Here is a 134,744-nt window from a genome sequence, read left to right on the forward strand (position 1 = left end):
TAATATATGAAGTAAAAAAAATATAAAGTAGTTCTCCAAGACCTATTTCTAATAATTAAAAATGATTATTTATTTTTCTCAATGAATTCTTTTTTAATAAAAATAAATGACAATTTAAAAAAAAAATAATTAAAGATCATAAGATCCAAATATAATACTTTTAAAGTTCATGTGCTAAATTAAAAATATAAAATTTTAGCCTTAACAATTTTATGTGTAGCCTTAACCACACCCTCCAACATATTTGAACATTTTATATTTTCGAGTTTGACATTAAATTTGAAAAAATACTTTTTCAATCAATTTTTATTTCAACTAATTTCTTAAATTTTAAAAATGAATTTTTCAAAAATTGATGAATAGATACTTTCTAAAAGCATTTTTAAGAAAATAATTTATAAATATATTTTAAAAACTAATATAGTAAATAAAAAAATTCAAATTTATTTTTTAAATATCCAACCATAATCCTAAACACACCCTATCTCTAATTTTTCGATAAAGTCTGATCATTAAAAAGATAAATTCTGAAAATGGTAACTCAGTTACAGAAAAAAAAAAAAGAAAATTCGGTAACATGAGTTTTCTATAAATGAGGATCCTTTGATCTCTTGCCCATTGTTTGGATTGGAGGAAAATAAAGGAAGAAAATGAGAGAGTAAAATATTTTTTTATGTTTGGAAAAGAGAAGAAAATAAGAGACGAAGGAAAATAGCCATTACTTTCCACTAGATTTTTTTCTCTATTTTAGGGAAAAAAAGATAAAATAAAGAGAATGAAAAATAAAAGATCTTTTATTTTATTTTTATCCATTCAAATAAGAAAAAGAAAAATAAAACTTATTTTCCCTTCTTATTTTCTTTCTTGCCAATCAAAATTTTTGAAAATAAGTTCAATGTGAAGTGAATTTATAATTTTGAGTCATTTATATATACATATATTAATTTTTGAAATCTAAATTTTTGTTGACACGTGTGCTTAATTTTTGACATATAGAATTTTTATTTTGACATGTATACTATTTTTACCACATAAGATTCAAACTTATATGTGATTTTATAGTTTTTTTATTAATTTATTGATTAATAAGTTATATTCCTAATTAAACACTCACTCTAATCCTAAAAATAGCATATTTATTATATTTTAATATTATATTAACTAATAAATAATTTTCTAATCAAATAATAATACTAATTTAATCATAAAAATAACATATTAATTATATTTTAATATTATATTAATTAATTAATTAATTTTAATTAGGCAATAATTTTAATTTTAAAAATAATATCTTAAATAATATTTTTAATATTATATTTAATAATAAATTAATTTATTAATTATATGATAAATTTTTAATCCCAAAATTTATAGAATTAAGTTATACAATACTACAATTAATTAATAGATATTTTTAAAATAATTTTTATATTATTACATTAATAAAGTTTTAAAAAATAAAAATATTTAAAAATAATTAATTTACTATTATTTTTTAAAATATTATAAATTAATATTAAAATTTTTATTAAATTATATTTATCAATTTGAACTCATAATTACACTGGATATTTAAAGATAATAGAATTTTTTTTAATTTTTTTTTTTTATTGTTGAGGTGGGCTTTTCATCAATCATCATGAGTTTACTAATCACATAGAAAATCTGGATAAAATCTTATAGTTATAATATATAGAAGTGTTAACAATGTTTTAGTTTAGATCACAATAACTTTATAACCGGAAAGGTTGGTGAAGTATTGCTTCTTCATGAAGTAAAAATGATGAGAATCAACAAATATATTGATTCGAATTAGAGCAGCATTTTCAAGAAAAAGCACTAATATATACTATAACTGGGCATAGGGAAAGCAACTCATGTTTTGAAATTAGTACAATATATAGTTGGAGGATCAGCTTTCCTTTGGTAGAATGTCCCTTGTTCTTGATTTTCATGCCTCATTTCATATATGACTCTTTAACCACTTCAATCCTTCATGCAACACGTGATTTATTTATTAATGTTTAAGAGGTTTAATATTCATAGAAAAATGATTCTGAACCCATAAAAGCAAAGTTAAGTTTCAAGTGTTGCAATATGCAATCATTGTCATCATATATTTAAAAATTGCAGTGATTAATAAGAGTTTCATTATATAAATTTGGAGCATCTCTAGTCATTTTAATTTATTTGAATAAAAAAATATAAGTATGGGTTTGAGAGTTACATTAAGACATTGGATTCTAGTTGTAAATTGGATGTGTGGCATAATATGAGTAGAATTTGGCATCTATATGTAGAATAAAGTCATGAACTAAGCCAGCCAGCCAATGAGGGTGTGACTTGTACCCATATCCACAAGAGGAAAAATGAAAGCTAACAACTCAGTAATTCAAGATGGGCAGAGCATTAACCCTAAAAAAATTTCCAAGTCTTTGTAACATAACTCATGCATGGTTGCTTTCCAGAAGTCCTGATGATGCACCCAATGACCTAACCCCTTTGTCCTTGCCATAATACAATGCATCATTCGCCTAATAAGACATAGAAAAATACATACCTAACAACTGAAACCTAGCTCTCTAAGTTTTGCAACAAAACAATGACCTATCACCTAAAAGTCCCTTATAAAATCTTTATTTTAAAGAGTAAGTAACAGACATTTTTAATTTTCTTACTGAGAATATCAGGGAAAGAAAGAAAGAAAAATAATAATAATAATAATAATAACAAAAATAAGTAGCAAGACATTCGGCCAGCACATGGGGGTAGCAGTGGCTGTAGCACCCATTCCATGTGCATGAAAATGCCAAATCTTCTTTCTCTTGTTGCTTCCCTAATTCAACCTGTAACTGGGTAGCTCTTTCCTGAGATGTCACCATTTCCTTCCCTGCCATCTACCCCGTATCCCTCATGAATAGTTTTAATAAAGAGACGTGTTTAATCATATAAAAAACATCAAGTGACTAAATTCTGTTTAGGCAAACATTAAACATGTTATTTAATCATATAAAATCTTTCAAGACCATTGAATTGATGTAGGTAAATAATATTTAAAATTAAATAAATTTTAAATGCATATCTCAACTTGAATTTTAAATCCACTTCCATATTAAGTGGTAACTCGAAAAAAAAAAAAGATTCAAGCTATTTTTTTATAAGATCATATGATGGGCCAATACCCCACGCACTGATTAGAAGTGGGTTTAAGGTATCAATCATGAAAATCGAAGGCCTAGCAGATTTGGGACACATCACTTTTTGCAGACTCAGAATGTATGCACAAAGCATGAGGGCATGTAGGACAGATCTAAGATGGATTGGAATTAGAATTGAGTTTTATAAGATTAATCAACTACAATTGGAAGACATTTCATTACGTTTGGTAGCTTTATTCAAGTCTTATTGATCAGTTCAAACAAACCAATTCTAATTATTTAATGGTTATTTTCCAATTTGAATCCCTAAAGAATCACTTCCTCACACTTGGCCCAACTAATTGATGCTGTCACTTGCAATGCCCGTGTACATTTCCGTCCCCACTTTAAGTGCTGGATAAGAAAATTATACAGACCAAAGGTACTGAATCACCAGATCCCAAGATACAAGTAACCGAACTTGGTCCTTGAGACTTCAGAGTTTTTAATCCAGCAGCTGAATTTTGATAAAGTCCTTGTCAGTTAGAGATACTGTACCAAACAATGTAAAACGAACACTTTTACAGAAGATTGCTTAATACTTCCAAGGACCAGCAACACTGGTGGTCCACTGGTTGCCCCCGAGAAGTGTCACGGGAAATAAGTTTTTAACATTTTCTTTGTACCTTCTCATCCAACCAAATGAGTACTCCACCAGCAGACTCTATGAGATAAAAAGAAGAAAGAAAAAAGAAAAGATAATTGACCCTATATACAAAATTTGGAAAAAGAATGCATATCAACATTGGAAATAAGTTAACTTCTGAGTTTTGTTCTTTTTTGCAAGGTACACATAGTACACATGATACTTGCAAGACTTTCAGGAAACATCTGAACCATTCAACTTTAGACTAAGCTTGGTTAATCAAAATCAATGCTGCAGGATCAAGAGCAAGAAGTCATGATCCTTACCTATATCATTCAAGAAGACGGAGCATGAATTTCTGGATTGCTTAACTTCAGACAGGAGCAGGGTCACTGTCACACACCTGATTATAACTTTTTTGAAATGGCGTTGCCTCTCTTATGCAACTTCTCCACAATGGAAGTGTAAAAATGAAGGACAAGCTGGAATACAATATAAAGGATTCATATTTCTTCATCAGACCCATAGATATCTAATTCAATCATCTTTCCTGTTCCCTGTTTGGCATTATCTGCCGAAGCCTGCCCTTGATTTGTTTTAGCTCTTTTTGCATCCGATTCCTTTTTCACTATTACTGTTGCGCCCACTTTCAATGTAGATGATTTCCTAGCAAATGATGGATAAATGTTCAATGGCACATAGAGAAAGCCATAAATAAATATGCGGGGAATCAAAGATTGGAAAAAAAATATAATAAATGATTCACCTCTTGTCTGAGTTAGTCGTTTGTTGATTTGATGTTGCAGAAACTTTAGTTAAATTTTTTGGTTTCATTTTCCCTGCAAATGCAAGTAATGAAAACCCAGGACGCTCAACACGATTGTGACAAGTAAAATACTGAAGGTTAGTGATATTGAACCTGTTATTTCATTAAGAAATCTGATGCCCTGTGAGAAAGTATTTGTCGTCACCTTATCTGCATTACTGTTCATTAAAGGGCAAAAATCAAGGCCATTAGTAAAAGATACAGCTTTCGCTTTTAGATACTAATCAGAATAAAAATTTGTATATGAGCAAACCTCAATGCCTTCTTAAGCCCTTCCACAGATAGGAATTGCACTGGCTGCCTAGAGTTTTTATTATTTGTTCTGTCAGCTAAAGGGTCGATTATGTGAATGCCTTGTGACTTGAGAGGATCCCTAAAGGCTGTTCTCAAGTTCCTGGAAACAAAAATTACACTACAGGTTCAGAAGATCAAAGATAGATGAAAAATAAAACAAATGAACCAAGTACATTATCAATATTATGCAACTACTAAGCAGTAGAAATTATCAAATGTCTGATCACCTACCCGCCCTTGAGCTCAGTTCGCTTTGTGGAAAATATCTCTGATGCTTTCTACAGAAATACAGATATGATGTAATGTACGGTAACTTTGAAAATAGGCAAAATGAAGAACAACAACAGCAATGGGAAGGCATACTTACTGATTTGTGAAACCTGCAATATATCCCTTGGCGTCTGAAATAACACATTAACTAGTGTCAGAATATCTGAAAATGCCCAAAACTTTTCCTAAGAACATAAAGAATCTATTCTCTTTTTTTAACAGTAGCTAGACCCTGATGGGAGGAAAAAGGAAGTTATGAAACTTACTAAGGATATAGATAAATTGTTCAGATGGAAGAATACCATTTAATAAAACTTTATAAATAATCAGGAAAAAAATTTGAAATTCTGATCATCTTCACTTCTAAAATATATCCAAGAACTTCATCTTTACATATATCTTTCGCTTGTTAATATCTTATTCAATGAATATTTGATGTACAATGAAGAATGGCTATCATAAACGTCACCACTTAATATTGTTTCACCTGTATTGCTGTTTCACTAAACAATTCAACACACTTTTATGTTGCCTCTGACATGCTTGCGGCAGACTGCAAACAATCAGACGACTAACTTCAGGGGCAGGGTAAACTCTACACATGCTCCGTTAGGCAATGACTTTCTAGTGGCAAGGAGCATGCTTAATCATTAGAAAAGGCCATGTGCTTTCCCTTCTGAAGGAAAGAAAATTGATTTTAAAAAAAAGCATATGAAGACTCATTCACATCTAACTTCATTCAAGATCTTCCCAAGTTAAATGTACAAAGAAAGTGAAACATTTTTGCAACCCATTCAGAAATTATAAACCAATGTGATGGAGGTTTGATATAAATGTTCTGATAACTATTACTGAAGATAACTAATCAATGCATCTCTGTGCTGATCAACAATTACTAATTTGCAATTTCTTAAGTAGCTGATTCAAGAAACGCAAACAAATTGATAATTTAAATTTTGCTTGTAGCTTGTAAAATCATTTATCCATCTAGATTTTTTAACTTAATAATTAAACCTATATTTGGGCCCTCACCTATGAGCTTGGACATCTGCATTGAATGATTCTTGATAATAACCATTAACAAGGACGACTAGATAATATTATATCAAATTTTGGACTAAAAATTTGAAGAACATCCTAGCATTAGTTCCTTTTTCTTTTGTTGTTACTTAAGAAAGGACCCTGGCATTAATTCTTTATAGTTATCCAAATCAGACTAAGTGTTGTCTACGTTAAATCTGACATAGAAATATTCATTTTACATGGTCTTTTAACTTCTCGATTTGTTTGTTGATTTTAATCTGTTGTAACTTTAATTTCAAAATGAATAATCTTTTCTGCAAATGACGGTAGGAGAAATTCTTCAATTCCAATTTTTGTTTTCTTTTATAATAGACCTAATTACTAATTAAATCCTAAACTTTACACTTTTTATTAATTTTATCTAATTCTTTCAGAATTTGAGAATAAATTACTTATATTTTCAATTTACTTTCAAAAAACACTTTTATGAAACAATTTTCGCAATTTCACGGTAAAAAGATGACATGACAGTTAAATGTGCTTACTAAAGAGAAATACTTGGAAATCAACAAAAAAATGTATTCTAAATTTAATAATGCAGACGTCAAAGGTGGTACAAATGTACTTGCCCACTGTTGCATCTAATTGCATCAAGCTTTTTGCTGATTCTTAAATCTTTTCTTTTAATTAGCACAATCAATCTATAATGTCGTCATCTTTTTCATTGTAAGATTACAAAATTATTATAGAAAAGTGTTTTTGAAATAAAATGGAAACATGAATATTTAATTTTTGAAATAATTAGATAAAATTATTAAAGAAATATAAAGTTAAGAATTTAATGATAATAATACCTTCTTCATATCCTAGTTCACATATAAAGAAAGGGGACAAATAAATATTTCCACATTTCACATCACTCAGAAAGCAAGTTGAATAAAGAAATTCTTGTAACATACTTATTTATGACTGATGTACAGGACATTCCATCTTTCCTTTTTCCTTTGCAAACTCCATAATCAGTGGAAGTACCCATCTTTAATACTTGATTTGGAGAATACAGACTCAAAGAAAAACCTCCCTGCAAAAGAGTTAAAAGATAAAAAATAACAATGAATCTTTATGAACAAGAAGAATCAACAAGGCAATTAGCATATCACATAATCATATTTACCGTGTTGTCCTTGCGAACTGTACAATTAAATAGTGCAAAAACTGTGCCTGCCTGCTCCTTGCAGTTTTGCTGATAAGCATCACCAAATAAGAAAAGAGAAATTGTGTTTTCATCTAAACACCCAATTTTCCATATAGAATAGCTCTTCCCTACAGAACTAGTCCTTGGATTTCCCTTCTCAGTTAACACTCCAACAGTTGCCCAACATCCTGAAATAGTGTCTCCTACCAATAGATTTCTAGGAAAAAAGACAAAAACAAAAACCAATAATGAAATCATTGTCCATGTTGCAATATGAAGCCCATGAAATCCTACTGATAAGAACAGAAGTAACCAGGAACAAATGTTTGAATCCAAAAAGAACTTGAATGACTTCTATAATGACGACCATATATATATTGATAAGTGGAAGAAGATTACTTAATAGCCGGTAATCGGACAAAACGAATATCTGAGAAACGCTCACTAAGCTCTGCAGGAGTGACCAATTGATTCCTGAAAGAGATGGTGATAAATTAACTAAATAGAGTTAGTTAAAAGAATACACAAGGAATTCTTTTAACTAAATTGATCATAGTTTTATTTGACTACTCATAATACAATAAACTACCCCTTAAACAGGGTAGTTGAAGGCCACCTTATCCTTAAACCAGAATATTTCTCAATATGAGCTTCATTTGACTTCCTTGACTGCTTAAGTTTTTCTGCTTTCCCAACTGGTTTTAGGTCGTGATGATTAAGGCAATCTTGAACAGCATCTCTAAATACAGACAAATCTGCCTGCCCTCTTCTCCTAGGTGACTCATCATCCGATAGAAACCCTCCAAAAATTAAAGCAAAAAATAAAAACCCAAATTAGTTCTCATATCAAATAACATTTATCTAGTCCATAAGCCAAATAAAACAACATTACTCCGGAATAAGAAACATATTATGAACAATAAAACTGAACTGAGAATTAGAGAAACTTCTGCTGACAGAATGTAGAATTACAGACGAAATATAGAATAACAAACCATGAATACCCGGATACTGGAAATTATATTATATGAAAATAAGAGATACCCAGATCAACATTGAACAAACTAAAGAAAACAAACAATAACCCAAGTGAGGAAAGTATTCAACTTTATGTCAACATATACATATATGTACCTAGTGAATTGGCATTGAGATTCGAAGGAGATCCAGGAGGGGTTTCCAAGACACGATCTTGGAGAGAAAGGAGGAGGTCTAGGTCATCTTGATGGCTTGACATTGTAGATTTTGTGCTTGCTTGTGTAAAATCGAATTCAAAAATTGAATAGAAAGAGTTGTATTTCTGCAAACCAACCAAAAATGGAGTTGAGTTTTTTGGAGGGAGATGAGAATCTTTTGGAGGGAAATTAAAGAAGAAATTACAGTAACGCCGCCATTTTAAGGCTAAGTAGGCCAGTGTACTTTCTAATTTGTATATAAGAAGAAAGCTTAGATTGTCCCAATATGAGCCCTTTCCTTTTGTAGTTGCAGCTTGAGATAAGTGCAAGGCCCAAAAGCTGAGGTCCAAACGCCATTTTTGGACCCGTGTCCATGTTTCTTTATATACTCAACTCTCCGTACAAGTATGGAACAATTTTTCTTTTCATTTGCAGCAAATTATATCATGTTATGTATCTGGTGTCCAACACGTCAGCATTTAATTTAAATGAGAAAGTTGAAATTTAAATAGCTCATGCCAAGGCTTCAGTTTCAATATAACGCCATATTTTATATCTGCCAATTTGAAACAGAATCGGAAGGTGAAATCATTTATTTGGTATTTTCATTCCCTATTTCTTAAATCTTCAAATCAGATTTTATAAACCTTAATTTTTCTTTTTTTTATTTTTTTTTTCTTATCTACCCTATAATTTTCTCTTTTCTCTTTATTATCTATGGAAAAAAATTCATTTATAGTAAAATTTATCAATAAGATGCGGACTTTGAAAATATATTTGACAAACTGAACTTATTCATTTTTCTTCTTTTTCTGTTCTTATTTTCTTCTTAAGTTTATTATTTTATATATAAATTGATTGATAGAGTAATGAATAGATGTGAATTTAAAAATTGCGAATGAACAAATTATTTATGCAGCTAAATATTTAACGTAAATCTGGATTTACCTGCAAATATAGTTAATTAATATTGATGTTCATTATGTATGAACTATAGGTTTATCAACATATTCATAATTTTGATAGCAGTTTTATTATTGAAATTGAATAGATTCATTATATAGCATATTGAAGTTCATTATATATGAATTAAAGGTTCATCATTTTATTTATAATTTTAATAATATTTTATTTTTTAAATGGAATAAATTTATTTTGTAGTACATTGAGGTTCGTTACATATGAACTAGAAATCCATCATTTTATTCCTAATTTTGATAATAATTTCATTATTAAAATAAGATAGGTTCATCACACACACACACACACATATATATATATATATATATATAATGAAGGTCCATTATGTATGGATTACAAGTTCATCATTATATTAATCATATTTTCTGTTTTTACAGTTAATAATAATGCAACTATTGAGGATTTACTTGGATTATCTGTCAAATTTTTTGGTGAAGCTTATGATTTATATAATGAGTATGCATTTAAAGTAAGATTTAGTATTAGAAAGAGTAAGTAACGATATAGAGCATATGGCAAAAGACTATCAATGAAAAAAATTATATCATTAGATTCACCAGTTCAATTGAAATCGATAAAAAGTTTTTATCTTCTTGCTCACATTGCTTAATTTACTTAAAGGAACATCCTATTTTATATTGTCATAATCATATTCATCAGTTCTAGATTTTTTTTCTGCCTTTATGAATTCTTATTGAACATTTTTTTTTGCAATATATTTTTCTACCTATTATCTCCTGTAAGATAATAATTATAAGAAATATGAACTAATAATGTAAAAATACAATCCATTAAACATGTTTTATTAATAATGAACTTTATATCATTAACAAATGAAAATACAAGTTTTGAGTAATGTGGAGAAGAGTCACAAGTATACAAACTCGATTGCTATTTCAAATCCATCGACTTTGATGCTCCATCACCACCATCATCCCCGCCTTATTATTAATTCTAGTTTTGTAGTAAGTTTTTTTTTTTTTGGTTTATTTTTAGGACTTAGCTATCTAGTTACCATAAGGCATTTACTTTTACAATTTTAGCTATCTTAGGATTTCTATACTTTATAACTATTTAGGATTTATGTTATGTATTTATTTTGTAATAATAACTTTCTGATTCTATTTTATTTATGATGTTTTATTTTAAGCTAATCAACATATTTTTATTAGATTTTAAAATATGAATATAAAAATTAATTCATTTAGTTTTTTTGGCATTTATGTAAATTTTCCTAATACTAATTGGATCTAAGACAAATATAAATAGTGAAGTCAAATTATTAAACATATTTATATATTTATATTTTAAATATTTAATTTTAGAGAAGGACATTTCAAGAATTTAATAGATATCTAACTGGTTAGAATAATATTTCAAATGTACATTACTTCTCTAACTATAATTAAGATATATAAAAATAATCAAATCTTAATCCAAATTTTATTATATTTATATGCAATGAGTAAGATTTTAAAAAGTATATACAACAGAGCTATTTGATCTGCATATTATATAGTTGCAGTCAATTTAAAATTCTCACTTTAGTAATATTGACTTTCAAAAGAATAACTAGTTTTATTATTATACAAATACATCATTAAATTATTAATATTTTAATTCAATAACAATATAAATAAAAGACCCACAAAATCTCATGGCATCATAATAGTTGCACATAATATGCCATTGTCATTGGAATTTAATGAGATTAGTCATTGTGGAGCTCTGGCTTCTGAGAATAAAGAGTAACAAGTCAAAAATCTTCCTTTTATGTAAGTCTTATAAATTGTAAGCATAGGCAAAATTGTTGTTTTTATTAAAGCCGAGCATGCATCTTGATAATTTCTGCATGAACCAAATAACTATATTGAAAAGTACTAGAATGGAAGTAATTTAAAATTTTTATAATCAAATTGAATTAATTTAAAAATATTTTACTATTGCGATATGATATTAATTCTTTAGTAATAATTGTATCACTGGTCTAAATTAAACTGTAAAATCAAATTTTTCTACATATATAATAATTTATATACTATATTATACTTTATATTCTATAAAAAAATATGTGATATATAAATATTTATAATATTTATTATATAGTGTATATTATGTTTCTAATTTACTATCTACTCAAGTTTTAATTTTTATTACTAATACCATATACTACAACAACCAACGCATGTCTGACACTTAAAATTGGACTTATTTTTTAGTGCTATATAAAATTTATAATTTTTTAATGCTAGCTATCTACAAAATATTATTATGCTAGCAGTAGTATGTTTTAATAGTTTAAATTTGAACATTAAATTATTATATTTGCAAATGAACTAAATTGCAAAAGCAAATTATTCAAGAATGTGATTACATTTCTTTCTAATTTAAATTCTCATACTAGTTTCATTTTGATATCAATAGTATATTTTTAATATATTTGATTAAAGGTAAGATTTAAAGTTGTATTTTTTCTAGATATTAGAAATGAAACTAGCACCTAATTAAATTGTATTAAACCAAAAAGATTGGTTCAATTCGGCATGGTGCTATTTATATTTGGTACAGTATCGATACCTTAAATTTTAAGAGAATTGAGGTTTGGTATGGTATTTAATTATTTATAAATAATTGAATTAGCCTTATCCGTGCTCAACCCTAGTTTTTGTACAAGTTCCGTGACTTGTAAGCAGGGGCGGAGCTACCACATAGGTCTGCAACCCTAAACCTTCCTTCGAAAAATTACTACTTGTTTGTGCTGTAACTTTTTAAATTTTCTATTTTGACGTCAAATTTTTTTTATTTAGTTAAATATTTTAATTTGTTAAAAAGGTTTACTACAGTGTTTCTAACAAGTTTTACATTGATATATATTAAACCTTAAATTTATTTGAATGTATTTTTTAAAATAATATTATATTATTTGTCTCTTTTTATCCATTTTTAAAATTATTTTTTTAAATGTCAAAACAATAAGAGGAAAGAGAGGTAATAAGTTTTTTCAAATAGAAAATAACTTTTAGAACTAAAAAATGATGAGTAAAGTTTTTTCTTCTTTAAAAATGAATAAAAAATAAAATAGAAAAAATAATCTAACATTTTTGTTATTTTATTATTTAGAAAATATTTAATAGAAAACTAAAAAATAAAAACAAGAAAGAAATTAAAAAATATATCATAAGTAATAAGGAATAAGAATATTTATGTTATTTCATATGTAAAATGAGTTAAATTATTATTTTAACTTGTAAAATATGCAATAGGCATTAAAATATACATAAATTAGGAGGTTTGGATATTTGATTAAATAAAATAAAAATTCAAGCACTCAAATAAAAAAAATGAAAAGTAAGACACTAAATTTATTCTTTCTAAAAGAATTTCATATATGCATTTCACATATATATATATATGGTATAGTCCTCATGCTGTAAACTCAAGGCATGTGAATATTCTCAAGCTAAGACCACAAAGAGGCACCTCGCCATGGGGGTCTTTCTGCTCTTTTGGATTTCTATAGCCGAGTTAGCCCTTTTGGATCATACCAGAAACAGATCGTAGCAACTATTAATTCATTGCCATTGGATCAAGGAGAAGAGAGGGGAAGAGTTTAGAAGGCCATGAGAGAGTATAAAAGAGTAAGAAATTACTTAATGGAAAACTTGCCTGTCCTTTATTCAAAAATGACTTCCCCTTATATAGGGAGGAGAGTCATAACAAGAGTACAAAAAGAGGCTTAGTGGGAACTCCACTCATCCTCCACTTACAAGACAATAAGGACGACTCATCATCCACTCACATGCCTAATAGGACTACGTACAATAATTCACTCCACTCACATATATGACAGAATACAATAATTCACTCCACTTACAAGACAATAAGGACGACTCATCATCCATTCACATGCCTAATATGACTACGTACAATAATTCACTCCACTCACATATATGACAGAATACAATAATTCACTCCACTCACATGCCTAATATGACAATAATACCTAATATTTTACTTTAAAGTAATAGGAGTGGCCGACAGCTTCACATGCTTAGAAAATGTCGTCATTTTGATCATCATCCATTGGCTGGGAATCTTGCATGAGAGCTTCTTGTTGTGCTCTGGTTAAGGTAGGATCATCCAGTGGGGTCGGAAGATTAGAGAAACAGAAATGATCAATGGATTGTCTAGTTGATTGATGTCCATTGAATGTGCATACTAATGGTGTTGAGACATTAGTCATCCTTGATTTATTTATGTATTGCAGGGCCTGTTTTAGGTCTTCTGTGATTACCGGCAAAGCAAGATGTAGAGGACTATTAAGTGTTCTCCAATGGTAACAGATATTTTGGGTTGCATATGTGTTTTCTGTCAGTCGGAGATAGGGCCTGTGTAATATGAAAATAGCATGGTATTCCGAAGCTTTGAAAATGTTGTCTGAGAATAACCGATGCTCATGGATAAGTTTAAGGAGATCTCCTGTCCATTGATATGGAGTTTTAAACCAGGTAAGGAATTTCCATGGATATGACCCCGAGTTTGCTTCATTGTTGAAGAAGTGTAAAAGATTCATAATGGGTACTTCTATAGCATGATGACAGACTGTAGATAGGCACCATAGGAACCATAACTCACTTTCATGCTTTGGATGTTCAGGAGATAAGTGATAAATCAGACACCAAGGGTAGTCTGGAAAGAAGAAGTTGGGTTGTATTGGGAGTGACCTTTGTTGAAAAGTTGCTAAATAATGGAACATCATATTCCGGGCAAAGTTAGTGACTTGTTTGGTTGTGAGATTGTTGGGAAGATCTGGTGGTGAAGGAGGTTGCAAGTTGGTTCTGGAAGATGAAGAAGCCATAAAAATTATGGGAAGATTTGTGGTAGATGTGAGAAGGACTATAGGCTGATTCTAAGGTTTGGAAAGCCTGGATAAGAAATTCGGGATTAGGTTTCTTATCCCTTTTATATACTCAACCTTAAAATCATACCTGCTGAACCATGACTTTAATCGCAATAGTTGGGGCTCAGGCAAGGTCTTCTGGTTGGATTCAAGAATCTTTGGGAAGGAAGAGTTGTCCATCCGAACCAGGAAGTGCTGTCCAATCAGGAAGAATTCAAACTTTTTTATCCCGTACTTGACCGCCAAAATTTTCTTGTAGGTCGTGCGAAAATATTTTTCTGAAGAGGAAAACTGACCCGATGCATATCCACATAATTGTTCCTTATCATGGAGCTTTTCTAGGAGGATAGCCCCCCATGCATAGTCAGATGCATCTATTTGGAGAATAAGTTCTCCGATATGACGGGATTAAAGAAGAGATGTGGATTGGATGATTGTGTGGACCTCTTTTAGTTTTTCGACTTATATTTGTTCCGCCCTGAGAGGTTCTTCTCGAGTTTATTTTTGAGGGTGGTAGGTGCACGTGCACGTAACTAGACAAGTGGAATGGCCTCTCGAACATAGTTTAGGATTTCAAGGCTGAATTGTTTCTTCCGATAAATTCTCTTCTAGAAAATCATCAAGTTCCTTTGTCAGTGGGGACCATATGTACCGGCCATTCTTGAAATGCATTCAGAAATTCAATTTCTTGGCGTCATAAAGGCTTTTTTTCGATAGCATAATGTCATATTTCCGGATGATGGCAAAGTAGTTGGTGGTGGTCCTCTGCTTCCGAGAAAAATAGGATGTCGTCGATGTAGATCAAAGAAGAGTAAAGGATAGGCCCAAAAATCTCAATCATGGTCTTCTGGAATTGAGATGGGGCCATCTTGAGCCCAAAGGGCATAACAGTCCACTAGTATTGGGCATTAGGGATACAAAATGCAGTCTTGCCAAAAGCCCGCCTTTAGGTCAAATTTGGAATAGTATTGGGCCTTTTGGATATGGACTTTGAGATTTGAGATCCGAGGAAGAGGAAATTTGTTGTCTTGAAGGAAATGGTTTAAGGGCTTGTAGTCTATAACAAGCCTCTTTTTTCCTCGAATCCTTTCAGACCTTTTTTCCACATAAAAGGCTTGGCAAGCCCATTGTGAAGTAGTAGGTTCAATTAGGCCTTAATGTAACAGTATCAGGCATTCTGATCGGACAAAAGCTAGGTCTGTGGGAGACATTTCCATGTGTGTGGCTTTAGTAGGGTTAATGTCTTCATTAAGTTTGAAGGGGAGACTGATATAGAATTGTGGGTTTTTCCACAGAGGAAGAGGATGTTGAAAATGTGAATGAGATTCTGGACAGAACTGAAGGAATTTTTCTGTGTATGGTAAGAATGGTGGAATAGTATCTGTCAGAGAAAACATATTTGAAGTTTCAGTGTATGGCCGAAACTGTCTCTTGAACTTTATGCCAGTTGGAAGAATTTGGAGCTTTTGAGCTTGATGATAAACATCAAAACCTATCAGGATATCCTTATTTGGAAGATCCGAACCAATGATGTGCGTCCATACAACGCAATCAGGAAAGAATTGTATTCCGATCTTCTGTCTTGTGATCAGAGTGGTTTTGAAGGTTTGACCATTAGCTGCCCTAAAGAACTGATTATGGGGCTTCCAATACTCTGATGGGAGAACCATTGGGTTTATCATGCTTTTTTGTGCTCCAGTGTCAAAGAAAGCTATTACTGGTACAGGCTTGGAGTATTTTGAAGATAGGATCTGTATGGAAATATATGGAACTGGAGGGGGTTTTGTAGTAATTTGAAAAGTTTCAAGAGGTGAAGAAGAAACAAAGAAAGAAGAAAGTAGGGTTGGAGAGAGAGGATATTGTATTACATCTTCCAGAATATTCTCCTGAATTTCTTCATGCAGACCAATCATCAAGATTGGTATTTCACTATCGTCTGAGTCTGAAGAAGATTCTTGTGAGGATTCTGTGGAGTCTGAAAACTCCATTTCTAACCCAAATAAGCTTTATGGGGTAAGATCCTCTTGCTTCGAAAGTAGAGATTCTATCTCCGCTTCAAAAGAGTCTGGAAGAGATAAAGACATGCTGACTTGTTGAATCATCTTTGCTGACTTTTCTGGATTCCTAAGACAATTTTTTGCATAGTGTCCCTTTCTTTTGCAGACGAAACATCTGTCAGACTTGTACCCTTGATTCCGTTTCTTACGGAAGTATTTGAATCTCTTTGGGTTCTTTTCCCTGAACTTCTTGTTGTTGCGCGTGTATTTCTGGAAATGATGTCCAGACTTCTTCTTATGATTTGAACAGACGCAGTTGGCGGCTTTGCACTTAATCTTGAGGTGGTTTTTGTTGCAAGCTTTTTGAACTATCAAGTCCCTTTGAGATAACCTTTTGAATAACTCTTGTTGATCACACAGTCTCTTAATGGAAGAGAGTGTGAATTGCCAGATTTCGCCAAGTGTAATAGAGGTGACTGGTCTCTTTGTTGCCGCAATCATATTATTGACCTCAGGTTGTATTTCATCCGGCAGAGAAGCGATGAAGGTATACTTTAGTGTATCGTCACCATCATGTCCTCCAATGACATAGTAGAGTTTGGACATAGCCGAATAGTGCTTTTTCAGATCCTTCATTTTTAATGAACAGCAATTTCGATCAAAGAACTCTTGTTTCTGCTGTCTTATGACAAGGTCATAACTCCCAAGAAACTGGTTATGGAGGATTGTTACTGCTGCTGATAGAGTTGGCAGAGTGACAAATTGAAGCCTAGTGTACTCAGGCTGGGACTGAAACCAATCTCTTAAGCTTCCGGTAAATCTTATGACAAATTCGGCAAGGACCTTTTTGAGTGTGGCCCCTTCAAGGGTCATCTGAAGATCAATCCATGCCAAGAATTCGGAAAGCTTGTCCTTCCATTTCGACGGGGGTAGGTCATCAAAAGTGAACCAAGGTCCCGCATGGTTTTGACCTTGGGTTTGGAGCTCCGGGAGCAAAGAATGACCGAGCATCCTCATCCTCAAAGTTCCACTATTTATAGACTGGGATCAGTAGCAGAAGTGTTCATGAGAATCTCAGTGATGTCCGCCATCTCTGAAGTATTTGAAGAGGATTCTGAATCATACGGACTGATGAGAGATTGCTCTAGAAGTTTGTCTTTAGAGGCTAGAGGAGGAGAGGTTTTCTTTTGTTGGGTTTCTGAGTTTTTTGGGTAAAGGTGAGAGAAGGTGCCAAAGGGTTGATAAAGGGTTTCTTGTGGTTGTTCAGGTTGTGAAAGAAAAGGGAATGAAGAATAGTACGAAGGAGCAATAGCCGATGATGTGGAGGCTGCTGAAGTAAAGGATGGAATCATAGTAGAGTGGTCTCTTCAAAGATCATGCTCAATTTGATCTATTTATTTCTTCAGCCGTGTGATCTCCTTTTCCTTTTGTATGAAGGCGGGTGTAATGGGCTGAGGTATCCGAAGCTCTCTATCCAGAGCCTGATACTTTGCAGTAAGCGATGAATGAAGCTGGAGTACTTCTTGTGAGAAAGTATCCAACTTATGATCCAACTTTTGAGCCAGGTGTAAAGCTTGGTCTAGTTTCCCATCTATCTTTTTTAGATAGGTATTCTGGACGATTGAGTTGGAGGTTTGCCAGTTTAGCACCTCTTCTGGTGGTGTCAGCGGCTCTAGTGATCCAGAGGGGGAAATCCTTGCAGGAAGGATTTCTGATCTCTTGTTCTCCGATTTCCCTAAAGGAGGGAAGTCCTCTGGCTGGAACATGTAGCACTCTTGAATTGCTGGTTGTACTGCTGATATGGAAGACAAAGATGAAGAACATCTAGAAGTTCGTGGCATTATAACCGAAACCGTGGTTTCAAACCCTATGGGAGCTAAGCTCTTGCAGGTTTCGTTTTCCAGCCTATAAACTCTTAGATCTTTCTGGATCTCTTTTCTGCAGGTTGCAGAAGGGAGTTTTCCATATTCGACCTTAAGTTGAGCTAATAGTACCTTGAATTCATCGTAAGAGATATCAATGACTGTTTTTCCTTCTTTTGCAAGGAACTCAATGGCATCATCAAACATTGGGAGTGGTGTTTTACTTGTCTGTTGCTTTTGGGAATCGTCTGGATCCCGGTCATCTGACTTTGATCTCCTTTCTGAACATGGAGTGTCCGGTGACATGTTTCGAGGATTCTTTTCTGGATGTCGAAAGCAAGGTTCAGCAAAGTCTAAATCATCAGCACAAGTGCATCCTGGGCGGCACATCTCTGGGGCAACATCCCAGACGAAGTGTCCCTTGACATGGGCGGCATAGATATGGTTTCCAGAGGACTGGAATGAATGAATAGGAATTTTTTCCCTTGGCCTTGATACTGGTTGTATCATGGATGCTTGAAAGATGGATGGAGCTGAAGAAGATTCCCCAGTCTTTGTGAAGATCGTTTTGACAGTTCCATCTCTTTGATTGATAAAGAGAGGATCTGTAGCTTGAACAGGCTTAGATTGAAATGCCTGAAGCTTTTCGTAGTTGGTGACCCACTCAGTCGGGATTAGCTTTTGAAAATCTTCCTTTCCAACAGAGGGCTTGAAAGCCTGGGATCTGCAGGTTAAACGCATGATCCTGTAGTCTGTAGACTATCTGATGGTGTAGAGTTGCAGAAAGAGCATTATCAACCTGATTCGCTCCTGTTATCTAGACTTGAACTTTTAAGGCAGTGGAGAGATAAGGATCATTGAGGGATAAATTAAAGTTGGGGAAGAAGGTCAGGACAACACTTCCTGTGTTGAGTGTTGTGACGATCGTTCCGATCACTGCATGCTCATACTTGAGATATCTTATGTCCAGTAACAACATACGGGCTGTGACCGGTAAACCCATCCTTCCATGATAGGATAGGACTAGTCTAACTGCTCCAAGATGGAGGTGTGTGTAGCCCTGTTTTCTCCACTGTTCTATGAAGGAGGTTGGGATTTCGAGAGTAACGTACTGCTCCTGTGTGGTAGCAGTAAGAGAACAGTGAGAAAGAGAAGAAGATTGGACATATTCTTTTACTGTAAGGGGTTGTTTATGGATAAGCCGGTTAAAGGTTTTTCTTACAAAGTTTTATTTCTTGAAAATATTGTAAGGGTTCATAATAGGTACTAAGGTGTTTTCTATTTGAACATTTTCTGGTATATGGGAAATCTCTACAAGATGGTCTATCTTGTTAGATATGGTTTTCTTACATGAAGGAGAAAGTTGTAGGGCAAAAATGTGGGTAGTAATTTCTGTAGTCATGGGTAGTAATTTCTGTAGTCATGGTCTATCTTTTTTTACCTCTTAATAATAATTTAAATGTAACTTTAGGTGGTTGAATTCAATTGGCTGCTTGAAATTTGGTTAAATATATCAGTTTGTCCTATTATTTTTTTTCTATATTAAAATTTCTTTGAGTACTTATAAAACTATCATTTCTATATAAATTTAATATAGTTGAAGGACTAAATTATTAAAAGTATAATTTAACTTTTAAATTTATTATCAAATTCATACAAAATGAGTCATCAACTATAATAAGTTTACATTTTAGGACTAGCTTAAATGGTAAAAGCAATTACTTGTAGGAGGTAAATGTCTTAAGTTTAAGCCCCCATCTCTGCACTAGGCGAAATTTCACATTTATAGCAAATATAAGGGCCTTCTATTAATAAAAAATATTTTCATTACCGAGCCCATGACCTATTAGGCTTCCTATGGATAAAAAAAATTAGGATAAGTTTTTATTTTTAAAAAAGAAAATTATAAATTTGGTGTTTTCACTTTTTCGGTTTTTCTATTTTAGTGTCTCAATTATTTTCTTATTCAATTAAGTATTTAAACCTGCTAAAAATGTGTCTCTAGCTGATTTTATAGGTTAAAGTGCTTATTTGATTTATTTTAAATAATAAATTAACTTAAATACCCTTCTTTAAAATAATTTCATATTTTTTATTTTTTTTATTTTTATCCATTTTTAATACTACTTTTTTAATATTTTATTTGTTTCTCAAAATATTAAAAGAAAAAAGTAAAATTATTTTATTTCTCATATTGAAAAAATTTAAATGTCATTTACTTATTCTTTTATTTTTGTGCAATCACCTTAAAAAATAAAAATAAAATATATCTTCACCTCAAAACAATAAGAGGAGAAAGAGAAAGGTATTAAGTGTTCTAAAAAGATAATTTTTAAAAATCAAAAGATGATAAGTAAATTTTTTTTTTAAAAAAAATGAATAAAAATTAAAAAAAAATTAATTTGTGTTAAAATAAAATTTGATAGAAAATAAAAAAAATTAAAAAAATAATAAAAAAAATTTATAAGGATGAATAAGAATATTTAGATCATTTCATGTATAAAATATATTAAATTATTACTTTAACTTGTAACACCTGTAAGAAATACTATAATATATATAAATTAGTAGGTTCAGATGCTTAATTAAAAAAAAATAATTTAAACACTAAAATAATAAAAATAAAAAAGCTAAGACCCTTTTCAGAAGAATTTAATTTTAATATCTCAAAAAAAGTAAATATACTTTAAATCATTTCAATTTTTTTAAAAAATTTGAACATGTTAAACTATTTAATTTTGGATTAATATTATTAATTATTATATAATTTAATTTAAATTATGAAATAAAACTATTTTTTATTTGAATCTTAAAAATTATAAACAAATTAGTAAGTTTATCAGTATTTAAATTGTTATGTAACTGTACTAAGGTTAAAAGACCTACTAAAAAATATATTAATAAAAAAGAATTAAAAACAATGAGATTAAATAAAAAATTAATTCTTATAATCGTCGGTGCAAATTGAAAATGCATTGTAACAATATAAATGAATGACCTGCAATGGCACCCTCTTGTCGTGATACTAATAGGCCATCGTCATTGGAATTTAACGCGATCGGCGGTCGTGGAATGTGGTCGTCGAAGCAGGGGCAAGAATCTTACTCTTATATGACTTTATTCCTTTTGTTCTATGAATAAATTTGATGCCCATTAGTAGGGATATAAATGATATATTCTAATACTTTATTTTCTTAGTTTTGATTTTATATATATATTCTTGATTAAAAATTTAAATTTTAATATTTTTTTTCATTAAAACAAATTTTAACTCTCTTTATTAAAGGAAGTTTTGAATCTCTTTCTTTATTGAAGTTTATATCTTGAAATTAATTTTTTCTAGATTGAGTTGAATAATCTTAATAAATATTTTGGAAACACGAGAAAGAGTAAGTTTGATTCTATTTTTTCATTGGATATTAATACAATTTTATGTTAATTTTGAATAAAAATATAATATTTTTAGATGACAAATATTTTTATCGCATACCAATGTTGATTGTATAATGATATGAAATTAGCTTTTATTATATGACATCTTCAATAAATATCCAATTGATATATAAATGTACAAAAAATTAAAGGCTTAATATATAATAGTAGTTCAATAGCAATTTAATTTGATTTTATAATCAACATGTACTTAATTTTTAATGATTATATTATATATGACTATTAAAATATTATACATGATTTTTAATTTTATATTTACATTTATTAATTTAAGTACAATGTGAAAACTGTTGTGAATTAAATATAAATTATAAACCATCATATATGACAAGATAGTTCAATTGATTAAAATAAGAATTAAATTGATAGTTAAATTCATGAAAGTTAGAAAATTTAATTTGATTTAAAAAAAAATAAAAGAATGATTCATTTGATCAAAGTAAGAATAAATTTGATAGTTCAATTGAATAAAATAAAATTTTGATTGAATCAAATAAAATTATAGAAGTATAGTTCAATTAATCAAAAATAGAAAAATTCTGTTTGATTCGAAAAATATTACAAATGGATAGTTCAATAGATCAAAGTAAGAGCTAATTTAATTGTTCAATTAAACAAAGGAAGAATGTCCAGTTTGATGAAATTTTTTACAAAAAGATAGTTTAATTGATCAAAATAAGAGTTAAGATATTTCATTTAATCAAAATTAAGAACATTTATATGCTTTGAAAATAAAAATTCATAAAATGATAATTTAATTGATCAAATATAAGGATATACTATTTGATTTAAAAAATGAAAAACGATAGTTCAATTGATCAAAATAAGATTTAATTGATAATTTATTTAATAAAAATTAAAAAACATTCCATTTGATTTGAAAAGAATTGCAAAAAGATATTGTCATTGTTCAATTTGATTTGAAAAAAATTTTGCAAAAAGATAATATATTAACTTATCCAGGTTAAACAATTTGAATGGTTGAATATTATTTTATGTTTTATAATATAGTTTATTAAATATAAATTATAATAATTGAGTACCTAATTGATATAATATTATAAAATCTGTTGATTAAAAGAAAATGACAAAAACTTAAATTCAAAATATAAAACTTTTAGCATCAAATTTAAATTGTTATTTGCATTGTTTATCCCAAAGGAGATATATATGCTTGCTTAATTTTTCTTAGTCAGTCTCGTGTTTGGAAAGGTCAGTTGCTAGATAATTTGAAAGAAATGAAATCATGGCAAAAGTTATGATATTGCTAGAATTTAATTTTAGAAAACTTGATAAAATTATCTTGTGGTTTAATATATTTTGACTTTAGGGTATGTGATTTGCTTATTTTTTTTTTCTTTCACTTTAGTATTTTATGAAAATGACTATTAGTAAATAATGGTCAAATTACATACAACGTTAACAAATGCTGACGTGGCAATTAGAAGAATAGTGACTACTGCATGCCACGTCAAAATCTTTTAACGGTATTATGCAATTTAACCGGTATTTACTAACGGTTATATTCACAAAATACTAAAATGAAGAAAAAAAGAAGTTACGAACCTTAAACTGAAAATACGTTAAACCATAAGATAGTTTAACGAAAATTCTTCCTTTAATTTATTCCAAACAAGGATAGTTAGAATTTAATATATGCATAATTTAAATCCTTTCATATTAGATCTTGGTTAGTTGGCACATATTAAGGATTTTGCTAGCTTTTTTTATTAGAATAAAGTTTAATTTGGCTCTCAAATTTTGTTAGGTTTCATTTGTTTTGCTTTTTAATTTTTACAGTCATTTTAACCTTTAAACTTTTTGAATAGGTTCAATGTAACTCTTTTTTAGGAGAGTGAAATGTACATACTATAAAGTCTAATTTGACCACTCAACTTTTTATGTGGCTCAATTTGATCCTAAAAAAATAATTTGAATTATAATTGATTTAATTATATAATTAAATTTATATATTAAATTTTCTTCATATATTTTAAATTTTTTGAATTAGTTGGTAGAAGTCATATGAAGGTTGATAAAATGCTGATAGTGATGGTGTTGGATTATAACCTTTTTTTTTGTACTAATAATATTAATAATTCTTTATTGATTTGTGGAAAAGTAACGGCGGCGATGGTGAGTTGGTTTTCATGTTTTATTGATTTATGGTAATTTTAAAAAATAAAGTTCAATTTAGTCCTTCAACTTATTGTTCGAGTTCAATTTGGCCTTCAAACTTTGCACTCAGGCTTAATTTGGTAGTTTTTCACACTCTTGTTATAATGTGTGCAACAGACTCACTTAGAAAATGAATAAATTGAACCAATTCAAAAATTTCAAGAGCTAAATTGACCGTAAAAGTTAAAAGTATCAAATTGAATTTGACTACAAAATTTAAAGGCTAAATTAAACCTTATTCCTTTTTATTTGAAAGATATGGATAAGTACTAAATTGTATATGAAAAAAAGACTTTTTGGTGACTAATTTAATAAGTGCATGTAAAGTGGGATTATTCAATATACTCTATCTAATAGTGGATAGTTGCCTTTAGAAGGTGTGCAATATTGCGACCCATTCTGTGGGCCCGCGACTGGCACTTAGGGAATGGGTAGGCTTAAGGCCACCAAATTTCGTAGTAAGCTTTACAGACCAATAATTGAAATAAACAGTTAACAAAATATAATTAATCATGACTGACATTTCATAAATAATCCTATCAGGTCTTTATAACATCACACGTCCAACATGGACCAGAATAATCACAACAATTTAAAAGTTCTCTACTACGGATAATCTAGAGTAAATAACAACAAAAGTAGGGTAGTATAGGTGATTTACAAAAAAAGTCCGAAGGAGAAGAAGTTGGACTGTCAAAATGCAGGACGGCGAGGAACTCTAACTGTCACTTGAAAAATAAAACTGAGACTGTCAGTCTCAGGAGTGAGTTAAAATCAAATAATCTTGTGACTATTGCAGTCTTCACAGAAAATAATAATTGTTACAATCAGTATAACAAACCATGTACATCAAATACGAATCATATTATAATCATACCATAATTTTAAAAATAAAATACATGTTTACATTTGCAGGACGAGTGGCTCAGTAGAACCCTAACTCCAATTACTAGTAGTCTTTCGACTCTCTTAATCCAACAAGTCTGGCGTCGAGAGAGCAAAGCTCGACCAGGGTCCTTACCTCCAGCCTAAACACTTGATTTCCAACCAAGCCGGCGCCCAGAGAGCATCGCTCGACCATGGACCTTACCTCCGGCAATCAGCTCTACTCAGCCTAGAGAGCAATGCTCGACCAGGGCAAAAATCTATAATAACCTTGTTACTCGTCTTTAATCATTACCAGTACACACACAGTCCTGATGTAACCCATCAAGTGACATGTTCTACTAAAGCCTCATCCCTAAATCACAATCAACAGATAATAATAATAATCACAGTCTAACAAAATCATTCAACATATATCGAAATAAAGATTTAAAATTTTAGGGAAACAACATGCAATTTGTATGGAAAAATAATAATAACGATTGTATTAATATAACATTAACTATCAAAATAACGATATAATATTACTAATAATAATATTAAAATTATTCTCAGTAAATAATAATTAAATAAAATTATTTATATCGCGATACTAATAATCATATTAAACATGAATTTTAAAGTAGCATATCAAATTAGGCTTGGCAATAGTGTAGAGATTATGTGACTTTAACTCACACTTCTAATGCGTTCCGCAGTCCGCTCATACGCTTCGGGTGGAGCTAGCAGGAAGGCTGGATTATCTAGTCACGAAAAATATTCAATTAATAGACATTCTTAAATTTCTCCTAGACCTAGGCTCCTAGAGTAGACTGCCTAAAATTAAATTAGACTCGAGAAATCTGTCGAAAATTCGGTAGAACTTGCCTTAAATTACGGACATATACCTCTCGTAAAACGGGTCTAGAACCTGCCAAAAACACATCAAATACGGTGGAATTAAATAACAGGAGCCGGGCCACAAGAACTGCATTAATATTTTCCCGACTCCGCAACACCACAACACAAATAATTAACTTCAATTTATTTTTAAACTAGCCATCACAAGCAATTAATAGTCACAATAATTTTCTAACATTACAACATAATTTTCAAAGTCTAAATAAAATTATACCGACTCGAAATTGAAATATTACGCATGTCCAGAAAACACCAGGGTCCAGAAGCCAGTCCTGCCAACGGTGTCGGAATTCGAATATGGAAGCGCCTACGTGAAGTTCGAGTTGCGGGGAGTCCGAGGCCGGAAATGTGCTGCCCCGATGACACTTCCCAAGGCTGCCGACAAGGATTTTCCGGTGGAGGAGGGTTGATTCCGGGGTTTTCGAGGGTGAGGAGCTCGTTTCTGGTGTCAGATCACTGAAAACACACTGGCAAGAGGGCGAATAAAACAGCCCCGTGCTGACGTGGAAAGGAGGAAGGGAAGGAGCTGGGGCTGGGAAGGGAGGAGGGCCGCATGGAAGGGTGGCAGAAGGAGAAGAAAATGGGGGAGGAAGAGAGGAAGAGGGAGGAAGGAAAAGATGAGGGAGGAGGGGGAAAGAAAAAGAGGAAGGAAAAAATATTTATTTATTATTATTATTATTATTATTTATATATATATAAATATTATTATTATTATTATTATTATTATTATTATTATTATTATTATTATTATTATTATTATTATTATTAAAAACTAAAATACTGGATATTACATGCAATTTTCTAGATTTTTTATGCTACACATGACATATTAATGAAATAAATAAATAAATAATTCTATTTTCCTCCCCATACTTAAATTTGACATTATCCTCAATATCATTAGCATATATGAAAATAAAGAACGAGAAATGAGAAAAAAGACATAACACTCTCCTGGAATTTTGCAATGCATAGTAAATTATGAATTTGAATTCCAATCTCCGTTAATCTAACCTTAGAAGTACACTTGAATACACATCATTGATAATTATAACAGAAAAAAAAGAAAGAAATAATTAAAAATAATAAACTATCCTAAATAAACTAAAAATATTAAATCCTAAGATACTTAAAAATTAGGTCCTAAAAATAAATCAATATAAATCCTAAAATAAAATCTAAAATAAAGTCCTAAATCAATAACATGACTATGTATGTGAAGGAGATGGATATGTATCTAATTTTTAAAGAGATTGTTTTAACTTAAAAATAATTTTATTTTTCCTTATAATTAATTCCTAATTTTTATTGGATTTAATTATTTAAATTTTGCCCAAATTAGCCAAAAACTCAAAATTTTCGCACTTTCAGCGCCAAGCAGGCTACCTCCCTCGCCAACCTGTTGACGCATCTGCCTACATCGCGACCGTTTGAGCGTGCGCTACCACTAATGCTCTGTGCCCCTGCTGACTGCTAGTGCTCCAACGCCTATGCTCCTTGTGGGCCAGTCTGCGTATAATCTTTCATAGTTATTTATTTTTCAGCTCCTATTTCTCTTGGTGGGTTGATGAATAACCATTGTTTTTTTAGCTAGGCATACAAAACACATAAAAAATTCAAATCTAAAAACTTAAAAACAATATCCAAAACAAAAGACAAACAAATAAAAAAAATACAAAATACAAAACATAAAATAAAATTTTAACAATCAATCAATATAGTAAAATTTGAACATAGTTCTCCAGCAATGGTGCCAAAGACTTAATGTTTATAAGTTAGTACTCATAAGTACACAAACCGTTCTTATAGTAAAGTAATGAAATCATCTCGAGATCGATTTCTCAATAAACTATGAGGCTACTTATTATAAAGACTAATTATCAACACAAAATAATAAAAGTAGATCTAAACACTCTAAATCAATATTTTGAGAAAGTATGATGATAAAAAAAGAAATTAAAATAAATTAGTAAAGTAAATATGCAAATGAGATAATTTAAGAAAACTATATGGTAAAAACACTATCTAGCCTAGCCAATCCTCTTATCTTAACACTAAATACAGATTTAATGAATGAGATGACGATGTTCATTTTTCTTTAATGATGCAACTAAATTTTTTCTACCATCATAGATTAAAGTAAATATGACGTTTTTAATACATTCAACTTAAATATTTTTATAATAATAATTATTATTATTATTATTATAAAATTAATAAAACTATTATGATTAATCAATAATAATAATTGAAACTAATAGAGATATGAATGTAAAGAAATTATTTATTAAATAAAAAAAAGGTTCATATAAAGCAAATAGACTAAACTAAATACTTAAATAAAATAAGCATAACATATTTAATCCAATGATTATGGTAATTAAATAGTAAGATATAAAAACAAAACAGAAAATAAAAGCTCCCTTCAAATCCAGAATTCTTCAAGATATGAAGATGATTGGTCCTTACTCTCTACTTCTTAAAAAGCTCCTTAGATCTTGAAAGAATAACAAAACTAAAACTAAGTGTTTAATAAAGAACAATAGAGAGAATTGCAAAAACAAGAAAGGTGGATAGATGCAGATGATAGATGTAATAGAAAGCATATAGGAGAGACATCTCCTCCTCCTTTTTAGATCTATATTTGCAGAAATATATATAAAATAGAGTGCTCCACCAAGATAAGTCTTCTTAAAGATAAGTGTATCCAAAATAAATCTATCTAATAGATAATGTCACGACCCCATCTGTGGGCCCGTGACCGGCACTAGGGAATAGGTAGGCGTAAGGCCACCGAATCCTGTAGTAAGCCTAACACTCACAACTCAAACAAATCTCATCTCAAATTAATATTATTAAAGCCACAAATTATCTTAATAGTTATATTTTACATAATTACTTCGGTCTGCCATAAAAATTAGGCGAGACCCGGAACTAGAAAAAATTTACCACTGATATCCCTACTATTACTGCTGCGGAGGATCTAAGAATTTTTATTTTTTTTACAATTTGACATACCAATACAAACACCACCCGATGATGAAGGAGTCGGGTTACTGAATAAGAGTCGCAGGAAGGCTAACAGTCACGAATATGAAAAACAGTAAATGGAGATTATCAGTCTCGAGAGCGAGTTAAAATCAAATAATCTAGAGACTATTGCTTTCTTCACAGAAAATATTAATCATTCGAATCAATATATCAACCATGCACGTAAATACAACCCATATTATAATCAATACCCTATTGCTTTCTTCACAGAGAATATTAATCATTTGAATCAATATATCAACCATGCACGTAAATACAACCCATATTATAATCAATACCCTAATAAATAAATAAATGAATAAATAAAAATATATTTTTATTTTTATGGGACGAGTGGCTCAGTAGAACCCTAACCCCAAATTCTAGTAGCCATTTTGGCTCTCTTAATCCAATAAGACTGGCGCCTAGAGAGCAATGCTCGACCAGGGACCTTACCTCCAGTTTGGTCACTTAAGTATCCAAATATGTCGGCGCCCAGAGAGCAATGCTCGACCAGGGACCTTCACTTCGGCATCTCATTCCAATAGGACTGGCGCCCAGAGAACGAAACTCGACCAGGGTCCTTAACTCCAGTCCGGGCACTTAATATTCAAATAAGCCGACGCCTAGAGAGCGAAGCTCGACCAGGGTCCTTTACTCCGACATCTCACTCAAATCAGCCCAGAGAGCCATGCTCGACCAGGGCAAAACTCATAATAATCTTATTACCGCAATTTACTCAAATCAGCCCAGAGAGCCATGCTCGACCAGGGCGAACTCATAAAGATCTTATTACCCGTCCATGATCATTACCGGTGCGCACGCGGTCCTGATGTAACCCATCAGGCGGCATGTTCTACAAGCCACATTTCTCAAATCGCAATCACCACATTTAATAAATATTATTGTCTAAAGAAGTCATTCAACCATATCCAAATAACGATTAACAATTTAGAGTAAGACATCATGCAACTCATGTGGAAAACTGATAATATTTGGTATTATTATAACATTACTATAATAATACTTATATTATCTTCAATAATTAATAATCTAGTGAAATTATTTACGTTGCGATACTAATAACCACATTAAGCATAAACTTCCAAAATAGCATATTAAATTCAGACTTAACAATAGTGCAACGATTAAGTGACTTTAACTCACAGAATTGGGCGACCTCCTAGCTCTGCTCCGGTGCCTCGGTTGGAGCGAGCCGAACAAACGGACAATCTAGTCACGGAAAACAATTTATCAAAACGCTGAAACAATCGATCATTAATCCTAGGTCTAGATTCCTAGGACTGACTGTCTAAGAATCTCGACTCGGGAGAATTATACCGAAAATCTGCCAGAACCTCCCCTATAACACATACATTACCCCCCGTAAAAACGGGTCCAGGACCTGCCAGAAAAATATCAAATTATTTTATAAATAATTAATAGAAATTTAAATTTAAATAAATTACAGCTGAAATAAAAATTAAGAATGAATACTTTATTTGAGGAAAAATTTAAAAAAGAAAACGCAGAAAGAATAGGAAGTGAAAGGAGTGTTGCGCAGTGACAGACAGGTGCAACAAAGCAAAGAATCGCACGAGGGACGAATTACCCGCCTAAATCAAAAACTCCAGTTTTAAAGTTCTGTTTCCCAGTAAACAGTTGTACGGTACACAACCCATACAACAAAAATAATTTGTTTCCCTTTCTCTCTCTGTCTTCCCCAAGAATAGCAATCTAAACACAATGAATGTGAATAGCTCAACAGGCAATGCACACAGCACATATTCTCCGATCTTTCCTCTAAGACCCCATATTTACCGTCCTCTTCTCCTATATGATTCTTTACACATCAAAACTTCCCTCTTCAGCTGCTGGGTAACTCCTCCTTCATTGTTTAAAGGAACACAGGAGAGAGAGCCCATTTTTTGGCTCAAGAGCGCGCATCTTTCACTCTCGTCTTTCTAATTTTCTTTTTTCTTCTCTTGTTCTTCTTCTTCTTCTTTATACATACATACATGCTTCACATCCATTTGTGATAAGATTCTTGCAGAAACCATGACCTTAACAAGACATGACTACCTTTTGGTTACCGCCCTTTTCTCTTTACTGTTTTCTTTGGCGGTAGCTGACAAGGATAAGTCTCAAACTGTGAGTTATGATGGAAGGTCCTTGATTGTCAACGGCAAAAGAGAGCTTCTTTTCTCTGGCTCCATTCATTACCCTCGTAGTACTCCTGATGTAATGCATAACAGCTTTTTATTCGTTGGTTCTCTGTCCTTTTTGTTCAATCCTTTTTTAATCATAGAACTGTAAGTGTTGCTTGGAATTGGATGCAGATGTGGCCGGAACTGATTGCAAAGGCCAAGCATGGAGGTTTAAACGTTATTCAAACCTATGTTTTTTGGAATATTCACGAGCCTGAGCAGGGCAAGGTATTATTCCCATCATCATTATTATTATCATCCTAGTTGATAATTCAAGAAAATGATCTCTAATTTTGGCTTTATCTTTAAAGAAATTAAAAGCTATAATGGTTTTTTTTTTTTTTTTTTGCCTACATCAGAGCTAATTGTACATGCCGTTTTCGTTGGCACTTTTGCAGTACAATTTTGAAGGAAGATTTGACTTGGTGAAATTCATGAAGATGATTGGAGAGCAGGGTATGTATGCAACTCTCAGGCTTGGGCCATTCATCCAGGCTGAATGGAACCACGGGTATGATTCTACTTCTTGCCTTCTTTCCCTTACTTGAATATTGCTTTAGCTTAAGAATTTCTTGCCATTTCTCTACTCTTCTTCCTGTATGTCAATTCTTCTTTCTTGATCTCAACTTGCAGTGGACTCCCATATTGGTTAAGAGAGGTTCCGGACATCATCTTCCGTTCTTACAATGAACAATTCATGGTAGCTCATCGGAATCTCTGTACAGATTTTCTGGTAATAGTTGAAGTAGATTATGTGACCAAAACTTAAAACATTTTGCAGCACCACATGGAGAAATTCATCAAGATGATAATTAATAAGATGAAAGAAGAGAAGTTATTTGCACCGCAAGGAGGCCCAATTATCTTGGCTCAGGTTTGGTTCTATTATCCGTTAATCCATTATCCTCACTTACATTTGTTATATTTCTTTCAGTGTTAATTTTTTTTTTTTTTTTTAACTTAACCCGTATTTCTTATCGCTTTGCAATGCAGATTGAAAATGAGTACAACACTGTCCAACTTGCATATAGAGACCTGGGTCATAAATATGTTCAGTGGGCAGGAAATATGGCTGTGGGTCTTAATGTAGGTGTACCATGGGTAATGTGCAAGCAGAAGGATGCTCCTGATCCAGTGGTAAGCAGCTATCCCCATTATTCATTCTTCCTTGCTTATCTACTCTTGAGTACCCAGAACAATCACTCTTTTTTTTCTATGATTATCTTGTGCTTGTGCAGATCAATACTTGCAATGGAAGGCATTGTGGAGATACATTCACAGGACCCAATAGGCCAGACAAGCCTTCTCTCTGGACTGAGAACTGGACTGCTCAGTAAGTATAAGTTTTCATATTTTTCTTGTGTCATTCTTTTTTAGGTCTATCTAGAGGCATTTCTAGCCAAACAATCTCTGGCCCAAAATCAGACAAATACAAGGAATCAAACAACTCCAATAGAATAGCAAAAAAACATATGATAGATTAACATTGCTCAATTAAAAATGACATGCTTGGCTTCATGTTAATTCTAGCAGATTTTTCTAATGTATGTTATGAAAAACTTCAGGTTTAGAGTATTTGGAGATCCACCTTCTCAAAGAGCAGCAGAAGATTCCGCGTTTTCAGTTGCCCGCTGGTTCTCCAAGAATGGATCTCTAGTCAATTACTATATGGTAGGAAAATACTCAAGCCTTTTCTAATGTATCTGCTGATATAATGCATACTAATCGCATTTAATCATTGCATGCAGTACCATGGCGGGACGAACTTCGACAGAACTGCTGCATCCTTCGTAACAACTCGCTACTATGATGAAGCTCCTCTTGATGAATATGGTAGGAGGAATGACATCTCAATCTCACATACTAAGGGAGAAGGGACTAATGTCCTTCTAGACAATTAATTTAAGCTTTTCTTTTTTCTCATGTGTTGCAGGTTTGCAGAGGCAACCAAAATATGGTCATCTCAAGGACTTGCATAGGGCTTTAAGACTGGCCAAGAAGGCTTTGCTTTGGGGCACTCCTGGTGTTCAGAAATTGGGTGAAGATCAGGAGGTAACTGTCTCTACTATTTAATATATGTAAATGTGTGAGATTAGTTACTTGCACTCAAGCAGTTCCACCTTGCAGGCTCGGTTCTATGAGCAACCTGGATCAAAACTCTGTGCTGCTTTCTTGACCAACAACGACAGTAGAAGTGGACAGACTGTTGAGTTTAGGGGTCGGGAATATCACCTGCCACCACGTTCCATTAGCGTTCTCCCTGATTGCAAGACTGTAGTTTATAATACCATGACGGTACTTTCTAATCAAGAGTTCATTTTCTGCATTGATTTGATTTTAGTTCCAATTGAGACAAGGAAAGGGTAAGTATATGTTATTCTTGGCTATATGGAACAGATTGTGTCACAACACAATGCAAGGAATTTTGAAAAATCAAAGAAAGCAAACAAGAAACTTAAATGGGAGATGGCTCCAGAAGTCATTCCTACCCAACTTAAAGTAACATCAAAAGTCCCAATGGAACTCTACGGCTTGACCAAAGATGTCACTGACTATGCTTGGTACACCACAGTGTAAGTCTAGTATTTGATCATATATATGATCAACCTCACAGTCTCTATATCATCTGCTCAAGAAATGATAAAATAAAGTTACTGAAATCTGATGTGTTTCTGTTATTGTCATTGTCATTCCAGCATAGTATTAAGTTCCCGGGACTTGTCTTTGCGAAAGGACATTCGCCCAGTTTTAAGGGTTGCAAGTCTTGGCCATGCAATGATTGCTTTTGTGAATGGCGAATTTATAGGTAAGCATGACCCATTCATTTAAACCCGCATTAACCAATTTCAGATTGCAATTCTTAGAAGCATTGTGTATATTTAGCTAATCATGCCAATTATTTATATATAGGATCGGCACATGGCAGCCAAATTGAGAAGAGCTTTGTCCTTCAGAAACCTGTAACATTGAAGCCAGGGGTTAACACTATTACACTCCTGGGTTCTCTTGTTGGACTCCCTGTAAGAAAGCTATCAGAACAACCCGTATTAAGTTTTCAGGTTTTTGATGATGAATTCTATAGCTGACACTTTGACACTGATGGTGCATTTCTCTTTAACAATGAAAGGATAGCGGAGCCTACATGGAGCATAGATATGCAGGGCCTAGAGGGGTAACAATCCTGGGTTTGAACACTGGAACACTGGATTTGTCATCAAACGGTTGGGGGCATGAGGTGTCTATGAACTTAACATGCAAAATGAATATATTTAATTAAGACTTCTTGTAAAGAAATTTTCCAATTTAACAATACTGTACAAGTGACATGGTTTCTACCTTGTAGGTCGGTTTGACTGGAGAGAGAGATAAACGGTACAGTGAGGAAGGAGCACAGAAGGTATCATGGCAAGATGTGCCAAATGGAGAAGGCCCTCCTATAACATGGTACAAGGTAATAATAAGGTCATATCTTGTCAGTAATAAAACCCTTCAAATCCGGCACTACCAGATAAGGAATCACATACTAAATTATTAGCTTAATGACACTGAGAAACAGCTAAATTCCTGATATGATGCATAAGAATCATCTATGGGTACTCAAAATAGTCCTTGTGATTTCTTGGGTGCAGTCTTATTTTGATGAACCTGAAGGAAACAATCCCGTTGTGGTCCGTATGACCGGTATGAAAAAGGGTATGGTTTGGATCAACGGCCAAAGCATCGGCCGTTACTGGATGTCTTACCTCTCCCCTCTTGGGGAAACTACACAAGCTGAGTAAGTGAAATCAACTGCTTTACTAAATTCATGCATGAAAAGATCTTTAAGAAATTTATTTTCACAAAAAAAAAACTGGTTTTTCCTTTCTTTTCTAAATATGCCTTGTCCAAAACTAGGTATCATATCCCAAGATCATATCTAAAGCCAAAAGATAACCTGATAATAGTGATGGAGGAGGAGCCAGCTAACCCTGATAAAATTGAGATTCTACTTGTGAATAGAGATACAATCTGTAGTTACATTACAGAGTATCATCCACCAAATGTCAAATCATGGGCAAGGAAGAATAATAAATTTAGACCTGTAGTGGACGATGCGCGACCAGCAGCTCACCTCAAGTGTCCAAACCATAAGAAGATTGTCTCGGTCGAGTTTGCCAGCTGGGGCGATCCTTATGGTTCTTGTGGATCTTTTGCTCTTGGAAACTGCACTTCTTCTGTTTCCGAGCAAGTTGTTGAACAGGTATCATCTTTCTGTGTCCTTTTCTTTTCTAACCTGACACAAGAACCATACAATATTAATATGTTATTTCTACATGAAATTGTGTAGTATTGCTTGGGAAAAGCTGCTTGTGACATTCCCATTGAGAGAGACCTCTTTGACAAGAATCATGATGCTTGCCCAGATATTAAGAAGACACTCGCCGTTCAGGTGAAGTGCGGCTAGAAGAATTTAGAGATCCATGAGAAAGATCTTTAAGGTGTTTGTGATCATGGGTTTGAAGAACCTGGTAGATTATAGAATTCTTGTGCTTAAATTTTATGTCCCTACAAGATGTTCAAGCTCATGTTTGTATTCACCTTTCTCTTATGCAAGAGTCTCTTATTAAAGTAAGAATTTGACTTTTTTCTTTTTCCTTCCCCAGGTAGTGAGCTTATTCTTAGAACTTTTTGTCATTTCTTTAATCTTTCTGATTGTAATTCTAGTGACAGCTTCAGCTTTAAATTTGTTAAAATTCTTTGTGGTTAATATTCATTTCTTATCAACTCAAGTTTTTGGCAGTATCATGGTAAGCAAACAAAGCTCTTGGTAAAATCAGAAATATATAGGTTATTTAAACATCTTGCTTCACACCGATACTTTTACCCACTAGGACAGATGTCAAGGACCAAGAGGATGCCAAGTCAGCATTGCCAGCTCAGCCTTTAGACAAGTCAGCATAGCTAGAGCTGCCGTTAGAAATTCTAACGGTTAAATAGCAGATATTTTCGTGTTGTTCTTTAGCTAGTTTTTATTTGGCAGTCATTGCATATTCCTTTGTTTATTGTATTTCTTTTTATTTTTGTCTTCTTGTTGGTTGTTATTTCATTTTGTCGAGGTCATCTTATTCTAGAATGTTTCTAGATGGTGATTGGAGCCTCTGAATAATGGTAGGAAAATCATCTTTGTATTTGGTGAAGAATTATCAATACAAACCTACTATTTCCTTTCTTTCCTTCTCTTTCGTTTTCTTCTTCTTCTCTACTTATTCTGTGCTTTAATGGTAGTACACTGCCATTGTTCTTTCTGTTATTCTGCTGCCTAGTATACTGAGCACAGGTAATAAACCAGGTGCATGACAGTTTGGTATCAGAGCACTCTGATCTAGAAACCACCCTTGCTACTTACAGCGAGTCGACCAGCAATCGCACAAAGGCCTGATTGTGGGTACGAAGGGTGACTCTTTTTTTGCAATTGGAATTTGAAAGCACCAAGATAGGCTGCTTGGACTGCTAATTATTGATGAATGAGGTTCTAGCCATGTCGATTTTATTAGGTAAAAGTTATAACTGAGATTCTATTGTAAAGAGAAATTCTTGCCTAATGTTTAGAATTTTTTGCTATAATTCATGGTGGAATGATGGTAAGGATACACTGAAGCAGTAGAAGAAAGGTTGTGAGTATTTTGAACGGCAACGAATAGTGGTTCCCTAAGTAAGCAGCCCATTATAAATGAATTGCATCTGGAAGAATTACAAGGGTGAACATTTAATTTAAAACTTATATTCAACATGCTCAATTACTGAATTTTTAATTTTTTTTTTAAAGTGACTATTATAACCTAATATATTCTTAATTTTATAATTACAAATTAAAAATTCTAAACTCTTAAAAATTTATAATCACCCACAATTTGCCTCAACTCTTAAATTTCATAGTCACAAATCACCCAACTAAAGTTGATATATTCAATTATCTTATATAAATAAAAAGGCAAAATCCATTACTAAGCTTTTAAACTTTTTAATTTGTTCTATTGAACTCTTAAACTTTTAGCATTGTGACAAAGCATCTAGGCTAACACTCTCAAACTCTCTTATTTTTATCTTAACCACCAACTATAGCACCTTCTCTTGTAGATTTCCAATCAAAAACTCTAGCTTCACTTTCAGTTTTAATTTCTTGACCTTCCCATTTCTGTTCTTGTGACAGCCTGGTCTGGAGAAGCGGTCTGACGAGGGCGAGAAGTGGACGCCGGGGCAAAGATAAGATGCCTGGACAAGGAGCGGCTCCCGGCAGGCTTTTAGGATGGCAGACTCTAAGTTACGGAGGTACATGAATGAATCGAATTATACATCGAAATGGGGTGGGAATGGCTTATAACATATATGTAAAGAGTTGAAACTCATCACATGAGGTGTTTTTTGGTTGTTTGGTCGTGGAGTTATAGGAACTTCAAAGTTAAATGTGCTTGGTTCAGAAAAATTTCAGGATGGGAGACCTTCTGAGAAGTTCTCGAACCTGCCACAGGAACAAAACCGTGAGGCTAGTAGGGACCAAAGCAGATAATCTCTCATGTGATCTGGTTTCAGACTGTTACAAATGATATCAAAGCAGGACCCCTCTAATAGATGTGTGGTTCTAGGACGAACTAGGCGGAAGCTGGTAGCCATGTGACAGCCTAGCCTGGAGAAGCAATCCGACAAGGGCGGAAAGTGGATACCGGGGCAAAGATAAGATGCCTCGACAAGGAGCGGCTCCTGGCAGACTTCTAGGATGGCAGCACTATAAGGTATGAGAGTACATGAATGAATCGAATTACACATCAAAATGGGGCAGGAATAATTGATAACATATATGTAAAGAGTTGAAACTAATCACATAAGGCACTTTCCGTTGTACTACTACAATAACATCATTTTACTCTTTTTTTGTTAAGCTCATTGTGAAGTCTATGTTACCGAGGGAATAAGAGAAGAAAAATGGGTTCTAGATGCGAAAGAAATAAAGGTAGAATTAAGTGAAGCTTAATAGGTGGTCTAGATGGAACCGAGAGAGATAAATAATGAAGAGATAAGAAAACATGAGTCTGCCATTGATAGATGCTTGAAAGTAGTCATTTTGGTTTAGAGAGAGAAATGAGAGAAAATGGTTTAGATTTTTTTTTCTACAGGACACCAAAATTATACATTTTACTTATTAGATGAGTCAGCAACACTTATTGACTATTCTTTTCTGAAAAAAAAAAAATCCAATCAACAGAAAAACCACTACAAAACTCTACATATAATGGCCAAATTGTATTATAGAAAGAAATTTCTATAAAGAAATTATAAGAATTTGTTATAATTTAAAACGTCAAGAAATTTTTTAGATAATTAAGTGAATTTTTTATTGAATTAATTAAAAACAGACAAAAAGAAAAATAACAATTGAGAAAAAAAAACATCACTTTATTATTATAAATACAGAACTAGATTTGTAGATCTTAACAAACATTGGGCAGCAACAGAAATTTTTCTAAATAACAAATATATCTTTATTTGGTTCATACATAATTTACTTTAAAACTTTACCAATTTAGTATTTGATGCTAATTATTTTTTTAATACAAAACACCTCTCAACTTTTTGTTTTTTATATTTTTCAACTTTTGAATATGTATTTATATATTTTGATTCACTCTCATGTAATTTCTCATATTATAAGTGAATAGAAATATAAAATACATTTACAAAGATGAAGATAAAAATAATTAAAAACAAGAATTGAGATATGAAAATAGTCAAAAACAGACATTAAGAGATGTCATAAATTAAAATAATAGTTGAGAAATATTAAAGGTTAGATAAGTAAAGTTTAGAATAAAAGTCTATATTTTGCCTATTTTTATTATATTACTATAGGCAAAAACCATAATTGAATTACTAAGCTTTAACATCTTTTGTAATTAATCCTCGCTTGTTTAAAACGATAGTACTTTACAATTTATTTTGCAGGTGTTTTATAAATGCTGATAAAATTAAGTGCAAACACTTAATCAATAATGAAATAATAAAAAAGAATTGTAAAAGATATAATTGAGCTCATGAACTTTTAACTTTTTCTTCTCGGACAATCAATGAAACAAACAAACAACAACAATATAAACAACTACCAAAATCTTTTCTTTTGCTTTGTTGTGTTAGAGATATTTTTAATTTTCATAAAAAAAAAAAAATCATTCCTTCCCTAAATTAGTTTCAAAAATAACCATAATCCTAAACTTTCAATCTTTCTTTTAAACATCGATCTTCAGCCTAGTCACAAAATGATGACAAGTTCAGAAGCCCAATTGGATTTTTAGTTTTTCGCTTACCTTTGGTTAATTAAGAAGGCGGAAGAGGCGCCTAGTCACAAAATGGAAGCCCAGTTGGACTTTTAGTTTTTTTTTCTTACCTAATACTGTATATGAAATTTGATGAATGCTCATCTTTATGGGAATACAGCCCACAGCCCAGATATCCATAACCATTCTAGGTTTTCGTTAGTACTCCACTTCTAAATTTTGCCATATCGATGCTAATTGCCAGGCTTTCATTATGTAGCTGCTGTCGTAAGTGCAATTAACTATCACCTCATTATTGAAGCAAATAAAAAGGAGCAAATCATGCATGACGTAATGATCAAACCAGCAGAGCAGCAAATAATGAAAACAATAGTTGAACAAAATAAAATAAATAAATTAACACATTGAAATTAGAAAACATAAATAATAGGATAACTAATATTTAAATCTTTTATTTTCTCATCCCATGTTCCATGGCATACATGTATATCCTACTAAATATGGGGCAAAAAAACAAAAAACAAAAAAGAACTTCCTATTTATTTACAGGCATTTAGCAGCTGAACAAGCTCTCCATATGTTCCCTCTTTACAGCATGAAAATGCGGCAATCCAACCTGACCAAAAATTTCATTAACATTTTAAAAGAACCATGGCAGCAATCTCCATTTTATCCCGGAAAAGAAAAAAAAAAAAAAATGTAAACTTAAATACGACGCAGTCAACCAGAGACTATTAGCCTGCCAACAAAATCCGAGCAGAGAAGATTCCATGAAAACTAAGGAACTGACCTTGATGATACCACTAGTTTATAGGGCCACCAAAAAGAAGCCATTATTGAGCTGAACAGGCGCTACTTCCTATTAATCCAGGAAAAGAACAATGATCCGGAGTCTTGCGACACAATATACAGCAACCAACCAGTTAGTCAGCACTCATGACAAATCGAAGGATCCCTGCCCTTCATTGATTGCATATAGTAGCTTCGTGTACATTATTTCCTGTTCAAAGCACAAGAATTATCAGCACTAACATGATTCAAGACCACCTAGATAACTTGGAAAAATAATAAAAATAAGACACCCAATCTGCAAAAATCACCCAATATGGTACCTTGGTGGAGTATGGAGGAAGCTTCAGATAGTTAGCACAGGTCATGACACTAGGCAAGTCATCATCCGCTGATTCTGAAGGCCCAGTTCCATTTGTCGCTGCTGCATTCCCTGCAGATGAAGAATGCTGCACCCAGAATTTTGATGGTTAGAAATAGTACATTTAGGTGCTTTAGACAAAACCCAATGTATTGCTTCATGCACGCATCATCAGAAATGCAACAGAGAGAAAAATCAAAAAGATAAGAAAAGCATAAAAGACTTGCCCATAATTCAAAAAGAAACAACATAACAAATGAACGTGTGCAGGGACCCCCTATCTATATTTTTAGTGATCAGGACAGTAACAAAGAACTATGCCACAGTCAACATTAGCTCATATGACATAAAAGGGTCTCCCTAGTGTCGAGGGGGAACCATAAAAATAAAGTAAAATAAAGCACTACATAGTTTATAACAAGAGTTTATTGTCAAAATATTTACAATTGTCTGAGCGACATAAAGATGAACGTTACCAATACACAACTTATGTAGATAGAAATGCAGCATGAACTTGTAAACATCAAATTCAATAAAGACAATTAAACCTTGAACATTTTACCATACCTTCCTCACAATGGTTAACTTTGGATTTAATACTGCTAGACCACCAGGAGGTAACCTTGGTGCACCAGTAACAAATTGGCAGAAGGCACGCTGCTGCTCTGGTGTGAACTCTCCCATGATCTCAAGTAACTATAAACACCAAAGACAGACACCAAATCCATCAAACAAGCTCATATGACAAACTTTATGTCGAAAACAATCCCTTTAAAGTCAAGTTCAAAAGTTCATACATTAATGATTGCAGGACTCTTGGCAGTGTATCCATGATCAAATTTAATGTGATCAACAAGGGTCTCAGGCTGCATTAGTGTAATAAAAAAGGAAAATCAAATATTCTATGATATCAGATGCAGAGCACACAATTGAAAGAAGTAAGAGAATGTAGCTACCTCCCATAACTCCCGACGGCCACAAAGCAAATAGTCCAATTCTTGTGGGGAAAATATTTGTAAGGATGAGATGTCAAAAACCTACTTGTTATAAATAAGAATGAAACAAATACAGGAAAGTAAGAATATGACAACCAGAAATCAAATAGCAATACTATATTCAACTAGCTATTATTCAGACACCAAATGTATATGCACACAACAACGATCCCGATGTCCCAGACTTCCTAGAACTCTAAATCAGAATAGTCCACTACAAATTATGTGGTTTAGTGCCTTTCCAATTTTAACTACATGATTGTTCTCTTGATAAAACGTTGTACAGCCCTTCTGCCATCATCCAAATCTAGTATATCATCATAAACTTTCAGTTTTTCACTAAGACGGCGCTTGCATGGCACACTTTCTGTTTATGTGATACCCTTTTGTGGAGGTGGCTCTAACGCGGCACACCTTCCCCTTTAGCCATGTAAGCACAGCATCAGCAAAACTGACGGTTTATGCCAAAATACTGAATTTTGACAAGCGACAGACACCACATACAGTGTTCTGTCAAATATAATCACATACTCAAGAAAAGTGCTACACTATAGAAATTTCTTTTGAATTTTTTCCTATAAACTACTTGCCTGATTAAACCCAGCTCTAAATGCTTCCATCTGTCGCATAATCCCAGACTTCACTGTTGCATCAACCACCAAAGATATGTACTCATCCAAGTTATTTATATCAACCTGATGATTCAAGAAATGAAAAAATAAAATAAAATCAGAAGGCAAGAAAACACAAAACCATATACGATTCCAAGAAAAAAGGAAATTAATATGTCATGTACAGTTTCATCTCCAGGTTTTAGAATGTAGTCAGGATAACCAGGGAGGGTAAAATCCAAGCAGAGATCTTCAATCGGAGTCCCTCGGAAACGCAAATCAGAAATTGCATCAAGATTATCAGTTCCTGAAGATTCTAGGAACCGTTTCCTGCAAACAAGGGCATGCAATTCTTGCAAAACCTTCCCAAATTCCGCATCAAAAGAGAGAATATCATACAGATCAAGCTCCTGCAAGAAGATTTAGAAAAAAATAAATGTTTCAACCCCAAAAAGTCAACAGTAACACTATTACAACCAAGGAATTAATGTCTTCAGCAATATGCATACTTGATTAAGCACAAGCTTATAAAATGCTGTGGAAAGTGGTAGGTCCAAAAGACGCCCATCTTGAAGAGCTTTTGCCATCACACGACCAACCAGCCGAAAATACTCAACAGCCTTATAAAACTGGCTACCCTCAGAAGCATCAGCACTTGGGGGCCAAGGACGAGGAAATAAACCAAGTGGAGCTTGGACAACATCAGCGCCCATAGCATCAGAACAGTTGTTGACCTTCCCATTCTTGTTTCCATCTTCATCAATTTCCATTGATGGTTTGTCAGATGATGAATTCGACCTCCACATTCCAAGCACAACCTTTTGTAGATCATGGCTCAAAAGTGTGTAGAACTCTAAGGTAGGGCCCAAACCTGTGCCAACTTCACCAAAATATTCCACTTCAAGCACAGCCTTCTGACTAGAATACATCTCCATTACTTTGGCAGCAGAATCCAAAATGCGGTTTCGAGAAACACGGACTTTCTGGCGTTGTAATCTCCCAACCCTCACCTCTCTTTCATTTGCTGATCCATGACCATCAGCACCCTGCTGCTGCTGAAGACGATACAACGCACGAGACAATCCAAAAGCAGTAGAATAGAAGTACTGTCGACGGGTCTCAAAAGGGAACAAGAATGGACACGCTTTTGTCAACTGGTAACACCAGGATGGCAGACTCCCACTGCATAATGCAAGGGCATCCTGAATCTGGCGAGCTAATTTAGGAGTGAGCTTGCTGTTAACAAATTCTTCAGCAGGAACCCTACTGCTAGTGGCACTCAGATCATCCAAATTTGAGATTTGCCCCTCAGCAAAATTGTCTGAAAATAGCTGCGCTCTCAGGCGTGGTGCCAGCTGGTTCAAACCATCTAGTACACGAAGCAGTGCCAAAATATTATAAGTGGGATTAGATTTCTCCAAGTCACAGGGAAGCTCCCCTTGCAAGATGCTATCTAACAAGGACATCTGATGCAATTGGCCATCAGAATTTGAAGAACCAGTTTTTGTGGACTTCGATGTGGTAGAACTTGAGCCACCAACAGAAACTCTATCAGGTTGGCCATCTGCCCTCTGGTATGTAATGGTATATATGTCACTCCACAGCCTGCTTCCGTCACTAGAGATGAAATCACTGCCAGCATACCTGTCATCGTCATCCTCATCCAGCACAAGCTGTCTTTGAATGGCCTGATAGATCGTCAAATGCCTATTTAGCTGCTTCCCTCCAGCAGTAAAGATTAATTTTGGAGGGTCACTAGAACCACCCAATAGTGGTCTTCCTTGTCGATCTCTGCCTCCTCGGATACCTCTGCCATTAGCAGTTGCAAGACCAGCCATAGCAGCAGCAGCAAATGACATAGCACCCCTTGAGCCATAAGAGCTGCCACCCCTAAAATCAGTAGATTCTGAGCCCCTAACTGTAGCTGCTCTGCTGCTAGAACCAGAAGCAGGATTAGTTTGGCTATCACTTGTGGCTGGTGCACCACTGCTATCTTCAGGGGCATCACCCAACTTCACATCGTGTACTTTTTCTGGCATGCAAACAGGTAGCGGATCATCTCTTAACATCTGGGAAGGGAAACAGAAAACACAGATCAACTAGTCGGCAATATTTGTAAATTAAATACTCAAGTCTTATTAAAGCTCTGGAACTAACTCCAAGACAATATCAAATAAGGGTTGGATGATGATTAACATGTTATAGAACAATAAGCACCAAAATATATAAATGCCACAATTTTCTTTTGCTTTCTGCACCAAAAGAAAAAAGGATAGTCTAAAGTACTTGTGACAACTTCCTAAATAACCAAAAATCCCAACATTCATGTATTTTTTTAATTTTAGCAAATTCTTCAAATTTTATCAATTTGTACCTAAAACTTCCACATTGGTTTCAAGATAGCCACATGCTTCAAGTTTGAACTTATCAATCAAATAAAAATTAAATTAGAAATCAATATAGCAGTTTTACCCTTCCCCCTATTTGCCTCTTGTGAATGATATCCAATTATGTCAGTCAATGGTTTTTTCTCCACAAAACAGAAGCTCATCTTATAACTGTTCCACACTAGTGTTAATGTAGACCCTAAACTAAAGGCAGTTAAATGAGTAGCGAGTTAAAATCTTTTATATTCATAAATCAAGTTCACATCATTTCTCTCTATCTATCCTCTCCAAGTCCTAGTATACCCTTCCCCAGCCAATTTATCAGGTCTGCCTTTTGGCCTCATGCTGATCAAGTGCTAACCATACTCACCAAATACACTTCCTCTTCCTTCATTAAAATCACAAACAACAACCTATCAAAGCAAACTTTCGATTCTCCATTAGCATCTTATCTGCAATCTCCAGATATGACTCCTTCCATTATATTTGAAGCCAGGGACAGAGCGTTAAACACGTCTGCATGGTTTATGGCCCTATAGTTCAACCTAGATCATTTAATTGCTCTTCTAATTTCTTAACTGATCTCTCTCTCTCTCTATATCTCATACACACTTCCACCTTATATGGATCCCCTCCAATTCTTTGCATCACCTCTATACTAGCCAGTATAGGAGTACAGAGTAAAAAGACCATCCTAAGAGAAGCATCAGACAAACCATTTTTAAGAGGACCCTACCCAACATAGATCACCTCCCAATAGCTTTAGATAAGAAGCTTTCTCCAGCAAATCGAACTATTACGGAACACTGAATCCTATCAAGGACCCAAAATGGAGTAGATTAGATTTAGAACTGAAGGGCTTTCAAGATTTGCAGCTCGATAACATACAATTAAGGATCTATAAAAACTGCAGAGAGCTACATCATGTGTTGTTCTTTTTTTACTTTGGAGCTGATGGCTAAATCAAATTCAAATTGAACATAAGTGATCTTGCACTAATTACTTAATTTGGAGCTGAGTGCAAAAGCAGGAAGAGGAAGAGGAGGGGAGGGAGCGTCTGAGGGGCTTCTGGTGTGGGGTGCAAGAGAAAGTACATAAGAAATTAAAAAGAACTATTTAAGCATCACTATTGTAAGGAATCAGAGGATTACATCTTCGTGATCATCATCCTCATCATCAGAGATATCATCATCTTCAATCACCAAAGCATCATCAATCTCAACAGGAGATATGTCCAATTCCTCATCCTGCAAAATACAAATTATCAAAATCAAATTACTGGAATTGCTAACAGCTTAGTATTTGCACATGCAAGTTATTGACTACGGCAGCCCTCCCCATCCCCCCAGTATGCATATCTAAATCATACTTACAACTGCACTCTAGAAGAAGACCACCAAAATATTAAAAGATGAGTGGATGTATTATCCAGGTAGGCTGTCAAAAATTGAGTTTCTAGTGAAGGATAGCTTGCACGTACTCCTATCAAAACCAAATCATAAATGGAAGTAGACATGTACACTGTTCTTTACCAAGGAGAAACACATTCCAAACATAGCACCTTCATTGTAACAAATTAATGCAGTTTGAAATTGTTTTGAACCACTTCTCGGTGGGTGCTTCGCGTATATTGTATATATGGCTTAGATGAGCGTGTCCATCAATCAGTAATAAAATGCCATTTAACAATTTTTTGAAAAGAAAAAAAAAAACAAAAAACTAATACTCCCAAAAATGTACAGACACCTACAATATCCCAGCTCTAGATTATGCTTCACTCTGGATTTCTAATAAAACCAGATTGCTAAGTGAACTGACATTATAAACTTGCATATCTCTGCATTTGCTAGCAAAATTAAGGGCCATATATCCACTAGTTTGAACAAAATGAACCAAACCATAGAGTTTGGCAAGCTAAAACAGAAATCTTGAAGGTCATCATGAAGATGTTATTTACATAGCGCAGTAATAAATATCAAACCTCAGAACTAGAATCCCCATTCACTGATTTCATCTGCGCATCTTTATCAAGGGCTGCTCTTCTACGAGCCACATTTCTAGTTTGAGGTCCTTTTGCCTCCTCCTGGGCAGGCTTAAAAACAGCTTTCCCCTTTCCCTTAGATGAACTTGTGCTTTTCTCCTGCAATGGTTCCTTTCTAGCTGCATCTATATTAACAGATGATCTTGATCTTGAAGAATGACGGCGAGTGGTTGAAGGAGTGGAAGCAGATGGAGACAATGCACCAGCTCCAGCAGGTGTAGTACCAGATTCAGAATTTCCCACAGAAGCTGAGGGCTTTTGATCAGATTCACCTCGCTGAACTCGGGGCCAAAGAAACTCTTCAACAGCTGCTAAACTCGCTAATGGATCAATAAGAACTACATTGGAAGAATAATCACGGAGAGACTTTTCACCCTGGGCTCGACAAAGGCGCAGCTTAAAAGGTTGAGACAGTGCACTTAATCCAGATGAGAGACGTGCACTTCCACCGGATGACCTAGACGAATGACTCAAAACAACAGGAAAGCGTTCCAAGGACGACAGGGCATTTTGAAGCTTCTGAACCAAGACAGCCATGGGAGCTGCACTCCCTGCATTAGTACTATAAGGAAGGGAAAGGGCAACAAATAACTTGAATCGTCTAAGTGCCTGTTGCCGAAGCTTGGACAGATTAGCTTCTGATATTCTCTCCTTGGAAAAGTAACCACAAGAGAAGTAATTCAGCAATGCTGCCACAACCCCACTGCCAATAAACTCAAATGTGGATACACCATCCCCTTTTCTTAGTTCTGCCAGCATATCAGATATCACACCAATCAAATACTCTTCCTTATTAATAGAACCATCAATGCCACGAGACTCAGAAGCTTTAGATTTTCCTTTTGCTTTAGTCTTTTGGTCATCAACACCAACATTCAACTTCATGCAAAGATTTTTTAAATGCAAGAGATCATCAGTAACCCCAACTTCAGAAGCACCAGGATCTGATGGAAAATACTTATCTTTAAAAGACTTGGCACATGTACTGACTGCCATGCGAAGGCTGGAATTAACTGTTGGGATTTCAACAGAACTTGGAGGTGATCCAACATTTGTTGGAATAGGACTCCGGGATTCTTCTAATAAGCTTCCTTCAGCATTTGAATTGCCACTGCGGCGTTTGTAGCGCCTAGAACGGGATGATGTTCCAGATACATAATCATTATCCTTCTCAGTGGAAGGTGCTTGGGTAGGAGTGGTACTTGGATTCCCAGCCAAGACAAGTTGATCTATAGCATGAACCACACCTTCTCTGACAAACATCTTGGAGAAAGTTCCAGGAAGCTTTTCCATAAGAATTTCAGCAATTTGGAGGGCAGGAACCAAGACATGAGGATCTTTCCATGCCAAGACCCCAGCTAAGAAACTATGGAAAAAACAAATGGTACAAATAAGAAATCCTACCAAGAACGGTTTGAACATAAAAAGAAATCAAGCATGGGTTACTGTTTACCTAGATATGTTTGTGATGCTCAATAAAGACTGAATCATTTCCGCACTGCTGAAATACATCAACTTTCCAATAACTGAAAGACATTTGTGGCGAACAGGACTGTTGACACTGGAACCATATATCTGCATAGCAAGCAAATAATACCATCACTATCCACCTAAGTAGAACAACACACCAAAAAAAAAAAAAAAAGAAAGAATAACTGCTAGTCCACCAAAAACTAACCTGTAATAGAACAGGGAGGAGATCCATTCCGAATTGCTGCAACAGCTCTGGCTGATCCTTTAACAATTTCTCTCTAGCTGAAACCTCAGGAACATTTCCATTAAGATCATCCTGTTTCCCAGAACTACTTGAAGGTGACTTCTTTACCACGGGTCCTTTCACAAAAACATTGGAGCTGGCAGGGAGAGAGATTGTTCCTTGTGGAAGTGGAGGGAGAAGCTCATTTGCTAGGTTCACAATCTCAAAAATCTAAGCAGTGGAATAAAAAGCAGAATAAGCAATTCGAGACTTAAGCCCAATAATTAATTTATGAGTTCTAACATATGCACAGTAGTTTCAGGGCGGATAAAGAACAAGATCAGATAATAGAGACATGAAAATCCTACTGATTAGCATGTTCGGAATGGTGGACAGGGGTAAGGCAGTGAAGAAATAAAATTTGATACTTCCAACCATAACAGTTCTCATTTTTCCAAAACTGAATTCAATAGTTCTTAACTTCTGAACGAAGTATACATATACTCTATCATGCTTCAGTCCCTGACATTTTAGGTAAAATAACTTTTAGATCCCCAACACTTTTATCCCTCATCTTTTGACTTTGGTTCTCTAGGCTTCATGGAAAAGAATGTTGTCCAAGAAAATAAACAAAAGGATTATAGCATATAAAGAAAAGAAAATTAAGGACTACGATTTTCATGTTATTTGACAGAAGGACTAAAGTGATGAAAAAATGAGGGAACTAAATCATTTTTTAAGAACCAATGACTTGATTCAAATTTTGAGTACTAAAGGCTTCATGTTAGAAAGAAAGGAACTTCTGGTGCACCATCCTCAAGGAACTAGTAATTGACAACAAAATGACTATAGAAAAGGGTTCCCATACACATATAAGGTTTTAGGCAGGTTGCTCAAACTAATGTAGTGTTTCACAACTTCAGCTAAAAGCTAGCAGAAGAAGCAGCACATACCTGTTCTGCCGGTCTACTTAGAGCTGGAGGGACTGACGAGTTAGCAGAGACACCAGATCCTGAAAGTATATCCTTAAGAATACCACTGATTTCTAGGAGAAGTAAAGTTTTTGCTCCAAGAGGGGACCCACTTGCAAATGTGGACAACAGTCGAATTAAGCCCTGCATGCCAACCACACACCAGATGAGCTGCCTCAAAATACACTATCATTAAAACTAAAAGAACATAATCGTTCTTACTGTGTATGTAGGTGGGCTTAGAGAAGCTTGTCCACCACCGGCATTACTAGTGGAAATCAGAGAAGCTGCTTGAGTAACCAGTCCATGATTGCATAGTTCATCCAATTTTTCAGGCGCTGAAGCAAAAGCTTCAGCAATCCGGGTCAAACAAACAGAAGCATGCTCCAATACCTACAATCATTCCAAATGACATTGAATGAAAGAAACAAAGAGTGGCCTGTTCACTCTAGAAGGAGAAAACTGTAATCTTCTTATATAATTACCTTTGCATCATGATACTGAAGAAGATTTGTCAACAGCGGAACAGCTTCCATCACAAAATCAGCGGCATCTGAAGGGAGTTTCTTGCACATATTTGCAGCAGTGGATAACGCTACTCGCTGAAACCATAATTTGGATAAAAAACAAAAGCAGAACGCGGTAAGAACACAAAACCCATAATGTTAATATCACTCAGAATAGACTATTATAAACTCAACAAAAAATGAGTTAGAAATCAGGCAGCTACCTGGACTCCCGTGGAGAAGAAATCCAGATAAGAAAGTACCGCCATAAGAGCACCAGCTCGCAAACATGCAGTAGGATGCTCCTGAGATATCTTTTTAAGTGCTTGCAAGGACTGTTCTCACCATGAAACCACAAATTTTAGTAGCAAAACCAATTAATAGCCATCCTACTAAAACCATATTATCACAAATATGTACGTCACTATTCTAAATAATAGATGTAATGAAATAGCAAATAAATATGCAATTCTAATCGAAGAACACAAAACCAAACAAACCTGTTCAGCCAAGTCCATATATTCAATAGTAAGCAACCTAGCAACAAAACATGAAACAGCACCGTAATGCACAACAGCGGCACAAGAAGAAGGCAAAACATCACACAAATGAGTAATAGCACGTGCAGCCAGCAACATTATATCAGGATTACTCTCATGATTCAACAATCCAACAAGCACCGGAACAAATGAATCCACAGAAAAAGTGCTCAGAGACTCCTCAGTTCCAATGGAAAGCATCTCACAAAGCTGAGTCAAAGCCTCAACCTGCTTCCCTTCCTCACCATCAGCCCTCAATCCTGATAAAATCTTCTTCAATCTGCCAGACTGATGCGAAGACGAAGCGGATGGCATACCAGAGGAAGGTAGCAGATCATCAAGACCGGCACCAAGCTTCCGTAACAAGCCTTGTAGAGCACTGCTAGCTGAAGTTAGATTGTGGTGAAAAGCCCCAATTCCACCGCCTTCTTCGCTGTCATTATCATCATCCTCATTAACATTATTATTGTTATTGTTAATATTATTTCCAGATTCCATATTTAACCCTAGGTTGCTATTATCCTTGTTATCTCGAACCCTAACTTCATGCTCTTTCTCTTTGCCTTTATCAGACGATGACGATTCAGGATTCTTGTTGTTACGACGGGAGCGAGACGATGACGATGACGATTCCACAGGTGTGTTTGAGTTTGCGGTGGGGTCCATTGGATGAGCGCGGGTGGGTCGAGTGCGAGAGGGGGCGGGGGAGGGGGCGGTAGTGGTAACAGGGGCAGCTGACGTGGAGGAGAGGCGGGAGCGTTTCTGAGAACGAGTTGTGGGACCGGAGGAAGAAGAAGAAGGGGCAGTTGAGGAGGCCTCCGCCCGCTTCCGGCTGCGAGTTTCCATACAAGAGCTAAACCTCCCCGATTGAATCCAGTGGTCGCGCGCGATCACGCGGCACCGGATCGGGAATTAATCATAATCTGCTGCATCTCGCCGGAAGAAAACAAATTTCAGAAACCCTATCAATAAATTAACAGAAAAGAAGCAATCTGAGAGACTAGAGTTTGATTAATTCGAAAGAATTTTTCTTTTGCAAAGGTGAATATTGTAGTGGAATTGAGGATTTTTGGCGGATACAGTAGAAGAAGAGAAACCCTAAGGTGAGGGGAGAGAAGAATATGAAGAAAAGGGAGAAAAGTGAGTGTGGACTTTTTATATGTGTTGGTGTTGTTGTGCTTTGTTGATGAAAGTGAAGAGGCAGAGAGATATTATATTCTGTTTCTATTTTTTAAGAATTTATTTTTTCTTTTACGTAAATTTATAAGTTTGCGTTAGTATAAAAGTGTATTTCTTTATATATTTATATTTTTTTCTCGGGGAGGTGTTTAGAGAGTGAGCGGTGAATGCTTCTCCCCTTAGTTCTGTCTGCCTTGCCAAACACGATTCAGGGCATTGTTATTTATGTCGCTATTCGGCGAGAATACACAAAATATTTCCTTTTAGGTATAGAAAGCAAAGTTATTATGAATTCTATTCCGACCATAATTTAATATTGTTATTGGAATGAAATATTTAAGTTTCAAAGTATTTTAGTATTTTATTTTGAATTGTTTTGAATTGGATATAAAACTTAATTTTAAGTTATCCATAATTTAATTAAATATTATATTAAAAAATAACAAACAAAAATAAACTCAATTTTTTTATTATTTACAATAATAAAATATTTTTCTATAATACAATTGATTAAGGTACAAAATAGCATCTTGTGATATAAAATCATGAAAATTAAATTACATAAATCTTGAGTTGTTATTAGTAAATAATATATATTAAATTATAAAAATATATAAATGAATTTGTGAAAAAAACACATGGTTAAACTATAGACTACAAGATAAGGTGATAGATAAAGATAAAAATACTATTATGCAGGGTTTTAGATTTTTGATTTAAAATTTTAGATTTAATTCGTTTTTATTAATAGAGAGAAAAAAAATTATCGAGTTAAGATTAAGTATTATTGAACTATTTAACTCAATTTAATGATATAATTTTTTGTTGACAGATAATAATTGACTCAACAATAATTCAATAATATAATTTTTTTTATAAAATTACCTCATCTCGGCCTATCTCGTTAATCTCGACTGGAATGGCCATTTCGATCCAATCTCGATCGCTTTGGTCCGAGATGGCTGAGATTTTGGTCAATAGGAATAAGAGGTATTTTGTTCTTTTTTTAAATAAAATAAGACATTTCGGAATGGAATAGAATCAATAACCTTGATACAAAGAGTAAAATATTTTATCTAAATTCAATAGATTTTTTATATTTAATATTATATATTATATCTATTTTTATAAATATTAATAATTTTATTTTTTAAAATTTTTTCTCATAAAATATAAGAATTATAAATATCAACCACATCAAATGTATAGAAATTCGTAGTGCATTTATTAGATATAGAGTAGAGAGTGAAGTTTGGCTAGGACTCTAAACGAACCAAGCCTCTCGTGAGCTACTCGAAGCTCGACTCGGTAAAAACTCGTTCGAGCTTGTTAATAGAGATTCATTAGTATTAGCAAACCAAACTCAAACTTGTTAATATTCGGCTTATTAGCTTGTGAGCTAACTCGCTTATAGACTTATGAGCCTATTCGTGAGCTAACTCATTAATGGATGCTTACAGACTTATGAGTCTATTCGTGAGCTAATTTATTAATAGACTTGTGTTTAAGCTCGTAACGATGTACAATATTTTTTATTTTAGTATTTTATTTTATATATATATATAAATATTTATCAATTTCTATAAACTAATGTGTAAAATATTTTTATTTTTATTATATAGTATAATTAACTTCTATTAAATATTTAATATTTAAAACCAATCGATTCAAAATAATAAAATAAACTATATTGTCAAATAAATCAATAAAGTTAAAAAATTGAAATTGAAATTGATAAATAAGATTTAAAGGAATTTTAATGCGTCAAGCTCGAAATAAGTTCAAGTTTGACTCGAGTTCATATTATTGAATTCGATTTCCGTTCGAGTTCGTGCAACGTAATAATAAACCAGGCTCAAATTTATTAAAAATTTAGATCGGCTCAGTTCGTTTATAGCTCTAAATTTGGCTCCATGTGTGGAGAGCTAAATTGACTCTCTCTATATTATATTTAATCAAAATTACGTTAGAATATTGTTTTATGACATAACTCTTTAGAATAAAGAATTTGACATATAAAGAGTGCATTAGACATGCCCTATCACAAAATAGTATTTCAATGCACTCTTTATTTTTTAAATATAAAGCAGAGAGTCAATTTGGCTATCTACATATGGAGAGCCAAACTTCACTCTCTATTATATATTTAATATAAATGCACTACAAATTTCTATGTATTTGACTTAATTAGTATTTGCAATTCTTATTTTTGGTAAAAATAAAAAAGATTAAAAAAAATTATAACCATTGATATTTATGGAAATAAAGCAAGATATATAATAAAATATAGAGTCTATAAGACTTAAATAAAATGTTTTATTTTATATGTAAATATTTATTAATATACTCTTTATAATAGAAATTATGCTTGTTTAAAATAAAGAACACTAGCATCTCTAATGATGTTCTTTATTTTAAAGAGCATAAGTTGTTTAATAAAGAGTATTTTTTTATAAAGAATAAAAATCTTTTTTTGAATCCAATGTCTTCTTTATTTTTATCTTTATTTGCTTTATCCAAGAAGTGTTAAAGTTTTAAATTTTCTTTCTTAAAAAGGACATAAAAATTATGTTTAAAGAAAAAAATAAAAAATAATAGATATCAATTAATAAATATATAGGAACTTGTAATGTATTAATTATAATAAGGATAAAAAATGAATTTCGCTCTTCAAATGTGGACAGCCAAATCTACTATTTACTTTATATTTAAAAAATAATTTAACTTATGTGTTAGAGTCTTATTTTGTTAAATAGCTCTTTATAATAAAGAGTTTAACTTATTATGTAAAGAATCTTTTAGAGATGCTTTTAGTCTATATAATGCTATATAATATATATAAAAATTAAGATATAAAAAACTTTAGCCAAATGCTTATTTGGATATATGAGATTCGACAATTTGATCATTTTAATACTTTAATTTTAAATTTAATTTAATAGATATTTCAACTTGTATTATTTATGATATTTAAACACTTTTGGACATATAGCTCCATCTAATACTTACACGTGTATTATGCATAAGTATATTAATGTTATCATAAAATAAAGTTCAAGTGTCTATTAGGTTAACTTGAAAATTAAAAGTGTTTAAGAGATTATAAAAATAGAATTTAAGTGTTTGTTAAATTAAATCGAAAATTAAAATATTAAAACGATTAAAGGATTAAAATTTAGATATTTAAATATCCACTGTATCAAGAAATTTTGATATGTGGCATAAATTCATCCATAAAGAGATTTTCATTATATATCAATATGTTTGATATATAGACATAAATAATAATTCTCATATGCGTAAATAAACTGTAACATATGTAATCTATTATTTCATACATAGAAATGGTTTGTTTATTGCAGTACTAAGTTATTAACCAATAAGTTAATTAAGATAACTTTAAAAAAAAGAGTATTTCAGTTTTATTTCTTATATTAAATTAATTAATAAAATAGTATCTTAACAATATAATAACTTTTAATTTTAAAAAGGATTTAGATTCGTAATATTGATAATATAAAATTAATAATTATTATTAAAGTAATTCTTATACTATTATATTATTAAAACTCTAAAATATTAGAAATTTTATTAAGAAAGACACTTAAATGTATTTATAGTTTTTATCCTAGGACTTAACTGAACCGATATAAATTCTCAATTGTAATATACAAATTGTACAAAAGTGTTGATGATAGGTACAAACATTATAGCTAGTTAAAACATTTAAGATTTAGGATACGAGTTGAGTTTAAGACTGGGTTAGGTATGGGATAGGTGGACTCACTTCCTCTCAAGCTAAACAGGGCTAGAAGGAAAAGTAGATATGGCTAGAAAGGCTTCCTGATTTTCTCTTTTTTGCAACGGTGACTCTCTCTCTGCTGGACGTTTAACCGTTTAAAGTTATCTTTTCTAAGTTACACCCTCCATTTTAACATCTCTACTTTCACTAATGGCGTCCTCTAGTTTACCTAGCCTAAATTCTTTTCCGTAAGTGATGATCTAGACCTACAAACCCAGGTCCTTGAACTTAAAACTCACCATGTTTATGAACCACCACACCGCAAACTACTGCTTATAAAAAAAGTAACATCCTTTAAATCATTTAGTCTAGGAGCAGTTAGAAAATCTACAAAGCAGCAGCTTGCAAGATTCATGGTAAGTTTGAAGATGTGAAAACAGTTGGGGGTATCTTTCTCTTCAAGTTTAGTCATGCAGAAGACATGAAATTTTTTTTGGAAAGAAGGCCATTGTACATTCAGAATTAGCTCCTTATTCTTCGCAAATGGCCATGAGATACAAACGTTAAAGGAGGTCTATTTCATGCACACTCCATTTTGGGTCCAAGCAAGAGGTTTTTCTCTAAAGGGATCAACGAGTATAATGCCAAAGCTATATATGGTCTTTTTAGAGGGTTGTTGGATTATACCACATTTAAGCTTAAGATAGGTTCTAAGGACAAAAGTCAAACTGAATGTTACTAAATAATTGCTAGTAGGATTCACAAATAAAAGGCCATGTTTGTATGATAGATCGGTAGCATTTAGATACGAACGCATGCCTGAAATTTGGTATTACTGTGATCAAATTGGTCATGTAATAAGGTTCTGAAGCAACAAGCAAAGAAAATAGAAGAAGGGTTGAAACCAGGCTTCAAAAATGAGGTACGATCCTTTTCTCATGGGAACAATCCCCTAATTTATTTCCTTGTATATCTAAAAGAGAAAGACGACAATGCTACCATAATGACTGAAGAACAGCAGCTACAAGTCAGTTTGCAACGACTGCTCTCGTTAGACGATTATGGGGAGGAAGACGCAAGTGAGCTTCAAATTCCGAACAAGGATACATAAGGGTATGGTTTTGATGCAAGCCCTAACTTCTAAAAGTACGGATTAAGTACAAGTGTCTTGGAAGGGAAAAACAAAGTTAACTTCATCACAATATATTGGGCTTTACCGATTGGTGGATGCTTCAGAGTTTGATACTGTAGATTATATTATAATAATTGGCAAATATATACTAAAATAGTTATTATAACATAATTGATGAACTGAAACATTTAACTATTAATATCAGACTCTTAAGACTTCACAATCACTCATCAGGATCCAAGCCTGAGTTGATAAGATAAAGGGTGACAAATAAATCTAATAGCCCATAGATTATCAAAGAAAAAAAATAATAATAATATTTCTATATTGACAAAAATAGTAATTAAATCTGTCAGCGCAACCCCTACTAGAATTGAGTAGATGAAGTGGAAATAAGGACAACACTCGAGAATCTATTAGAGAATCAACAAAATAAATACGAGAAAGGTTAAAAATAAAAAGATGAGAAAACTCAATGAAAAGATAAGAAAATAACAAAAGAAAACAGAAAATGGGGGTTATATCACTATATTTACATATATACAAAGATATAAAATAGAATCTAAGTAAAACTAGAATGGCCGGATAAAATGACATTTAAATATAATTCACTAAATCCATAAGCGTCAGCTTCTAAAATAGATTATAAAAAAATTTATTGTTGAATCGTATCAGGAATACTATGCTTAATTAAAATATAGAATTCATTGTAATACCATAAAAATATAAAAATATATATATAAAAAAATTAAATATAACATACGACAATATACACTCATTACTCAAAGTGAAATAACTAGTCATACGCGTGCAGACAGCCCCTAAAAGGCACCACCTAATATACGCCTAAAGGCATTGTGTATACTAAACATTGTCCTAAAGCCAGTATATTCTAATATCACCCGACATCCAAGGTGTGATCATATAGACTACAAAAATGAGTGTATACTCATTTATCCGGCTAATAAAATTCTCAAGATTGCAACATTTAGGAAATGCTAAAATTACCATTACCCATTTCTAATTTATTTAATAGAAAAATAAGATAAAAATTCTAAATTTTAAATAATGTAAAGCTACAAATAAAGAAATAAATAATTAAATAAATTATAAAGCATACATATAATATATTTGAAAATTATAGTATTATATGCTTATCAACTCACCTCGATTGCGACAGAGAAAATGCTCCTAAATAGTAGATGGGCCGCTAGGGCCGGCAGCAGATCAAAATCTTTACCTAATATAAAAATGAAAATAAAAAAGGAAAGAGGATTCGAACCAACTGGATTAAATTCCAAAAATTCTAAAAATTCTACTAAAAATCTAGTAACATTTTCCCTAAAATTGAACTCCCCCATATAACGAGTCCAAACCTGCAGAAAAATCACTTTTATATAAATTCCAAAATTCACTTGGGCCTCCAAACTTCATTTTATACCCAAGCAGACTAATTTCACAACATAACACAATTAACCCACAACACCCGACTTTCACAATTAATTTTCATAATATTCAGACTTATTTAATTTATCACAGTCTCATAATTTTGATAATTAATTTTCCACATTCAAATAATTCTCCACCACACGATATCAACATAATAATTTATTCTGAGTTTTTAAATAATTTATCAGTCGTATAATTATTCAACAACTCATAATTTAACGATAATTTAACCGGATTAAATATATAATACCACAATTCACATTAAAAATCCATAACTAACTATCCGGAAAGAATTTTAACGAACCAATACCATCAAAATTCTCCAAATAATGTGAAAAACATTATGCCCCTCGATACGCAAATCGAGGCGCCGCCACCCGCGGTGGCTGGAAAATACGACATCGTCGAAAATGCAATATGAGACCACCTATTCGAAGATCTCAATGCGAGGAGTCCGAATATGTAATTATTTTCACCTAACTCTTCACCGGTTTTTCGAAAAAAACCAAGGAAAATGCTGCTCCGGTGAAGCTCCTCCTCCCTTTTCCCGGCGATGGCAACTGCAAAGGAGGTCCAAAATGGGCTGTTTAGAGCTTGAAGAAGCTAATGGCAGTAGCTCTATACAACCACAACACCTGCAATAGCGCCAAGAAGAAATGGCAGCCTATATTCCCTTTTTCTTCAATTTTTTCGGCAAGAAATGGAAGGAAAAGGAGTTCCCGTCGGCCAAGGGCGGTGGAGGAAGACTGGACTACTGCTCAGGCGGCTGGAAAATTATGAGGAAGGGGAGGGACATCTTGAACAGAGAGGAAGACGTGAAGTGAGGTGTGTGCAAGCGGGAAGAAAAGAAAATAAATGGGAGAGGAGAAGGGAAATGGGTTTTTTTGGATACAAATATGTATTTATTAGTATTAGTATTATTATTACTACGATCATTTGCTTTATTATGTACTACAAACACATACACACACATATATATACATACATATATATATAGAGATAGGTTTATTTTATTTATATATTTATTATTATCATGATTTTAAAATAATATCTATTTAATTATTTGCAAATAAAGCATAGTGAAAATCATAGAGATATTTATAAAATTTGGTATCTTAAATTAATTTAATTTTAAATTTTTTTATTGCAATAAAATTGTTATATTATATAGTATATATTTGCATCATATGGCTAATTATAAAATACAGAGAAAGGAATAAATAAATGTCTAAATTAATTATGTGTAAAAAAATGAAAATAATTAATATACTTGCAAAACTTTATGGGTGTTACACTTCTAATTCACTTTTGGCCCATCAAATAAGGAAGCCTGATCAAGTCACTTTTTACAATTAGTTGACATGCTTTCTTCTAATCTATTGCTCTAGTCTATAAGCCTATGAGCCTAATATTACCATGTGATTGTAGTGGTTTTAACCTTCAGCTCTAAGTGATTTTCAATCTCATCATTATGTCAAGGAATTGCTCTTCGCAATATGCCCGTTTTGAAATGAGTTGTTCGATCTTTCTAAAAAGAAAAGAATAGGGAAAAATAGAGTTGCCACTTAAAATGTTAGGATAAGTCATGAGGGTAAGGATAAAGGCTTCATACCCTTATGGAGAGCCTGATTCTCTCTCCATAACTTCAACAACAATAGGTTCATAATATTAAGTACAAATAGGGAAGGTTATGAAGCGCCATATCTGCCTAGGCATGAGCATAGCCTCCACTAGAGTAAATGAATCTTTACCTAACCTAATAATATTACCTTAACCTAGTTCTTCTGCTCATTTTAACCATGAACATTTTTTTATATCTTATTTAGCATGTGAAGTGAGCAAAGTAATACTAGCTTAAGAAAGAAGTATATTAGTACCTCGACTAGTCCTAGAGGGAATATATTGGTATCTTAACTAGTCCTAGCATGAGGTACTTTGGTACCTTAAGTTTGATCTTCATATGTGAAGGTGACCGAATTAAAATATGGTTTTATTACCTAAATTTAAAAGTTGAATTTGTTTTATCATAACATTTTAGGTGAACACATAAATGAATCATAGGGAGGTTCTATTGGTAAGCTTGATTCATTTTAGAATAGGAATGTGAAATGATCACCCATAAATCCTAAATTGATTTTAGTTTTTTAACATATAAGGTGAAAATCTAATGCGTTAAGACAAACATTCATAAAAAGGGTGATGAAAAAAGAAAAACCTAAAAGAGGTTAAAAAAGAACAGGGCACTTAGGGGGAATTATTCACAATAATGGCTTGCAAAAGACTCAAACAAAATAATTAAAATTACTAACTAATTGATTCACATAATTTAAGTCTAAAAGTCCAATGGAAACCACTTTAGGATTTTAAAGCCGAGGAAAACCTATGACAATGAAAGGAATTAGGTTAGTAAAGAATATTAATAAATAAAATTGCAATTAAACAAAGAAAATATAAAGAGGAAATTCAAAGCAAATTAAAAGAAAATATTAAGCAATATTAACATAAATAATACTAAGAGCAACTGGATATGCCTTAAAAAATGTATAAACAACTAATTAATTATGTAATTAGCTAAAATAAAAAAAATTAACTAAAAATAGGGTGCAAGGGACTAAACTCGTGCGAGTAGAAACTGAGCTCATGTGAGTCTAGGCCATAGGAGCCTTAAAAACTCAAAATGATGACCGAAAACACTAAAATGACAAAAAAATGATGCTCTAAAAGGCTGAGCTCAAGCCTAAAAACCTAGAGAATCTCAAAATGGCAACTACAAAGACCAAAAGCAACAAAATTAAAGGCCTAGAAGGCAGAGCTAGTATGAACTTAGGCTTCAAAAGTCTAACAATCGTAAAATGGTTGCATTTTACGCAAAAAAGACAAATTGAAGGATCTAGGATTGGACAAACGTGAGTTGAATTCAGAGAGAGTAAAAAAAATAAGTTTTCACATCTCAACCATCAAAAATCAAAAATAAAAAAATGGATGAAGAACATAGAATGTAATAGAGTAAAATAACACAAAATCTCAAATAAAGCTAGATTAGGCCCTTAAGATTATTTTATGAATAAATGACTATGTGTTTATTCCGTGAAAATACTACGTAGCCCTTTAAGTAGTTATGAAAGTTTTAGTTTTGGTTAAGGAGAGAATAAGTGGATGATGTCTAGGGTTTAGGTATATGTGTATATAGGGACTTAGGGTTTTTTACAAGAAAATGATGAATATATATGGGTTATTTAGTTTTTAGGAAATTGAAGGCTAGGATTAGGCTTTAAGGTTAAGTGATGGAAAACTGGGATCGTATCACTTCATTTATTGAGTTCTTTGTTATTAAATAATGTGGCATAGGAAAAAGATCTTATGCCCCGACTCTGAACTCACACGAGTACACATTGAGTTCACGCAAGTCTATGCTGAGCTCATGGGAGTAGAGGTTAAGCTTGGATGAGCTCAGTCTGCCAGCTAGGGCAAAACACGAGTTTTGATGTCCAAGGTTGTCTCTGTCAATCCTTGAAAGTAGCTTCTTAGACTTTCATACAAGTTCCCGCTTTAAAAGCATTCACCAACCAAAATATCTCATCCTCGAGCTTATATAAAGTTTGATCCAAAAAATCAGTACTGACATACCCTTAAAACAATCCACAAACCTGTACCTATTTTCACAACTACACAAAGCTTTTCCAGCCACCATCATCACCTTACTGATTAATCTATCAAAGATGCATCATGTGCATTTAAACTCATACAATTTTTTATGGTTTATCCCAATACTTTAATTCTTATGATTCTACACTAAACTTGAATGACTTACCTGGTAATTTATGCAAGTAGCTTGAGGGGATCAAATGGAAATTATTAAGCTCCAATAAGAGGAGGGAGTGTCAAATTTTACGAGTCTTCCAAGCGTTAAAATTTGAGGAGATAACTTCAAGGGAGACTCATGAAGCTTTGATGTATAACTCCATAAAGAAGAAGAAATGGAAGGTTGGAGTGTGGAAGACTCAGATTCATAAAGGGTTAAAGAATAAGGTTGGAGTGTGGAAGACTCGAATATATATATATATATATATATATATATATATATATATATTCTCTATAGAGCTGCAACAGGGTTGTTAGACATAAAAGGCAGTAAGACCACGCAGCCAAACTGAAAGGCTACATAAAAAACTGCTGAAATGATGGAAATAAAAAAATGAATAAAAATAAGGCTCACTAGGCTAATAATCCAATATAAGAAAATGACCAAGGTGAAAGTTAGGGCACTTTGAAGAGAACATAGTCGGTCAGAAAAAACCTGAAATGACTGACTAATGACTGGAGTTCACTCAAGTACTTAGATATGACATTAGTTCTATTTGAATTGAGTTGTTTGATGACATCACATTGAATAGCAATATTCTTACAAGATGATCTTTCAAAATGTCTAACTAATAGAAGTGCAAAATGTTTCTCAAAAGAACATTTGCGACAAGAGGGCAAGTAACTCTCACTCCTTTTGCACCATATTCCTTACAAAGAAAATAAGAAAAAATAAGAAAAAATAAGGAAAAAATAAGCAATAATAAAAAAGAGAAAATCATAAAAAAAGATGCGTACTAAGTTCAAAATTTCTAAAAGGGCAGCTTAGGCAAAAGTCAAGGATGTCCTGCTAGGTTGAAAAACTAAAAAGGGCAATCTATATGGCAAAAGTAGCTCCCTAAATCGAAAACCCGAAAGAGTAGTTTAGGCAAAAATTAGAATACAAATAATAAAGAAAAAAAGAGAGAAAATAAAAGGAGAAAAATAAAAAGTATATGAGTAATAAACACTTGAATAATGATCAAGTTGCATCATCGATAGTCACTCTCTCCTCCTCAATTGTGGCCAAGTCTAATGGAATCATAGTTGAAACCAAAGGGGCAATGATGGTAGAACCTAGCATTGCGCAAGCTCAAATGATGTTGACACATTTTCTAGGCTTAACTCACTCGCCTAGAAGGTCTATATCTCGTATTTATACTATTGATTATTGGAATATTTTCTTATAACAACTTATGTTTAAGATCTTTCTCATATGGATCAAGGCACTTCATTACCATTAAGTAAGTAATAGTCCAGATTTAGTACAAGTAAGGGTATCAATTTAAGGCCACACAAAGTCTAGCATCCAATCAATAAACAATGGTAAAAGGACCATACACTGATGCCATTTCCATTGTCGAGCAGTTCTCTTTACCGCCTGACCAAGCAAACACACACATATATTTACTAAGCCATCATTGCACATCATGCATACATGCATAAAATATGAATAAATAGGAAATGACGAATAATGCCTTACATACATAACTTAAATAGTCCATTGTAGTTCAAGCAATCAAATCATGGCCTCCCCAGGCCAAACTTACATTCTTAATTCACTCCCACTAACCCAAGCCTAAAATACCATTCTTGAGGCTAAGTTTTCTTTGTAGATAATTATTTTATTCAACTTCACTGTGTTCACTCTCTAAATCAAATAGGTTAAAGTCGCTCACGCTATCGAAAAATTCATCATTTAGAAGTAGTTATACCTAAACGACAAGATGATGTCTTTCAAAACATGCGCAGATGGCGAGATGGTGCCTTTTATCCTACCATGCAACTCGAGCAAATAGTGAGGAGATGCCTCCTATCATGGGGGTAAGATGGTGTCTTCCTTAAAGGGGTTTTTTTTATCAATATAGTAAAGTGGTGCTTCCTGCCTCAACAAGTAGTGAGATGGTGTTTCCTACAACCTTAACAAACGGCGAGATGGTATCTCCTAGAATCCTAGTAGATAATGAGGTGGTGCCTCCTATCCTGTAGGCAAGATGGTGTCTTTCCTATAAAGAATCATTTATCAATAGTGAAGTGATGCTTCTTGCTTTAATAAAGTAGCAAAATAGTGTCTTTATTACCTCAACAAATGTTGAGATGGTGTCTCTATAATTCTTTTCAAGCAGTAAAGTGGTGCCTCCGGTCTTGCAGGTTCAACAAAGTAGTAAGATAGTGTCTTCTAAAACTTCAAATAGTGAGTTGGTGTCTCTTAGAATTCTTTTAGGTAGGGAGATGGTGCCTCATGTCTGACCAATCAATCAAGGTGGTGAGATGGTGTCTTCCACAACAGAGCAGTCTTTTCTATAACATGCAGAAGGTAGCAAGGTGGTGCCTCCTATTCCGAGGGCAATATAATGTCTTCTCCATAAAACAACATTCATCTGAACAGCAAAGTGGTACTTCTTGCCTCAGTAAATAAGACTTTAAATTCAAAGTTCACTATCAAGTGACATCTAACTCATTATTGCTTTGATTCAAACTCATTCTTGCAAAATTGATTTTATATGCAAAACTATTTTTTAAAGAATTTATTTTCCAAAGCAAGAGTCAAACTGTTATTACCTAACTTTTGCTCCTCCATTATGTAAGCTCGATGATGAGACTAGGATAAGTCTGGTAGAATAAACTTTGAGCAGTAAAGGGAAGAAAGCTCTGAAAGGCACCTAAGGACACTGAGAACCTCCAAAATGCATTGACTAGACAACCTTAGACACAATGATGCAGTCACATATCGCTTGGGCAAGCCTTGAAAAGCCACGCTCACAAGCTATATTTGCAATAACTCGATATTTAGCCTTAGTTGAAGAGCGAACTACCATTTTTGTTTTCTCATACCCCATGAAACTTTATTTAAGCCATAAATATGACATAACACGTAGTAAATCTCATCTCATCAACTGAACTTCTACAATCTGCATTTGTGTAACCCAAGATAGTCAAACTTGAATTATTTTATAAAAACATACCATTGCAATTAGTGTTTTAAATATCAAAGGATGTATTTAACAATAACCTAATGCTCTATTGTTAGAGCATGCATGAACGGACTTACTTTATTCACCATATAAACCACATCTTGTCGAGTTAAACTTAAATATTGTAAGCTTCCAAAGTGTTTCAAAACAAATTAAGATCTAGAAAATGATCCCTAGCAGTGACAAATAACTTGTCAATATAATTTTGAAGTATGGATATTCCCTTTTAATTCATGAGTTTTCTTTCGAATAAGTAAGTCTTGTATATATTTGGTTTGAGTAACAACCAAACCATGAGGAATCCATAAGACATTAATGCCAAGAAAAAGCTTTGATTTACCTAGATATTTTCAGGCAAAATAAAATTGAAACTATTGAATAAGAGATGTAATTGTTAACTTATCATCACAAATAATTAAGATATCATCAACGAATATAAGACATATGTCATATTGGAAGTAAAAATATAATAAAATAAATATATGTCTGTTTTAGAGCCTTGAAACCAAATTTAACCGACTTATTTGAGAGATACATTTATCACATGTTTAGAATCTATTTAAGCCCATTTAACTAGCACCTCAATAATTAAACAAGGTCTAAATATTAGGAGTTAGAAAATTCTAGAGGTTAAATCATATATACTCGTTCCTTTATTCATGAGAGAAACTGGCAATAGCAAGCGAATGGTAATAAGTTTAATTATTAAGTTAACAATTTCAAATAGTCGACCTTATACGTGAAGGACCCTTTAGAAACTAGCCGACCTTTGTAGTGTTCCAAACTACTATCAGTTTTCCTTATAAACTGAAGCACCCACTTAATCCAATTATATTTTTGAGTTTTAGGTGATGTAACAAACACCTATATCTATTTTTAATTAAAGCATTATGCTCATCTTAAATTGCATCATGCCACTTGGAGGATTTAACTATTCCAGAGAAATAGGTGGGCTCAATATCAATGTCAATAATGCAAAGAATTTTCTTACTTTTAATTTGTCATCTTTTGATTGATGAGTTATGACATGATAAAACATCCATTTTACTGAGGTGTATATGGACAAAAAGATCAATATAAAAAAATTTAGTTGTAAAATAATTTATCAAAGCTTTATACTCACCTCCCTAATTAGATGAAAATATTTTATTGACTTTTAAAGAAATTTTCAGTCATAATACACAATTTTATGAAAACATTAAAAATATATATATAATAAGGTAGTTACAAACGATAAACCCCATAAATCTGAACACATCAATTCAAACTTTGAGTTTAGTTGAAATCCATAAAATTTATAGAATTTATTTACAAATCTAAAGTTTATATACTTTGAATAAACTGAAAGTTAATTTAGAACTCTACATAATAAAATTTATATGAAATTAGTTATAGCTAAACTAAATTCTAACAAAATAGATAGATTTCTAAATAAATTCCACATTAACAAGTAAATATATTCTATAACAACAAAATATCTCTTTCAACTTTATTATTTCCATTTTCTCTCTTATATCTTTTTTCAAATGAAATGGATTTCAACCAAACATAACATAAAGGACTACTAGCCACAAATTCAAAAGTAATAAATAGTAATCTAGAAATTTTGCTTATACGATAAGCATTGTACCACTTAGAAGACACGTCATTAAAATAACTAATGCCTTTCAAACTATAGGAAAACATTCATGTTTGAAAACAAGCATTACCATAACGAGAGAGTTGTTAAGCAAGCTGTAATAAAGAGAGACTTTGATAATGTGATTAAGTATAAATCACCATCGTTCTGGCCTTTGAATAAGAGCTTCCTCATGGGAATATCCTTTATTAAAAGAATGCCAAGAAATAATTCAATTACAACATTGTTACCTTTCGTAAAAGAACATTTAAACCATTACAAAGTTTAAATTACAGAACCAACATTTGAAAATAGGAATACTAGAATCATTATCTATTGTGACTTGCTCAGGACCATAATATTCATTATGAATGCCAAGGCTATCCAAATCTGCAGTAAGATGTCGATTTGCAACTAAGTCCACTCAGTCGCTTTTAGTCTCTTGTTGTTACTGCAAATCCAACTCCACCACGACTGAATTTCGTTAACTTAGGCAATGAATAGTTTATAGTACCATAAATTTTTGGATTTCGAATATGGATTTCGAAAACAGCGGGGAAGCTTGGCTTGGGAGTTTTTGACAGCAGGGAGCTCGTTTTCGACATCGGACTTGCGGGAAAAGGGCGGCAGACAGCTGTGCTTGCGGTGGCAGCGACGGAGGAGCTTCTTTCCTCCAACTCGTCGTCGGTAGTAAGAAGGAAGAAGAAGAAGGCGACGCCGGCGAGGAAGGGAAAGAAGAAGAAGTTTACGGCGGCTGAGGGGAGGTGCAGGCGGCGGAAATGGAAGGAAGTGGTGGGGAGAGGGGGTGTTAGCGTCTTGGGGTTTGGGGGGGGAGGGGGGGAAGAAGGAAGAAAGGGGAGGAAAGAAAAAAAGTTTTGTTATATTTTATTATTTTTATTATTTTATTTATTTATTTAACTTTGTTTGTAAAATTTCTTTCTAATCCCTCACCTTAATTTATACTATAAAAACATCCCAGCTTAAATAGATTACACTTATATATATATACTCTTATATGATAATTAGTCAAGATAATTCAACTTAATAAAATTATAATTTAATTATTTAAATTCACAAATCAATATAATATAATTATTTGGAAATATTAAATTAATTGGTACCCATTTATTCACAAAAAAATATTAATTTATCAAATTGCCTATGATAACTAATAAAATTAAAATTAAAGAAAAGAATTACGGGTATTTCATTTTCCCCCTTAAAAAAATTTATTCTCAAATTTTGAAAGAAGTAAGACTTGCCTCAAGATTGAAATAAATGAGGGTAAATGTCCCTAATCTCCTGCTCGATTTCTTAGGTACACTCCTCTCACGAATGGTTCCACCATAACACCTTAACAATCAATATAATCTTAGAGCGTAGTTGATAAACTTGAGTATCCACGATAATAACTGGCTGCTTTTCATAAGTCAAGTCTTCGCTTACTTCCACATATTGAGGCTGCAATACCTGTAAAGGATCCGAAATGTACTTTTTCGACATAGATATATGAAATATCGGCGGCAAGTCCAACTTGTAAGTAAGCTACCTCTTCAATCCTTTCAATAATCTAAAAAGGTTCCACATAACAGGAGGCCAACTTGCATTTCTTTTAAACCGCATCACACCATGCATAGGGGACACCTTTAAGAACATATACTCCCCAATACTAAACTCCACGTGCTTCCGCTTTTCAGATTCGTGTAACTCTTCTGCCTGCTGAAAGCTGTCTTCAGTAGCTCGCGGATAATAGGAATCTTTTCTAAAGTGATCTAAACTAACTCTACTTTTTTAAAAGTATTTAGAATTGACTTTTTTTGGGTTATATTTGTAATTACATTATGTTAAGAATTAAAATATATTAAAACCAAATTAAAATATAATAAAAAATAAAATTTAATTAAAAATTGATTGTTTATATCAACACATAAATTCTTAACGAGTAAATATCAATTTCAATAATTCTTTTATAAGGATTTAATGGAGTTAATAAAGAAAAGAAAAGGAAAGAATATCAAGCGGATCATGTAAAGGAGAAATCTGACGGTGATATAAAAACTTGATATTAATTTGGACAACCAATCTGGATCCAAAGTAACATAGATATAAAAATTGATCCATAATAAATTTGAAAATGAATTTCTGTGATTACATTTATAGATGCCATTTCTTCTAAGAGAATAAAAATATATTAATATCAAATTAAAATAGAATAAAAAAGAAAACTTAATTATAAATATGATTATTTATATCAACTCATAAATTTTTTATAAGAAATAAAAAAAATCAAATTCATTAACTTGTGTCTAGAGGTGGCCACATACCGATTTGGGCACGACACTGGGCGCGAACTAGCTCGAAACTGTAGGTTAAGAAATTAAAACAATTACTGATATAATATTTATATTTTAAAATGCATAATTTGGATTCCTTCATTTTTAATTTGATTTGATAAGTTTAAAATATATATTTAAAAAGAATTAAGTAAAATAAAAATGATCATATATCAAAATAAAATATATATTTTTCTTTAAAAATATATATCATTTAATACTACTTTAACATTATATTATATTAGTAAAAAGACAATGCTAAATGTAACATTATATCAAGGAAAAGAAACAATATCATTACAATTAAATGTAATAACTTTGTTATATGATAATTACTTATTTTTTTCAAATTTCTTGTTCTAATTTGAAAAATCTATCTTAAGTTATATATATATTATTGCTATCGATTATTATATATTTCACCTCAACTTAAAATTATGAAAGTATTAAGATTTTTTTTTTATATATATGTAGATGTAATTTTTTATTTGAGAAAAATATTTTATGTATATAAATATATTCAATCTTATATGTTTATAAACAAAAATATATCATAATAATATATAAAAATATGAAAAAAATAAAAAAATATACCGAAAGATCTTTACCAGGAGCAGACCTAGCAAGGGACCATTGGGGTTGTAACCCCACTGCGATTTTAAAAAATTTAGGTTATATACAATCAATTGATAATATAACAATTGTGGTTTGATAGGTAATCTACTTAAATTAATGAAGTTGACCCTAGTTGAATTCCAATTGGCATATTTTCATTCTTAACTTTCTTTGCATTTTTAATATATTTACTTTAATTCTTAATTATATATTCAACTTTAATTTTTTTATCTGTGTTTTTAATATATTTACTAATTAAAAAGTATTATATTTTATAATTTAATAAAAATATAATAGACAAATCAGATTTAAAAAACTTAAAATAATAAAGAATCTTAAAAAGCCAAAACTAAAAAAAATACCAAATAAAAATAATTGAATAGTAAATTAAGGTGCTTGAATAATAGATAAATCAAATTTAATAAATGAAAAAAAGATGAAAAACAACAACTATGGATTAAATATGGCCAATTTTATGTAAGCACTTATGTTAAGTATAACATTTTGATATTATTTTATATGTTTTTTCATTTTTACTATAATAAATATAACGAATCAATTTAAAAGCCAAATTTAGTTCAGTATCGATTTATTAATTTTTAAGAGTTTAATTTTAATTTTCCATTTAGTTTGATTTAGAAATTAAAATTATATATATATATTTGAGATTTAAAATTTTTTTAACATGTATTTTTAATTTTTGATATATAAATTTTTTATGTGTATTTATTTTTGACATATGAAATTCAAATTTATATGTGATTTTATAGTGTTTTCTATTAATTTATTGATTTATAAGTTACATTCCTAATAAACACTGACTCTAATTCTAATAAAATAGTAAATTAATTATATTCTAATATTATAATAATTAATACATAATTTTTTAATCAAATAATGATTATCGTATCATGAGAAATAATATATTAATTATATAACTAATAAATTAGTTTTGTAATTAGATTTTAAGAGTTTAATTTTAATTTTCCATTTAGTTTGATTTAGAAATTAAAATTATATATATATATTTGAGATTTAAAATTTTTTAACATGTATTTTTAATTTTTGATATATAAATTTTTATGTGTATTTATTTTTGACATATGAAATTCAAATTTATATGTGATTTTATAGTGTTTTCTATTAATTTATTGATTTATAAGTTACATTCCTAATAAACACTGACTCTAATTCTAATAAAATAGTAAATTAATTATATTCTAATATTATAATAATTAATACATAATTTTTTAATCAAATAATGATTATCGTATCATGAGAAATAATATATTAATTATATAACTAATAAATTAGTTTTGTAATTAGATTATAATTCTAATCTAGAAAATATCATTTTAAATTATATTTTGATATTGTATTCAATAATAAATTAAATTTAATCATATAGTAACTTTTTAATTCTAAAAATAGTAATATTAATTATAATTTCTTGAAAAGGTAATATTAATTATATTGATATGTTAATTTATATAATATTAAAATTAATTAATAAATAATTTTTAGAATAATTTTTATATTATTACATTAATAAAATTAGAAAATTTTAAAAATTAAAATTTTTACTATTAATTAATTTGCTATTATTTTAAATTTTATCAATTAATAAGAAATATTAAATTTTTTATTAATTTATATTTATCAACTTAATTTTATAATTAAAATAATAATAACGATCGTGCATTGCACGAGTAAACGATTAGTTAATGCCAAATTTTAACTCTTAATCATTCTATTTTTGCATCAGATTTTATATTTATTGATTTGATTATTAAATAATAAACTCAATTAATGATTATTAATCATAGTAATAGATTACATACTTATTTAGTCCTGAAAATTATAATTATTTTATAAAAGATCCTCTTAATAAAATAGAAAAGCATATTTTATATTAGTTAATATGAAATTAATTTATTTAAAACTCTGAATTTATATATGTATATATAAGATTTTCGATGGAAGTTTTAATATAAAGTTTGTATATCTAATTAATTAATAGAGAAATTATTAAGTAATTTATTTTTGAATTATATAAACATGTTTTATTTAATTAATTCTTAATTCAATAAAAAATATAAATATAAATATTAGAAAATTAAATGTAACAACTAAAAGTATAAATACTTAATGAATAATTACTTATTCTAAACTTAACACTTGTAGTGCGATCTTACCGTCGGTCTATACAACTTTGCGCCAAAAAGATTAATTAAATACACAGATCCTTACGCGTAGCCGAAGCGTTTCGTTTTCAACCCTTTTTAGTTGTCTGTTCGTCCTCATATACCTGCTGCTGTCTCCGTGACTGCCACAGTACCATTAAATACGTAAGGATATCGAGAGAAAGGACAAATTCGTAATTTCAATATTATAGAAAATAGTAATTGCGTGATCTGAGAAACCGAGAAGGTTATTCGAAAAATGAATAATATTCTTCTTCTACATGCTTAATCAAAGCAAAAGGCCACACAGCGAGAGAGGAATTAGAATTCTTGGGATTAAGAATTCAGAATCGGGAACTGGGAGAAATGGGGTTCTTCAGTACGATTTTCGGTTTCTGTGGCTTTGGAGTAGGGATTTCAATGGGACTTGTGATCGGTTATTACCTATTTATCTTTTTCCAGCCTACCGATGTTAAGGTTTTACTTTTCTTATTTATTTTCTTTTTTGCGATCTCTCTTTATGCTTCTACAGATCAATGTTTGTATTGTTTCTTGATTTGTATTTATTTTTTATGGAAGCTTTGAAATGGAAGGAATGACTTTAATTTGTTGTTAGATTCAAAGTTTGATTTGTAGTGTTCTGTTTGAACATTGCTCATTGTAAAACTAAATGCATAAATTAAGGCAATTTTATCATTTTGGTAATAATGTGCAATTAATGCAAATTACAGTGGATAAACATTGCACTACAAGTATAATTTGAAAATATTTTGATAATTTTTTTTTGAAAAGGTGTAAGCTTAATATGTATACATATTTATATTTTTAATCTTTAATTGAATGCATTTTTGGCTGTTTAGGAACCTGAAATTCGTCCCTTGGTTGAGGAAGACTCAGAAACTTTGCAACGGATGCTTCCAGAGATACCCTTGTGGGTGAAAAATCCAGACTATGATCGAGTGGGTGATAATTGTCTCTTGCCTTTTTTTAATCAGACTTCGCATTTTTGTTTTGACAAATTTACTTAGTTTGCTTTTGTTTTTTGGTTTTCTGTAGATTGATTGGCTAAATAAGTTTCTTGAGTATATGTGGCCTTATCTCGACAAGGTTTAAAGTCAAACTCTGACTTTCATTATGGGATTGTTGGTTTTCATGTTCGTTTTGTGTTGACTTGTATTTTTTGTTGCTTTCTATTAAAAAGGCCATTTGCAAGACTGCCAAGAACATTGCAACCCCAATCATTGCTGAACAGATTCCCAAATATAAGATTGACTCGGTTGAATTTGAAACGCTTACTTTAGGGACCCTACCACCAACTTTTTCAGGTCAGAAGATATGATAGATATTTTAGTTTATCTTCCTGTTAATTTGTACCAAAGAAACAAAGTCATTGTATCAGATGGCTGAAATTGCATCTTCTGTTCAGTGTGGAGACATTTTTAGTTTTCATTCTAGCATTAACTTTGGAGATGCATGCATGCAATCTGTCATTTTTATGATATTGGTTATGTTGTAATTGTATTCTGTTCTTGAAAAGGGACTGTACTATAAGAGCTAATCCTCTTTTAGGTTAATGATGCTACAATATTATCCCTCGATATGGTCTGTTACTTGTCATGTACTACTACATTTCTCTTTCATGTTTTCTTTTACACGAGTTGTTTTTATCAGGAATGAAAGTTTATGTCACTGATGAGAAGGAGCTGATTCTGGAACCTTGCTTAAAGTGGGCTGGAAATCCTAATGTCACAGTTGCTGTTAAAGCGTTTGGGTTGAAAGCAACTGCTCAGGTTTTTTCATTTTTCTCTTACTCTGGAAGAAAACTTTATGTTGTTAGCTCATCATGAGGATTTTGGTTTTCTTAGTAGGTGCTGTAATGCTGTTTGAATGATTCAGGTGGTGGATTTGCAAGTCTTTGCATTACCACGTATAACTTTGAAGCCCTTGGTTCCTAGTTTTCCTTGTTTTGCTACAATCTATGTGTCTCTCATGGAGAAGGTTGGTGATCATTCTTGTCCCTTTCTTCCCCTGTTAATTCGGTAAGATAAAAACAAAATGTGTTCTTGGACTTCTGCACATGGATACTGGGACTTGTCATTCTCACAACATATGCCACTCATGTGGTGCACATCTGCTTGAACAGTTTACTTTGATGGACATGTTTTATACTTTAAACGTAGGATGACATTTATAGCTTTGTTCCTTATTGAAGTATTGATCTCTTTGTTTGTTATTGCATGAATATTCTTAGAATATTGTTTCTATAAGGCCCTTAAATTTGCAATCACAATGATGTTAACCTAACTAATAGATAGAGCTGCAACTGGGCCCAGCTTTGACATGTCTAGGCACAACCTATTCATACAATTAGCTTAATCTAAGGTTCATGCTAGGTCCATTATCAAGAAAGTAGAGAGTAGTGCTATACTATTTCAATTCAGCTTGCTTTGTAATGATTCTGAACAAACTATGGGCTGTCTCAGTTCACTTAAGCTGTAAATGAGATTATTCACAACTTTATTAATGAAGTATTGACTATATTTATCTAAATAATTTTATAGACTTGACCTGGTGTTTTTCTCCTTATTCTTGTTATCTTGGTTAAAATCTGTATTTTTGAGAGACCTTGTTACAACAGAACCTGAAACAATATGTAGTCGGATACATTTGATCTCTTTGTTTGTTATCACATGAATATTCTTCAAACACTATTTCTATAAGGCCCTTAAATATTGCAATCACAATGATGTTAAACCAACTAATAGATAAAGCTGCAACTGGGCCCAACTTTGTCATGTCTAGGCACAACCTGTTCGTACAATTAGCTTAAGGCTCATGCTTAGTTCCATTTTTAAGAAAGCAGAGAGTAGTGCTATATTATTCCGATTCAGCTTGCTTTGTAATGAGTCTGAACAAACCACGGGCTGTCTCAGTTGACTTGTGCTGTAATTGAGATTATTCATGAATTTATTAAGGAAGTATTGACTATATTTGTCTAAATAATTTTATAGACTTGACCAGGTGTTTTTCTACTTATTCTTGTTATGTTGGTTAAAATCTGTATTGTTGAAAGACCTTGTTCCAAATAGACAGAATTGAAAAACAATTTATAGTCGAATACATTTGATCTCTTTGTTTGTTATCGCATGAATTTTCTTAGAACAATATTTCTATAAGACCCTTAAACATTTCAATCACAATGATGTTAAACCAACTAGTAGGTAGAGCTGCATCTGGGGACAGCTTTGGCATGTCTAAGCACAACCTATTCATACAATTAGCTTAACTTCAGGCTCATGCTTAGGTCCATTATTAAGAAAGCAGAGGGTACTGCTATATTATTCCAATTCAGCTTGCTCTGTAATGAGTCTGAACAAACCATGGGCTGTCTCAGTTGACTTGAGCTGTAAATGAGATTATTCATGACTTTATTAAAGAAGTACGGACTATATTTATCTAAATAGTTTTTTTCACCTTATTCTTGTTATGGTGGTTAAAATCTGTATTGTTGAGAGACCTTGTTACAAGTAGACAGAATTTAGAAACAATTTGTAGCTGAATACATACCTTTACGTAAGTACTTATATATTTTTAACTATTCACACTTGAAACTTTCAAGCTAAAAACGAGTTTATTTACGACCTAACTTACAAGCTTAAAATGATGTAGCTTGTGAACTGAAGTGAGTGCCTGGTTTGTTAACTTTATAAATGAGCCAGCAAGCTTTTAGTAAATTTAGCTCTTGATAGCTTAGAAATGGTTTGACTCCTCGATAGTCCTAGTAATTTATGAGGAATTTCAGAAAGATATTGAGGATTTACTTGCGTATGAGCAGTTACATTTGCAGATTGGAGAAACTAGATGGTTGGCTGTAGTCTTAGTTTTGATCAAATTACTGAATATAAATGATGTTTTGGATTTAATGTTACCCTAGCAATTGAGTGAATAGCCAAATAGTCAAGAACTACCTTGTATTTTAGTGTAGGAGATCAAGGTTTCAATTCTCAGCACCCTCTCCCTTTTAATATTTTTCAATTTAAACAAAAGGAATTTTGTGAGTTTCTCCAGTTAAATGGGACACTAATAAGTTGGCGTGTTGGTATTTACAAATCCAACCTTTTTCTTTTCTTTTAAAAAGATTTTCTAAGCCATTTCTAGAACCCAAGATGCTTCAATTATGTATAGAATATTGTATAGATGGTCAGGTACTTTGCAAAAATCTATGTTAATTTAGCATGCTGAATAAGTATCTGCATATTTTCTTTTTATACCTTATCTAATGACTATAGGATTTGATTCTTAGATATATGAAATGGTTTGTTTATCTCTAAACACTATGTACTTCTAAGATAAATTTTCGTGAATTTCTCTTATTGATATAATTCAATGCTTCTGTTTTTTAAACAGTCTATGAACTTCTAAGATAGATTCTCATGGATATTTATTTTGGCACCTAGTTATTGGACTGAAAGTACAGCATGATATTTCCTGAGAAACCTTTCTAGCTTAGAAATGTTTTTGGTTCATATACCTTCCTTTCTCTCTTTTGAAATATCTGTCTATGGTTTTGCAGCCACATGTTGACTTTGGATTAAAGCTTTCAGGAGCTGATATTATGTCGATACCTGGCCTCTACAGGCTTGTCCAGGTATAATTGTAAATATGTTAATATAAAGCATTTTAAGTTTGACAAAGGTTTCTATTAGAATGCGTGCATTAGTCCATCTTTTGGATGAAATCATTTCTGTTTTGCATAATTGCAAAAGATGTTGAGGTGGGATGATGGATGCTATATGCTATGATATTAATCCATAAATTTGTACTTTCACAACGAGGAAGAAATTAAAACAAATGGCTTGAAATATAGAATTTTTGGTTTACGCCACGCTTTGGCAGTGTGCTTGAAAACATAATATATATATAACAGCAATCAGTATGTGTTTTCCGTAAATTTGTATTATTTGTTTTTCGAGTATAGGTTTTTGTAGTGCCATCCGAAACACATTTTAGAATTTAGAATTTCATAGCTGGTAGCCAATGTTGGCTTCTTGAGTTCATGATTATAACAGCAATCAGTATTTTTCTCTTGTAGGAGATTATTAAGGATCAGGTTGCCAACATGTATCTATGGCCTAAAACCCTTGAAGTACAAGTCATGGATCCTGCAAAGTATGCGTCTTCACTTATCTGTAACTTTTTGGAGAGCTGTGAAAGCTTAAATTTTGGTTTATGTTATGGTGTACTTTGTAATAGTCACATTCTTTGTGTTTACTAATTAATTGGATAATTCAGGGCCTTGAAGAGGCCTGTGGGAATTCTCAACGTGAAAGTTGTAAGGGCAATGAAGCTGAAGAAGAAAGATCTGCTGGGTGCGTCTGATCCTTATGTGAAAATAAAGTTGACTGAGGATAAGCTACCATCAAAGAAGACCACAGTAAAACACAAGAACTTGAATCCAGAATGGAATGAAGAATTCAATTTGGTTGTTAAAGATCCTGAGACCCAGGCTGTTGAGTTTCATGTGTATGACTGGGAGCAGGTATAAGATTTTATACGTACGTTTTAGAGTCATCCTCTTCTACTATGTATTGATTTATCTTGAGCTGTTTACTCTATCTTCTTAGGTTGGCAAACATGATAAGATGGGTATGAATGTAGTTCCTTTAAAAGAACTTTCACCGGAGGAGCCAAAACTTACCACTCTTGCCCTCCTTAAAAATATGGACTTGAATGATTCTCAAAATGAAAAGTCACGCGGGCAATTGGAGGTGGAACTGACATATAAACCTTTCAAAGAGGATGACTTGCCCAATGTTTTGGAAGAGTCAAATGCGGTGCAGAAGGCTCCTGAAGGAACCCCTGCTGGTGGAGGTTTACTTGCAATTATTATCCATGAGGCTCAGGATCTTGAAGGAAAGCATCATACTAATCCACATGTACGGCTTATTTTTAGAGGGGAGGAGAGGAAAACTAAGGTACAACAATTACAAATGCAATATTGAAATTAGCTTTTGGTGTCTGTCTGTATTAAGAGTTAGCTATATAAATTTCTTGTGGTCTTCTTTGTTTATATTCTGTGGCTTGAGAATTTTGGCAGATTTGTGTTAAATTATATCTGTGGAATTTTTCTTTTAGTAGAGTCGGCTGTATGCTGCAGCGTAATTAGCTCATATGAGTAACTTTGATTAGCACAGCAGGTGCTGTAAAATAAATGGTGGCTGTTGCCTTCTGATGGCATTTAATGATTTTTCTAATAGCGGTCAAGATTTATCAAGTTCTTTTCATTTTGTTTTGTTGTTTAGAATTTTTTTTATAGGAGTTGAGAGAAATGAGAAACTATATCTATGCAGTTTCATTTGGCAATTCTATAGGATGTCTGGTTAATAATTCCATTTTTTGCTGGTACAGACTGTTAAGAAGAGCAGAGACCCAAGATGGGAAGACGAGTTCCAGTTTACATTGGACGAGCCTCCCACTAATGATAGGCTACATGTGGAAGTTGTCAGTACCTCATCGAGGATGGGATTGCTGCATCCAAAGGTACGTGTTGCATAATTTCTAATTTTGTGTGATTTAGTGGAACCCTATGCCATTTAAAAGATTCATTAGTGCAGCACCATGTCTATTGGAAAAAAAAAGAAGCGAAAAAAAAAAAAAAAACAAGAAAGAGAAACCGATGCAATACTATGGAACTTAAATTATCTTGTAAGACTCAAATTATCTGGAGAAGAGAAATCTAGAGCAATTTTTTTCAACTTTTTCAGTGTTTAATCAAAGTTTAGTGCCTTATGCTTTTTTTGGAGGAGAATTGAACTTTGCGTGTTTCCGGATTCTACCAAATAATTTTGTAAAACAAATGACTTTTTGTTGGAGTTTGGGCCAATGCTGAAGTGTTTTCGGAAATTTCCTTGGAAGTTGTTTGGGTTGTCATGACAGTTGGTTGAAGCTAATAGTTGTGTCTATTTGGGTAATCTGTTGTAGTTATTTAGGGATTGCTCTTAACGGTTTTGTAGATGACTTGTATAAATTCATGGAAGCTTTCCTGAAATAAATTACTGTGCACTGTTTGAGCAGGAATCTCTGGGTTATGTGGACATTAGTCTGGCAGATGTTGTTAGCAACAAAAGAATCAATGAGAAGTTCCACCTTATAGACTCTAAGAATGGTCGGATTCAAATTGAGTTGCAGTGGAGAACATCTTCCTGAGCTTTTCAATTGTTCGTTTTTCATTTATATTCACTTGTGTTATTTGGATTTTTGTTTGTAGGTAAGAAAACATCTGTTGTTTCTGCCCTAGAAATTTACCCAATTCTTTATGTTGCTTCTGTAAATGATTGCAATAAAATAAAAGGGAAAAAAGAACAGTTGCCTCGTCACTCTAAAAATGAGTTATTTCTTATCTTCTTTGTTAATCTTTTTAATAAGTGAAACTTGTGATGTAACAAAATTCTGATAATGACAAGTATATGATGCAGTTGCTAATAAGGGATCGGTTGATCCAACGTTTTTACGATCTCTGGCTTTTCAATTCAATGCAATCTGCAGCGCTATGCATCTAACTAGCAGTTAGAGTAAGAGAAACTAAAGAAACTGTCACTCGAGAAAATAATAACTAGTCTCAATAATTAGCATAATACATCAATTTGAATTTCTTATACTTGATTATAGTTTAAAGATCTATTCAAAATTAACAATGTTTCTATTTAGGAAATACTTATATATCACATAATATATTTTTATTTATATTCTATATGTCTCCATTGCTAGTCATTAGTATTCTTTTATTATTCATGTCGTGAAAGTTCCATTTTTCTTTTATTTATATCTTCTAGTTGTTTATTTTTTTTAAAATTTTCTTTCTTAAATTTGATTCTACATAAGAATGCAATGAAAAAATAAAATAAAAAAGATATAAGATGTGGTAAGAGAAAAATGAAAAAAAAAAAGAGAAGGAAAATTGAAGAGAAAAAATAAAAAATAAAAATTGTAATACTAACATTTAGTGGTCTATTAAAAATAATCTTCTTAAACACTATACTAAAAGTTTTAGAAAAAAAATAAAAACAATTTTAATAATCACATTTTGTTTTTTATTTTAAAAAATAAAAAATAAAAAACAATAACAATAACCAACACGTTATAAGAGATATTAAATGTCTAAGAGGTGATTTATTTCTTGACTCAATGTTATATTATTTCACCAGAAATATTACGATAGTAATTTTGGTATGTGATTTAAGATGATAAAATTTATATTACAAGTTAAGATTAATAAACATGTAAAAATATAGATTGTTTTAGGTAATTAAGTCATAAATTAATAACAATTTAAAATAATTCTATCTTAACTTAGTGAATTTTTTTGAAATATCTATCTTAACTTGTTTTGGACATATGTTAAGAATATCTGTAAGAGATTAGGTTAAGAGTCCTTGTCCCCTTGATATATAATACTGCTATACTTTTACCAGTTCAGTTAAAGTATAATAATTAATAAATCACCTGCAAAATATATGAATAAAAAAATTAATTACAGAAAGTTCTGTAACGAAATGTAATAAAATAATAAAAACTAGAATTGATCAGCAAGTGTAAAGCATACGCACCAATCACTTGGCATTCGCTAGATAGAAAACGTAGGCGCAGTCACATCTGATCATAACTGAGTCAGTTTTTTTATCTATCTAATCTAAGACCATTGGCTGCTTTTCAGCTTATCAAAATAATTTTAATAATAATAAAAAAAGCAAAAATCTCCCAAATTTCTATTCATATAAAATCTGACCATTTCTTCTCTAACGTTTTAGCAGCATCGGAAAAGAGAAACTTACACTACTCCGCCAAAAAAACGATGTCGTTACCGGTAGTTGACACAGAGTACATGAAGGAGATAGACAAGGCACGTCGCGATCTCCGTGCTCTTATCGCTTACAAGAACTGCGCTCCTATCATGCTTCGCTTAGCGTAACTTACTAACCATTCTCTTGGTTCCTTTTTTCTTTCTTTTCTTTAATCGACTGATTGATGAATAAATGGATTCTTGTTGTTGTTGTTGTTGTTGTTGCGTTTGTGAAGATGGCACGATGCAGGAACCTACGATAAGCACACAAAAACTGGTGGACCTAACGGCTCTATAAGGAACGAAGAGGAGTACTCTCATGGCTCTAACAATGGCTTGAAAATTGCTCTTGACTTTTGCGGTCTGTTTTTTTTTTTATAAAAAAAAATCCTTATTTATGTTAGATTATGTGCATGCACGTATTTAACAATGTTTGTTTTGTTTTGTTTTGTTTTGTTTTGTTTTTTTTTTTTTTTTTTTTTATAGAGGAAGTGAAAGCTAAACATCCAAGGATTACTTATGCGGATTTATACCAGGTGATTGTTTATTTAATTATATGTATTTTATTACCTAATTTTTTTTAGTTGCTAATATAGGAGCACAATTCAGCACCTAATCTTTTATCATAGCATAAAATTAAATTCAATTGAATTAAATTTAGTAAATTCTTATGGCTGGAAAATCCATAGTTGCTATAATTTAATTCTTTCAACTAAAATTAAAAAAAGAATGGGATTTGGAAAAGGAATGAAATGATGCCAAAAAAATTGATGTGATTTTGCAAGAATTTGATTCTTAGGTATGATTTATTCCAAACAATTGGATATACTGTGGCGTACAACTCCATATTGGTTTTAGTAGTCCATCAAGATTTGAGCTCAATACTAGATGATGGATTATTTTTCCATGATTGATTACCTCCCCTAATGAATGGCTTTCACATCTAGTCACTTCTGTGTGACCAGAGAGAAAGAGACCATCTTGTTGATATTTTAGACTTTAGTGATGATTGTTATTTATTGACATTAATAGCTTTAATACTTGGGAAACTAACATGGGTTTTGCAAATGAGGGGTGAGTTGACTTATAATAGATACTTCTACTTTTAGCTTGCAGGTGTTGTTGCAGTTGAGGTCACTGGAGGCCCTTCCATTAACTTTGTTCCTGGCAGAAAGGTATCTGATTGTGTCGTTTCTTGAAGTTCTGCCTGCTTGACAGTGTATGATATAATATATTCTTTATTCTCTTTAAGGACTCCAAAATCTCTCCCAGGGAAGGGAGGCTTCCAGATGCTAAACAAGGTATTTTCAATGTTTAACTAATTCTCACTTCTTCCATCTATGAATCCATGTGTACTAAGCTTTTATGTTAAGTTCTGTTAATGACAAGTCCTGACTCTCAGAGTTATAGCTTTTCTAAAGTAATGCTGCAAATAATAATCTCTGAACTTCATTACTAAATCTTGGAGGATGAAGACAGATTATCTATATAACATTAAGGAAGATAGTGTGTTGAACATTTTTTTTTTTTTTTAATTTACTTTTATGCAAGTAGGTGTTGTAGACTAGTAGTGTAACAATTGATCATGTGTTGCATTCTTAAGTTTCCTATGTTTAGTTTACATATTTAATAGCCAAAATTGGCAACTGTAACTTGAAATGTTTGTTTGATTGACAAGTTATGTGTGTGTTTGTGTGTGTGTGTGTGTGGTGAGAGAGAAAGAGATTATCCATAGGTTTCAGCCTTTCAGGTCATTTTTCTTGCATGTGGTACAATGTTTAAGCTAGTAAATTACTGCAATGCCCAAGTAATACTTCATTCTTAATTGTTATGGAAGTTGTATAAGATCTTATATAGTAATTAGAAGACTAAAATTTAATTAAGAGTCCTAGTTCTACTTAGATTAGGATTGTATATATTGTGTATATATATATAGGTGTAACTCCCTTGATTAAAAGAATATAAGATTTTCGGATTCTTCACTCAAATTACAAATTGTATGGTATCAGAGCCTGGTTTGTAGAGAGGGTTCTGGTCCTGCTGCTGCCTAACGTAGCAGCCACCATTTTTTTTTTTGGGTAACTAAGTTAGGGTGTCTCGGGTCCCCCTTCTCCGGCAGTTTGCTATTCTCACCGCCTGAACCTGGGGAAGCGCCTACCGCCAATCAGCCTATGTCTGAAGTTTCGTCGTTGGAAACCCTGTGCGTGACTCCCAAGCGCCGCCACAAGCTTTCTGCTACAGTAACACGTGCCGGATGCGTGGAGGTGCATCTGGAACCAGAAATTGCTCCGGTTTGTCTTGGTTGACTTCTCTTGACTTCCACAACTTGTTTGTGTACCTGTTTAGGTCAGCATCAGTCATGGTATGAGATTTTTTTAGTACAGGTTTGATTTTTTCGGAAATTTTCTGTAGGCAGAATTTGTTTTCTATATTTGGATTTGTTCTTCATAAAATATGGCTGAGAAAAAGGCTGTGGTTGTTTCTGATGTGGTTCCGGTGATGTCAAAAATTACGGAATATAAACTTAATGCTACAAATTATCTTTATTAGCGTCAAACTATTGAGTTATATTTGCTAAATATTTCTATGGATAGCCATTTGACTGATGATCCTCCAAAAGAGGATTCTAGACTACCTTGGATGAGAGAAGATGCTCGCTTGTTTTTACAGATACGTAATTCTATTGATAATGAGGTGGTTGGTATGGCTACTCATTGTAGGACAGTCAAACAATTAATGAGTTATTTAGAATTCCCATATTTGGAAAAGGGTAATGCTTCTCGAATTTATGATGTGTGTAAAGCATTTCATAGGGCGTAGAAAGGTGATAAGTCTCTCACCAACTATTTTATGGATTTCAAGAAAACATATGAAGAACTTAATATGTTGCTTTCATTTAGTAATAATATAACTATTCAACAAGCTCAACGTGAAAAGATGGCTTTGATGAGTTTTTTAGACGGACTCCCTCTGGAATTTGAGACTGCTAAATCTCAGAGTCTTTCCAGTTCATAAATTTCCTCTTTACAAGAGGTTTTTAGTAGAGTCCTTTGTACAAAAAATTCTTCACCTGTTCAGCTTAGTATTGTCCGGGTTAGTCGCAATACTACATATGAATCAGGAAGACAATAATATAAGATCGGGAATGGTAGTAAAATGATAGTATCTAGCAACTATGACAGGTATACTAATACTTGTGGACAAGAGTCAGGAGAGATAATGTGTCACTACTGTCATAAACTAGGACATATGAGACGAGATTGCAGGAAGTTGCAGTATAAGAAAACTCAGTCTGCCAATGTTACATCCACCATGGATACCTCTGAGAAGCCTGTAATGGTATCTGCAGATGAGTATGCAATATTTTGTCCAGTACCAAGAATCATTAAAAACTCAATCTCCTCCTATTTCTACCATTGTTGAATCAGGTAAATCCAATACATGTCTTGTTTCCTCCTCTTCGAAATGGGTCATTGATTCTGGTGCTATAAATCATATGACAGGTAATGCAAAATTATTTTCTACCTTTCAGTCACATAAATCTACCTCTCCAGTTACTTTAGCAAATGGGTCAACATCTTGTGTTATTGGGTCTGACGCAATTAATGCCACACCGTCATTTTCTTTATCATCAGTTCTTAGTTTATCATAACTATCATTTAATTTAATTTATGTAAGTAAACTCACTCACAGTCTTAACTGTTGTCTCATTTTTTCCTGATCATTGTTTATTTCACGATCTTACGACGAAGATGATTATTGGTAAGGGACATGAGTCTGGGGGTCTCTACATTCTTGATACACAAATTGCAAGATCTATAGTCTATTTTGGAGTGATGACCCCTTTTGAAGCACATTGTAGGTTGGGCCACTCATCTCTCCATGTGCTAAAACAACTTTGTCTTCAGTTTCAGAGTCTGTCTTCATTAAATTGCGAGTCTTGTCAGTTTGCTAAACATCATCTTCTTAGTTCAAGTCCTAGAGTCAATAAACGAGCTAGTGCTCCTTTTGAGTTAGTCCATTCAGATGTTTGGGGTCCATGTTCCATTGAGTCCAAAACTTGATATAAGTATTTTGTTACTTTTATTGATGATTACTCTCGTATGACATTGTTATATTTAATGAAAAACTATTCGGAGGTGTTTTCTCATTTTTCTACTTTTTGTGCTGAAATTACAACATAATTTAATATTTCTGTACAAATATTGAGAAGTGATAATGCTAAGGAGTACGTATCATAATCCTTCCAAACTAAAACACTGATTCCTGTTGAGCCTAGGATATTTGGGTGTACATTCTTTGTTTGGGATGTTCGTACTCAGGTTACCAAGCTAGATCCAAAATCTTTGAAGTGTGTTTTTCTTGGCTATTTTCGTGCTAAAAAAGGATATAGATGTTACTGACCTTCTTTTAACAGATATCTTGTTAGTTGATGTTACTTTTCTGGAAGATACACCTTTCTTTCCATCTACTCCTCCTTTAAGTCAGGGGGAGGATGAGGATTTTGTAATTTATACTGTTACACCTACTCTTGATAAACCTAAGCCACCTATAGTACAAGTTTATTCTCGGTGATCAACCCCTCCGGATCCATGTTCTGAACCAACTCCTTCGTTGTCAAATCCAGTCTCTAATGATGATCTTCCTATTGCTCTTTGTAAAGGTAAGCATACATGCACTTATCCAATGTCTTCCTTTGTGTCTTATAATCAATTGTCGTCCTCCTCTTCTTTTATTGTATCTCTAGATTCTATATATATTCCTAAGGCTGTTAAAGAAGCCCTTTCTCACCCTGGTTGGCTTAATTTAAGGAGATGAGTGCTTTACAGGATAATGGTACTTGGACCTTAGTTGATTTGCCTGCAGCTAAGAAAGCTATTGGGTGTAAATGGGTATTTGCTATTAAAGTCATTCTTGATGGATCCATTGCAAGATTAAAAGCCCGTCTTGTTGCTAAAGGATATGCTCAAACTTATGGAGTAGATTATTTCGATATATTTTCTCCTGTTGCTAAGATGACTTCCATAAGATTGTTTATTTCTATGGCGGCTACTTATAATTGGCCTCTTCATCAATTAGATATCAAGAATGCTTTTCTCCATGGGGATCTTCAGGAGGAAGTTTATATGGAGCAACCGCTTGGCTTTGTTGCTCAGGGGGAGTATGGGAAAGTTTTCTATCTTCGCAAGTTTCTATACGGATTGAAGCAAAGGCCTCGTGCTTGGTTTGGAAAGTTTAGTCAAGCAGTTGAGAAGTTTGACATGAAGAAAAGTAAGTTGGACCATTCTATTTTCTTCAAGCATTCTGCTGTAGGTATCATTCTGTTAGTTGTGTTTGTGGATGATATTGTCATTATTGGGAGTGGCACTACAGAGATTTCATCCCTTAAATATTTTCTCCACATTCAGTTTCATACTAAATATTTGGGAATGTTGAGATACCTCTTGGGTGTTAAGGTAATACGAAGTAAGAAGGGAATATTTTTATCTCAAAGGAAATATGTACTTGACCTGTTGTCCGAGATAGGAAAGTTGGGAGCTAAGCCATGCAATATTCCAATAGTTCCTAATTTGCAGCTCACAAATGATGATGAGTTATTTAAAGATCTTGAGAGATATAGAAGATTGGTTGGGAAGTTGAATTATCTTACTGTGACTCTTCCAGATATTGCATATTCAGTTAGTGTGGTGAGTCAGTACATGTCCTCTTCAACAGTTAATCACTGGACAACTGTCGAACAAATTTTGTGCTACTTAAAAGGAGCACTTGGGCGAGGAATATTATATGGTAATCATGGTTATAATAGAATTGAATGTTTTTTAGATACTGACTGGGCGGGTCCAAGGATGATTGAAGATCTACTACAGGCTATTCTGTATTTGTTGGAGGGAATTTGGTTTCATGGAAAAGTAAGAAGCAAAATGTTGTCTCACGTTCAAATGCGGAATCAGAGTATAGAGCTATAGCCAAGTCAATATATGAAATAATGTGGATATACATCTTTTACTGAAGTAGGACTTAAAACTTCAGTACCGGCTAAGTTGTTGTGTGATAACCAAGCTGCTCTTTACATTGCATCAAATCCTGTATTTCATGAACGAACTAAGTATATTGAGATTGACTTTTATTTCGTTCATGAGAAGATTCAGTAAGGTTTGATTTCCACAGGTTATGTTAAGACAGGAGAACAACTAGGAGATACTTTCACGAAGGCTCTTAATGGGATTCGAGTTTATTATCTCTGTAACAAGCTGGACATGATTAATATTTATGCTCCAGTTTGAGGGGGAGTGTTATGAAAGTTGTATAGGATTGTATATAGTAATTAGAAGACTAATTTAATTAAGAGTCCTAATTCTACTTAGATTAGGATTGTATATACTGTGTATATATATATAGGTCTAACTCCCTTGATTAAAAGAATATAAGATTTTCGGATTGAATATAAGATTTTCGGATTCTTTACTCACATTACAAATTACATTATTAAAGGGTCCAATTAGTAGTCGAAGTACTTGCTGCATCTCTTCTCTACAAGTTGGTATACTCCTTCCCCTCCTGTTGTTTCTGGTAAAAGGGCATGATATACTGAGGTTGTTAATATGTTTGATCAAGGAACTTTAAGGATTCATTAATTCAGGCTCAAAGCCTGCTTTACTCTTTTAATCTTAGTTCAAGAAATTCATTCTGTATTTATCATTCAGTTGCCACTTGCTTTACATTTTGACTAGAATATATCTCTATATTGATCTCATTTATCACAGGCTCACAGCTTCAGTTCTATATTATATAGATACTTCAGTTTGCTAAGTATGATATTTGTGCTCACATGTTTCAGGCTTGTTTTGCAGTCTACTGTTTCTAAATAGGACCACAATTGCTTAACCTGACCTCATGTCTGTGTGGGCTTATGTTGACACCTCTACTGTCAATGCTTTACCTGAGTCCTCTTGTACTTGTGGATTCAGATGAAAAAGAAAGTTTCTTCTTAGTACTTTAAGTCTTGATTTCTGTAATGGGTCCCATCCAGATTCTGCCGATATCGTTGCTTGTTTGTATAGCAGTTGAAATCAAGTGACTGAAATCTGATGTGCACAGTCATACTTGATGCAGGAACTCTGTCTAACCAAACCTCAAGGGCTTAGCTCAAGTCGAGGCTTGGATTTGGTTAAGTTAAATACTTGGAACACCTTTATATCCTAATATGTCCTCCTGTGTGTGTTGGAAATGTTCTTAAGTTGCTGTGTTGCTCATTGTTGTCTAGAACTTCAGCGTTTTATCATTCTTTTTCTAAATGGGACATAGAGCACGCTGAAATATCCTGCAACTTGAATTGTTGTTTAAAGGTCTTAATGTCCTATTCACAAATGTGCAGCTGCATCAAGAAGTTGCCTATGGAATTCTACTTAGGAGATGGGTATAGTAGATTTCTATTTAAAATTTCAGGATTGGTTTCCTATTAATATAGGGATCTAAGCTTCAAGAAATACAGACTTTAGTTCAAGCTAATCAGAGTGAAAGGCAGCAGTTAGGGGTTTGCAAATTGCACTTTCAATTGGATCAACAATAAACTGCAATATCATCAAAACTTACATATTATTGGAGATTATTCAAAATGTCTGCTAACATTGCTAACAAAAATATTAATACTAATAGATGAGGGGTTCATATTAGATAAGACTGAAAGCATATTGGTTGGAACAGTCTCTTGGTCTTACTCTTTGTGAATTTGCTGTTTCGAAATAGTCTTATCATTGAGATGGGGTTGTGAAACAATTTAGAGGTCTAACTTTGTAATTAATTTTATTCATTTATATCTAACACATCTCAAGAGACTTAATATTGTGAGAAAGCATCAGGTAAAGCAGTAGAAAATAACATAATACTTTGGTGTTTGACTAATAGGAAACATAAGAAAATTCCAACTATTCCTAGTTTACAGCATTTAGTCTCTCTCTATTGTGATATTTCTTGCAACCAGAGTTGAGTGGAAGTTTGAGTTTTTCGCTTTTTTCTAGCTGCATTCCCACTATTTTCCCTCTTTCAAGAAAGTCAAATGATCAAAGCAGTTCAATCAGTTAAATGCTTGTTTCCCCTTAGGATGCTATAAATACAAGATCTATTTTGGTTTACAGGGCTATCCCTTGTATTCCTAGCCTAACTGGAATTCTTGACTTCATAAGACATTAATAGTCCCTCACACGAGGATATATATTTATATTTATATATTTTAAATATTTGGGAATTGAATTCTTATATATTGTAAGCATTAAATAAGAACTAGTTGTCTACTTCTGCAGCTTCTATATTTTAATTTTCTTTTTTGGATTTGGCATTGAAATTTTTGTTGATTATTACTGTACATAATAATTGTATAACAATGGTTTGTGGTATTAATTTTGTTGAATCATGTTAAAGGGAGGAAAATAAGTAAGAAATGAGTATTTTATATTATGTCATTGACCGAGAAATATTAAAATTGTGTCTCGGAGAGGAAAATTAAACTAGGTGTTGTTTGAGGATAGAGAAAAGGCCTCGGAAAGTTAAATTAGGCAGTGTTCATTTATTACTGTGTATCTGAGGGTTCTTTCATGCCTACTCCTAAAATGCATATAAACTTTATAGTTGGTAGGAGTGCTCTTGCAAATCTGTTCAGTTATCTCATACAATGCAAATATTACTACTGCGTTTTGGTAATTTTCTTTTAAAAGTTACTTTCTAAGGATTATTAGTCAGTGTTATCAAATAGTTGCCATACAATTGCCGGAATCGATATTGTTTATCCTTCATATAATTTATCAGTTGAAACTCTTCAGTTGAGTGCAAAGTCATAGAAATACAATGTTGATCTGTGGCTCCGGATTTCAGAAAGTAGATTTCATGTATTAAGCAATTTTATGCTAATGCTCTTTTTTTTGTTTCCATTCTGTAACTTAGTGTTAATGGATTCTTAAGAGAAGTACTTCCATATCATGCATAGTTGTGTAGGCCTGTCTGTAAGCTATATGTTTTTGCGTGCAACTAAGCAGGGTCTGAATTTTATGGTAGGTCCACCACATTTAAGGGATATCTTTCACCGAATGGGTCTGTGTGACAAAGATATAGTGGCACTCTCAGGGGGTCACACTCTGGTACTTATCATCTAATAGCTGTTTTTATCTAGTTGGTAATCAGTTATATACAAAGATATAATTGTTTTGTTGGCTATTATTATATAGGGAAGGGCACATCCCGAGCGATCAGGTTTTGATGGCCCTTGGACCAAGGAGCCTCTGAAGTTTGATAACTCGTATTTTGTGTAAGATTTGAACCGAGAGTAGCAAAATGTTTCACCCTTTGTTATAGAATCTATGAATTCAAATTTATCTATCTGCATTTATTGGCGGTTTTAGGGAACTGCTGAAGGGGGAGACAGAGGGGCTGTTGAAACTTCCAACTGACAAGGCTTTGTTGGAAGACCCTGAGTTTCGTCCTTATGTTGAGCTGTATGCTAAGGTAAAAAGAGATTCTACTTTAATTATAAACCAATATTTACTGTGTGATTGTTAAAATTCGACCATGTGGTGACATTCAGAATTACAATTAGCATGGACAGATAAAAACTGTCTGTGTCTAATTTTTGCATCTAATATTTTTAGCTTCACCTATTAGGAGGTTTACTGTCATACTGTAGTGGGATTGTCTAATCTACTCATGACATGCAAAAACCAATCGACTTGGAATAAATAAAATTGGGATCAGTTTGAAAAAGTAAATTATGATGAGCCAGTGTTCAGATAAGTTATTTTAGTTCCCTGCCAACCTCTGCAAGGTGTTTCTTTTCCATGCAAAATGGGTGGAGATTAGAGCTGATTTGGTTAATGTGAATCTGCCCCTGTCCTTCTCAGCATGAGTTTATATTCCTTTTTCTGGAACATCTCAATGTTTCTGTTAGTTTGAGAGGACAGGAAGTAGGAAGGATGAATTTTGATTACATTATGATTAGGTGCAAAATAGGAGGGAAACATACATAGTCTATATACTGTTTTCGAAATTCTAATCCATGCCCTTTTCCAGCCTCCTAAACCAAACATAGCCTAAATGTGACCTAGAATCATATGTAATAAATACACAAATCTTGGGTTGGTGTATATCCTGGTTCATAATATGTAGCATAATTTCTTTTATGCAAATTTGGTGGATGCCAGGATGAGGAGGCGTTTTTTAAAGACTATGCAGAATCACATAAGAGACTTTCAGAACTGGGGTTCACCCCAAGTTCCTCTGGATCCAAGGTAATTGCAAAGGACAGTGTAATATTGGCGCAAAGTGCAGTTGGGGTTGCAGTTGCTGCTGCCGTTGTGATCTTTAGCTATTTCTATGAAGTTCGCAAAAGAATGAAGTAGATTGGTCTTGATCAATTCTACCATATATTGTCCCAAATGAATTAGTGGCATTTCGTTCATTTTCACAGCCTAGGAGCTGATTACTGAATATTTGTATCCAACATAACAATAATACGCCCCTTAATGGATACAATACAAGCAAATTTTGTGTTTCTTCTACCATTTAAAGTGAATATTAAGATGCATGGACATGGATGGCAAATCAGTTATTGCATACGCCTATAACTTTGTAGCAAACCAATAGGCACAAATTTTTAAGCAGTAGCATAGACAAATTCGTTATGGTGTTTCTTTTTCTTTTCCACTGAAGACTTGCATACATATAACAAGGGAATAGATCAGGGGGGACCATCTTATATAAAATGTGGATCCTGCTATTTGAATTTAGTGTGAATTCCTCAATTCATGTGAGATGGTTCATCAAGCAAGAATCTTCCTATATGGTCAGGCATATGCAACTCATGTAATCGGATATCATCGGGTCAAAGCATTTGATGGTTGGATTGCTAGCTATAACTTCTCTATGTTTCATTGCTCATAGTTGCTGTGATAGGACAGATTTTGTAGATGCCATCATGATGTACTCTACTCTTGTTTGTCTACATCTCCGTTGTTGTTCCACTTATGCCCTAAAAACGCGGAATCCGTTGAAGGTCAGGGCACCTGAGCTTCACTATGATTATTGATTAGATGCCTTTGTTTCTCATGTTTCGAAATCTGCGATCTATTTTTGCTATAAGCTCTGCCAGTATCAATTCTAACGACTAGTAGCCGCAATGCATTGGCATGTCTAAATTTTTTTTCTGGTTTTGAGGTGTTCTTTTATCGTAATATCATGGTGAGTAAGTGGCAAGCAGTCGCTGTAATGACTGAATATGTGATTAATATCTTCCTGTAGCTGAAAGCTGCTGCCTCCTGCCCCATTTTGATTGGTATGGTAAGAGAGAAATGCGACTTTCTTCATAGTTGATACGGAAAGAAAGGATGCCCTAGTGAACAAAGGTTAGGTGGGTAGGATGAGGAAAAATCTGATTGGTTATCTGTGTCAATAATGTAACCGAATAATAAATGGGAAATAATTTTGAAGAATGCATTGTTTAATGGGGTTATCCTAAAGTGGGTCACTGAAGATGACCTTTGTGCTAAGGTTGAGGAGTCCCACATGGGGAGGACAGGACAGCCATTCATCCAAAGAGGTAGGTAAGGGCTTTTAGAGAATGTCCCACGATTCTTCTTCTTCTTCTTCTTCTTCTTCAGTACCTAAGCACATGACATCCACGTGTTTGCTTTGCTGGTTATCACAACCACGTTCTCCATTGCTGCCAGTTCTCTTTTAAAAAACCAGTTTTGGTTAAAACCTTATTAAAGAAATAATAAAATACAAATTGTCTTCAATTGCTTTTACAAGTGTTGCCATGTGCGGGTGTATGCAGGGGAAACCGGTCGGGACAGAGACTGGTGGGGAAAAATCTTGCGCATGATAATACTAGAAACCTAAGCTGATGGTGATCTTTAGCTGTTTAAGTAGAGGTCCTTTTCTGCCCCAAGTAAGATGAGGGACGAGACTAGCTCCCCCAGGGTGCTTTCATGTTCATGTTAGTATTTCTTATAAAAGAAATGCTTTCCTGAGTGAGGTACATTAAATATTTAAAATAAAATAAAATTGAGATGAGTAAAATTTAAGATGAAGACTCAAAACTTAACTGCTAGACTAATTAAGGTCTCGTAGGCAGTAGCACATTGTGCATTCAATTGCTTACTACGCTCTTTACCAAAGTTTGAGATTCATTTTGGACCCACCAATCACTTTATGCAAGAATTACACCATGTTCGAATTTGAAAAATTAGAGTATTCATAAATTTTTAATGTTTTATATAACTTTTTGTTTATAATAAATATTTAATAAATAAAAACCTTATTCTATTTTAGTAAAATTTTGATGTTAAATTTACTAATATTAATATTTTTAAAATATATATTTAGAATCTTATTTTTAAAATTTTCAAAAAAATTTGAAGTGTTAGTAGTTTTTTCGTTTTTGTGCAAATTAGCTTATTAATAGGGTTTTTGAAAGCTTGAGATTGATTTTGGGCCCACCAATCAGTCGATGGAAGAATTATAGAAAGTCGCAGCATGTGATCAGATAGAAAGAAAAAAAAAAAAGAAAAAGAAATACTTAGGTATCCCTCTTATAGAGGCAAATCAATTGATATTAATATTTGACTCATAGTAAATTAAAAAATGTATTTTTTTTTTTGGCCAGTAGAATTAACAAGTTGACAGAATAAATTATTTAATGCATTACATGATTTAGGTAGATTTTATCTCTGCGCTACATAGTTTACTACTTATCATATATTAATTACATAACTTACTATTTATTATTTATTAGTTTATTTGAGTACATAAGAGAAATATATATTAGAAATAGGAAATGATACTCAAAATAATTATTTTCTTATAATTTATAAAATAATTTTTCTGATGCATAAGAGATTTAATAAGCTATAAGCTATACAATAGAGAGTAAATATCTCCTTATAAAATTACGCCATAGAAGTAAAAACTCACGTACGTAACGTAAAGATAAAAATCTAAATTTAAATTTTTTTATTTAAAAGTAAACATTTTTACAACTTTCACTAGATATTAAAGTAAATGCCTTATTGAAAAATTCCCACATCCGATAATTTGTATCAATAGATAGAGTTAAACAACCTCATAGGCAGTGATGATAAGTTCCATCTTATTGAAGCAATTAATTACGAGGCAGCACCCATTTATGTGTAATTATTTACTTTACATATTTATTTTTCACTTGTATGTGTATCCCCCCCTAACTGCACCTTCTTCTGTGTTGCATATGAGCAGATATTCATTCAATTTGCTTCTGTTGTAGGTTTAATTTCTGAAAGCAACATGGATAAGCTTAGGTGGGTTTGTGTTAAAAAGAAAAAGAAAAAGGAAAAGGAGAGAGACAGTACTTTTTATTGGAATAAAAATCATAAAAAGGTTCAACATCAAAGTGAGGCCAGAGTTGGACTAGATAGGTGCAAGGACAGTCAGAAAGGGTGAAAAAGTAGGTGAAATGCACAAGCAGATAATTGCAAATGAATAAGTGGATATCTATCCTCTTCTTTCTCACCCTAACAGCAACTTATGTATCCTTAACCCTAATTACCATCCACTTGAATTTCATGATGAGAGAGAGAGAGAGAGTAGAGATATTATATTATCATTCATACATGGTGGTGGGTAACAAATGATCCGCAAGTTGGAAGAGGGGAGATAACAACAAAAAGGTGAATCAACCTTCCCATCCCTAACCCTACCCTTGTTGCCTAAACTTGCACCACAAGGTTGGAGTTAAAAAAAAAAAAAAAATAAAAGGAAAAAGTGGAAGGTGAACCAAAGCCCACATACAACTACAACCACATTCATTTCTTTTCCCTATTCTTCCCTTTTCATTCATCATCTTTTCCTTGAACCCAACCTCCACCTCTTCTAGAAGCCCTTCAACTTCTCTCTCTCTCTCTCTCTCTCTCTCTCTCTCTCTCTCTCTCTCTCTCTCTCATGCATGATAGTGTAGTGTACCAATAGAATAAAGAACCACAACTACCATCTCCATACATAAGCACAAGAATAACACAAGAATAGCCAAGCCACTTGAGCATTTCTTTTCCAAATGCCCACCTCAACTAACTTACTAAAACAAACCAAAATTCTATATCTTCCCTCTATGTCATTTCATCCAAGTCTAAAAATTATTTCAATACTTGTGGACTACTCTGCCAGCAACCAAAATTCACTCACTTAAGTGACACCCATTTTTCTCATACACATTTCAATCAAACTTCAAAACATGTCATCATTACATGTATTATTCAAACAACAATTCCTACTTGATTTGGGAAAAGAAAAAGAAAAATTCTAGATGCCATACACATATAAATGTACATAGATAGAGAGATGATGATAGCTTGCTAGTCAAGAATTTTAATTTAACCAAGAAAAAAACAAAGCATAAATAGCCATTAGCCAATTTAATAACAAAATAAGGCCAAATAAGAATTACAGAAGCAAAGCTGCTTGATCATATAAAAGATATGAAGGTGGACCTTCTTGGAGACCCACCCCAATTGGTGTTAGTTCCAACAACATGATTTAATATATGTTCTACATGAATTCTGGTATGTGTTGTCTAGTGAGTTGGGGAAGATTTTGAGAGAGAACCAAATAAATAATAAAAACTTGTCCAGAGCTTTAAGACAGGAATTAAAATTTTAATCTGAAGATATTTAAAAAATGGGGGGGCAAAGATGTATACACCATTTCTTGCCTATACTTTAATATACCTTACTTTACACCTAACTGAAGGTTACCTATAGTTAATGTCCTTTTAACTTATTATATGATTGATGCTAATATCATCAAGAGAGAGGCCACCAGCCACTCCCCTCTAACCTGTCTCACCAACTCACATCTAGAAGCAATTAGGGTCATTGCCCTTTCTCTCTCTCTCTCTCTCTCTTTCTCTCTCTAAAGAGTCAAAAGCCTATATAAAACCTCATCTCAAGTCCTCTCAAGGGCCGGCCTTAATGTTCCAGCAACAACAAAAGAAGAAAGAAGAAAAAAGAAAAAGAAAACAAGCCCTTCATTTCTACCATATAGTCACTAAAAAAGGAAGAAGATCAAGGAAATCCCTGATAGCTATAGCTGTTGAGCTATTTTAACTGTTGAGTTTTGTTTCTATAATTCCCAACTAAAAAAATGGGAAGGTCTCCTTGTTGTGAAAAAGCGCATACAAATAAAGGTGCATGGACTAAAGAAGAAGATGATCGCCTTATTGCTTACATTAGAGCTCATGGTGAAGGCTGTTGGCGTTCACTTCCTAAAGCTGCTGGTCTTCTTCGTTGTGGTAAAAGCTGTAGACTTCGTTGGATCAACTATTTAAGACCTGACCTTAAACGTGGTAATTTTACTGAGGAAGAAGATGAACTCATTATCAAACTCCATAGTCTTCTTGGTAACAAGTAAGTTCTCTAAACATTAATTATTTAACCCCATCCAATTATGCCTTTGCTTTTTCACGCTTCACAAGCTTTTATAAGCTCATATGGCTTATCGGTGTTCTTTACTTTTGTTGTTTTAGATGGTCTCTTATTGCTGGTAGATTACCAGGAAGAACAGATAATGAGATAAAGAACTATTGGAACACACACATAAGAAGAAAGCTTTTGAATAGAGGAATAGATCCTGCGACACATAGGCCACTTAATGAGCCAACTCAAGAAACTGCAACAACAGCTACAACAACAGCAACAACAAACACAATAACTTTTTCTACTATTAAAGAAGAAAAAGAAAGAATTAGCACACCAACTACCCCCAGTACGTTTATATGCAAAGAGGAGATAAACCCAGTTCATGAAAGGTGTCCAGACTTGAATCTTGAGCTAAGAATTAGCCTCCCATACCAAAGCCAACAGCAGCACGTTGTTGAGCCATTAAAAACTGGAGGAAGAATTCTTTGTTTTGCTTGCAGGCTGGGTCTACAAAATAGCAAGGATTGTAGTTGTAGTATTATGGGTTCTGGTATTGGAAGCAGCAGTGGCAACAGTAATTCTGGCTATGATTTCTTAGGCATGAAAAGTGGTGTTTTGGATTATAGAAGCCTGGAAATGAAATAAAGGAACAAACACTTGTACTATTAATGTTGATTTTATAGCTGAAAAAGAATCTCTCTAATTTCTCAAATTTGTATGATTATTAAATATTAAATATATAGTATAGCATACTTCTAGTACAGTTGATTATGATTAACGACTGTTTTCCACACTCATTCAAGTATATTTCGATATAGAGATTCTATGATTTTCTAATTAATTTCTTTTTACCATTTTTAACTTTTGGGGGGAAAAGTAGGGCTTTATCAGATCTAAAAGGGTGATGTTATGGTTGTTGCTCTGCTACCAGCAAGTAAATTTAAAAACAATGTCACCGTTTCATTCAAAAATTTAATTTATTAAACGAAACTTCAATAATCCTATATCTCTAATTTATCTCCTGCTTTAATACAAGGTAAATGAGAACCAAATTCTAAACTTATGAATTATTGGAAGCTCTAGTATACCATTCTAAAAGTAAAATTTTATTTAAAAGTTTAAATTGTTAACTAGGGTTCTAATTAATAATATCAATTAACAATGATAGAGGACTAGATAACTCTATTTAGCTTATTATGGCTTTTTCATTGTTCTTTCAAATCCATGATTACTCTTTTCGTATATATTCTTTTGAAGCTCAAATAATGATCTAATGCGTTCGCTTCATCAAAAGATAATTAACACAAGAAGTTACCTCCTTTCCTCATTCTTCCATTCTTTCTTCATTTTCCATTTTTCTGAAAGCTAGTTCATTAGTCTAATATGTTTACTAAATAGAAAGTTAATAGGGTGACGAATGGTGAATTATATCAATCTAAACTGAAAGTCCTTTTCGCTCTTTATTTACCAAAAACTGTATACACTAGACTTGTATATTCAAAAGTTATTTCTTTGAATGTATTAAGAAAGTGAAATATTGAATGATAAAAGTGGGAATTAAATATTCAGACCAGATCTAACACATGATTTCGATTTAAAAAATCTTTTTTTGTGTGTCAAAATGAAGAAATAGATAATAATTTATATTGCAATTTTATGACCATTAATTTATTTTTATTTGAACATGATAAAATTATGTATGTACAACATTAACTTTGTTTTCTATTTGAAGAATCTTTTGTGGAGTTGTCTCTTATGGAATGGGAGAAAATAGGGTTTGATTTTTCTCATATAGGAAATGGATAAGCAGCGAGAGGAGGAGAAATGAGAAGAGGGAGTGGTGGGTAACCTATCTCTTCCACTGCAATAATAATAGCAGCAAGAGAGACTGACTCTCTCTTCTCTCTCTCTCTCTATATATATATATATATATATATATATATTAGTATTAATTTCCTTTAAATTTAAATAAAAAGCGTGAAGAAACTAACAACTGTCCGTAGTACCACCCAACTCTTGTACCAACCTAACCATTAATAATTATATCTAAGCCACAATCCAACCAACCAATCCACACTACTACTACTACTACTACTACTACTACTACTACTACTACTACTACACTTTCACAAACCCTAACTACATATCTCTATTTTCTCCTTTTGTTTTGTTTCTTTCAGTTTCAATTCTTCCCATCAAATCTGGGTTTGCCTCATTTCCTACATTCCTACTTTGATGGTAAATCTAGTGGCAAGATAACCCATTCACCTCTCATATCATATCCACCAAAATGCCCCCCTCAAAATATTTCATCATTTCAATTTGTTTCTTTCATGCTACAATACAACTTGCACTTAGTCTCAGACATTTGTACATTTTGTAACATTAATTAGATGTACCTCATATAACTACTGATAGTGATGGAGTACGTTACATTGATGGTCATCAAACTATATACTTTATAATAAAAAGATATCAAATTTTTTTATTTATAACTAAATGGTTATTGAACTGTAATTTTAGTAATACTGACGATTTTTTGGATAAGTGTAAGGATAAATTATATGCGCGATCATTAAGTTTTACATTTTGTGATAAAAAGATACCAAAATTTTGATTTTAAAAGATATATGGATAGTACCTTTTTGTAATAAATTAAAGATTATGTTATTTTTTTGTTACAAAATATAAACTTTGGTGACTATCTATATAATTTACTCTTTAAGTCTGCCGAAAAAATTAATCGGTGTTATTAAAATTAAAATTTAACAACCATTTAGTTATAAATTAAAAATTTAATTCTTTTTTATTATAACCGCCGATATAATTTATCCGATAATGATGCATATATATCCACGTCCCAATCGCCCTCCTGGAGGAATATGCGCTTTTAAAAGATCTTTTATACTGTGCCCAATCTCAAAGTTAGTTCTATAGATATGACAAGCAACGAGAAAAATAAATACAATAGCTAAATGATGATGTGCAATATCAATCAGCCATAAATTTTATGTTTATGAATGGAACCCCCCGAGAAGGGTTAGAATGGCAGTTTCTGCTTCTTGAGAGTTATGAAAATCCATGCGAAGCAATTGGCCATATTGTATGTGTCAATTGTCATTTAGCTAATACATCGTGGATATTGAAGTTCCACAAGCTGTACTTCCTGATACTGTATTTGAAGCAGTTGTTCGAATTTCTTATGATATGTAACCGAAACAAGTTCTTGCTAATAGTAAAAAAGGGGCTTTGAATATGGGGGCTGTTATTATTTTACCTAAGGGGTTTGAATTAGCCCCTCCTAATCGTCATACACTCAAATATATAAAATAATTTCCTTGAATAGAAAGCATAGAAAGAAAGAAATTAGGAGAGAAAGTTAACATTGTGTAAAGATTTTTAGAACTCATTTGTAAATAAAGTTTATATGTTTTAATTCAAGTTAAATTAATTTAAAATTTTACATAATTAAATTTATAAAATTAATTATAACTAAACTAGATAAAATGTCCAAATGAATTTCACATAAGTAAATCAAATATATTCATAATACTAAAATATTTCTTTTAATTTTTATTTTTATTTTACTTTTTTCTCTCATATTTTCTCTTTCAAATGAAAACCAACTCCTTAATGGATTTCAATTAAACATAAACTAGAAAATATTCTAAATCTCTTCTTGTTTAGAGAAGGCAAAAAGATTGTCGAGCTAAATGCTATCCACAGCTTGCTAAATTCAACCACCGTAGATTGAGATGAAAATGAAAAGAAAGTGAGATTATTTTATTTTCACTTAAATTCATTTCTACCCTCCTTTCAAATACATTATTTCAATTTTTGGGTATAATTTAATTCCAGTATGATATTTTCTTATTCTTTTTCTTCTCATTTTCGTCTAATTTCAAAAAACTGAAAGAAAAAAAAAATAAATTTCAATCAATTCCTCTCTCTCCTTTTGTTGTCCTCTCCACTACATTTTTTTTTTCCAAATAAAGAGAAAATATAGAAATAAATATTTTTTGGACAATTACAAACAAAAAGAAGAACAAAGTGAGTTTTAAAACTCAAAATCTGCCCGGAAATAAGAGGTCCGTGCCACCAGGCTACAAGCCGGAGAGTTAAAATGTAGAAGTAGAAAAACATGCTCAAACCAATTACATGATTTTCAAGAGAAGCCAATCCTAAATTCAAAAACTTGTGCTACAAAAGCCAATGATGTAATCGATGGGGATTTTCAAATGTTGACTTCACAATTCACATGCGCCATTGTCATTATTAAATTTTGAATTAGTTAAACAATTAGTTCTAGAAACTTTGTTAGGTAACAATGTTCATCAAATCAAGCCCAAAGGATCACTTAATTAGTAGTATTTGTTTCTATCAATGCTTCCTCCTAATAGACTTCATTTACAAGATTGTAGAGTGGGAGCCACAATAAAGTATGACTAATTTAAATATGCTATCAATTTATTACCGTAGAGTTTTCCTCACAAAGTGCTTTTTTTTTTTCTATGAGAAAAGTTTGCACAAAGATAAATAAATCTGTATATATTAAAATCTCTCTACATTGATACTTTATATAAAAATAATCTCTATATAATAATAAAAAATTACAGTCTCAATTTGGGATCGTAAGTTATAAATTTATCTCTAATTTTTTAAAATATTCTAAATAATCTTATCTCTAATTTTTATCATTTCACCAATAATATTAAGTCCAAAAAAAAAAAAATTTAGAACTCAAACTTCCATTAAGTTATAACTTCTTCATAGTCATAAAATTTATTTGATCTCAAGTGTATGACTATATAAAAGTTTTATTGTATATATGTTTTTAATTTCTTTTAGTAAAGATAATATCATTATATTGATTATCTAATTTCATATATATATTACATTTTTCTCATAGTTTAAAATATTCTAATTTTATCATTAAATTAAGTATATCAAATGCGGTATAATTATTTGATATAGGACTAGCATCTTAAATTTTATAGTTTAATCAATTCCTAAAGTTAGGTAACAAACTAAAGATTGTGTAATATGCATTTAACAACTTCCAGGAAAAATAACATATGTACATTGATTTTAAGTACATGAAATACTATTACTGCAGAAAATGTATTCATCAAATTTCTTAAGGTATTAAAGTAAATCATGATCTTTTATCCTCTTCAGAGACTCGGAGTGAAGAATTGATGGAGTCACCGTCCAAATGGTGAACAGCGCAAATATTACTTTAAGGTCAAGCTGATGTAAAGTTGGGTCCTATGTTACTATATATTTATGTGATTGGTTTTTTTCACAAATTCCGGCTTACTTCATGAACCACCATTAATATTTTGATCAATTGGGTTATTAAGCAAACGCCAAGTACAATCTTTAATTAGTTCCCCTATTATATAATATTGTAAATGGAGAAAAAAAAACTCTCTGAGCATTCTCTAGAAAATGCCGACCAACTAACAAGAAGCAACAAGAAGGTAAAGTGTGGTGCAATTGAAGATAAAATTATGGATGGTGATATTGTTGAAGATTTCCCATCCCAAGTCCCTGAATCTTTGATGGAGAGGAATGATAACATCTCCCTTGCTGCAGTTAGATTTCCTCTTTCTTTTAAAGACACTTTAATGAAAACTCAGCGTCCTCAAGGACCTCTGGATCAGGATATTGCTGATTTTTCGAATGAGTCTAATGTTAAAGAAGATCTTAATAAAGAAGATGATTGTCTAACAATCCGTGTTTCTTCGCTGGAGAAAATTAGATTACGCAAATCTTGGAACCAATGCCTAATCATTAAACTTTGGGGTAAAATAGTTGGTTACAACTTCCTGGTGCGCCGAATTAAGCAATTATGGTCTATTAAGTCTCAAATTAATGTAATTGATCTTAATAATGGCTATTTTGTTGAAAAGTTTTATAATTTTCATGAATATGAATTTGGGTCCGCGGCATATGCCAAATTCGGATCCATGTAGTGCTTCCGTTGACAAAGTGGCTATTTGGGTCCGTTTACTAAACCTTCCTTTAGAATATTTAATGAGGATTTTCTACTCCGACTGGAAGTTAAAATTGGTAAGCCAATTAAAAATGATATGAATACTAGTGAAGCTTCTCGTGGGAAGTTTGCTAGATTACGTTGTGGAGGTTGATTTATCAAAACCTTTACTTGCTCGCTTTCGTTTGCCGTGAAGAACTCTTTGGGCTGAATATGATGGAGTTCACCTAGTGTGTTTTACTTGTGGAATGTATAGTTACCAAATGGAATATTGCAATTTAAAGGGAGGTGGTGAGATACCTAGGAATGAGACTTCAAGAGATGACCCCCTCCCTCATGAGGGGGTAGACCTAGTTCAATAGCCGTTGATCCGATCAGAAGTTGCCGATCCTTATGACCCTTGGATGATTGTCAGTAAAACTAGGAAAAGGAATGGCAAAAAAAAAAGTAACCAGGAAGTTAGACCTGCTCCGCAATCTGCGGGACAAGATAATGCTAATCATTCTGTTATAAAAGATATTAGATCACGATTTCAAGCGCTGTTGGAGGAAGAGATTGAGGATCTACCCCGTAATGGGATAAAAATAAATGAGGACATGGAAGCCTCTGAAGTCCTTGCTAATATTAATCTCAATGTAGCTTTATCTAAGCACTTTGCAGATCCAGCGACAGAAGCCCAAAACCATGATAAGCCCAAAACTTCTCTCTTTAGGCTCCTTAGTAAATCTCTTCTTACTACTTAAGTTTCTACTCTAAACCCAGCCAAGATCGTCGACCTCAGCCCATGACTCCAACGAAAACCAAGACCGAACTTATATCAAAAACCAAATAGCGCAACTAGCTTGGACCATTATTTTATTGTGTATGGCTAGAATAACCCTAACGTTATTAGCAAAATACGTATCTCCTATAAACCTCCCAACCCTTATTCTTTTTTTCCTCACCCCTCAGCTCCTAGCCCCTTAGTTCTTGATGTTGTAGAGAATTTAAATTTGGGCTAAAAATGTTGATGGCATTTTAGATGCTAAATGATTTGCAAAAAGAAGAGGGTTTGGATAGAACCTCTTCTTCATGATCTTACTCATGATTGTGATTTTGATTTTTTTTAGGTTTTCCATTTTTTCAAAAAGAATTATGATTAAGATAATCCTATAGAATTGTCAAGGAGTAGTGAGCAAGAGCTTTCATTGCACTTTCAAAAAACTTTCGAGAATTTATATGCCCTAGATTTTCGGGTTAATGGAAACAAAGGTTAGTGGTCCGAATGCAGATAAAATTACTCTGGCTTGTGGATATGATAAATGGGTTATTGTTGAAGTTGTGGGGTTTAGTGGAGAGATATGGCTATTTTAGAATCTTGTTGATTTGGAAGTTAATATACCCATCCCTAATTTGTGCATTATTGTATTCAACATCAATCTGGCCCTTGCTGATTTCTTACCTCTGTTTATGAGAGCCCTGATTCTATTTTGAGGAAGGATCTTTAGGCTTTGGTAAATTTGACATCTCTTGCAATTGATAAACCATGGTTAATTGTTGGAGACTTTATGCAATAGCAAATTCTGATGAGACTTCTAGTCACTATAGTCGTTGTAGTGTTTTCTCTAATTAGATTCATCATAATAATTTAATTGATTTAGAATTTTCAAGGCAAAGTCATACATGGGCGAGGGGCCTCAACCTTTAGACTCACAAGAGTGAAAGACTCGATCTTGCCTTAGCATCGATAGATCGACAATCATTATTTCTAGACTCTAGTGTGGTTCATCTTCTTAAATTCCATTATGATCATTGCGCTTTACTATATAGATTCACAAGCGTAGTCCTAACTTATCTCATGTATTCTTGGATAACATTGTGATATTTCTAAATGCCTCAGTTCGTCAAATGCAGGTAATCATGAAAGTGTTAGATACCTTTTGCACAACCTCTGGATAGAGGGTTAATTATAATAAATCCTCTAATTTTCTTAGCTAATGTGAGTCATGCTCTAAATTTGGATATTGCCCGTGTAGCAAATATTCAAATTGATAATAATCTTGGCATGTATCTTGGTGTATCGACAATTCAAGGGCGTGTAAGAAATAATAAATTTAATTTTAGTCTTAATCAAATTCATTCTCGATTAGCTAGTCGGAAAGCGAAGCAATTATCCATAGAAGGACGTATTACTCTAGCTAATTTAGTGCTGAAATTCATTCCATTAGCAATTATCATGCCTTGACTTTCTATTATATTAGTAAAGCGCTAATGCTGCAATCTTTCTTTTGAATAATGAAAATCATAAATCATAAATCAACAAACGCACCCTAAACCTGCCAAATGCAGAAAAGCATCTTCCAAGGTTAGCAGTAGTCAAGAAAACAATTTAAAATGGTTTATTCTCTACTACCACATCTAGGAATTAAAATTTGGCTTTGACCCATATTGGATTGAGAGTGCGACATTACTTCCAACAGATATCTCTTTTCTAATTTCTTCGATTAGGGTTTCAATAAAATTTTATTTCTTTTATGTGACAAAGGAACCCAAAGTTGCACCAATTAAAGAAATGAGAAGAAGAGAATTTAGGAATAGAAATTTAAGGAAGATGTGAAAGCCATTGAAATGCAAAAAATCTCAATTTTGATTATTTTTAGCTATTGTAAATCCTTATCCCCGTTTTAAATATAAATAAATATTTTAATTTTTTTCACGTGCAGTTCTTTCTTTAGTTGTAACTCGCTTCACTGCACGTGTATCAATGCATAATGCCAATATTACAGAAAAAAGTATTTATGGATTAGATTTTAAGCAAGTAGAGCTGTTCAAAATAGTTATTTCTGAAGTTGAGGGGGCAAAGTAACCATTTGTGGCAAGTACAAGAGGTTGGATATCCATTATAACGAGAGTTACAATAAGTTTTAGTGGTTTGAGTAGGAAAAATATTTAGTGGAATTGGTGCCTTTGATTAGTTTTTGCTGGTGTCTATAGAAATGTAATGCAATTTGATATAGAATGAAAAGATTTGTTCCTATTTTGCAGTCTGAATTGCGTATGAGTTTTAAATTGTTTGATGAGTGTAATGACATGCAATTACTTATTACTGTTGAATTTGCAAATTGAAAAGGATAATTGAATAATAGAGTTTGCAACATTAAAATTGCCAATATGATAATATTGGCTCATGAAATGAGTTTTCACAAAAGATATTTTTATAACTAAAAGTAGCAAAATGAAATAAAATATAAGCTTATTGCAAATGAGTCTTCTCAAATATTTCAAAACATGTGTCTTAATTGTGCACACTAATTCTAAGAGTAACTCAAGTCTATATAAAACTAAATTCCATGTCAATCTATGTCATTTGCATTTGGTTAGCTCAAACTTGCACTAGCAATTATTTGTGCTTCAGTTCTCCTTTGCATTTGAATGGTTGATTTCTACTCTTGCAGTTATCTAGTGATGATTGCCCCTTTCCCTTTAAATCTCAAATGATGAGGTTGAAAGCATATATCAATAGTGACTTCAGAATACATCTTCAGTTATATAATATTGTTGTCTGGCCAAATTATAAACTAAAGTAGAGTTGTAATTAAGTATTCCACTTAACTTAACAAACATGTGATAATGTAAAAAAGTATTTAAACATCAATAAATAGCATAATTTACATCTTAAATAGTAACTCATGTGTGATATAAATACCAAAACCACTAATTTTTTTTTGAGAAGTAGGATGTTGTTAGGAATTAATTCTTTTACTACTTTGGATGCTTGCACTCGTTACATCACTTCCATCCAAGTGTGCAACTCCTCTATGCTCCCTACATAAGTTATATCTCCTCTACCTCTTGAAATAGAATTGGCACCACCTCTACCCCTTGCAACAAAATTGACACCATATTTACCCCTTGTAATAGAATTAGCACCGCCCGTTCGAGCATAACTTTCACCAAATTTTTTCATATTCTATTACAAAAAGTAAACTTGCTTAGAAATGTACAACATAATTAAATAAATTGTAGTAAATGCATTACCTAGATTGATGTTTTAGCAGTTGCAAGTCCTGCATTTGTGACTCCAGCACTTGCCACAAACTCCTAAAAAAGAATTCCATGAATGTGTAACTATATCTCTTTTGCCTTATAAGCAGTATTAAGTGGTCCTTCTATACATGTGGTCATCTGTCCAATACACACGCTTTCATCATTAACAAATGTTGCAAAAAAAGTGTTTATGAATTAAACTTTAGGCAAGTAAAAGTGTTCAAATGGTTATTTCTGAAGTTAAAGAGGCAAAATGACCATCAGTAATAAGAACAAGGGATTAGATATAAATTATGCCAAAAAAATATATTTTAGTGATAACATGTTAGACATATGATAAAATTAGCGTAATACATAAAGTTGATCCTTGGATTTATTTTATCTTATTAAAATCTTTTTCAGTTTCTATAAACTAACTAATGTCTCCTTTATATACGGTCAAAAGATTAAATTAGTAATTTAACATTACAATTTAATCTTGAATTTAGAATATCAAAGTCAATCAAAATTAAAATTTTCTCAAATAGAGTATAATCTTATTTTTAAGCACTAGTTAATCTTAGTAATTTATAAAAATAATTAATTAATGTTATTTTACTTGCTTTAACTTTTCAAGAAAAAATTTAAATAATTTAAACTGCTTATATTTACAATAATATGAATTAAAAAAATAATTTAATTATAAATTACTAATCAAAGAGTAAGTATTTCTAGTTAAAAATATTATTTCTATTATTATCTTTATTACACACTAAATTTAAATTATACTAAAAAGTAAAAATTTTATTCTATTTTAATAAAAGATAAATAATCATATTTTAAATTTAGCCAAATAACACCAATTTACTTCATGAAAGAAATATTGAAATTGACAAATTCACTTTAACAATTGAAATGAGATTAATATGAATAATTTTTTTTTACTTTTAGTATAGTTTGATTTAGTATCTTATAAAATTAATAATTTTTAGATATTTGTTTTATTTTATAATTTAAAAATTAAATTATATAGTATTTTAACAATAATACTCCAAATAACAAATACTTATATTATGTTTAAATTATTCTCAGATTAGATTTTACTATAATTAAAAGATTAAAGTAAGTAAAATAATATTAATTAATAAATTTCATTAGACATTAAACTTAATTGATGCTATTTTAAAAAAATAAAAGATCAATTGATGCTAAAAATAAAGATTGTTATTTTATCTTATTTTCATATAAAAATTAATTTAGACAAATTTAATACTTAATAAATATGATTAAATTTATATTACTAATTTAATTAGTTAATAATATTCACTTTATAGGGAGGAGGTAGTAAATAATCTTTTACAAAATCTTAAAAAGATTTTGTAATATTATAAAAATAGAGACTTGTATATTATAAAAAAAGTTAAATACATAATTGAGTCTATGAATTTATCTTATTTTTATAATTGGCTCTATAAACTCAACTTTGATTAAATTGAATATTTAAATCACAAGTTAGTTATATTTAAACCCTTCACAAGCAGATATCAGATACGTCGCATTAACATCTTATAAAAACTGCATGTCACAAGAAATGTCGACAAAATAATAATAAAAATTCTTAATTGAAAAGATCATCATCTTTTGCTCATATTTTAGACTTAAAAAAAATTCTCCCCTTTCCATTAAATCTCTTTTCAAACCTCTAATTCTCGTTCTTCCAATTTTCAGCTAAGCTTAATGACCCAAACTATTGATAATTTTAGTGATAGTTTTATTCCACAAGTTGGTTGATTTCCTTATCATTCACCATTGTCGTCAGTCCTGTGGTAGTCATTGTCTGAACTCCTTTGCCTGAGTCTTTATCATCAAGTAAATGCATGATCTATTATCTGAATAAATAAATAAAAATAGAAAGTATCCAATATCTCTTAAAAATTTCTAGTAAATACAAATTGAGTTATTTAATATTTGATTTCATTTGATCTAAAATAGAAGTTATTGATCTATTTGATCATTTGACATAAGAACAAAGGGCAAATTGATATTTTGTTACTTTATTTTAGTATTACATTAATAGTGTTAGTTATAATATTATTATTTTATTACTTTTGCCAATGAAAGATTTATATAATAATCCGTGAAGTGTAAATATATAATAAAGTCAAAGTTAAGTTTATGAAGCTAATTGCAAAAACACCACAAATTTAAAGAGCCAATTATGTTTTAACTAAAAATAAACTTCATGGTGTAAGTTAATAATTAACCATAAAGAAAAGCAACCGAGATGGCCATACTCATATGGAAAAGGTATTCACTTTTCAACTATTCACCATCTCTTTCTCTCTCTTTCGTTTTTTTGTTAAAGTTTCTTTCAAAGGTGTTAGGTAGAGACATTAGAAGCTTCCATGAGATATTATTTTCTCCTTTTCTTTGTCTTCTCTCTCTTTTTTTTTTTTTTTTAAATCTCTTACTCTAAAAAAAAATTATTTAAGAAGGCAATGGATTAATTTAATAATTATTTATTCCCTTCCCTCTCTATCAAGAGTGTAATAATTATTGTCCTCCCCTTAATTGTTTATTGTTCAACTTCTACCAACATCACATGCATAATGGGTCCCTTTACCTAGCTCTAGGCTTTCTTTTGGATCCCCTAACCTTGGCAAAATCACCCTCAAATGTTGAATTATTTAGACAATAATTGATCTATCCAAATCTCTTTTTTAGGTGGAAAGTGGAAATTTTTACATTTTTATTTCAAAGCCTTTCAAGGATATCTATATAAAAATGAAGACTCATTATATCTAACCTTTGTACATGACAATAATGTCTAACCTTCCGTCAACACACTAGCCATTTTTTAGCTTTTATTTTGTCTGTTTCAAAGTTTAAAGCACTTCGAAATTGAGTCATATAATTTAGGATTTTAATGTTAACATCTATAATATCTTTTTTTCCTTAAACTATAAATTTGAAAAAATTAATCGATATAAGATCAATATTTTATGAGCATCAATACATTTATTTTCTTTTATCTAAATCGTATTGCATTATTAAATTTTTATGTATAAATTACCAATTTAGTTAATAAAATTCAATAATAATATAATGTAACTAAGCTGGATTAATCACCTCTTAATTTTCTCAAAATAAACTGAAAAAAAGCATATAGCAAATAATACTTCGATAAATAAATTTTTAATGCTTTAGTTCAGTATGAAACATTTGGAGATCTCACTGCTAACAGTGTCTAATTTAATAAAAAGATTTCAAAAGTAAATAATTGAGCGTAGATAAATATATAATTTAAATTTATTTAATATTTAAACTAAAATAGGAGAGGTAGGAAATGATATGTCAGTATCCTACACGTTACCAACTCCTCTCCTTTTGGGCGGTAGTTGGCAGCCGTCCGACGTAACTTCATGTGCGCGGTTGCGGCGGTGGAACCCACTGCTCTTGTCATCTTCACTCCAAACTCTCTGGCCCACACCACCCTCTCTTCTTTTAGCCTACAACACATCTCCTTCGCCCTTTCCCTGCTCTTATCCAAGTTTTTCCATTAGCGACTGCTGACTGTAACTAAGCCTCTCTCTCTCTCTCTCCACACACACACACACACACACACACATATATATATATATATATATTAAAATGACATATAAATTTTTAATAGTTTTATCTAATTATTTTTAAAATTTTAATATAAATATTTATTCTTTTAATTTATATTTTAAAGTATTTTTCAACCATAATTTTAAAAATTTATAATAAAAAAATGATATAGAAAATTAATTGTGCTTACTAATAAAATAATAATTTATAAATCAGTAAAAATAATTTTTTTTAATTTTAATAATATGACTATTAAAAACCTCATGTATATGCATTTTTATACACATTCTATATTTAAATGAAATTAATATTTTATTAGCTTAGTAATTTATATATTAATAAGCATAATTGACTTGCTACGTTATTCTTTTTATTATGAAATTTAAAAATTATTACCAGAATATTTTTAAAAATAAATTGAAGTATAAGTATTTATTTTAAAATTTTAAAACAACATATAAAATAGTGAAAAAGTATAAAATTCAGAATTTAATTAATAATTAGACTATATATATATTATTAAAATAATAATAATTTATATAAAAGTATAAAGAACTGACTAATTGTTTTTATAATTAGTTAGTAATTAGAATAATTTAAATTCAAAAGTAGGAATTATAAGTATTATGATATTTTTTAATTATAATTTTTATGAGGCTTCTATAATCCTAAAATCTTACTTTGTGAGAATTCCAAGCATTATGGGACTTTTTGCGATTTTTATTGTTTAAAATTTTAAGTAAACTTTTTTTTTTTTTTTATGTCAGCATTCATTGTGAGAATTTGAGTTTCATTTTTATTTTTTATATTTTGGCAAACAGCAGTCTACCTATAATCCTTGCTTTGTATGAAATATGGACATTGTAAAACTTATAGTAGCATCTATCTAAATCTTTGCTTTATATGAATTATAGATATTGTGGAAGTTATAATTCTATTCTTTCTTCCTTCTATTGTTGGCTGACATTATGAAATTTGAGATTGAAATTATAATAAGTTTAAAACTGAGTTGGATTAATTAATAAATAATTTTATTAGGATAGAGTTTAAATAATTTACTATTAATTTTCATAAATTTTCATAAAAAGTAATAATAAATTATTTGAACTCTATCCTAATAAAGAAAGCTGTCTTTATCTTTATGGAAAACTAATCAATTTTCAAATATAATTGGGAAACTCTCCCAAAGAAATGGGTAAAAAAAATGGAAAGATTGAAATATGGGAATAGATCTTATACCAATTCGGATTACCTATTTCAATTGTTGTGCTTTGATCGATATTTACGGAGTTGATCATCCCTCTCAAAAACAAAGATTTGAAGTGGTCTAGAATTTACTAAGTACTCGGTATAACTCAAGCATTCGTATACAAACCGGTGCAGACGAAGTAACACGAATATCTCTGAAAGTTAGTCTATTTCCATCAGCCGGCTGGTGGGAGCGAGAAGTTTAGGATATGTTTGGTGTTTCTTCCATCAATCATCAAGATCTACGTCGTATATCAACAGATTATGATTTCGAGAGTCGTTGAAAATAAAAAGAGAAAAAAAAAGTATGATATTTTTAATTTAATCTTATTAAATATTTTATTAAATATTTTTTATTTCTATAATAATTCCATATATATCTTTAATCTTATAAGAGATTAATGAATTACTTCACACTATATATATTCTTATGATGGAGTTCATATGTATATTCTTTTATTCCTATAAGAGTTTCATATATATATTCTTAATCCTATATAAGAGATTGAGAAATTATTGTATATCACACTTTATGCATACATATACTAGTATTACTCTGTGCTTGCCTCGTTTGAAAATTCTGCACATCAAAAACTTGTTAGTCTTATTTCTCCTTTGTGGTATCAGAGCCTACAAGGTTCCTCGGAAGAGAAGGTTATTTACATATAAGATATTTTAGAATCGTTTTAAACTGTATCATATTTCTGTTAAACAAACTTGTTCATTTATGAACAGTAGTAAATCCTGTTTGATTTAAGGGCAGTAAAACTGATGGCTTGGTTCATGTTTGTTTAGAAAGTTATTTTGATTTATTTTAAAATGAATTTAGAACCTCTTTTCTGTAGATCGTCTTCTTTTTCAAACTCTTCTACCATCGAGTCTTCAAGGTCTAAAGGATTAGTAAATAGTGAGGAAATCACTATTGAAGATTTTACAAAGCATATTGATGATTGAAAAATACCCAAGATTCAAAAGAAGCAAATTTATGAGTTTTCAAAGTTTCCTATCTTCAAAACTGATTTTACTATCAAAACTGAAGAAAGAGATATCCAAATTTCAAAGCCTTTTGAAGAAATCTATCTTCTGAATCCAAAAATCCTCCAGAAACATAAAAAAGAAGACTATAAATACATCCATATAGGCCTTGTCCAGGTAGGAATAAAACCCCTTACTAGAGAAGGTTTAGATACTTTTATCTTAGCAGTCCTTATAGACGCTAGGTTTACAAATTTCTATGATTCTTTATTAGGTACTGTTGAGTCAAGCCTTAACAAAGGACCAATTTCTTTCAATTGTTTGCCAAATATTACAATTTCTTTAAATGACAAAAATGTTTTAAAAAGCATTATTCTCCAAATAAAAACACATAATTACAAAATGCTTGAAGGATATATTCCGATATCATTGATTTTTAAAATACATTACAAAGCCATGATTTCTGCTTTTGGTTCGAAACACAAACTTCACTCACCAAAAGGAGAAACTTTATTCCTCCAAACAGAACTTTCTAAAGCCAACACAACTATTCCAAAAACTATTCAATGGAAAGATATCACTCTTCCAGAAGAATGGATCCTTGAAGGAGCAACCCAACTTGAATCACCAAAAGAGATAGAACCAAACACCAATCTCAGAAACATAACCCAGTTTCCAGATGGAAAAGTAAAGCTTACATTCAACAAAAATCAACTTCTTCTAAATTTTCTGATGATAATTCTTCAATCTCGACCATAGATATTGGAAGGGTATCAAATATACCTTATGTTATTTATGCCCCTTACAAAGAACCAACTTCATCACAAATATTACCAAGATTTTCAACATCAGATTTACTAAGATTTTCAACATCTGATATACCAAGCTCAAACACCATATTACAAAATGTTGACTACCAAAGCAATGTCCCTAGACCTGTTTACAATGAACCAAAGAATGATAATGATATAGAGACTGTCTCTACCCCCTCTTCACTATCACCATCTGCAATAACCCAAAATCTAGAAGTAGAAATCAACATGATTTCAAAAGATTTTTAAATCAATAAAAAGCTTTTACATGAAGATTTCTATTCAAAGAAAAACCATTCTAAAAGATTTTAGTTTTTTAAGCATTTTCTATAAGAAAAGGACAGTATCCAAGAAGGATACTACCAATTTTGTATACAAAATAGAATCCAAATCAAGTTTTTTGATTGGTTTCAGATTTATTGAAAAGAAAATAGTATCTCTTATCCTTTCAAAGATAAACTCATTAGTCATGTCACTGTAAGGAACAAGGCTCCAGAATGGAAGGTCGGAGAAAACCAAACCATCCAGTCTGAATATCCTCCCCTTAGGAAGATAACCATTTCTTATGGAAAAAATGAAATCGAAGCCGCACCTTACAAATTAGTAGGAGAAGAGCTTGAGAAAAATGTTAAAAATATTATTCGGCAGAACAATTTCTCAAACACTTATCTTAACACAATAGGAAAACAGCTTGTTAGGATAGAAAGCCAAATTCAAAAACCTCCTACAGTCTTGACCTCTGTAATCCCCAACACTGGTCATCCAAGAGAAATAAGTCAAACAGAAAAGCTCAAAAACCCAGTCTTCAAACCCTACCAGATTTCAAAACCTAGCGAAAACCAATTTCATAAGCAAACTGAGTTTGCTAGAGCAGTCGGGGAATAACTTAGCAAATTAGCCACTTCCGAGTCTTCCAAAAACCTAATACATGATACTCCTCAAAGCAGTAGAAATATCAGTGCTATAGATCAAGCCCAAAGTAATGAATCCAATGATTCAGAGCTTGAAAGTGTCACTGAAAAACCCTCACACCTCCCCTAGATTAACTTGGCATACTCCTAGGAATACTGCCCCGTATTTAGGTATAGAAAATAGAAATAATGTCCTCACCCAATCTAGGTTCAATGCTTCTTTCGTCTATGCATGAAATATAGATGAAATGCCTGAATACAACATTCTTGGTCTCTTACAACAGATGACCATGGCAGCTAATGCCTACAGAACCCAAAGCGGTACTTCTGATAGAGCTATAGTTAAGCTCCTTGTAGCTGGATTTTCTAGCCAACTTAAAGGATGATGGGGTTATCATCTCACTCAAACACAACAGCTGCAAATCCTAGATGCCATCCAAACTACAATAGAAGGGACCCCTATCTTAGATGAGCTAGGAAATCCTACTGAGGATGCTGTGTCAACCTTAATTCTGACGATTTTCCTCCATTTCATAGGAGACCCATCTCTTCTAAAAGATAAGAATGCTGAGCTCCTCAGCAATCTAACCTGCAAAAAACTTAGCAATTTCCAAGCTTATAAAGACACTTTCCTGACCAGAGTCATGCTTAGGGAAGATTCAAACCAACCTTTCTGGAAAGAAAAATTCTTAGCTAGTTTACCTAAGATACTAGGTGAAAGGGTTAGGAATACCATCAGAGAAGCTTATAATGGCCAGATCCTTATGATTTCTACATCTATGGCGAATTAGTTAGCCTTATTCAAAAAGATGATTAAAAATTTGCCATGACCTTAAACTTTAAAAGCAGCTCAAATGGGAAATGAAGAAGACTAGACATGAGCTAGGTAGCTTTTGTAACCAGTTTGAGTATAATCCCATAGAACCTTCCTCCACCTGCAAAGAAGATTTTTCTAAACCTTTTAAGAAAAAACGTTTTTTCAAAAGTAGGAAGGTGCCAAAAAACAGAGAGAATTTTTACAAAAGACCATCATCGTCTTCAAAATTTCCAAAAAAAAGTTCCAAAAAAGATTTTAGCAAAATTACTTGCTACAAATGTGGAAAAAAGGGACACACTTCAAAGTATTGCAAGTTTTCTAAAAAACTTCAAGAGCTCCAAATAGAAGAAGAAATTTTGAGTAAAATTTCAGCTTTTCTAGTTGATACCTCTGAATCACAATTTTCAAATGACAAGGAAGAATTTCAAATTGATGAATTTAAAACCTCATCCGATTATTCTGAATCAGAGTTAGAAGATATCCCAAAAAATATTAATATGCTCACTAGGTAACAAGAAGCTTTTCTTGAAGCTGTCAAACATATTAATGACTCTCAAATTCAAAAACAAGTTTTGAAAGAAATTCTAAAAACAGAAACCCTCATATCTTCTTCTAGTAAGAACACCTATGATCTTACTATGATCTTGAAAAAAGGAAAAAAGCAAAAGAACCCTCTCCCTACTATCCAAGAACTCCAAAAAGAAATTAAAACTATTAAAACAAAACTTAAAGAATTAAAAGAAAAACAACAAAATGATTCTATTTTGCTCCAAAGCTTGATTCTTAAACAAAATAATGATTCTGATTCTGAAGAAGAAAATAATTTTCAAAATCTTGAGGTTTTTGAGAACGTCCCAGAAAAATTTATTAATATTTTAAAAGAAATAACCTCAAGAAAATATCTGATTCAGATAAAACTCATTTTTCCTGATGATTTCCAAATAGAAACCATAGCCTTGTTTGATACAGGAGCATACCTCAACTGTATCAATTATGAGCTGGTTCCTAAAAGATCTCATCAAAAAACAAAAGAAAGACTCACCTCTGCTAATAATTCAAAGATTAGAATAGCGGGAAAAACTGAAGCCGCAATTCTAAACAACAATATTGCTTTAAAAAATATTTTTATTCTTACAAAGAATTTACAACAAACTGTTATTTTGGGAACCCCTTTTACCAATTTAATTACTCCCTTCAAAGTAACTACTGCTGGTATCATTTTCAAAATCAAAGATTCAAAGATTGTTTTTCCTTTTTTAGAAAAACCCAAGAAAAGAAATCTCAATCTTATAAAGGCTCACTCAATTTATAATTTTGAGATAAATACTTTAATTAAAGGAAGATAAACCCAGCTTTTCCATCTAAAATAAGATATGAGTTTAAAAAGAATCCAAAGCCAATTGCAAAATGATTTTGTCCAAAAAAGAATTTCTGATTTCCAAAAGAAAATCGAAAAAGAAGTTTGTTCTGATCTTCCTAATGCTTTCTGGAAAAAAAAACAGCATATGGTAGATTTACCATATGAAAAAGAATTTAGTGAAAAACAAATCCCTACCAAAGACAGGCTTATCAAAATGAATGAAACTCTTGAAAGACACTGTAGAATATAAATCAAAGATTTAGAACAAAAAGGTTTAATTACCAAATCAAGATCTCTCTCATCGTGTGCAGCCTTCTATGTCAACAAAAATAGTGAAATAGAAAGGGGAACACCTAGATTAGTAATTAACTACAAACCTTTGAATAAAGCTCTAAAATAGATTAGATATCCTATTCCAAACAAAAAAGATCTTCTTCAAAAGCTTCATTCTGCCTTTATTTTTTCAAAGTTTGATATGAAATCAGGATTTTGGCAAATCCAGATTCATCCTAAAGATCGGTACAAAACTGCATTTACAGTTCCATTTGGCCAATACGAATGGAATGTAATGCCTTTTGGATTAAAAAATGCTCCTTCCGAATTTTAAAAAATTATGAATGATATTTTTAATCCTTATTCAAAGTTTTTCATTGTTTACATCGATAATGTACTAATCTTTTCAAATTCTCTAGAATAACATTTCAAACATTTGGAGACATTTTTCTATGTTGTTAAGAAAAATGGTCTAGTTGTTTCCAAATTCAAGGTATCTTTATTCCAAACGAAAATTAGATTTATTAGACACTACATCTCCCGGGGAACTATTACCCCAATTGAAAGATCTCTAGCTTTTACTTCAAAGTTCCCAGATAAGATTTTAGAAAAAACTCAATTGCAAAAGTTTCTTGCCAGTTTAAATTATGTCATGGATTTTTATCCAAATTTAAACTGTTTAGCTAAAGCCCTCCATGATAGATTAAAAAAATCCCCCATGCATGGTCTGATAAGCATACAAAGATTGTTCAAAGCATTAAAAAAATAAGTTTCTGAAATTCCATGTTTACATCTAGCTGATCCATTTGTATTCAAAATTGTTGAACCTGATGCATCAGATTTAGGTTATGGTAGAATTCTCAAACAAATTCATAACAAAAAAGAATCCATTGTCTAGTTTACTTGTGTACACTGGAATGATACTCAAAAGAATTATTCAACAATCAAAAAAGAAATTCTTTCAATAGTATTGTGCATTTCAAAATTTCAAAGTGACCTTTTAAATCAAAAATTTCTTTTAAGGATTGATTGTAAATCCTTAAAAGAAGTGTTGCAAAAAGATGTACAAAATATAGCTTCAAAATAAATTTTTGCCAGATGGCAAGCCATTCTTTCCATTTTTGATTTTGAAATCGAATACATAAGAGGAGATTCAAATTCAATACTAGATTTTCTAACTAGAGAGTTCCTAAATCCGAGGCAGTATTCGTAGGAGTATACCAAGTTAATCTAGAGGCTTGCCATCCCAATCTCCTGATGTGGGAGGATTTTTAAATAACACTTTCAAGCTCTGAATCATTAGATTCATTGCTTTGGGCTTGATCTATAGCACTGATATTTCTACTGCTTTGAGGAGTATCATGTATTAGGTTTTTGGAAGACTCGAAAGTAGCTAATTTGCTAAGCTGTTCCGTGGCTAATCTAGCAAACTCAGTTTGCTTATAAAATTGGTCTTGACTAGGCTTTGAAATCTGGTAGGGTTTGAAAACTGAGTTTTTGAGCTTTTCTGTTTGACTTATTTCTCTTGGATGACCAGTGTTGGGGATTACAGAGGTCAAGACTGTAGGAGGTTTTTGAATTTGGCTTTCTATCCTAAGAAGCTGTTTTCCTATTGTGTTAAGATAGGTGTTTGAGAAATTGTTCTGTTGAACAATATTTTTGACATTTTTCTCAAGCTCTTCTCTTACTAATTTGTAAGGTGCGGCTTCGATTTTGTTTTCTCCATAAGAAATGGTTATCTTTCTAAGGGGAGGATGTTCAAACTGGATGGTTTGGTTTTCTCCGACCTTCCATTCTAGAGCCTTGTTCCTTACAGTGACAGGACTAATGAGTTTATCTTTGAAAGGATAAGAGATACTATTTTCTTTACAATAAATATGAAACCAATCAAACAACTTGATTTGAATTCTGTTTTGTATACAAAATTGGCAGTATCCTTCTTGGATACTGTCTTTTTCTTGTAGAAAATGCCTAAGAAACTAAAGTTTTTTGGAATGGTTTTTCTTTGAATAGAAATTTTCATGTAAAAACTTTTTATTGATTTGAAAATCTTTTGAAATCATGTTGATTTCTGCTTCTAGATTTTGGGTTATTGCAGATGGTGATGGTAAAGAGGGGGTAGAGACAGTTTCTATATCATCATCATTCTTTGGTTCATTGTAAACAGGTCTAGGGACATTGCTTTGGTAATCAACATTTTGTAATGTGGTGTTTGAGCTTGGTATATCAGATGTTAAAAATCTTGGTAAATCTGATATTGAAAATCTTGGTAATGTTTGTGATGAAGTTGCTTTGTAAGGGGCATAAATAACATAAGGTATATTTGATACCCTTCCAATATCTATGGTTGAGATTGAAGAATTATCATCAGAAAATCTAGAAGAAGTTGATTTCCTCTTGAATGTAAGCTTTACTTTCCCATCTGGAAACTGGGCTATGTTTCTAAGATTGATGTTTAGTTTTGTCTGCTTTGGTAATTCAGGTTGGGTTGCTCCTTCAAGGATCCATTCTTCTGGAAGAGTGATATCTTTCCATTGAATAGTTTTTGGAATAGTTGCGTTGGCTTTAGAAAGGTCTGTTTGGAGGAATAAGGTTTCTCCTTTTGGTGAGTGAAGTTAGTGTTTCGAACCAAAAGCAGAAATCATGGCTTTGTAATGTATTTTGAAAATCAATGCTATCAGAATAGATCCTTCAAGCATTTTGTAATTATGTGTTTTTATTTAGAGAATAATGCTTTTTAAAATATTTTTGTCACTTAAAGAAATTGTAATATTTGGAAAACAATTGAAAGAAATTGGTCCTTTGTTAAGGCTTGACTCAACAGTACCTAATAAAGAATCATAGAAATTTATAAACCTAGCGTCTCTAAAGACTGCTAAGATGGAAGTATCTAAACCTTCTCTAGTAAGGGGTTTTATTCCTACCTCGACAAGGCCTATATGGATGTATTTATAGTCTTTTTCTTTATGTTTCTAGAGGATTTTTGGATTCAGAAGATAGATTTCTTCAAAAAACTTTGAAATTTGGATATCTCTTTCTTCAGTTTTGATAGTAAAATCAGTTTTGAAGATGGAAAACTTTGAAAACTCATAGATTTGCTTCTTTTGAATCTTGGGTATTTTCCAATCATCAATATGCTTTGTAAAATCTTCAATAGTGATTTTCTCACTATTTACTAATCCTTTAGACCTTGAAGACTTGGAGGTAGAAGAGTTTAAAAAAGAAGACGATCTACATAAAAGATGTTCTAAATTCATTTTAAAATTAATTAAAATAACTTTCTAAACAAACATGAATCAAGCCACCAGTTTTACTGCCCTTAAATCAAACGGGACTTATTACTTTTAATTTTTATTTTATTGACATATTAATTTAGGGGTTCATTATTATAATAATAATATTTTATTAATAAAATTATTTACTATTTTATATTATATATTATATACTAATTTATTAAATAAAATTATATTATAACTTTTATAATGATAATTTGCATACAAAACATACATGACAAGTAATAATATATATATATATATATATATATATATAAGTTGTATTGTTATATTTTTATTGTAAATTTAAATTATATAAATAAAGTTTTTGGGATATTTTCAATTTAAAAAATTCACTTACTAAATGCTTAGTAAATTCATGCTAAATGTCAAGCAATATCACAACAAATATCATTTATACTTTTTAAAATTTATTTACTATTTCATATTTGGCAATATGAAATTAAAAATCTATACTTGTACTTCCTATTGAATATTTAATTCATCCTTTTAATTTGTATTTAAATTACCATTTTAATTAATTGATTACAATTATAGTCAAATTTAAAAATTTAGTCAAAATATGTGTAGATTTGTGTAGATTGCAAATTAAAAGGCTTAATTCAAAGATTGAAAGCTTCTAACTTAAAATCATCAAGGAATTAATCTTGAATTCAATAATAAAATGAAGCAACAATATCTTATAATTTAGTAAATATTAAAATTATAAAATTAACAAGTCATTTATAGCTTAATTAAAAAGAAGGATGAACCTTTTTTCTTATGGCTATCGTAGGGCATGTGAAGTGAAGTGAAGTGTATATATATATGTCCAATTGCTGTTTTTATTTATGTATTCCTAATTTATCCATTAGGTCAGTCTGGTTGGTTTTTTGCGCCTAGTTTTGGTATATATATATTTATATTTATAAGAGGAGATACAAAGATGCAAATAAGCGAACCTCCAACGATTTCGTAAAAATATCACTAATTTGATCAAAATAATAAATAAGCCGAACAAGAACATTTCCTTTTGCAACTTGCTCATGCACATGGTGATAATTAATTTCAATATGTTTAGTGTGAGCATGAAAACCCATATTAGACTAAGATAAATTGAACCAATATTGTCACACTAGAGTATAGTTAAACCCATATAACCAATTTAAAGTTCTTTCATCAAGGATTGAATTCATACTAATTCAGCAGTGGCATCGGCCAAAGCCTTGTACTCACTCTCAATTGCTGAACGAGATATAGCAGGCTATTTCTTTGCATTCCAAGGGATTAAAGAATTAGCCAAGTAAATAGCATAGTCACTGATTGAGCACCTATCATCCAAACAAGCACCCCAATCACCATTTGTAATTGACACTGAGAATCTTTAGTAAAGAATACGGCATCATTAATAATCTGACCAATGTATCTCAAAAGCCATTTCACTGTTGCCCAATGGTCCTCGGTTGGATAGTGCATAAACTAGCATAATCGATTGACAATAAAAGAATTGTTGGAGTAGGTCATAGTTGCATATTGCAAAGCACCCACAACTTGTCTATACATCTCACAATCCTTAAGCAAAGATCCAAAATCTTTTGTTAGGACAAACATGGTTGCTATAGGCATTAGGTAGCCTTTAGAATCTTGCATCCATGTCTTAGATAAAATATTCATTATATATTTCTTTTGACTCAAATAAATACCATTTGATTTTGTATAGCTTCATACCACGAAAATAAGTCAATGGACTGAAATCACAAACATAAACTCAAGCTTTAATGATTCCATAAGCTTTTCAATTGAAGAAGTTGATGGCCTAGTAATATTATATCATCAACATAAATAAGAATGAACATATATTTACCTCTCCAAAGTATGAAAAAAGGAAGTCTTAGCTTTTGAAGATTGAAATCCAAATTTGATAAGAAAATTACTTAGTCGTTTGAACCATGCCCGAGGAGCCTGTTTAAGACCGTAGAGAGATTTTTTGAGCTGTTAGTGAAACCTTGTGGTTGATCCATGTAGACCTCTTCCTCCAAAAATGCACTAAGAATATCCACTTGCATCAAAGACCATCAACTCATGGTTACTAGGGCAAGAAGGGTTTCGATAGTGGTGGCTTTGACAACTGGGCCTAATCTCTCTTTCAAGTGAATACACGATTATTGGTTGTAACCTTTAGCAACGAATGATGCTTTATATCTTGCAATTGAGCCATCTGAATGTCTCTTGTTATGATACACCCACTTTTTGCCCACAATATCTTTATCATAAGGCCTTGGAGCAAGAAGCCATAAATTATTTTATAAGAAAACATTTATTTCACTACCCATTGTTTCCACCACTGTTTTGATTTACTTGCCTTGGAAAAATAACTTGGTCTGGATTCTTCATGTTGTGTGTATTATGAAACACTTACAAGAAACAATTGCCTTCTAGACATGGTAGAAGGTCTTAGTTCTGTAGGATGAGTTTAATCTGGATCATTTTAAGGATAAGAAGTCAAGTCAATTACAAGATTTAGACTAGAGCTAGGACATGACTATGAGCTAATAATGTTAACATGGAATCGACTATGTGATGAATTTTTCTTCCAGCGTACCATTTTGCTCATGAGCGTAAGGGCATGTAATTCTATTAATTACTCCATTTTGCTTAATTTTATTTTAATTTTGGTACTCTTCTTCTCAATCTGAATGAAAAACTTTCATGGTATTAGAAAATTGATTTCCAATAAATACATGTATTCCTAGTAAAGTAATCAATGAAAATTACAAAATACCTAAAAGATAAAATATATAAAATAGGAGTATGGCCCCACACATCCGAATGGACAATGTTAAGGGGTTTAGGACTACTATGCTCGAAAGAGGCAAGAGGAACTTTAGCAACCTTTCCTAACAAACAAGAATCATACTTGAATCACTTTTTAGTCGAATAAGAAAGATTATTTTCACTTAAAAGCTTATGCAATATCCAATTATTGGAATGACCAAACTCGAGAGTGTTGGGTGTCAGTCACTCCCTGCGGGAGCTCCACCTTTGTTTTCTAATCCTTAATAAGAAATAATAAAGGCCAAGATTCAAAATAACAATTATTATTTTGACAAACTTTTTTAACATAAATTAATGGCTAAAATAAACTGAAATTGCTTCAAAGGATATGAAAGAAAAGAAGATCCAATATTAGCTATTTGCAAACCTTTATCATTACCAATTAGAAATTGATCCATGCTAATATATTATTGAGGTAGAATGAGGGTAGACATGTTGGGAGTAATATGCACTAGCATCTATATTAACAATCCTAAGAGTCAAGGCACGATGATTGGGTCGTAGGCCTAATAGGAGTAGTTAGCTTGTATTGGTGGGTTTGGTTCTTGATGATTGTACCCGCACCTGCAATGATTAATAGTATGGTTATTGAGCCCATAAATTTGATAGGGACCCGTTTGCACTTGTTTTGCTAAGATGGTCTTTGATTTTGGTTTGGGTAGTATAATGAGGATGGTGGAGTAGGCAACAAAGGTGGTTTGTATAGAAGATGACTATGAAGTTCATTAAAAGAGAAAAATTCAAGTTCCTTAAAAGAGACAAGTTCAAGTTATAGGTTTAGGGTAGTGATAATGTTGACATACTCGGCTCCAATATTCCTATAGATAATGGCATTAAATTCAGCAGATGTCATAGTTCTCCAGTAGCAGACAACTCATCAGAAAGAGATTTGGCTTTTTGAAGATGTTGAGTGATACTGAAATCACTCCTTTTGAGTTCTTGAAATTCTGTATTCAAATATAGTTCTTTGTTTTCAAAAATAGCTCCAAAAGAATTGGTTAAGACTATCCATACGGATTGAGAAGAGTCTAGACCAATAAAGAAAAATCTCTTCAATTATGGATGAAAGAATCCAAGAAAGCAACATTTGATTATTTTTTTTTTTGACACCAGATTTGATGTGTCGGATTTCGAACAGGAGAAGGTGGAGTATCTTCATTAAGTTTGGCTGATTCCGTCCATCAAGAGTTTTAACGTAGTTACATACTTAAAGTTCGAATTTGAGATTTTAATTAAGCTAAAAGATACATTTACCATCTTATCTACACGCTCTTGGATAGCCCTTTAATTTTTCAGTTGAGCTTTATAGGACATATATATTAATTTATAATATTTCTTTTGATAGCTATATTAATTTATAAGTTGACTAACTTTGAGATATTCGATTTTAAGAGATTAAAGAGAAATTCTAAATATAACAAATCAATTGCATGATGGTATGTGATTTTAATTGTTGTATTTTTATTGATTGGATTTTAAGCATGAGTTGTTAATAGTAATAAATAAACTAACTAATAAAATGGAACAATTAATTAATAAAGTCATATGTTATTATATAATTAATTTAATTTACAGATGACGTGATAGATTAAATCTATTTAAAAGTTTCTTGAGACTAAAATAAAATAAAGAGTTTAAATAAATATGGTCGAATGCATACGTGGCCCCTTGAATTTTCTCAAAATAATCACTTGGTCATTTAAATTTTTATTTAGTCCTTATAGCCACATGAACTAATTCTTTTGAATCACATAAATCATATTTTACTAACTTATATATGCATGTGCATCCATGCAAATAAAAGCAAGTGGAAGTAAATTAGAATGACATAAGTATTCAAGGTCGATGCATACATGATACTTTAAACCTTACCAGAATAATCACTTAACCACTTAAACTTTTGTTTGGTCCTTATAGCTACTTGAACTAGTTCTTTTAAATTGCATATATCATATTTTGCTGTTTCTGAAAACGCATATAAGACAAGTATTTTGATATTGAATTGACTTATACATGTGTTAAAAGAATACTAAAAAAGTAAGTTAGAAAAATAAAACAATTCTTTTTAAAATTCTAAATTTCTAAATTTAAACTTTGTTTCTCATTTTCAATAAATTTATACTTTTCTTATAATAGTTATAAAATTTTACTGTTATTTTGAATATATATTCATTTTTTAAGTTATATTATTTTTAAAAAAATTTCATCAAACATGATATGTGCATAACGTAATCACCACATTTGAATACATATCAATAAAAAATGATGATACAAAGAGCTACGATGATTTAGGATTCTAAAAGAACTAATTCATGTGACTATATAGATTAAAAAAAATTTAAATTGCTAAGTGACTATTTTTAAAAAATTTAAAAGCTACATATACATTTGGTCATATTTTTTAATATTTATACAAGTAAATTCTATATTAGATCATTTTTCTTACACCCATTTTCAATAAAAGCGAAATGCTATAAAACCAAATAAGAAACTCTTAAGTCACCGAATAACTGTTCTAAGAAAGCTGGAAGGGCCACGAATCCATCCAGCCAATAAATAGGCTTGGCAATGGAAGTCAGGACCCATAATTACCGCAAAATTCCAATATTAGTTTTCAACGTCATCATCATCATTCATTATCATGTCATTTTCTTCTAAACGTGAAACTGGGATCGAAACTCCTGATTTTCTTTTCTTCTATAAACAAAAAAGAATAAACTTTTTTTTGCCAAAGTTAATAAAATTACATATGATCAAAACTTATTTCCCTTAATTTAATAACCTAATAATTGGATAGATTGATTTTGAGAAAAATAACATATTTATTATAATTCATAATTTATTCTAGTGTAGTCATAAATGCACTAACAACTATTGGAAGTTAAATTATACCTTTTCTTAATTTAAGGGCGTTACATGAACACCATAATACAGTATTAATGTGCATTTGATACTAGTGGAGAGATACATAGGTAGGGTGAGCAAATTTAAGATGAGATTGGACAAATGAACTCAACTAACTAGTTTAGTTATTTTTCTAATTCCGTTTGCCTTGGTTTAATAAATTTCAAAATAATTTCCGTTTGATTCATTTCGTACAAAAATGGTTTCAGTTCATCTGAATCTAATCAAAATCATTATATTTATTATCATAATATATTTTGATATACTATAAAATTTAATTTTTAAAAATAAATTTATGTAGTAACATAAATCACTTTTATTATTATATACATATAACAATCGAAAAGAATCTGAATTCGAAATAATCCGAATCTAGACTGATATAATATGAGACTTGATAATATCTAAATTAATAACCACCACAATTCGATTCAAAATCCAACATTATCCAAAAAATATAACTTTTTATTAAGATAAAATAATATTTTACTGATATTTAATTATCATATATAACTAATTTTATACTATTTTTTAATATATTTTATTTTTAATTAAAATTTTAAAAGATATCTTTTATAATATCATGTCTAAATTTTAAATTTTTTAAAATTATTGCTTTATAAATTGTTATTTTTAAATAAAATAATTAGTTTGAACTTATATATTTATATATAATCAAAAAGTAAAAACATTAAAAAGTGATCCAATAAAATAATTTAATTTAATTTCTATTTAATTTTTTCTTTTAAAAATATAAAATTATTTTATGTTATATTTATAAGAAAAGTAATATGTGAAACTAAAAATAAAATTATATTTTGAGTAAAAAATTAAATAATAATTTTAAATAGTATTCTTATAAAAATTAAGAAGTTTAATTGCTAATAAAAAATTAATTAATAAATTTTCGACATTGGCACCATTTTAAATTTAAATTTTTTTAATTTACATCACTTTCAATTAAGTTATTATTCTTAAAAATAATAAAACTTGTCCTTTAATTTTTTCTTAAAATATAAGATAAATAAAAATGATAGTTCAATAAAGAAGTGACCATGTGTATATAAGACAGAAAATAATCTATCATAATATAGAAATTTAAATTTTAGATCTTCAACTAAAAAATGTTAAAGAAATTAAATATATATAATTTTACTGAATGCAACTCCTTAAACCAAAAAGTAAAATCAGATAAATTAATCTGAAAATTAACTTGAACTCGATAAATTAATTTAAAACCTAAAGCAACCTAAACTAGATTTTATCCGTACCCAACTTGAATCGAATATGTAATAATCCGAATATGAAAAAAAAAAAAAAAAAGCAGAGCTAAAAGAAGACCCAAACTCAACCCAGTCGAAATCCAACCCTGCCCGAACTTGAAATTAATAGAACCTGAAATCATATAAACTCAAAAAGACCCGAACTTAAAATGATCCAATTCAAAATCTAAAAACGATCTTATTCCAACCCATGATTAGAAGAACCTGAAATCATCTAAACCCGAAAAGATCCAGACTCAAAATGAGTAAATCTAAAATCTAAAATCTAAAACGACGGAGTCAACCTGCGGTTTACCATCTCCATATAAAACTAGAGCCACTAGTGTGAAAATCAATATTTGTACCTTTCTTAATATTAAAATAGCAGAAAGACATGGGAGGAAGGTGAGCAGGGCACCCAGGGGCGCAAATTAGCAGAAGAAAAGCTGGTAGGAAAAAGTTAAGAAAGTTTGGTGAGATATGTGTGAAGATAATAATTAAAGAGTTTGGGTGTATAAAAAGAGGATGGGCTGAATGAAGAGGTATTGTTTTAGTGAGTGAGTAGCTCACATATTTGCATCTTCATGTGGTTAGCTTCTGAATGTGATTGCTCCCAAACAGTTTCTCTCTCTTCCCCCCACTCTATCAGTCAACTCTCTGTCTTTTTCAATTAAAAACTTGAACCTTCTTATATTTCTTCATTTCTGCAAAAAAAAAAAAAAAAAATTCCTAAAATTGAATTGATTATTGTACCATCATATATCACTGATCATACCAACCTTTCACCCATATCCTATTTTCTTTTTATTCATTATCATTAATCCCCTACCTGCCCAACATTTCATAACAGTATCATATGTTTGTTGTCCATAATCACATGCTTCCATATGATTTATATATATATATATATATATATATATATATATATATAACCTTTGATACCCTTGAACTAATATATTGATATATAACACCTTTCAATTTTTATTTTTCACCACTTTTTACCTTTTAACTTTTGTTTCTAACTTTCTTTTATTGTTGTATATATAATTTTATACTTTCATTCACTTAAAATATAAAAAAAATTAAACAAAAGTGAATGATATGTGTACATAAAGAGTAAAAAAGTAAAAAGATAAATTGAAATGTAGTTAAAATTTACTAGAAGTTAAATTGATAAAATTTAAAAATGAAACTATGCATACGCTAGAAGTTGGTCAATTTGGAGTGTGGCATCTCATATGAAGTACGTCAATGGAAAATCTTTCCAAAGTGGAGAAAAACAAAAATCATCCTTAGGGTACTAATCTGTATGAAAGACTTGAGCATAGAGGAAGGGTCTTGCAAGTTGCAAGGGAAGAACGGGGAAAGCCAAACAATCAATTTTGTAGGTCAAGTCTTCCACTGAGGTGCAAAGAGGCTCCACTTTTCGTATCAATAATTATAGTCCGATATTGTAATATTTCTCTTTCTCTTTCTTTCTTTTATATACTTGATGAGGCTTGAATTTTGACATCTATTCTTAAAGCAGTATCATCTTACCATTAACTAAGACACTTAATCTAATAATGCAATATCTATTTATGAATGAACTGAAATATATATAAATCTATAGCATATGATAGAAAATTGGCTAATATTCTAATAATAAAATATCTAATACTGTATGATCTAAAGTATAAGATATTAATTATCGTTCTTATATCGAATATTTTGGTCGAAAAAGAAAAAGAAAGAAAAGAAGCTTTGCCATTATATTCTCATCTAAGGTAGGTAATATTATCTCATTGTTTATCTTTTGCACTCCAAGTTGTAGTTGATGCATTAGTCTATATTCTACTTCTACTTCTCGAGTTGGGACAAGAAATTCATGCGAAAAAAAGGATGTAACTAATAATAATAATAATAATATAGAATTGCAAGTCGTTTGGTAATAATGTTGGGTTTAGACTTTCTCTACCAATTAGTTAGCCTTTTGCCAAATGACTGTCTAGGTTAGTAAGATTTCCTTACTTTCCATAATTTTGTGCTAGACTTTCATAGAGTTCCATATAGGTTGTTATTATTTCTTTTCTTAATTCAATGGAAGATTAGGGATATCAAGGTTGAGTTCATAATATTTTTTTTCAGTCAGCTCTTAAATTTTAAAGTCCAATTATCTTTATAGATTGTGAATATATTACATTTTCTTTTATTAAAGATAATTCTATTGATAGATTCAAATTATATATAGATATTTATAGTATTTTAGAGCTTTAATAATATATTTTTTTATATAAATGGTGAAAGCATATGCTTTTACCTCACTTATGTTTAATTGTTTAATTTCATGTAATATTAGACAAGAGACAAAATTATGGAGAAAAATATTTAAAAAAAATTAATTGGACATGTTCGCGTTAATGTTCAAGATTAAGACGCATGTACTGCTATTTGCAAGGCCTGACCAAAAATTACAAGCTCCAAGGAACATTTTAGTCATTTTATATTATTATTAGGATTTATATTAAGAGTTATTGTGGAATATCATTTGATGGAGATAAAAATACCTATAGTCTTTTCTATTAGATAGATTTATATTGGGTATACATTTCTAGAGAGACTTATTTAAAGGATGACTATTCTCTATATATTTCTCTGCAATTCTAACTCTAAGAGGAAGAAAGTTTTCTCCAATCTGCTCTCTACATCTGTCCATCATTAAACACTTTAGTTTAGTTTTCATTATTTTTCTTTAAGATCTAAGGAGCTTTTTAAAAAGTGTGGACAATGGGGATCAATTATCTTCCTATTTGAAGAAATTATGAATCTAGATGAAGCTCTTACTTTATTCTTTTATGTCTTTCTATTTAATACCATAATTATTGGGTTAAATATGTTAGGCTAATTTTCATAAATATTTAGTTTAGCTTTTTTACTTTTAAATGAATCTTGTTATTTATTTATTTAATAAATGATTTTTTTACTTTCATATCTTTATTAGTTTCATTATTATTATTAGTTAACAATCATATTAATTTAGAAATAATAATTGTTATAAACATATTTAGGTTGAATGTATTAGAGACACCAACTTTGCTTTAATCTATGTAAGTGTAAAAAAATTTAGTTGCATCATTAGGTTGAGTAATTAAAGAAAAATGCACATCACCATCTCATTTATTAGATCTAGGCTTAAAGTAAAACAAAAAAATTACTAAGTAATTGGCTAGGCTAAATACTGTCTTTAGTATATAGTTTTAAATCATAAACATTTGCATTGTATATTTATTTATTATTTTATTATTTTATTTTATAAATATTATTTTCTTAAAATACTAGTTTAGAGTGCTTAGATTTACTTTTATTGTTTTGTGTTGATAATTAATATTTATAATAAGTAACCTCATAGTTTCCTGAAAAATCGACCTCGGAGTGTTATACCATTTTTATTATAAAAACGGTTCGTGCACTTGCGAGTACTAATTTAGACTCATCATCTATATACTGAACACTATCATTATATGCAATTTGTGAATTGGGCTGATATTGTATAAGAGATAGATGAATATGGCATTTTTTATAAATTCAATGTTTCTAACTAGATTTTTAGTATTGATTGATGAATTAAGACTTACAGGATATGGAGCATCACCATTTCATGAACATTTGAATTAATTAACCAATGTTGGTCATGTTTTTCAATGACTGGATTAAAGATAATATTAGAATCATTGACTATGTAAATTTTATTAGAGAAAGAAAGGGTTTCTCTAGCTCATTTGTTCTTACTGAATAATGGAAGCAACCAGCAATTGGTTACCATACTCCATTGCCCCTGAATCTCAATTGCTGTTTCCAAAAGTATGCATAAGAAATCTTTTACTCAATTCATATTATATAAAGTCAAATTTTCTATTCAAGCTAGTAAAGTCCCAGTCAACAAAAACCACTTTCTATTTTGATGTCACTACTAGTCAGCATTGTTGAATTCTCCCCTGAATTTTGAAACACATCCTAACAGTACTGCTCATGACTTTCATAGCAGCTTGTATTCGACCTTTGCATTCCAATTTTGAAATATATCTTAGTATCTATGTTATAATCTTATAAATCAATGGTAAAAGTCAAAAGACAGGAGCAAGCAAAGAGGCGAAGATAACAAGCTTGAGTAGGCTAAAGGGTTTTCTTTATATATATATATATATAAAGACAGAGAGCAATACTGAGCATAACAGAGAATTTTAGTTAAACTAGAAAAAATCATTACCATTTCACCTAATCGCTTTTAGATTAAAATGCATCTTTTTGAAGTTCAGAAACGTATACAATTGTTCAGGACTTCAAAGTTGCAATCAACCCCTTACCAGCATATAACTCTTTTGTTTCAACTATAAGAACTTTGTAAAAGGAAGTTGCTTCTTTGAATAACCAAAAAAGGCAGAAGAATTTGAATGATTTTGATGTCAATGAATTACTGCCGGAGGAACGGAAATATGAGTGTGAAATCTCCCCAAAAAGAACACCGCAGCATGCATTTGGATTAAGACGCATGTTGAAGACACCAACCGACCATTAGGTGATTTCTCTATTGGACAAGAAATCACACCATATTTCTTTAAACAACTGCCCAACAATCAGCCGAAACCTAGTTTTAGAAGAAATGTCAAACCTTCCAAATGGAAGATCACTAGTATCACATCTCTCTGTTTGGTAGCTGCCTGTACTTCAAGCTTTCAGACTTGCAATATGAGGTGAAAGTTTCTATGGGCATCAGGACTTTCTTGGGGAGAACTACAAGGATTCCCATGTGCGCAAGCACAAGCACAGCCGTCAATATCTTCAATTGATCAAACAACTGAAAACTTTACGAAAAAAGTAAAAATGGGGACACTGAATCATTTAAAACAACTCTATTGTGCTGCTGTCTGCATGCGGTTCTCAGTATTCCTTTGTTGACTTTTTCATTTGGTAAAAGCCTGTTATAAGCACAACTCAAATATTATCAACAAAACAATTATAAATTAAGCAACCACTCCACAGAGCAACAGCCAACATATCCAGCTCATACCCAAACTCAGAAGGGTGATTATAAGATGAGAAAGAAACCACTAAAGATGGGTGAAATCCTGAAAGATGTTCCTTTCGAAAAGAAATTAATGTAAACATAACAATCTGATGAGACAGCAAAATAAACTAGTCACTCAGTACAAGATAATACATGAGAACTACAGTATATCTAGATTTCCTTTGGTGGAGCCTTCTTTGCAGCCTCTGCCGCTGCTTTCTCTGCTTCTATCTCTGCAACAATAGCATCAATCTCTGCTTCTTCAAGCTGCCTCAGGCCATGGTCTTTTGTCATTACAGCGATTTCTATGTTCTTCCCCCCACTCTCAACAACCTAACAGAAGAACATAAATCATAAAACAAAACAGTTAAGAAAATGCAGATATTTTCTTTTCCAATATGACAGACATAGAAACATACAATTGCATAACTACTGAATCAGAAAGTTTCTAGAACTAGCCCCATTTACCAGTCAACCTCTCAACAGATGATGACTTAACATTAGCAAGCACAACGATTCACAAAATAAAGCAGCATATACTTAAAAAAGATGTTAGTTAATGCAGAGAGCACTTATAAATCACATTATTCATCAGTCTTAAACCCATAGTTGTTAAAGGCGAAAAGGCACACCAAGGCAATAACTTGGTGCCTGAGGAGCAAGGCGAGGCACACGCCTGAGTGAGGGGCAAAAAATAAAATAAAACAAAATTAGGACTCATAACAAAACGCTTGCATAAAATCAAATAAAAAACGTAACACAACCAAAGAAAGAAATAGAAAGATCATGATAATCACGTTCAAAAAGCATTTAACAAATAATAAAAAGATATGATCAAAAGAGACAAGAAAAGTAAAATATAGTTTTTTAAATAACTAAAAGTCCTAGAATAGTAGAAATCCTAAAGTATCTTCCATAACTAATTTAGTATAAGTCTATAATTATGATCTTGGTCCTACTCCTAGACTAATAGTCTCCTACTAAATATTAATTATAGTAATCACATCACCCATCAATCATCATCATTACGCTCCATTTAGTCTTCTTCTTCTTCATCAAAATCCTCTTCTTCTTCTTCTCTTCTTTTTCTCGATCAGAGGTCCTTTTCCCCTAATCGTCTTTCTTGTTTCTTTTTTTTTAAATCTTTTTGGAGATAATCAGGTGTGAGCATGCCTATACAACCTATATTAAATCTATGATGAAGGGCTGAGATCATTTGATGTCTTAAAAGAAAAAATAAAGTCAAAATATTACAACAGCGCGCCTTGCCTTAGGTCTGAGGTGCACAAAGGTGTGTGCCTTAGTGAAGTCGCCTGCCTTTCTTGGCACGAGGCGCTAAGACGTGCACCGCTCACCTCTGGCACGCCTTTGACAACTATGCCTAAACCATTATCCTCATTCTTCAGTTAGATTCTCGTCTAATGCAAGTATTGTCTATAATAAAGCTCCATCATGCTAACAAACTAATTTACTTAATGCCGAGAAAGCACAGACAGTTGTATACTGAGATCATCAACCGAACCATTCAGATTGTTCATTCAATTCCAAGCTGCATGTCTTGTAAAGCAAGCTTGAGAAACTTGGGTTGAATCCCCGTCTACCAGAGTAGCATCTCTTATGCAAGCATATCATTACAATCGGAATACAGAAACATAGAAAATGTGCTCTGCTAAATAGTAAGAGTTAGAAGTAATCACCCTCGAGATGTCAAAAGGAAACAGAAGAAACGTGTATAATTATTTCACGCTTTCTCTATTTTGTATAATTAGATCACACTCTCTTAGCCATAAGTTTCTACTTGGGTCATTCATGGAAATTATAAATAACCAACCAAAAATCTCGTCATCAATAATCAAGGAGGGCAAACATACAAAAAACATTCCAAACATGATCTAGACAAATGACTCCTGATAGGTTCCGGTAGGAGCTTGGGCATTTACATCTTGATCACGGTTTGCGATTAAGCCAACAAAGCAGCTTTTCAACCTCAGATAACCCAGTATGCTTTTGAGTAATATCACCTAGATAATTATTGAGTTAATACACCGATTTCTAATGGCAGCATACATACTCTTAAAATGTGAAAGAGATTAGATATATCTATTGTTCATTTATAATGATTCATCTTAGCAACAGGTGCTCAACAATATGACAACAACAATAAGGTTCCCACTCATATTGTATTTGGAGCCAAATGAATATGAAGCTCATTCCATTTGTATATGAATTTCATAATAGACTTGTTTGTAAATAAGTTCTCATGTTTCGTATCTTACATACTAATCCATAGAATTAATTAATTTAGAATATAATCAACATGTAGTGTGTAAATGTAGTTCAAAGTTTAAATTCAATATCTACCAATTTCTATAAGATTTGCCTTAAACTTAATCAAGTCCAAGAAAATAGACTATAAAATTCCAACAATTTTTGAGCTTCCAGATATAAGGAGCCTAAATTTGCAAATGAATCTCATCAGAGTCCACTCAGATGAGGATTTGACATGAAGGCGTATTTCAATTTGACAATATCAAAAGAGTTAATAGCTTTTCATTAGGTATTACGATGACACAAATTCAAACTGTCATTTCAATGCATGTATATTCAAAGAACCTAAAAGTTTTACAGTATTCATTTGATCCGAAAAGGAAAAAGAAATCAGTTAAACTAAAACCAAGCATGACCACCTCTAGTAATCACAGATTCCCATTCAACAAATGTACACTAGTTTTACAAAAAGAAGTGGATACAAGAGGCGGGAACCTTCAGCATCCCAAAGATTAGATATTCTAAACGCCAAGATATGGTTAATACACTTAAATACAGCTGCACTGGACATTCATAAAAGTCCACACAAAATAAAGAAGCAGAAGTGAACCCATGAAAGAATATAACAATATTGGGAAAACTGAACCAACCTAATAAATATGCAAGATTTTGTTCAGACAAAAAGTTGAGATCATATATAGATATCAGGAATTTAAAATTGATTATAAATCATAACAAAGGTGAATATACAGAGTACGCAAAAAGAAAATAATAATAATAGAAATTAATTAAATACTCGTCTATGCTCGACAAATTAACTAGACAAGAAGATAAGGCCTGCAGGGGGGACACAAGGGGACGGAACAAAGATATGTAAAATCATCAAGTGCAAAGGAATCCCTGGAAAGAAAATGACAATCTTAGCATAAAGGACAGATTATCCATTCTAAGCAGACATAGATGTTAAACAAAAGGAGCTAAACCTAAAACAAAACACCTTTATGCACTTCTGTTACGAATTGTATATCAGAGAAAACATGTCTCTCTTACATAAACACATACAACTTCGTTCATAATCATAAAAAATACTAAAAGCAGGGAGCCAAGAATTTTCCTCCATTGAAAAAAGATTTGGTAATCAAAATAAATGAGGACAAAAGAATCACTCTTTGGCAAAGTATATACAGGGCACACCATTATCTATTCAAGTTCTTGTAAGTCTGTTGCACACCCACTCATATATGCATACAAGTGAAAACCCATTCAGCAACAACATTAAAAGCAACTCACGGCAAGCAGCAACGCTATCAACATCCACAATCAAATCAAACTATGATCAACTTTACAACTTAAGTCGCATAATATCTATTGATCCCATCAGGCATCACCACATATCAATTGATTAAATGCAATGCAGCTTCAATATAAGAGAATAAGCAATTTGCAATGTGAGCATATATATAAAAACACGTGAAATGACGTACTTCAAGTAAAGCACGAATAGCTAGCTTCACAGTTTCTTGTCCAGAAGTTTCTTTATAGTTCTTCTCAAGAAACTCTCGCATAGAATTCGAGTTTCTCCCAGTAGCATTAGCTTTCCAAGCTGAAAATGCCCCTGATGGATCGGTCTGATAAAGAGATGGGATAC

The 134,744-nt window shown here is 31.9% G+C and overlaps 8 protein-coding genes and 1 long non-coding RNA gene across 11 annotated transcripts in view; 5 read left to right on the plus strand and 4 right to left on the minus strand.

The window, feature by feature from the left end:
- Positions 1-3,695: 3,695 nt before the first annotated feature.
- On the minus strand, positions 3,696-8,822 carry LOC8263917 (protein MCM10 homolog). Of its 2 annotated transcripts, XR_007216864.1 has the most exons (12): positions 8,529-8,780; positions 8,011-8,194; positions 7,794-7,868; positions 7,374-7,611; positions 7,159-7,280; positions 5,274-5,307; positions 5,138-5,184; positions 4,866-5,006; positions 4,706-4,770; positions 4,553-4,625; positions 4,113-4,452; positions 3,696-3,864 (listed from the first exon to the last, which is right to left on the minus strand). XR_007216864.1 is itself a non-coding variant. In XM_048377515.1 (11 exons), exons 1-11 carry the CDS (start codon positions 8,629-8,631, stop codon positions 4,290-4,292), a joined length of 1,245 nt encoding a protein of 414 aa, XP_048233472.1. In that variant the 5' UTR covers positions 8,632-8,822; the 3' UTR covers positions 3,921-4,289. The 2 variants fall into 2 exon arrangements, 1 of the variants encoding a protein (XP_048233472.1); XM_048377515.1 differs by lacking the exon at positions 3,696-3,864 and having other exon boundaries at positions 3,921-4,452; positions 8,529-8,822.
- Positions 8,823-16,456: 7,634 nt separating this feature from the next.
- Positions 16,457-17,464, minus strand: LOC125370900. The gene has a single exon (XM_048378332.1). The coding sequence runs from the start codon at positions 17,462-17,464 to the stop codon at positions 16,457-16,459; it is 1,008 nt and encodes a 335-aa protein (XP_048234289.1).
- A 13,154-nt stretch (positions 17,465-30,618) lies between these two features.
- On the plus strand, positions 30,619-35,596 carry LOC107262180 (beta-galactosidase 13-like). Its single transcript, XM_015726394.2, has 19 exons — positions 30,619-30,996; positions 31,095-31,190; positions 31,361-31,473; positions 31,596-31,662; positions 31,744-31,836; positions 31,956-32,099; positions 32,201-32,295; positions 32,528-32,633; positions 32,711-32,795; positions 32,896-33,014; positions 33,090-33,257; positions 33,360-33,535; positions 33,659-33,768; positions 33,873-33,982; positions 34,090-34,197; positions 34,306-34,413; positions 34,592-34,737; positions 34,857-35,202; positions 35,290-35,596. Exons 1-19 carry the CDS (start codon positions 30,814-30,816, stop codon positions 35,404-35,406), a joined length of 2,490 nt encoding a protein of 829 aa, XP_015581880.2. The 5' UTR covers positions 30,619-30,813; the 3' UTR covers positions 35,407-35,596.
- A 908-nt stretch (positions 35,597-36,504) lies between these two features.
- On the plus strand, positions 36,505-37,872 carry LOC125370800. The gene is made up of 2 exons (XR_007216876.1): positions 36,505-36,654; positions 37,153-37,872. It is a non-coding gene; the product is annotated as an uncharacterized LOC125370800 (long non-coding RNA).
- A 1,806-nt stretch (positions 37,873-39,678) lies between these two features.
- LOC8263918 (E3 ubiquitin-protein ligase UPL3) lies at positions 39,679-51,525 on the minus strand. The gene is made up of 18 exons (XM_048378288.1): positions 50,126-51,525; positions 49,850-49,960; positions 49,605-49,721; positions 49,342-49,512; positions 49,102-49,263; positions 48,131-48,379; positions 47,906-48,027; positions 46,393-47,818; positions 45,563-45,658; positions 42,534-44,093; positions 42,210-42,434; positions 42,004-42,108; positions 41,375-41,455; positions 41,216-41,284; positions 40,986-41,114; positions 40,381-40,506; positions 40,059-40,268; positions 39,679-39,884 (listed from the first exon to the last, which is right to left on the minus strand). Exons 1-17 carry the CDS (start codon positions 51,008-51,010, stop codon positions 40,203-40,205), a joined length of 5,700 nt encoding a protein of 1,899 aa, XP_048234245.1. The 5' UTR covers positions 51,011-51,525; the 3' UTR covers positions 39,679-39,884; positions 40,059-40,202.
- A 19,802-nt stretch (positions 51,526-71,327) lies between these two features.
- On the plus strand, positions 71,328-78,606 carry LOC8263920 (synaptotagmin-1). The gene is made up of 12 exons (XM_048378728.1): positions 71,328-71,707; positions 72,091-72,189; positions 72,287-72,337; positions 72,432-72,555; positions 72,902-73,020; positions 73,127-73,228; positions 75,804-75,878; positions 76,323-76,399; positions 76,523-76,769; positions 76,855-77,205; positions 77,639-77,770; positions 78,305-78,606. The coding sequence occupies exons 1-12, from the start codon at positions 71,597-71,599 to the stop codon at positions 78,434-78,436; spliced, it is 1,620 nt and encodes a 539-aa protein (XP_048234685.1). The 5' UTR covers positions 71,328-71,596; the 3' UTR covers positions 78,437-78,606.
- A 1,342-nt stretch (positions 78,607-79,948) lies between these two features.
- On the plus strand, positions 79,949-90,616 carry LOC8263921 (L-ascorbate peroxidase 3). 2 transcript variants are annotated; one of them, XM_002530777.4, is made up of 9 exons: positions 79,971-80,194; positions 80,306-80,430; positions 80,556-80,605; positions 81,179-81,244; positions 81,322-81,370; positions 89,118-89,200; positions 89,288-89,367; positions 89,462-89,564; positions 90,257-90,616. In XM_002530777.4, exons 1-9 carry the CDS (start codon positions 80,082-80,084, stop codon positions 90,452-90,454), a joined length of 867 nt encoding a protein of 288 aa, XP_002530823.1. In that variant the 5' UTR covers positions 79,971-80,081; the 3' UTR covers positions 90,455-90,616. The 2 variants fall into 2 exon arrangements, with proteins under 2 accessions (XP_048234686.1, XP_002530823.1); XM_048378729.1 differs by lacking the exons at positions 89,118-89,200; positions 89,288-89,367; positions 89,462-89,564; positions 90,257-90,616 and adding an exon at positions 85,149-89,111 and having other exon boundaries at positions 79,949-80,194.
- Positions 90,617-94,911: 4,295 nt separating this feature from the next.
- Positions 94,912-96,278, plus strand: LOC8263922 (myb-related protein 308). Its single transcript, XM_002530778.4, has 2 exons — positions 94,912-95,488; positions 95,608-96,278. Exons 1-2 carry the CDS (start codon positions 95,226-95,228, stop codon positions 96,143-96,145), a joined length of 801 nt encoding a protein of 266 aa, XP_002530824.2. The 5' UTR covers positions 94,912-95,225; the 3' UTR covers positions 96,146-96,278.
- Positions 96,279-130,878: 34,600 nt separating this feature from the next.
- The window catches only part of LOC8276150 (proteasome subunit alpha type-7), a 4,686-nt gene continuing 820 nt past the window's right edge, over positions 130,879-134,744 (minus strand). Inside the window, exons 2-3 of the mRNA XM_002530780.4 lie at positions 134,581-134,744; positions 130,879-131,161 (exon numbers count right to left, since the gene is read on the minus strand). The exon at positions 134,581-134,744 is cut by the window's right edge and continues 251 nt beyond it. Of these exons, the coding sequence (XP_002530826.2) occupies positions 131,000-131,161; positions 134,581-134,744 (326 nt within the window). The 3' untranslated portion in view covers positions 130,879-130,999. The remainder of the gene's footprint in view (positions 131,162-134,580) is intronic.

The sequence above is a fragment of the Ricinus communis genome, chromosome 8, assembly GCF_019578655.1.
Source record: "Ricinus communis isolate WT05 ecotype wild-type chromosome 8, ASM1957865v1, whole genome shotgun sequence".
In the NCBI taxonomy this organism is placed as follows: Eukaryota; Viridiplantae; Streptophyta; class Magnoliopsida; order Malpighiales; family Euphorbiaceae; genus Ricinus; species Ricinus communis.

Bases quoted from the DNA above. Each gene is read 5' to 3' on its own strand.
- LOC125370900 (XM_048378332.1), bottom strand. From the start codon at position 17,464: ATGAGGATGCTCGGTCATTCTTTGCTCCCGGAGCTCCAAACCCAAGGT.
- LOC8263922 (XM_002530778.4), top strand. From the start codon at position 95,226: ATGGGAAGGTCTCCTTGTTGTGAAAAAGCGCATACAAATAAAGGTGCA. The intron at 95,489-95,607 runs GTAAGTTCTCTA...TTGTTGTTTTAG, and splicing joins CATAGTCTTCTTGGTAACAA to ATGGTCTCTTATTGCTGGTA.
- LOC8263920 (XM_048378728.1), top strand. From the start codon at position 71,597: ATGGGGTTCTTCAGTACGATTTTCGGTTTCTGTGGCTTTGGAGTAGGG. The intron at 73,021-73,126 runs GTTTTTTCATTT...TGAATGATTCAG, and splicing joins GGTTGAAAGCAACTGCTCAG to GTGGTGGATTTGCAAGTCTT. The intron at 75,879-76,322 runs GTATAATTGTAA...TTTCTCTTGTAG, and splicing joins GCCTCTACAGGCTTGTCCAG to GAGATTATTAAGGATCAGGT.
- LOC8263917 (XM_048377515.1), bottom strand. From the start codon at position 8,631: ATGTCAAGCCATCAAGATGACCTAGACCTCCTCCTTTCTCTCCAAGAT. The intron at 7,612-7,793 runs GTAATCTTCTTC...CTTTTTTCCTAG, and splicing joins GTCCGATTACCGGCTATTAA to AAATCTATTGGTAGGAGACA. The intron at 5,308-7,158 runs GTATGTTACAAG...GTGTTATTTCAG, and splicing joins TGTACATCAGTCATAAATAA to ACGCCAAGGGATATATTGCA.
- LOC107262180 (XM_015726394.2), top strand. From the start codon at position 30,814: ATGACCTTAACAAGACATGACTACCTTTTGGTTACCGCCCTTTTCTCT. The intron at 34,738-34,856 runs GTAAGTGAAATC...GTCCAAAACTAG, and splicing joins GGGGAAACTACACAAGCTGA to GTATCATATCCCAAGATCAT. The intron at 35,203-35,289 runs GTATCATCTTTC...GAAATTGTGTAG, and splicing joins CCGAGCAAGTTGTTGAACAG to TATTGCTTGGGAAAAGCTGC.
- LOC8263918 (XM_048378288.1), bottom strand. From the start codon at position 51,010: ATGGAAACTCGCAGCCGGAAGCGGGCGGAGGCCTCCTCAACTGCCCCT. The intron at 48,380-49,101 runs GTATGTGCTGCT...TCCACTGCTTAG, and splicing joins TAAGTAGACCGGCAGAACAG to ATTTTTGAGATTGTGAACCT. The intron at 48,028-48,130 runs GTTAGTTTTTGG...CTTGCTATGCAG, and splicing joins TCCTCCCTGTTCTATTACAG to ATATATGGTTCCAGTGTCAA.
- LOC8263921 (XM_048378729.1), top strand. From the start codon at position 80,082: ATGTCGTTACCGGTAGTTGACACAGAGTACATGAAGGAGATAGACAAG. The intron at 80,195-80,305 runs GTAACTTACTAA...GCGTTTGTGAAG, and splicing joins CCTATCATGCTTCGCTTAGC to ATGGCACGATGCAGGAACCT. The intron at 80,431-80,555 runs GTCTGTTTTTTT...TTTTTTTTATAG, and splicing joins AATTGCTCTTGACTTTTGCG to AGGAAGTGAAAGCTAAACAT.